Below are 102,360 nucleotides of genomic sequence, written 5' to 3' on the forward strand. Positions count from 1 at the left end.
GAATACCTTAGTAGTATCAGTAGCTTTTATGCTAAGGCTGTGTGCATACCAAATATTTAAAGCAGATTATTTCCCCCCAAGAATCCTGGGAATTGTAGTTTGATAAGCATGCTGGAAATTTCACTTCTCTGAGGGGTAAACTATAGCCACAGGATTTTGCTGGGGAAGTAATGTGCTTAAAATGTGTTTTAAATGTACATTGTGTGCACAGACTAACACCCACACTCATCTCATAGTGAGGCTGCAATCCTAAACACATAGGTCTACACAATGAGTAAAGCTGCAGTCCTAACGCCATCTAACTAGGAGTAAGCCCCGCTGAATTGAGTAGGATTTACTTCTGAGTAGACACAGGTGGCGCTGTGGGTTAAAGCCTCAGCGCCTAGGACTTGCCGATTGAAAGGTCGGCGGTTCGAATCCCTGCGGCGGGGTGCGCTCCCGCTGCTCGGTCCCAGCGCCTGCCAACCTAGCAGTTCGAAAGCACCTCCGGGTGCAAGTAGATAAATAGGGACCGCTTACCAGCGGGAAGGTAAACGGCGTTTCCGTGTGCGGCTCTGGCTCTGGCTCTGGCTCTGGCCAGAGCAGCGACGTCACGCTGGCCACGTGACCCGGAAGTGTCTCCGGACAGCGCTGGCCCCTGGCCTCTTAAGTGAGATGGGCGCACAACCCCAGAGTATGTCAAGACTGGCCCGTACGGGCAGGGGTACCTTTACCTTTACCTTAGACATGGTTAGGACTGTGCCGTAAATGTCATTGAGCACAGTGAGAAAACATGCATAAGACTGGACTGCCAGTTGAAGCAGGAGAGCGCACATTGTTCAAAGAACTAAAAACTCAGAGAAAAGCAGAGGTTTGTGAGACACCAGGCATTGTAGTAAGGGAAGGGGTAGTCTCACATGGGCTCTCCATGGTCTTTTAAAAAGTGTGTCACATAAGTACACCTGTGTGGTACTAGAGAGGATGGTTTTTGAATTTTTATGTCTATATAACACTTTCCAAAATGGTAAAGGCAAGTGTGGTGTTTGATTTATTATGGGTTTTTTTTAAAAAAAAAACAACAACTTATATTCCACCCTTTCTCTGCATTTTCATCATGCAGGGTGGCTTACAATAACTTTAAAAGAGATGACAAAACCTGTCCAAAATTTAGTATTTATTATAGAATGTTACAGTGGTACCTCTGGTTACAAACGCTTCAGGTTACGAGCTCTGCTAACCCGGAAGTAGCTACTCCTGATTGCGAACTTTGCCCCAGGATGTGAACAGAAATCGCATGCCAGAGGCTCCATTAGCGAAAGCGCGCCTCAGGATAAGAATGGTTTCAGCTTAAGAACGGACCTCCAGAATGAATTAAGTTCATAACCAGAGGTACCACTGTACTATGCTTTAGGATTGGGTGACAATCTTGCATTTTACTTTTCGGTGCACCTGTTGAAAAATTAGGAAATCCAGGTAAGGTCAGGGAACTCCTCTTTCATATTTCTCTATTTCTCAACACATTTGCTTATTTTCTTTGGTGCCGCCTCTAGACCTTCATGTGACAACTGGCTTGCCAGGGGAGAAGGCATGTCATTCCAGCTTCAGAGAACATACCGTATGCATATCTCAGCAGGCTAACTCCAGTCTGGCACAACCACCCTCCGTTTTCTGATGACTGTAGGGATTCCTCATGCAGGTGTTGGTAGCTGGGTCCTAAGGAGGTCATTTCCCCCATCATGCTGTGCTAGTCTCACTTGGCTTGCAGCTATGTCAGGTATTCCAGATATCTGCTTGTCTTTGGTGCTGAAAGAAATGTGAGACAACAAGGGTACATGTAATTCTGCCCTCTCATTTTCTTGGTAGACATGACTATTTGTAAATCACAGAAAATGTCGAGAATATTCCACAGATTGAGACTGTTTTTAGACCAAGCAAAACACAGCTGATGTTTTGTTTTTGTTTTTTTAAAAAAAGAAAAATGTAAATTTTGATGAATGGTTTTGATAGCCAAATTTAAAACTTGAATTATATATATATATATATATATATATATATATATATATATATATATATATCACAAGTCAGATGGTATAAATCATCCAGCTGTTGATTGACATCAAAAGCTTTTGAAGAGAAGAAATAATTTGTTGGTTCTATGTTCATAAAATTAAGGTTCCAGTAGGTCTCTTAAGTATCCAGACTACCGCATTAGGAGACCGCTGTTAGATTGAAATAAGGAACTTGTCTCCAATTATTGCTTCCAGCTATATAGCAGTTGTGTCCCCCATTGTCATAAGAAGTCTTTACTTAATATAGTTCAGTGATTATCCAACATAAAAGGAGTGTTACACAGTACTCCTCTTTAGAACTTACATCTGTATGGTATTAATAAACAAACTGATCAGTCTGTGAGACTGCACCATTATAAGCAGATCCTTTTTAAGCCTTGGAGATTAAAAAATATATTGGAAACAAATGAACAAAAAAAGAACAGTGCTACATGATTGCATTTATCTTATATTATTTATGCATCATGCCACTCAAACTGAACTAATGCTGAAACAAAATAAAGAAAACACTTCTAAGATTACACTAATTTTATGCATATGAAATTGTCAGATGTCAACGAAGGCATTAGCAAACTTTCCACGTGCACGTCAAATCAAGCTGGACAAAATCTGAACTAAAGGACTGTGAAATGCCTTCTTATGAAACTCACATCTTTGAAATTCAAAACCTGCAAAACTCAAAATGTGTTTCTTTTTGGCAGGGAACATTATGGTTGCGGAAGTTAAAGAGACTGAATAAACCAAGGGCACCAAGACTGTATAGTAAGGTGATGTGTAACTGGAGGTAAGCAGGAAGGAATGAGCTGCAGGCTGGCTGCCTCAAGCTATGAAACCTTTTATGGGCTTTCCCCCCTCAATTCAGAGCTTTTGTGAAAATGTGTTTCTCTTTTTTAAAATAAAATTAAATGGCAGCACTTGCAATGAGTTGGTTGTAGAAGCTCTTGTGAATGGACTTTTCCTTGGTACACCCTGAAACTCTTAAGCTGTGTACACACACCGTACATTTAAAGCACACACACACATCAAAGAATCCTGGGAACTATAGTTTACCCCTCACAGAGCTACAATTCCTGGTGACCTTAACTATAGTTCCTATGATTCTTAGGGAGGGAAAGGAATGTGCTTTAGATGTATGGTGTGAACACAGCCTTACTTGGATACAGCAATGACACCTCCACAATCATGAGGGGTAGAAGTATTTTAATGCACAAAGATTCATACCAGAGTTTTCCCCAGTACCATATCTGCATTCATGGAATCTCAGATGACAAATTGCCTCTTCACAACGCCCTTCTTGTTTTCCATGGATTTTGAACTCCACCCACCCAGGATAATGACTGTGCTATTGTTTACACTGACACGATAAAAACCAGAGAGGAGTAAAGTCCCGAATAGTTCTTGAGTTCCTTTTCCTTGCTTTCAGCTTACTTCTGCATCATGTAAGCACATCGGAAAGAAAATCCAGGGATGAGGTGATCTTGGAATAAAAGCCAGTGTTACCCCAAATGTTTTCCAAAGAGTCAAAGCCACTTATAGAGAAGTAATCATAACTGGAAAAACAATATTGGAATGCTAAACCCTACTCCCTTTTCGCTGATTCCCATTCCAAACTGTACCCCTACTCCCAAATGCCTTTTCTGCCCACAATAATCAAATGCATGCTTCCCTTGTACAGTGGTATCTCGGGTTACAAGCACTTGGGTTACAAACACTTCAGGTTACAGACTCCGCTAACCCAGAAGTAGTACCTCGGGTTAAGAACTTTACCTCAGGATGAGAACAGAAATTGTGCGGCGGCGTGGCAGCGGGAGGCCCCATTAGCAAAAGTGGTACCTCAGGTTAAGAATGGTTTCAGCTTAAGAACGGACCTCCGGAACGAATTAAGTTCGTAACCAGAGGTACTACTGTAGTTTCTTCTTCTGTCCTCCTACTCTTCCCTGGCAACAGAGCAATGTTGTAACTGTCCTTCAGGAAAGTCTACTTTGTAAGCCAGCCAGTTGTAAAAATCGAGAAGGGCATGGCTTCAGTTAAGCAGAGGCTAGGCTGTGGGTGCTGTTTATTGAGCGTTCATTCTGATTTGTTTGTGGCAGAGGGTGGTGAGTAGATAACCTTGCATCAAACCTAAGTATTACCCCACACTTTCCATTCTCCCATCACTTTCTGTATCACAAAATGTCTGATATTTTGGGGAAGTGGGGTTTGTAGTACAAGAGCTCCTGATCAATAATAATTTCACCACCTGAATATGCTGGCGTGTGACTGAATCTCACCTGAAGATAGGGACAGTCTGGAAATCCCCTTTCTGGGCAGAGTTCTACCAGTCAAATTCTCTTACCCTGCCTAAAGGCCTCTGTTCTCTGCAGTGGCTGGAGTTTGTTTTCCATACGATGTGGTTCAATTCCTCCTGAGCCTGCTGTCAGTTTTCATATAGCACAATGGCAGTGAATCATCTGCAGTGTTTTTGAAATGCAAATTCTAACCTGGCATTGTTGTGACTTGCTCAGTGAATCACCCTGTCTTATAATTACCCAATGCAAATTTGAATGCAGGGCAATGAGTTCTTCTCTTAGGACCAAGGCAGCAGTTCAATCAGGGATGCACAGATGTAAATGAGGTCTAAATTTAGTTAAAGGTCCCAGGGGTAGCCCTTGTGCTGCTTCCGCTGGTTTTATACCCTGCATCGTTCCACTTCTTTGTGCTTAATTATATACAGATATACGTATATACACATACACACACACACATTCTGCCTTTTGGGAGCCAATTTGCCTTAAAAAAAAATTACATGTAAAAATGACAACGATTTCAAAGCAACCATTATTTTTAAAAGAGCATCGGCCCGGCCCACCTACTTCTGCTTCCAGCCCCACCCACCACTGGCATGTGGTCCTCAAAAGATGGCACAGAACATAGGTGACCCTTGAGATGACAAGGGGTCCCCACTCCTGACATGGCAGGTTATCTTCCAATACATGAGTAAAGTTCACCCGCAAAAGAAATCCATAGCAAAAATATACCAAATGAAAACATACCTACTGGGTGAAAACCAACAAAATACAATACTCTATGTACTTAAGTGTCCCTTTGACACCTAAATCATGGGCAGTGGTCACATCAAAATGCTCTTGACATTTTCATGAGCGGTGATCTGTTTTCTCTTGAATTTCAGGAAATGTTTATCCTTTCATTTCAGAGAGATAAAAACAAGGTTCCTGTTCACTTGGACTTCACATTAAACTTAGTGCTTTCTCTCATGATCCCAAAGAACCTCAGAGGTGTTCTGGATGCCTTTTGCAAAGTAATAATCAATGCACTTCACACGCCTCTATAATCAGAATGAAGGAATCATCCTCTTGAAAGGTTCCTCCAGGGTACTTGTATGATGAAGACATGTCTGCATGCAGACATATATCCATACCGCTACTTTATTTTTAGATTGTGTTTATAGTGGAAGGTTCAAAAACCTAGAGGCTGAGGGCTTGAAACCGTATGTCTAAGCTATCATGTGCAAGGTCCACAGAGGTTGAAATATGAGCATCAGGATCAATCAAATGCACACAGGTGAACTAGATAGCATTAGGGAATGATCACAGTATGACAATGCATCCTGTTATAATAGATGCTTTACTTTCTGCTGATAGCAAAACGCAAAACATATTTAGGCTGGAGTCTGCTTTGCTACTTTATTTCTTCCAATTGGGCAGCTTCAAATACTTCCGTAATGTTCAGTGCTTGTCAGATGGAAATGTGGCAAGGCTTGTTTTCTATTATGTGAAAGAGCATCTTCATAATGGACCACAGAAGAAGCACTAGTCATGTTCATAAATCAAAGCTAGTCACGTTCACAGGGGTCCTGGAGCTCTGCATTTGAAATGTAAGGGACAGAGGACTGAGAGTTTACTACTCATAAATCATAGAGCAGCAGATGGCATAGCTGTGGGCTAGAGATGTTAATTCAGAAGCAGGGATTTTAACTGTTCCACATTCATTTTATTCATTGTGGCTCACCATACCTGGTTTAATACCAGAGCCACAAAGAATTGTAGGATTGCAAAGGTATAGAGTTCATCTACGTCTCAGATGGCCAAAGTTTGCATTCTGAGGAATTGCTCCATTTCCAAAGTGGTGGTCCGAAGACTAGAAGTCAATTTTCCCCTTTAAGGTTTGGCTTAGTCTACACTATAGTTGCACTAAAAAGGTAAAGGTAAAGGACCCCTGACAGTTAAGTCCAGTCACAAACGACTCTGGGGTTGCAGCACACATCTCGCTTTACAGGCCAAGGGAGCTGACATTTGTCTGCAGACAGTTTTTCTGGGTCATGTGGCCAGCACGACTAAGCCACTTCTGGCAAAACCAGAGCAGTGCACGGAAACACCATTTACCTTCCTGCCGGAATGGTACCTATTTATCTACTTGCACTTTGACGTGTTTTCGAACTGCTAGGTTGGCAGGAGCAGGGACCGAGCAATGGGAGCTTACCCCGTTGTGGGGATTCGAACCGCCGACCTTCCTATCGGCAAGCCCAAGGCTCAGTGGTTTACACCACAATGCTGCAATAAAGGCTTACTGGATAAGAGAACTGCGAATTTGAGCAATGTGAGCTCATCTTCCAAGAGAGAGTCAGAAGAACAAATGCACTCCCCCAAAAATCTTCTCAAGAGGCAGGTTGGTTGTGTGCTTACCAATGTGAGCACAAGGTAACAATTTAACATGAAATGTTCATGCTGACTATGTCTCATTGCTGAGGCATTCTTATAGACCAGTTGACCATCCATATAATTGCTAGAGAACAATTCCTATGAGAGGAGCACCTTTACTAAAACATCCCTAATGGAGTAATCAATATAAACCATGGAGGAATCAGTGGACTGGAAGAAATCATTGTATTCTCCTCAGTGCCCTAAGGCACAACTCTCCAAATGCAGAGGTAGTAATCTCTGAATGCCAGATGGTGAGAAGAAGAATGGACTATTGCTTTCATGTGGTGCTGATTTGCTTCCAAGAGGCAACTGGTTGGCCACTATTTGATACAGAACGTTGGACTGGTTCAGGGGTGGCCATGCTGCTCGCCAGATGTTGTTGGACACCAGCTACCATCAGCACCAGCCAATATGGCAAATGGTCAGGGAAGATGGGAGTTGTAGGCCAGCAACATCTGGAAATGCTTGATTTTGTTTATTTGTAGCGGTTGCAAAATGCTGGAAGAATTCTAAAGATCCATCAAAAGAAGCATGGTGTAAGGAAGTATGAAAATTGACAGTACTGGCAGCAATAATTACCTACTAAGTATAAAAAGTGATGGTCTTTATGCCTTGATTATTTCAGCTTGCATTATACAGTCACCCCTTACAGTTCCATATCTTAAATATGACCCTGCAATTGGCTCAATGAGGAAGCTCAGTCAAGCCTTGGAGACTAATGGAGCAGAAATGCCTTAAGCAACAGACAACCTATCGATTCCCTCATGCATCTTTATAATGATTGTCTGTCATAAGTTATCAATATAATGAGCCCCTAAATGCCTTTCCTTTGACTTTACTGTCACAGGTCACCAAGGGTAACAGATGACCTTTCACAAAGGAGATGTCACGAAAGATTGGTAAATTGCTGCATGCAAGGCTTCTTGTTTCCCCTAAAAATATTTAGATTTTTCACTATTCCAGTCTGAATATGCAGGTCAGGAAAATGAGCTGTCCCCTTTTAGGGAAATATAAAGAAACAACTTCAATTTACACTGTACCCCTGGATTCTGATCAGTGTCGGATCCTAATTGAAAGGACCCTCTTGAGCCTTTGGAAACAGAATGGCAGGAAGGAGCTGTCCGACCCCAGGTCTATAATGAAGTAAAATTCCATGCCTAATAATAATAATAATAATAATAATAATAATAATAATAATATGATGATGATGATGATTTATTTATTTATTTATACCCCACCCTTCCCGGTTCAAAAACTGGGCTCAGGGCAGCTAACAACAAATTTAAAACACTTTAAAACACTTACTTATAAAAGCAGCATAAAATAAGTATAACAATATGAATAACAAAATAAAAAAATTCCTTCCAGTAGCACCTTAAAGACCAACTAAGTAAGTTGCTACTGGAAGGAATTTTTTTATTTTGTTTTGACTATGGCAGACCAACACGGCTACCTATCTGTAATATGAATAACAATAAAATTCAAAAATCAAAAATCAATTAGATAATCCCCAGGGCTAGCTGGCTGAATTGGTCCTACTTGGGCCAGTGAGGAGGCCAGGGGAGAATTAGCTGTGGGGTCTCAGAGTGGGTGATCTTCATAAAAGGGGAGGGGGAGGGAAGAAAAGGGGAAAGGAAGGGAAAAGATCAGGCTGAATTCAAATTAAAGGCCAGGCGGAATAGCTCTGTCTTACAGGCCTGACGGAAGGAGGTTAAATCCTGAATACATGACATTTCCCTTCCTGTTCTATTAAGTTAGCTCACTAATTAAAATATGGTACCTTCCTTTTCAGCATGTGTAAGTCAATTCCCAAACATCACTTAAAATACAGCAACAATCAAAATCTACTTGGAGAGCAACAGATCAGAAGAATAATAGCAGCACCAACAGTCAGCACAATTGAAACCCAGTTGAGACAATAAAACTGTGCCGGAGTTTTCTCATAAGAGAAAGGAATTGTTCACTTAAAATAAAAAGACTTCAGAGGCCCTAAAAGCACGAGCACACAACTGTGCTGTTCATAATTTCCACCTACCAGACACACCACTATATTTGAAAGGGAAGGCATTATTACAGCTATTATAGATCTCATTTTGTATAACCTGAGAGGTGAATAAATTGCGCAACCCTGGAAGCCTTTTCTGTAAATGCCAAAAGCATGTGGCGGTGCCCCTTTTCGGCCCAGTGTTGCCAGCTGCATCACGCACGTGCTGTAATCCATTTTGTATACTAACCCTGCCTATTTCTACTGGAAACAGGGAATGAATGTGTCCGAAGACATCTGGAGCGTCTTTTACAGCCATATAGCCATAGATATTGCTTCATTGCTCAATGAATATTTATCAACATTGCAGTTATTTATATCCCACTTTGGAGGATACAAATCCTTCCACGGCAGCTTAAAAGTAACATTAAAATACTCGCTGGTGCTACTGCTGTGTTGTTGTTTTATTTAAAAACCCCCACAATAAATATCAACATATAAAAATACTTGATGGTGGGTAGAGTGGCCATGTGACCTACTTTACAGAGGATAGTCCTCTGTTCCATGGGCTATCTGGTCCAAAGAGAAAGAATCATAAGAAAGGTGAGCAGCGGCCTTGAAGTTGCCTATCAGCAGTTAATTCCTAGGCAGCAAACTGAGAAGGCACACAAGCTAGAGTCTTCCCCACAATGGTGAGATGTATTTCTAAATTTGGATGCCAATTTGTGTCCTCTTTTTTGGTGGTGCCACAGAACATTGGAGGCATAAGAGCTTGTTGTGGGTGGAGGGCAGGGAGAGGGAGCAGATAGTCCAGCTGGTGCAGTGCCTGAAATAATAGTAGTACAGTAGTACCTCTGGTTACGTACTTAATTCGTTCCGGAGGTCCGTTCTTAACCTGAAACTGTTCTTAACCTGAAGCACCACTTTAGCTAACGGGGCCTCCAGCTGCCACTGTGCCGACGGAGCACAATTTCTGTTCTCATCCTGAAGCAAAGTTCTTAACCCGAGGTACTGTTTCTGGGTTAGCGGAGTCTGTAATCTGAAGTGTATGTAACCTGAAGCGTATGTAACACGAGGTACCACTGTAGTAGTAGTAGTAGTAGTAGTAGTAGTAATACCCCACCCATCTGGCCGGGCCACCCCAGCCACTTTAGGTGGCTTATAACACATATAAAAACATAATAAAATGTCAGACATTAAAAACTTCCCAATACAGGGCTGCCTTCTAAAGATGTCTTCGAAAAAAATTGTAGTTCTTTATCTCCTTCACATCTGATGGGAGGGCATTCCACAGGGTGGGCGCCACTGCCGAGAAGGCCCTCTGCCTTGTTTCCTATAACTTCTCTTTTCAGTGTGGGAACTGCCAGAAGGCCCTTAGAGGTGGACCTCAGTGTCCCTGCCTCCATCACTCTTCTTGGGCCCTTCCCACAGGACAGTTTTATTAGATGGCCCTGTGTGAGAGGGAGCAGGCGCTAAGGTCTTCTGTCACTAGGATCCTTCCTGTTATTGAAACAAAATGGCTATCTACCTAGTAGAGAGCTTTGCACTAATGAGAGCTATCTATGAATAAGCGCAGGTGGAAATATTGTAGGAAGAAGGTTATTGCCATGGTAACTACTTAAAACTACTTGAAATGCCCATGCATTATCTCATGCATGAAAGTGAGTTGTCTGGGGGCACAGCAAATGACATTTTAATAAGCACCAGTATAAGTGTGTCCACTGAGTATAATATAGTTTTCAGATATGGCTTGTATTGCATTGCAATACAGGATGTATTAACAGATCAAACAGGATTTCCCAATTGTAACTTCTAGTTGGCCAGATCTGAAACTTCGAGATCAGCAACCTATTCCTACTTTTACACTAATACTCTGAAGACAGATGTAGTGGACCATCAACTCATTATCTGTGACCCAGATGTTAAAAATAAAAATAAAGAGGAACATTACTTTTGTGGAAACCAACTGATATTTTTCCAAGAGACAATCATACAATTTTTTAAAGGCCCACAAACCTTGCAATAAAAGATTTGAATAGCCTAAGGTATTTTCTCTCTTATTTATGATATATATTCCTCTCCCAAATCAACTCCTTTCAACTTTCACCAGACAACACCTCAAGCTGTTGTCCGGTGAAATGTCAACAGTTCATAAAGGTAAAGGTAAAGGTACCCCTGCCCGTACGGGCCAGTCTTGACAGACTCTGGGGTTGTGCGCCCATCTCACTTAAGAGGCCAGGGGCCAGCGCTGTCCGGAGACACTTCCGGGTCACGTGGCCAGCGTGATATCGCTGCTCTGGCCAGAGCCAGAGCCAGAGCCAGAGCCGCACACGGAAACGCCGTTTACCTTCCCGCTGGTAAGCAGTCCCTATTTATCTACTTGCACCCGGAGGTGCTTTCGAACTGCTAGGTTGGCAGGCGCTGGGACCGAGCAGCGGGAGCGCACCCCGCCGCAGGGATTCGAACCGCCGACCTTTCGATCGGCAAGCCCTAGGCACTGAGGCTTTAACCCACAGCGCCACCTGCGTCCCTCAACAGTTCATACTATTGCCAAATTAGAGGTCTTATAGCATTTTCATTACAATCAAACAGTGTATAAATGTTGTGAAATGAATGAACAAACAAACAAACAAACAAACAAACGAATGTTTTCTTGCAAACAGGGAATGCATGCAAGGAACATTTTGCGTCTGAGATATTATGATAGTTGTATTTTCAGAAGAGGAAGAAAACAACAAAAAAATTATGTTTATTCTGTGCTCTTATGTTCCATATTCTGGTGATTGGCTATCTGAAGAAAGTGCTGTGTAGGCAAGATTGATGGCAGACAGATCAATGGTGTCCCTGTGCAGTTCCCTGTGATTTTCTTCTGATTCTCCTGCATCCTACATACCTCTTCATTTCCCCAGTTTTGCTCCCCGTGTGGAACCTGTCCACCTTTTGCTGACATCACTACCTTAGGCCTCACTTTCCTTGTCCTGCTTCCATTCTATCTAAACTTTGAGTGGCTTTTGCACACTCAGACATACATTATTACACCCCTAGCTCCAGTCTGCCCATTTGAGGAAGCCCTGTGTTTATCTGATCTCATTCCAAAAATGCTGCACTGGGAGAAAGCAATCTTAGACCTCTTTTTTCACCTCAGATCTCACACTCTAAAGCCTTAAATTATATTCCTTGCCATTGTGGGGACCATCCCATTTCACAGAAGCTGCTTTCACCTTGCTTAACTCTTCCAGGAAAGGTAGCATTTTAAAATGACTCACTGTGACTAAAGACAAACAATAATTTGAAAGAAAGATGAAAGTAGTTTGAGTGAGACATCTCTCCCCCCTCTCAAATTCCTTTTGTCCCACAACCTGTTTGCCAGAGGTGAAACTGTGCACAGCCCCAACAGTGAGTCTCTTTTAACTTTTCAGTTTTTTGAAAAGCTATTGTCATTCTCCAGATTTACACATTTCAAGATTCAGAACCAGTCCACACGGACTCATTTCTGTGAAAGTGAAAGACGTCCAATGGTGGTAGAGAGACTTCAATAAAAGAACATTGGCTTGAAAGGGAAAACAATGGAAAAGTGCATGGCCCAGAAATGCAAATTTTAAAGCTATCGAAATTTGATGTATCCCATGGCATTTCACAAGGATTTGGCAAATGTGGAGAAAGCATTTAAAACATCAAATGTCTATTTATCTTTTGCTCTTCTGCCTTCATCTGTTGTACATGAGAGCATTTCCACTCTCAGTTTTATACTGTGGGAGTCACACAGTACAAACACCAGTTCTGCAAAGGTTTGCAAAGGCTCTGTGGGGAAACATTTGGTAATTAAAATGGAAAGATATACAGCACCAAAGATGTGCACAGTATGAATACACAGCAGAAGCCTCTGATAGGAAAGTCATTTTTTTTCTGCTGGAACAATTATGCCACAATCAAAGCTTTGCTACAAATGAAACTGCAATTCCCTAATTGCAAATCTGAAACAATTAGTGACTTTCACTTTACTGCAGGAAAAATGGACTTCAGCATAAACGCTAAGGCAGGAAAACGGAACAGCTCATTGAGAACGAAATAACATTGCCAAGTCTCACATAGCCATTTCACACACACACACCCCCCCAAGAAATGTGAGCTGAGCCATTCAGATTAGAGAAGCTGGTTGTCAGCCAGGAATATAGCTCAGTTCTTCTAGGTGGACACCTTCCATTGTTGTGTATAGCGGGGGTGCGGGGGTGGGAACTCTGGACTGTGTGCAGGGCTGTTTCTTCCTTAGCCAATACTGGGAACCTCACATGTACAAAGCGCTTGGGAAGACAATCTATTAAACGTAGTCCATTTCTCCTTTTGGAACTCAACAATTTATGCTTGCCAAGCCAAATTTTCAGCAAAGGATGCCCAAGGTTTGCACATAAGCCATCACCAATGAATGAACCATTGCCAGCATCATCTCATCTCACCTTGTCTTTCAAAGCAGGCACTACAGGCATTTGTTCTCTTCAACAGACTCTTCAAGTGCTATTGCCTGATAGGAGGGAAGTTTGCATGGTCTCCCATCCCAGGTCATCCTTCGCATGTGAGTGAAACATCTTTATGCTGGAATTTGAGAGGACCCCCCCCCCCCCCAGTAAAGCAAAGGCAACAATGTTGTTTTCCAGCCCTTCATATCACAGATAGTTCTTAAGAGTTGTGTGGTCGGTGATAATAAAGGGTCAAACGGTTTCCTCTGGGTAGGCAAATCCTCTCAATATGCATAAAAGATACTTTATGATGAACATACAGTATTCCCATAAACTATGTGATCTAGCCATATTTTACTGCGCCTTTGCATCGTGGGTGGGAAACATTGCGTGTGAATAAATCTGGGATTTATTCAATGCATTTGCCTCCATCTGGAATCACTATTCCATTTGTGTTATGTTCCAGAAGATGCCAGCTAGCTGATCACCATCACTTACTCAATTGTATTCACACCTCTTCAATTGTGAATCTTTGTTACCAGTCTGTGTTATTCTTGCAATTTTGCTTCTCTTCCTCCGAGACAAATGTTTCTTAAAGCATTTTTGCCCACTTTGGAATAATTTATGAGTAGTTTCCTCCCCCTCCAAAAATAAAAATAAAAATCCTTGCATGTTCTTATTTAAATGATAATTGGAGAATGCTTGTAATGCTGATGACACTGAAAAACCATTTTTTAAAAAACAAATAAATTTTTAATCTGTGCGAGTATGCCTCTAATTTGGGGAAAACCCAAACTATCTCCCACATGGATATTTACTGAAGTTCCAGTTACTGATGTGAATTTTTTGTGAAAATTCATTTATGAGTGTCACAGTTCCCATAGATAAAGTCTCACCACTGGGTTTACAAACCCAGAACTAATTTATTATTCTTTCATCTCTCTCTTGCCCTCCTCATAGACTGACCCCTTTCTGTCTTCACTACCTCCCATTCCTCAGTCTGTAAGCCTTTTCTGGTGTGTATTATTTTCTCTATCCATATTTGTTCCCACTTCTCTAGCAGTGCCCTGGGACATTTCTCCAATGCTCTTTTGCCCCACCTTTTATGCAGCACAAAGTTATAGGTATAGAAATACTGACACCATACTTAAATCAGATTGTTCCTAATATATTTTTGAATCATTGTTCATTTGTTGTTCAGTTGACAAGTTCTGAGTCACTTTGGACACAATGTTGTGGGGAAATGGCATAGAAGTTAGCACATGATGAAGAAGATGTCTAAAGGAGGGCATCAACCAAGATGATGAAAATCATGGAAACCAAGTCTCATAAAAGGATTGGCTGAAAGAACTAAGTATGTTTACCATGGAGAAGAGAAGATTAAGGAGAGGCATGATTGTAGTCTTCAAATACCTGGATGGCTGTAATGTAGATGATGGTATTGTTCTCTGTTGCTCCAGAGAGCAGGGTTAGACCCAATGGGTGGCAACGGCAGGAAAGCAAATTTTAGCTAAACACGAGAAACTTCCTAACAGTGGGGCCTTTTTGACAGTGGAGCAGAATGCACTGGAAAGTGGTAGGTTCTCCTCTCTTGGATGTGTTTCAGCAAAGGGTAGACAAGCATCTGTTAGAGATGCTCTAGCTGAATCTTGTACTGTAGACCCAGTATTCAGCAAGGGCTTAGGTACATTCAAAGCACATACTTTCCCTCAAAGAATTATGGGCACGGTTATGGTTCCCACCAACCCTTAACAAACAGGGGAAATGTGCTTCAAATGTCCTTTAAGGGAACAGCGTATACCCTCACAACTCCATAATTCTATAGAGGTACTGTCATCTGTTCTTCATCTGTTTGAGGGTTAAACTCCGGCTCTGAAAACAGATGCTGAGGTTAAGCCCTGGAGAGCACAGCCATAAATTAAGCCTGGAGATATATTTGTCCCTCTCAGCACAAGATGTTCAACAATGTTAGATCACTCCCCCCAGCATCCCCAACCCTGCTACCTGTAGCCAAACTATAAATGGATTTGGTTTGATTTCCTAGCTCTCATGTGGAAGACGATTAGCATCTAGATCAGTAACTATTATCCTGAAATAACAATAAAATGCTGCCTTATAATGCCTTGCTTCCTATCTCCTCAGTTACAGCCACCTGTTCTTTGGGGGGAGTTATACCCACCTGTGATTTGTTATCCACAATGAAAATCTCATTGATGCTCAACTGCGCAACACAGACTGATGGTGTACTCACAGTAGTAAACAAATGCTTTTAAACTGTAGGAGGCTGAACTGGGAGAGAACTCATTTAACATCAGAATTGATAGCCTACAACCTGTATAAGGTAGGATCTAGTAATCTAATAGAACTGCTATTCAATGAAGTTCCTTGTGTAAATGGATCTCAGAAACAAAAAGAAAAAGACTTCAGGAGAGTGGGATGGTGGGTGGGGGAGATTAATAAACTTTCTGAATAAATATCCGCTCCTGCTTTTACGTTTATCCCCGGCTGATCAGTCTAGATAGAGCAAAGAAATGTAATTAGCAGCCTGAGATAATAATGACCTTTCATTACCTTGCCTCTCTAAGCAAGGCCATAGAGGATGTATTCAGACATAATTAGAACAGCACAACCCCCTGAGTTCCAGAGAAGCTTAATCTAGTCTTCTTCCCAGGATGCACTTGGCATTCTGCGCTTCAACATAAAATCCACATTTGGTGCCCATATAGAAGCCAAACTCATGCAATTGGTACAGCAGCTACAGATCGTGGGGGCGGCTCGATTCAAATCATTTATCCCAAGGGCAGCATTTGAGCAGATGGTAAGAAATAGTATGGCAACCAGAATGGTGGCAACCTCCACTGTCAGAGCCAAATTGCTGGGGATGTCATGCAGGGAGAGCGTTGTTGCTCTCTGAAACTGCTTGTGGGCTTCCTGTAGGTGGCTGGCTGGCTGGCTGGCTGGCTGGCTGGCTGGCTGGCTGGCTACTGTGAGAACAGGATGCTCGACTACATGGGCCTTTGGACTGAACATGCAGGACTTTTCTTATGTTTTTCATTGATATAATGCAAACTAAAATAAAGGGGGTTATAGGTTCAAAGGGTGCAAAAAGGATAGGCACACAGGAGCTGGACTTAGTGCTGGCTCCAGGCTTGGAGGAAACTTTAGGCAATATGGCCACTCCTCCTCCTTGCTGATGTCACCTCTGCCCCTTTGCTTGTCTGCTCCCTTTGTACTTTATCCACACAGCCAGGAGAAGGCAAGAAGAGGTTATTCCCCCTCCTTCTTGCTCCTCTCACTGTTCACTTGCTTAGAGGAGGTGCACAGCGACAGCAATGAGGAGGAACTGCGAGGCTGAAGAGCACCAGCAGTTGACAGCAGGCCTCCTGCTGGGGTGAGAGCAAAGGAAGCTGCCAGAGATGCCAGCCTCTGTTGCTAGCCATGGCCAGACTTCCTAGCTCCTTGCAGTCCCCTTGTAGCTTCTGGGAATCCAACAAGTTGCTTACAGCATGAAAGTCTCTTCTCCCACATATTGCATGATGCAGACCTGATTTCTACTAAAACTGGGACAGCTGAAGAATCGGACATCTTCAGGTGTGGAGAGATAGGATCAATGACAATCCTCACAGCTCCCTTCATCATCTTGCCATGTTGTGCAAGGGCTTTGTCCTTTCCCCCTTTCGTAAGTAAGGAACAAAGCTCTGCTGAAGCTCTTGCACAACATGGCAAGGTGATCTCTGACCCCACTTCACACAGCAGGAGGGCTGCAGTCAAAGGAGCCCAATGTCGCTTCCATTTGCTGCCCCCCCCTTTCAGACATAAAGAAGCAGATGCTGGCAATCACAGTGAGGTGACTCTTGGCATTCATTGGCATCTTCCTGAGTTTGGGGGTGGAGAGCATGCACAAACATTATCTGAGATTGTTGGCCTTCCTGTATAAATGGCAACATGCAGCAAGTCTCAACGTTTACTGCAATGTACACATCTGCTCAATGTTCAGCGTGGGTGAATGAGTGGGTGCGTCATTGCAGATCGCTACATTGCACACACGCTGCACAATTTTAAATCAAGATGAAGCTCTGGAGAGAAGCCCTAGATCCCCTCTGGGCAAAGTTCATGTTTCATCATCACTACAGAAACAGGAAAAACCAGAGTCCTGAGGCTGCTCCACAACAACCCAGATTTTGCACATGGCAGCCCTTTCCTCTGCTAACCCCTCCAGACACAAAGCGGCCTCCAAGGCTTACAACTCTGGAAATTCCCTCCTGTTCCCCTTCCTCTTTGCTGAGAGTGCTGGAGGAGTTGTCATTTCAAAATGGCACCACACCTCTGTTTACTTCTGCCTGCCAACTTGATATGTTAAGTGACGCTTTCCAGAAATTTGTCAACATTGAAAGGGATGGGTGTTAAGAAGACATGCTTGCAAAATCACGGGAACGGCAGGGAACACCAGCAGGGAATGGCACAGTTTAATGGTCATGCTTCTAAGCTCTTTCATGCAAGCGCGTGTGTGCACACACACACACTGCAGTGAAGACCCAAAAACAATATTATGGGTATATTATGTTTTATAAGGCAATCACAAAAGGGGGTATGTGCAAGCATGGGGACTGGCTTGCCACCCCAGTCCTGACACAGTGCCATCTAAGTATCTATCATAGGCCAGCTGAGGGCAATGAGTTTTCAGCCTCCATTGACTCTAGCTGCTGTTCAGTAAAGTCTTCCCCATCCCACAACCTCTTGAGCTGGCTGGCAAAAAAAGAGGTGGGGGGGTGAGCATGCCTTCACCCTGCAGGTGACTTGAGGCGCTCACCAAACTTAGCCAGTGGAGGCTGGTCCACCAGGGTGAATGCCACCCGCTCCTGCCCACTTTTTTATTTACAAGCAGCCCAAGTGATGGAACCACCCACCAACTTCCTCCTTGCTAGTGTCAGTATTGCTCTCATAGAACTTAGTCAGCAGGAGGATTGGGAGGAAACTTTTGTCTGTCATTGGCTCTGGCTCCAGATGCACTCCCTGTCAATCTCTCTGCCTTCTGCCCTGCAAGACCCAATGGGCACCAGGCACCACCGGTGATGTCCTTTGCTCAGGTGCTGTTGTAAGAATATTCTTACTGCTCCTCCATTGTAGAATTTCCAGGTGGGCAGAATGAGAGAGTGAATGGGGGAGGCTTTGGTGGAGACTTATGGACATTTTCTGATGATCTGCTTAGATATGTACAGGTTGAGCAGGTATGAGGAAAGCACATGTGTCAGCAGTCCTAGTTCCAATGCAGCATCAGCTATCCTGGAAACCAAAACCAGCTTGCCAGCTAAACTGCATCCTAAATTCTTCTGCTTTCAACTTTTTTGCATACATCACCATCAAAAACGGTTCTCATGCCTTTTTCTAACCTACTACAACTTCTTTGCATACATCACCATCAAAAACGGTTCTCATGCCTTTTTCTAACCTACTACATACTACAGAATGTGAAAAATTGTGTTCACCCACAATTTCTCAACTCTTTAATATTTAGGAGTCCTAATGATTGACCGTTCACAGACATTACAATTTCCCCTTTTGCACTTGTTTTGTTTTTTCTTATGAAAATCAGGTTCCCCGCTTGCACAGGTTGGAGCACTTTCTGCTAAGCCACTACTGGATACAATTTCTATATTTATTAAATTCAAAATAGGCCCAGCAGGATATAAATTGCTCCCCCTATACACATTGCAACAAAAACTTCCCTATAGTATGCAAACTACACTGGGAGGGAGGAGAACTTATTTTCAGATATTTATATATAAATTATTACCCTCTCTATATATGTGCATTTGTATCCTACGTTTCTTCCAAGGAGATCAAGTTGACTTAGTTTCTCCTCCTGCTGCCAGTTTTAGGTAGGTTGGACTGAGAAATGGTGACCATGATGTCTCCTTGGCAGAAGCCCTATTCAAGCATTTCTGTAGGTGTAATGCTTTCTCCCCACTCCCCATGTAGTTCCAATTTCATGAAGGGAAAAGAGCAGGGGTTAGCCCCACCCCTCTGTGGTGTCACCATCAAGGGCTTTATTGCTCTCTACGTTGGGGACTGAACTTCTCCAATGAAACACAAGAGTTTATAAAGTTGTCTTATGCCAAGTCAGAAAGTGGCTTTCCAAGATTTCAGGCAGGAGACATTCCTCAACTACCTGGAGATGTTGGGGATTGAACCATGGACCTTCTGAACACAAAGCGAGTGCTCTGCCACTGAGCTACAGCCCCTCCTCACTGAACTATGGTCTTCCTTACTTGAGTCTGTCTCAGCTCCCCACATGATTTAGAACTCTGAAGCATTAGGAGGAGCATCTGAATAGGACAATTGGGTGATTTCACATGTATCTCTTGTTTGTTTTTTAAACAAAATTTAGTGAAGCTTCTATTGATGAAGTGATAAAACCAGGTTTGGTTGGGTTTCAGAAATGGGGGGGGGGGGAGAGAAAAGACTGTGATATCAAAGCAAGAGGAAGCAGGGCAACAGCCATGGTGAGAGACATGAACAAGGGGCATGATCAATAGGGTGTTAAATGAAGTATTAATTTTCTCAGGAACAGAGTGTGAAGTGAAAATTTATACTCCAGGCATGGGTCAATAGCAATTTGTCTAGTCAACTGTCAAAAGCAACAATTGCCTGCAGAAGACCAAACAAGGAAGATTGTGCAAAGAGGAAGAGGACTGGGTTTTTCTTCGTTTCCAAATAGTTCACGTCCTACATATAATTGACCTGTGTGTTCAGGCAAGCTGCCAAAAATTATTTGTGGACTTTGGTGGACTTATTTGCAAGGGCAACATTAGGACAGGTCATGCAACAAAGAACAAAGCTACACTTACCATTCACTTTATTTCAACATGAAAATCACTTGAATCACTGTGCTGGTCTGGATATACCCTATTCAATGTGATGTGTGGAATTTTCCTAACCTTTCTGGTGATGCTTTCCCTCCAAGTCACTTCAGAATAGGTGTCTTCCAGTGGTGACATAGCTGGCCTGGCTGGCTAATAAAGTGTGGTAGTGTGTAGCAAAGTATAGGGAAGAAATAAAAAGTAAGAATACGTTTAACAGGCTTTTTTTGAAGAGGGGGATTGTAGTGGCATGTAGAGCAAATGTTCATAAAATAGCAAGAAATGATACCACCACATCCATGAAGTATCACTAAAGATATGTGGTATGCAATTAATATGCTAATAGGAGCACTGAATCTATTTGGGAAACAAGCAGAAAGAGTAAAGAAATTCTACTAGAGAGGTACAGAATTATGGTAAGCTACGGGTGGGGGTGGGGAATAACTGCAAGTGGCAGATCAAAGCTTTGTCTGACTCAGAACACATTAGAGATCTCAAAAATAACTGAATTTTTTTGGAAAAAATTAAAACACCTGAAATTTTATGGGGGCAAGGGATTAGTTAATTGTGCAGTTTGGTCATAAGCACATATACTCAGAAATACATCCCACTGGCTTCAAACAGATGTGCTACTAAGTGTGCATGTTATTGCAGATTTGAGATAGGAGATATAAGCTGTGTGCACACCAAACCTTTAAAGCACATTTATCGAACACACACACACAAAATAATTATGGGAATTGTAGTTTACCCATCACACACCTACAGTTCCTAGAACTGTTAATCACAGTTCCCAAAATTCCCACAGTTTCCCAAAAAGGGGAGAAAAGTGCTTAAAATGTGCTAAAGGTTTGGTGTGCACATGCATCACTGAGCGTGTTGACTGGGGCTGATGGGAATGGTTGTCCGAAACATCTGGAGGGCAACAGTTCTATAATAGGCTTTATTCAAAAGGATGCCCATGAATCACATTCTCCAAGTAGGGAAAATGTAACACCCTCAGAACAGAAGCATCTTATATTGCACGATGAATATGCATTCACGATTAAAAAATGGACTATCCAAAAAGGTGCTGTGTGAGGGTACAGTCTGTTACTCAGTGAGGAGAGGAAAACCTTCTGCACATGCTTAAAGGTAAAGGTAAAGGTACCCCTGCCCGTACGGGCCAGTCTTGACAGACTCTGGGGTTGTGCGCCCATCTCACTTAAGAGGCCAAGGGCCAGCGCTGTCCGGAGACACTTCCGGGTCACGTGGCCAGCGTGACATCGCTGCTCTGGCCAGAGCCAGAGCCAGAGCCAGAGCCGCACACGGAAACGCCGTTTACCTTCCCGCTGGTAAGCGGTCCCTATTTATCTACTTGCACCCGGAGGTGCTTTCGAACTGCTAGGTTGGCAGGCGCTGGGACCGAGCAGCGGGAGCGCACCCCACCGCAGAGAACTCTGCACATGCTTAGAGATTCTTAATTTCTTTGTGATCATTTTGTATAAACTGGAACGTGTCCAGAGGAGGGCAACCAAAATGGTCAAAGGCCTGGAAACGATGCCTTATGAGGAATGGCTAAGGGAGCTGGGCATGTTTAGCCTGGAGAAGAGGAGGTTAAGGGGTGATATGATAGCCATGTTTAAATATATAAAAGGATGTCACATAGAGGAGGGAGAAAGGTTGTTTTCTGCTGCTCCAGAGAAGCGGACACGGAGCAATGGCTCCAAACTACAAGAAAGAAGATTCCACCTAAACATTAGGAAGAACTTCCTGACAGTAAGAGCTGTTCGACAGTGGAATTTGCTGCCAAGGAGTGTGGTGGAGTCTCCTTCTTTGGAGGTCTTTAAGCAGAGGCTTGACAACCATATGTGCTCTGATGGTGTTTCCTGCTTGGCAGGGGGTTGGACTCGATGGCCCTTGTGGTCTCTTCCAACTCTATGATTCTATGATATACTCTGCTTTGAGGTAGGGGTGGGTGGATGTTTACAATCAAGCGGTATATGTATTTTTCTGAAATATATAACATATTCCAGGACTACCTTAATGTTGAAAAGGAACTTGGGGGCTTGTGAGAAATTAAGCCCAGCAGAAACACATCAGATACATTAAGCATGTCTCTCCTCATTCCTATCCCTGCAGAAAATGTGGAGGGGGGGGGGGTGTATGATCATATTTTTCTTAGAGCATCCTATATGTACCCCTGGTAGTTTGCTCCCCTGTATTTTATCTTGCCACCACAAATCAAGCAAGCAAGAACAAAACACCACCACTCTACCATCCTTTGAAAATTTAGATACGGTTTTGTTGTTGTTTCAAATTAATGTCGTCTATTGTGCTTACAAGGCTGGCATGTTCTCGTCGAAGATAGTCTCCTTCGCCTGTCTGTATTGAGACGGCTCTGTTGTAATGCGAGAGCTGCCAGTATCATTTTCCCCTGGGGGAAACAGATTGCCTTGTGCTCCTTCTGTGCCCTGAGCTCTCCCCCCCTCCATCCTTTGCACTTATTTCTGCTCCGCTGCCGCTTCCTGTGCATCTCTCCCCCCCCCCCCCTCCACCCCGCTGCTGCTGTTGAACTGCATCTCCCTCTGGAACTTGCACAAACCATCTCTCTCCTCCCAAACAGCAGTGAATCACACCATCACCTGAAGAAGAGCAATCGCCTGCCTGCCTGCTTTTGCTTAGGAGGCTTTCAGGAACCACACCGCGTAAAGCGAAGCCAGGTCCTCTCCCCCCCCCCCCCTGCATCTCATCCCCAGCTGATTGGCTAACTGTCTCTGGATTCTATAGCGGCTCCTTTGATGTGCATGTATATGGAACGTTCTTTTTAAGCACAACTGGGGAGGGGGGAGAGCTAGCCAGCAACAGCTGCTGCCGAGGCTGCAGTAGCCAGTGCAGCAGAATGAATGTGTGAGAGGGGATAAGTCGCCTGAGCCCAGCCTGTGCTTCTCCTGCCCTGCTCTGTCTTCATTCACCGGCTCCAGGAGGGACGCTGAGCGAAACAGATGCGCTGCTAGCGAAAGGGAGTTCTGCCCGGGATCTATCGCTGTGTGTCCGCCTCCCTCGAGGAAAATGGTCAACAAAGACATGAATGGATTCCCAGTCAAGAAGTGTTCCGCTTTTCAGTTCTTTAAAAAGAGGGTAAGGATGCTCTCTGAGCACATGCTGGGTTTTTTGTTTAATTGATGTGATCATTTACTGTGATGCCAAAAGAGAGAGAGACGCGGGAGCATTAGGAGTGTGTTTGTGTGTGTGTTTAAGAGCGAACCGCCAGTATGGATAGCATGCAAAACTATGGTCATTTTTTTAAACAGTGGCGTAATTGTACCAATTTCAAACAGAAAGTGCATTTTGGGCGATGATTGTGGCATTACGTAAATGCTGTTTGGTGAGGAATGTGCTGCTGCTACTCACAGACCTCTGTCTAGCACCCAGAACAAGGCACTATCTGGAGGAAGATACCTAAAGAAAGAGGTGTGTGCATTAGCAGAGACGGACCAGAGGTATAGTGAGAGAGAGAGAGAGAGAGAGCCAAGGGGTTTTGATTCTTGTTTCAAAGGTTATTGGCCACAGTAGCTAAAAGGAACTTCCATGTACAGGAGCAGTATATCTCTGAATACCAAATACTGGGGACCAACAACAGGAGAGAACTGTTGTGCTCTTCCCAGGGGTGATCTAGCTGTCCACTGATGGAAACAAAGCACTAGGCTAGATAAACCATTGAGCTAGCCTAGAGGGACTTTTCTGATATTCTGAAGTTGTCTCGTTAACTGTTAACTCTCTTTGTCAAATCTATTTGGTTTTTTCTCCTCCCTCTCAATTTCCCATCTTGGGGTGGGGGGGGGGGTGGAAATGCTCTGTGACCTACTTTAATTCCTCTTTCTGTAAAATGGGGGCATATGCCCTGAAATGTAGAATTATAAAGGTGAGATCTGACAAGTGAAAATATAGGAAAGCATTATGCACATTAATACAATATAATAATATGTGGCTATAACGATGAGAACTGAGTGCCAGTAGGATCCCAGTTCTCCAGTTCTCCCACTCTCTCTTGTCCACTTCACCTGCTGGCTCCAGCCCATTCATTCACACCTAGCAAAGTGCTGCATTATATCACCTCCATTCATTGCTTTGTGCTAAGATGTTTGCAGGTTCAGCAAAACTATGGCACCGCCTATAATCTACCCAGTAACCCACAGCCGACCGAATAGCAATAAGAGCAGAGGCAGAGAAGAAGCATCAGGCAGGCACTTGCTGTGCAAGACAATGACAGCATCCCTAGCTCCACTAAAATACTTGGGTTCTTCTTAGCCTGCTTGCCTGATTCAGTGTGTCTAAATAATTGCAATTAGTGTTTCATGAGATGAAAGGCTGCATATTGCAATGCTTGTGGAAATCTCTGTGTATACATGCAGTTATGTTCCCATATAGTTCCTTAGTAGTACGTTAAGAGCACCCACCATCATTCAGGGATCTGATATTCCACCAAATTTTGCTAATACAGCAGGATCATTTTCCCCTTATGGTGGCAACACAGGAATTCTGAACAAACAAGACAAAAGCAAGACTGATGGTGTTTTTCAAGCCAACACAGGTGGATAAGATTCTACCTAGATCCTTCTTGTAAGGATTTCTTTTGTTTTTCTGAATGATTAGGGCTGGGGATTCTCTTTAATGAGGCGGAGTAGTAAAACAAGGCAGACAGTTCTGTTCATTCATTCACTCACTCATTCCCATTCACCTCCTGCCTGCCTTGTATGGAGGAAGCTGTCACTTCATTTAGCCCACCAGTCAAACTCGGAGAACCTCTGCTCAGACACCCGTGCCTAGCTCCTCTTCATTTCCGTGGCATAAATTAGGACCTCTGAATGATAAGTCAAGAGCAACAGCCTCCATGCATCAGATAGAAAACTGGAGACATCTCCCCAGCAATGAAGGACCATAACTCAGTGCTAGAGCATCTGCATGCAGAAGGTCCCAGGTTCAGTTTCCAGCATATCCATGTAGGGCTGAAACAAAACCCTGCCTGAATCTCAAAGAGTCACAGCTAATGAGTTCGATGGACCAAAGGTCCAACATAGAAGACAGCTTCTTATAAAGCTGGTATGTCAGTACTTGTCCTCACCTGTTCAGGTGTTCATAATATGGCTTAACACACAAGGAGGGGAGAGCATCCATGAGCATGCCAGCTCTGCCCCATCTGCATTGCTCCCTGCACTTTCAAGGATGGCTGTCTGCATTGGGGAAGCCTCCTGAACTCAAGGAGGCTTCTGCACGTTTTGTAATCTGGGTTTTCCAAGGTTCTTAAATTCATGGTAACCTTCTGCAGACTTGAAGTGGTGGAGGGCGATGTGCATGGGGGTGGAGCTAATGCACTTGCAGGTGCTCTGAGCTCCTCACATGTTCATTTAAGCCACATTATGAACATATGACTAGGTCTGCAATCTGTCCCTAAGGATACAATCTTAAATTCACTTACTTCTGGATTCATATACAGGATGGTGTTGTAAGTCCCATTAAGTTTCAGACCTATAATCTCTTACTCCCAGGTATAAGATGGTAGAATTGAAGCCCTGGTTGAGAGTAAAGTCCCACTGAAACTGGGCTTTACCTTTGAGTAACTGTGCATAGGATTGGGCTTCAGGATAGAGATTGCAGGCAGAAAACCTAATGCAAATGGTATATTTTTGACAAATTGCTTTGAGACATTTTGATCCCTCACTATCCTGAGTTCTTCCTGTGATCCAAAGCTACTGTGAACTATTTGCCACAGAATCCCTGATGTTTTAGACCTTGAGTGACTATTTCTAATCAATAGCTGATCAATATCAACATGGAAAGGTTACTCAGCTCTTGTGTTTTATTTGTACAACAGTACCTTGTGTTACATTCAGTCTAAATTCATTGCAGAATTTTCTCCAAATAGAATTTAACCATCACCAAGGAATTCTTCTAGCTTCAGCCTCTGCCAAAAATCAGACAGGAAAAACACATTATGATTATTTGCCTGCTATGCTTTCCCTATGTTGAACTCATTTATGTGTGTTCTACTTAAAAGTGTGTGTGAATTGGTAACCACAGGTAAGACGCACCAACAGACTCATGAAATCCAGAGCCCCTTTTGGATGTCCAGATTTCAAGGATCTGCTGAAAAAGACTTTACCCTACCCTTGATTATAGCATCTCAGGGGTTGGGGGTGATTTTTATTGGAAACATTGCAGTGAGCAAAAGGGTGAAGTCCCACAGCTCACCCACCAAAATCTCAGTACTGGTCAGGAGGATGTTGTAGCTATTTACATTTTTAAAAAATAAAGAAAAAATGGGCATGTTTAGTCTGGCCCTTAGCCATTGGCATAATACATAAGCCAACATATTTGGGAAACATGGAAAGAAATTTGATCTTTAAAGTTGCTGGAGATTTGGGTATCATGCTGAATGAACTTGTATGAATTAAAACAAAATAAAAAAATTCCTTCCAGTAGCACCTTAAAGACCAACTAAGTTAGTTCTTGGTATGAGCTTTCGTGTGCATGCACACTTCTTCAGATACACATCTGAAGATACACATCTGTGTATCTGAAGAAGTGTGCATGCACACGAAAGCTCATACCAAGAACTAACTTAGTTGGTCTTTAAGGTGCTACTGGAAGGAATTTTTTTATTTTGTTTTGACTATGGCAGACCAACACGGCTACCTATCTGTAACTTGTATGAATTAAGCAGGTTGGATGTCCACCTGTCATGGATGCTTTAATTGAGATTCCTGCCTTGCAGGGGGTTGGACTAGATGACCCTCAGGGACCCTTCCAACTCTACAATTCTGTGATTCCAGGCAACATGAGAACCTTTCTAAATTTTGTTGCCTGCTTCCTTGGTGATCTGACCCCCAGAACAATACTCTGTAGAAGTGCCTGCGAATGAGCTTATAACCAGTGGTTTTTTTTTTTAAAAAATGTTTAGGAGTACTCTCATTTTCTTACTCATATTGAAATACTGCCCCTCAATGAGGCCAAACTTAGATTCACAAAATGTTTAGGAGTATGCGGCCCCCTGCGCCCCCCCCCCCCGAAAAAAAGTACTGGCTATAGGTAAGAAAATGTTATTTTGATGAACTGGATCCTGAAACCATAAAAAACCCCAAAAATGTTATTTTCAGCCACAAAATCCCAAAGTGAGAGTACTTTGCTTATGACTTGAGGCTCTTCTGATGTTACACGCACTGCTGCAGTAGCCCACCAGTGTAGTCATTCTAACGCTGCACATATAGGAGGCAGTAACCTGATTTAAATGTTATAGCGATTGTATGAAACTTCACACTCTTAAGGATTATATCCAATGCTAGCCCTACTCAGAATTAACCCATTGAAATCAGTGGTCATGATTTAACACCATTAATTCCCAGTGGGTCTGCTTAAAGTAGGACCTGGTTGGCTACAGTCTAATGTTTATTACCAATACTCTGCATTCATTTAAATCAGGGGTGTGGGGTCTGTGGCTCTTCAGATGTTGGACTGCTTCTCCCCTGGTTCCTCACCACTGAACATGCTGGCTGAAGCTGACAGGACTTGGCACCTCACAACTCCGGAGGGAACACAGCCTGCCAATTCCTGACCAAAATCAAGCATTTAATTTTTCAGTCATAGAAGAAACGGAATAAGACAGTAAAAGTGTCTTCAGTAAGCAGACCGGAATTCTTGTTTCTTAAAGAGACAAACGTGTGCTTGTTCTTGTCTCTTGAAACCGTATTCATAAGAGAACAAAAGCAATAATACACAATTCATAATTTATATGCACCCTGAAGCAATAACCTGGAATGCATTCCATATCTTTCCAGCATTGTGGGGTTGCCCTCTCTTTCAAGTGTGTGTCTTAAAACATGGTGCAAACAGAGGCATGGGGGGGGTGTTTCCTACAGGAGTTACCTGTTTCAGCATGCAAATGGCCCCCCTTCTGAAGATCTGGACAATTATGCAATGCCAGGAAGTGGGTGTTTTAGACAAGCTATTTTTGTTTCTATTTTATTATAGTAAGGTAGGGATTTTCCTATAATTTCTTGCAGATATAATTTCTTAAGTTTTTGAGAAAAATCACACATGCGTTTATAGCTTAGGCTGATAGTGTGTGTATTCCTTCATTACCTTGCTGTTTTCAGTAGAGGAGAAAATAATTACTATTTGATACAGAGTGGCATCATTCTAGTGCATCAGTAGCCTAATCTACAAAGACCAAGGAAATAACTTCTTAAACTGCTCCAGGCTGTGTGTGTTTCTCCTTGCTAAGGTATAATTCCCCCTTGGTTGGCTTCACGCTGTCACACGCTGTCTCTTGACATTTCCGAACATTTTGGGGTCATCAGAATAGAAATATTTGAGTTTGCTAGATGGAGGTCAGAGGCACGATGATTCATGCTCAGAAACTTTTAAGTGATAGTTATTAGAAACATTGGTCCTGCTCAATGAGAAATCAGATGTCATCCCCATTTAAATCAACATGCCTTCTTTGGCATTACCACAGCAATTGTGCCTGGGAGGAAAGCTTGATCTTACATTGCACGCCACCCCAATCACCAAGCAGGGATAGATTTCAGGGGTTCCAGTCACTTACCTAGAGATCTGTGGTGTCTTTATGATGTATGGTTTATTTACATATACCATATATACCACCTGAGCCTATGATGGAGGGGTTCATAGCATTAACACCCAAGAGAGTCTTGCTTTTCCCATAGCCCAGCCTTGGGTTTCAGCAGACATCAGGCATGGTTCTGTTTCCCAGATGTCCAGCTTGCCAACTTCTAGCTCACACACACAACTCCCAGTTCTGGCCTTTGTCTTTCTAATTACAGTGGTATCTCAGGTTAAGAACTTAATTTGTTCTGGAGGTCTGTTCTTAACCTGAAACTATTCTTAACCTGAGGTACCACTTTAGCTAATGGGGCCTCCCGCTGCCACCGTGGCGCAATTTCTGTTCTCATCCTGAAGCAAAGTTCTTAACCTGAGGTACTATTTCTGGGTTAGCGGAGTCTGTAACCTGAAGCGTCTGTAACCCGAGGTACCACTGTACCAGTAAGCTGAGGAGGGGAGTGCCCTCCTCCTCCTCCTCCTCCTCCTCCTCCTCCTCCTCCTCCTCCTTTGATTACTCAAAGCCAAGTAAGATTGCCTTCCATGAACATGGTCTTAACAATGAGTCTGTAAGTGACTGTGGAGGCCAATTCTGGATCCACACATCCTTCCACAGTGGGGACATAGGTTTCCAGGCAGGAGTTGATCACGGTGAGGTTTTGCCAAAGGTGCCTTCCTCTTAGCACATGTTTCCGTTTCATCCTGAGTTCAATTGTCTTCAAAGTCTATGACACCTTTGGTAAAGACTGTTCACCAATTGGAGCGCTCGCAAGCCAGTGTTTCCCAATTGTCTTATACAAAAATTTTTTAGATTTGCCTTGAGAGAGTCTTTAAACCTCTTTTGTTGATCACCAGCATTAAGCTTTCCATTTTTAAGTTTGGAATAGAGTACCGGTAGTTGCATCCAAACAACATGACCGCACACAGCCAGTTCTTTTGTTACCTTAATGGCCCATACTTAGAGAAACTTGTGTGGCTATTTCATCAATTTGAATCTTTGCTTAGATTTTAGCACTTGCTGGATCCCAGAATTAGAAGGGGGCCCAGGCATACTGCCTACCCTGGAAAAAACCCACCCTCATAACACCACCGAAGGACAAGATTGTAAGCCCAGATACTGTTCCAAGGGCCGTCCTAATGTGGACATCCATGCTTGCTCCACCCTCCTGCCTTCTGCACATTCAGTAGAAGGTCTGAAGGGGCAGGCAATGCACATTCCATTTTTCTTCGTATTAGTAATATAATTTTCAAAAACAAAACAAAACATAGTACTTTGTAGACTGGACTGGCAATTTGGGCTGCCATATTTTTAAAGTTTTGCCCAAAGTTGAGCTTTTGGGGCAAAATCACAAAAAGAAATGCCGTTTTCGAGCTATTTTGATGGAAAAACAGCCCAAACGGCACTGCTGATGTGGGCTGCCATGCGTCCAGATTTTCCTGGACATTTTCCCGATTTCCACCTTGACACTGCTGCCGACAGCAGTATTCTGTATATGTCTGGGACAATCCAGACGTATAGCAACCCTGCTGGCGATATCCTGAGAGGATCTGATCAGTAAACCATAGGGCGGGGAATATTGAAATGCATTTTCTATGTCTCCTGGGATGTAAAGGTTACGTGTCTTCCTATGCCTGCATATTTATATATGCCAAAATTGCTGCCAGATGGTTTTAATAAGAGCTGTTTCAAAGTGCACCGTTTTATTCTCCCCACTCTGTCTTTGATGCTCATTCCCTTAAAAAAAAAAAAGTTTATTGCTCAGCTTCTTAAGAGAGATCATCTTCAGCTTTCATGAAATAACATGGTGTGACATCTAATCAAATAGGATGAAGGAAAGAGAGCAGGGAGAAAGAAACATTTTGCAAGCACCAAAATGTCCGTCTTACTAAGTACAGTGGCAGATAAAGCAGTAACCCAGGCTTTCCCCGATTTTATTAAGGGGAAGCTATTTGTCCGTTGAGAAAGGCTAAAAAGATAAATAAATGATGAATGGGAACAAGAATGTAACACTCTCCAAAAGGCAGCGAGAGAATCCAAAGAACGACTCTTCTTTGTTTATTTATACTCGGGTGGATTTAGGGTTCATTAATCAAAAGCCTGAGAAAAAGATTAAAGTCTTGTCAACTGGCTTATCCTAGAAAATGTTCAGTAATTAGCAGCTTGGGCCAAGCTATGAAGACAAGTCAGCCCAAGACAAGATGGCGCCTGTCGCCTGCTCACTCCATGTTCAGAAGCTGATTGGACTGGCAACTGAATCAATGCTGGCAACAGGGCAGCCGCTTCCATCACACTGGAGAAAAACAGGATTAGTTTAGGAGGCACAGAGAGGCTATGTGGCACACACAGCTCTATCTACACACAGAGGAGAATGGCTAGTAAGCTCAGGAAAAATGGCTGGCCCCCCCATCTTTGGGAAGGGCTGTAGCTCCACAGAAGAGCATCTATCTTGCATGTAAGGTAAAGGTAAAGGGACCCCTGACCATTAGGTCTAGTCGTGACCGACTCTGGGGTTGCAGCACTCATCTCGCTTTATTGGCCGAGGGATCCGGCGTACAGCTTCCAGGTCATGTGGCCAGCATGACTAAGCCGCTTCTGGTGAACCAGAGCAGCGCATGGAAACGCCGTTCACCTTCCCGCCGGAGCTGTACCTATTTATCTACTTGCACTGGCGTGCTTTTGAACTGCTAGGTGGGCAGGAGCAGGGACTGAGCAATGGAAGCTCACCCCGTTGTGGGGATTTGAACCACCGACCTTCTGATCGGCAAGTCCTAGGCTCTGTGGTTTAACCCACAGTGCCACCCGCGTCCCATACATCTTGCATGTAGATGGTCCCAAATTCAATGCCCAGCATCTCTGGGAAGGGCTGGGTGGAGGAATTGTCCTTAAACTGTGGGGAGCTGCTGCCAGTCAATGCAGACATTACTGAGCCAGATGGAACAATGGTTTGTCTTGCTTTAAGGCACCTTCCTATGTTCCTAACTGCTTACTGAGGCTGCCACCTCACTCACTCTGGCTAATGGTAGGGCTGGACTTGTAAGGACAAAAGAGACATTTCCTGCTTCATGCTTTCATCTATTTCTCAAAACATGTAAAAAGTGTTTTGGCAAATGTACTCACATCAGAATCAAGAGTGACCAGTTTCTAAACTGAATATGTCCTGGGCTTCAAGCCTACTTGGGCCATGCACTCCTATATATGTTCTTTGTCCTAATTCAACACAGGTAAGGTTCATTGTGGTGAAGTGGTAGACTCTGCACGTGCTCAAAGGCACTTTCTTATTACAATTGCATCATCATAAAATACAAATGCACTGACTAGCTGGATCACACGTAGCCTGGCAGGGGCCAGCCAGACTGGACTGCCAAGGGCTGAGAAGCAGGACATGCAGGTGATGGCCATTCTCTCTCATTGGCTCCAGCATCTGGAATTCAGAGGTCTACTGCTACATGGAGGATCTGTTTAGCTTTCCTGGCTACTATTTGCTGATAGACACATCCATCATTTGTCTAACCCATGGTTGGCTAACTTCTGCCCACTCGATGTTGTCGAGTGCCAGCTCCCATTAACCTTGGCCAGCATGGCCAATGGTCAGGGACAATGGGGAAGGGGAGAGGGCAGCAATATCTATTAGGGTACTGACTGGCACATTTTAGGTCTGATCTCCTGCACTGAAAACAATTTATGTAATTAGCATGCAAGTGAGAGGGGGTAAAATGCTGTGCTTGCTCAAGGGGGGGTAAGCTGCTGAGGAGGAGAGTGCATAATTATTTGCCTGTTTTCTAATTGCATATTAAGAGCCCTATAACAGTATTTAAGTCCCTTAAAAAGAAACATTTAGAGCTGACTGTATGTGGTTAAGTAGCATTTGTGGTATAATTCATGGGAAATATGCTTTATGCTCTGCTTCTTGCAACATTACTTTTGCAGAGCCAGGAATAGATCCAAGAAACCACTGCAAACTAGACTCTTTAGGATGATAATGGCTTTTCCCTCAGGAGACGGAAGGGGAAATCTTGAAAATGCCAGCTAGATCTGGGACAGTTGCCTATTTTTTAAAACTGTCTAATGCTTTAAAAAAAAAAAGATGGAGGCATTCTTTTTTTCCCCTTTCCTCAACTGTTAGTAAGTAACATTTAAAACAGATTTCAGCAAAATAAGACTCTGGTGGGCTGCAACCCAAATAAGAAGCAAATGTCTTTCCCATCATACTTTTCTTCCCCTGATACTGGGCAACTGAATCACTGAAGTTTAATTGCGTCTAGTAAAAGAAATACAGGTGCTCAGCTTCTCTTTGGAACAGACTTAGAATGTTTTTATCTCGTGCCTTCAGCAGAGCAGACCCCCTCTGAGCATCCCATGTGCTAAGCAGATGGGGAAAAGGACAAGGTGAAATGAGAGAAATACTTCTAAGAAGATGACAATGCACAATATTGGACATTTTCATGAAAGTTTATTATTATTATTATAAAAAAGGCTGCTCCTAAGGCCATGCAATGGTTTGCTTGAGCAAAACATAATCAAAAGAAGGAAAGAGAATGTCCAGTGCTTTTCAGACTCTCAAGTGAAAGCTCAGTTTGGTAGGGGACTAAGTAGGGTATATGGACATGGGTGGCACTGTGGGTTAAACCACAGAGCCTAGGACTTGCTGATCAGAAGGTCGGCTGTTCGAATCCCCGTGATGGGGTGACCTCCCGTTGCTCGGTCCCTGCTCCTGCCAACCTAGCAGTTCAAAAGCACGTCAAAGTGCAAATAGAGAAATAGGAACCGCTCTGGCGGGAAGGTAAACGGCATTTCCGTGTGCTGCTCTGGTTCGCCAGAAGCGGCTTAGTCATGCTGGCCACATGACCCGGAAGCTGTACGCCGGCTCCCTCAGCCAGTAAAGCGAGATGAGCGCCACAACCCCAGAGTCGGTCATGACTGGAGCTAATGGTCAGGGATCCCTTTACCTTTTAAGTAGGGTATATACAAGTTTATGAATTCTCATAATACATGTGTAAATTTGAGAAGGATGAGCAAGCCCAACCGGCACCATTTTTAAATTGCTACTGCGACAGCAATCCAAGAAAACATCCTTGATCACGAAGTACATAAATTATTTGTGGCCACAAAGATATCTCTTGGTGCTCTCACAAACTAAAACCACGAGGGAAATGGTCTTGAAACATTTGTGAGGTAGCAATATAAGCATGAAAAGGACAAAGGGAAAAGGGAAATTGTGAGGATGAAGAGATCTCCATATCTCCTCCATATCACTTCTCTGACTAAACATCAGGATGAACTTTCTGACAGTAAGAGCTGTTTGAGAGTGGAACAAACTCCCACGGTAGGTGGTGGGCTCTCCTTCCTTGGAGGTTTTTAAGCAGATGTTGGATAGCCGTCTGTCATGAATGCTTTAGTTAAGATTCTTCCATTTCAGCAGGTTAGACTAGATGACCCTTGGTCCCTTCCAGCTCTACAATTCTATGATTCTGTTATTCAACCCTTTGCCTCTGCTGGATTTCTTCTACGGTGTGGTACCTCTGTATCCATATGTATCCGTGTGTAGTAGATGTGGTGCAGTACTGAGAGGAGAAAGGCAGAGAATAAAATCTATGGGATCTCCTTTCTAACATCATACATAGAGGAGACTTGAAGTGTCGGACATGCCAACTCTCCACATTTTTCAGTCCCTCTTCTGTAATGTCTATGACAGATCTGTTGCTTGATCCAGACCAGAATTCCAAAGTGCTCTGAGCTAAGGATAAATTAGTCCACTTCAGGACTCACAGAAAATTCTGGAAGGGAAAGCACGAGTCTGCATGGTAAATGTGAGCAAGGAAAGTAAATAAACCACTTCATCTAATAAGTATAGCCTTATTGCTGTCTCTGGCCTTGAAGCACAACATCTGTAGATGCCTCTCACTCTGTTTTTGGAACATACAGCAAAAGTGTGAAAGGAGGCTTCTTCCAGAAAAGAAGTTCTGATTGGGTTTAGATACCTTTGGACATTTTAACATTACCTTGCTCTTCATACCATTCATACCATTTGAATGACTGCAGACAAGAGGAACGATATGATATTCCCATCCCTCTCTTGTGCGTGTTGGATGTGCCTCTCTGAACATGTCTATATCTGTGCTCAGGGAAGGACAGGGAATTTGGAATGCAGTTCTTGGAAGCTGCTCATCTGCTGAGTATGATGACAGTTCTGCTATCATAACTCATCTCAACAGCCGTAACATCACTTACTGTAGGCTGCCCTCCTTAGACGATCCCAGCTGGCGCTAGACCAGTGCAAAGTCAGAAACTATGAGCACGTCTGGCGAGAAGAGAACAATACAGAAGTCTTGATCTCCTCGGTAGCTGATGCAGGATGTTGCCAAATAGGCCATTGCATTGCTTTGGCAGACAAACAAGCTGCATAAGAGCTCCTGGGAAAATGAAATGAATGTCATAGTTTTGTCACACTGTGAAATCGATGAATGTCATCTGCAGGGAGTGAGTGTCAGTGCCTATTAAAACCATGATACTGAAACTGCACAGTTTCCTCAGGGGCTTAGAGAGAGCCCTTATGGATCAGACCAAAGGCCCATCTAGTCCAGCATTCTGTTCTCACAGTAACTACCGGTAACTAGATTCATGTGCAAGCTGCACATGAGCGCATAGCTGTCTCCCATTCATGATCCCCAGCATATTGCCTCTGAGATTGGAGGTGGTGCACAGCCATCATGATGAGTAGCCATTGATAGCCTTTCACTTCTTCAAAGACACTGGCTTTCGCATTCTGCAGTGTACCACTTTCCCCTCCCACTGATATACCTTTCCCCTATCAGACTGGGAGATTAGACATTTGCCTTCCCCCTGTGGAATGCAGAATGACCAACATTTCCAAAGCTCTATCCACAGGGCAGCTCACATATCCCCTCCATCTGGCAATTCTGCCCAAAGGAAGACATTCAAGAATTTGAATTGTCCTCACTCCCAGATGCAATTAAGTCCTAAGTACGTGACTGAAACACTATATATCCCTCCCCTACCAACTGAAGGTAACCTTCATGCATTTGATGAACAAGGATACTCTGGCATAATGCATTATTGCTTGTTTTTAAAGTGCCCTAAAACTTTAAACTTCTTGTTCCTGCTGCAAGAGACCAGCAGAACTACCCTCGGGCTTGATGGTCTTCCCGTTAACCTTGCTTCACCCTTCAGTCAGCAAACAGGTTGAAAGGGGAATGGGATGCTATATTTAGTTTCTCCTGCCCTCCCCTTGGTTGGTTCTGTTTGCACCACCTTACCAGGGCAACACATATGTAGCCATGGCTATTGCATAAGCATCTATTTGGATTAGGAGTGCAGCATTCTTCCCTCTCTTCATAGCTAATTCATCAGCTCAGACACTTTCTGACTGACATGAAGCATGTCTAAGGTCCATTGATTTCAACAGGAGAGACTGAAGGCCGTGCTCAACACTGCCATTGAAATCTGCCAGACCTCAAAGTGCTTTGACTTGGGACGGATCAGTTTGTTGGTGTTAGGACAGAGTTTCAGAGTGAGACAGATCGCATTTACTTTTACTGGAGACATTCATGAATAAATACTCAGAGATATCGGCTCGCCTTTGATGATGCCTCAGATCAAAGGGAATCCATAAAGAGCATCTCATGAATGCCAACGAGTATCTGGAGGGTGAGTGTGTTGGAGAGAAGTAGGAGCCAGACGAGCTCCGAGGCAAGGATTCCCTAATGAATCTTTTCAGGAAGTTATGAGCATCTTTGAGTCTGAATGCAGAAATATCTGATTGCTGCTCCTCCACCTTGCTGTAAATGTGCAAATAAACATGAGATCCCACAAGGAGTCTCTCTTCCCTCCCTTTCCTTCACTTGCTCTCTGGAAGTGACACTGTTTCTAAAGCTATCAATATGTTTGAAAGTCCTCGCTATTTCTTCCTATAAACGTAGACCTCCCTAATGACGCTTGCCTGAATAAATTGGCTCAGGTGCCTGCTTTCATCAGGATCAAGTCATTTTCAATCGCACCCAAGCCCAACTCAAAGGGAAACGGAAAGCAGCTTATGTAACTACCCCCCCTCCCCGTCTTTCCCTGGCTGGGAAGCCTACTAAATATGTATAGCATTGGATTTCACTTTTAGGACTACTCCATGTTCACTTTCTTTGGTGTCAAGCATCTCTCCAGGTGTGTTTTTCTAAAGATTTATTCTTTAACCAGAGATGGCCACTAATCAGTAGGTTCGCGTGTTTGTTCAGCAATCTTGTCCCCACAGGAATGTGAAGCGAATGCATAGTTCTCCCTCAGGGCCGGTGCAAGGATAACATCGTTCCCTTTGGTGCTCATCCCCAGGCAAGAGCTCAGATTTATTGCTACAAGGATATTTAGTTTCATGGTAATTTTAAAGAAACTTGGGATCCTGATGTTTACATTCTTTCCCTCAACGTAAGGGGTTCAGTCTGTCCGCTGTTTATATACTTCCCCAGTCTGCACTCTAGTCTGGTTTATTATTCCGACTTTTTCTCAGCAAAACCTTACTCCACTTCCCTTATTGCTGTATTTACACAGTGGTGCAGTAATTGCTATGGCAATGCTCCTGTTTGTACACATATGAAGTTGCCTGGCACAGAGCCATGCCTCTGGCCAGCAGGGGCTTTCCAAGGACTCAGGCAGAGGGCCTTCAGATTGAAAATGCCAAAAAAAGAGAGGCCCAAAAGAGGACGACACAGATTTGCATAAAGTTGGCATATGGCATTCAAAGGAGCCAACTCCTAGGGGCTGAGGTCCCTTTGGGCTCCCCAATAAAATATTTGAGGGTGCTGGGCCCCCCAAAAGTGGATGGACATTGCCATTCAAATGGTGTGCATGCACTGTGTCATGTGATCAACTATGCAGGGTGGGGCTTACACCCCCCCACACACACAATATTTTATTCAAGTTGGCACCCCTGTGCCCATTCATTTGTATAGATGCACATTGGAAAGAATTGCTGTAATTCTAATAGAAATACACACCATAGAGGAGTGGCTTCTCCAGTCCAGAATGAAGCCCCGACTCAATACGAACCATATCAGATAGCAGAGAAGCACAAGATGGGGAGATTCCCCCAAGCGGATCCCCTATAGTCCTCTTGCAAAACACTGAGAGCTATTAGAAGTGACTGAAATCCAACAGGAGCTTCCTCTACACCTCTACAAATCTGATTCAGTGCTGCAATAATCCCTATGCACCCTTCCTTGAAATGGGCCTCATATAAATTGTCCATTAAGGCATACATAGTCAGACCCTCCAAGTGTCCCTATTTTCCCGGGACGTCCCAGATTTACAGAAGCCATCCCAGTTTCTGATTAGATCCCAGAATGTCCCACTTTTCCTTAGGACATCCCTATGGAGAAATGTTGGAGGGTATGGAGTTTTCCAACCCCTGCGCCATCTGAGCAGGCCTGTATAGGGAAGGGTTTTTTATGTTTAATGTTTTATTATGTTTTTATATGTATTAGAAGCCACCCAGAGTGGCAACCCTGTCAGATGGTATAAATAGTAAAATTATTATTATTATTATTATGTGATAGGGCATCCCTATTTTCATCAGAGGAAAGTTGGAGGGTATGAATAGGATGGAGCTGAGTGGCTGCAAACAGAGTAAGGTGATTAAATGAGCCCTTTGACATTGGTGGGATTTAAGTAGCCTACCTGTGTGCAGGATTGCACTCTAGATCATGCATCTTCTATAATTTCAGTTTCCACTCTTCCAAGCTTTAGGATCCAGTGTAGGAAGTGGAGCTGTAAGCGTGCATGAAAAGTCTCTCCACAGCCACCAAAGTGTTTGAAGAGCAATACTCTGTCACCCTAAATGCATCCCTCAAGAGTAGGGGCACTATAATTTAGACAGTGCCTGTCTAAAACCTTGCAGAAAAGAAGCGGCAGAGTCCTCAGGAGGAACATAGGTATCTCAGCTCATTATTATTATTTTGAACCTGCTGTTTATCTCATAGTTTGTACGTTTTGTCTGACAGTGGCTCATCTGTGAGTAATGTCACTGGTTATGTTCCCCCCAGGGTCCAAGTTGGATGGCTGCACTTTTAATAACTAGGTTTGCAGCTTTGATTTATTGTGTTGTTGAATAATTCCTTTAATGCTTTTAGTGCTGGTTCCTCCTTGAGTCTCTAGTTTATACACTCCATCCTTCCTCTAATCCTCTCAGGGGAGAAATATTTCTCTATTTTGGCTTTCTCTCTGGCAGGTGGATTTGCTCATCTTGTCCACCTTTTACTTTGGCTTGCAACCAGATTACTGAAGCAGCAAAAATGGCCTCAAGGATACCATTTATTGAAATTAACTTCTGAGCTGCCTGTGGATTATTGGCTGCTATTGTAGCACCCTGCTTGTGGTTAACGCTTAGCTGGAATGAAATATTCAACGCAGCAATAGAGAAATTAAAATAATAATTTATTTGTCAGACAAATAAATGAGAGGCACAGTGGTATATGGTTACCAGGCTCTGGCCTGGCCTCCTGCCGTTATGGCCAGCACTTATATTTCCTTAATCCAGCCCCCTTGCTCCTCCTGTGGCTGCCTCTGTCCAATCAGCCTGGTTGAAATTCCTATTGGCTGTTTGCTAGAACCAATCACAAAAGATACACCCATTTCCTCATGTCCTTTTATGGGAAACAAAAAGCTATATATTCTTCTATCTATAAATGACAAATAAGTAGTAATATATCTTACATGTGTCTCAACAAGGAACCTTAATTACCAGCTCACCTCTTGCCCTCCTTGCCCTATTGCCCTCCAAAACAAATGGTTAATCTTAAATTTTTATCTTAAACAGATGTCAAGGATCTTGAGTTCACATCATCATTGAAAGATCTCCTTCTTTTGGAGGTCTTTAAACAAAGGCCTGACAACCATATGTGTGCTCTAATGATGTTTCCTGCTTGGCAAGGGGGGCTGGGCTGATGGCCCCTGTGGTCTCTTCCAACTATATGAAATAAGAATCTAGCATAAGGATTTAACATTTCTTAGTTTCTAATTCATAATTACATTTAAGCTAATATATTTCATACATTATCATAGATAGCCTTTTAGAAGAATAAACCTTCTCAAAGTAAAAAAGGAAGGAACATTTTACAGCCTCAAAATAAAATAGAAAGAAAACCTCTTCTTCTCTTTACACTCCCCTTCTCCAGCCAAGCCAGTCTATTTGTTCTTGGCCTTTTAACCTTAGGAAAATATGGCTCAAGTTTAATGGGAGGCACATGGTTTTATTTTACTATTTACCAACTCTTAATTTAACCACTCTTACAGCTTAATTGTACTTTGCAACATGCAAGGTCAGTGTCCTCGCTCTCAGCCTGTAATTCCCTTTTTACGACTTTGAGAATTGTTTTCTGCTATAAATCAGGGGGCCCCCTTGTCCAGGAGGATAAACATCTTGCCAAGGTTCTTAGGCAGCTGGTCTTCTGCCTGGCATTTAACATTTGAAAATCTTTAAGCTCATTTTAAAATGCAGGCCCTGATCAAAAATATAAGCTTTGATAAAAATGCAGGCTTATGATTAGATGCCTCACTATCATCTCTCGGCCTGGCTTCCACTTTTGGACTGCCTGCCTGAGGTGGTCAGAGGCAATGGTCTGTGGTGATTTAACAATGTTAAATGACAGCCATTTTGGAAGTTTAAGTTAATTTGCAAGGTTCGAGGAAACAAAGTAACACCATTCTAACTGTGTTTTTGGTTGGGAGATAGCTGGCCCTGCAGATGTTGTTGGATTACAACACTCATCATACATGTAAGCTGTCCATGCTGGCTCCGGCTGATGGGAGTGGGAGTCCAACAAGATCTGGAGGGTCACATATTCCCCATCCCTAAGGCAAGTCATTAGCAGCACAATCCTACTCATGTCTACTAAGAAGCAAGTCCCATTGAGTTCAATAGGGTTTACTCTGAGGTACAGGGGTACACGGTCACAGCCTTCATTTGTATATTTCACTGCCACCACCAAAGTGACTGACAGAGTGGTTGGCCAAGTTGATTGAGGGGATGTTGGCAAGCCAGCTGCAATCAACCCTGACAGACCCTCCAAGTCTCCCTATTTCCCAGATTTACAGAAGCCATCCCGGTTTCTGATTTGATCCAAGAATGTCCTACTTTTCCTTAGGATCTCCCTATGGAGAAATGTTGGGGGGTATAGAGTTTTCCAACCCCCTGTGCCATCTGAGCAGCCCTGTATAGGAAAGGGGTTTTTTAATGTTTTATTAAGTTTTTATTTATGTTAGAAGCCACCCAGAGTGGCAACCCATTCAGATGGGTGGGGTATAAATAGTAAAATTATTATTATTATTACAGTGGTGCCTCGCAAGACAAAATTAATTTGTTCCGCAAGTTGCTTCATCTTGTGATTTTTTTGTCTTGCGGAGCACGGATTCCCCGGGTATTAATGGTTTTACGAAAAAGGAAGCAAACTCACAAGACGTTTTCGTCTTGCGAAGCAAGCCCATAGGGAAATTCGTCTTGCGAAGCACCTCAAAAAACGGAAAACCCTTTCGTCTAGTGAGTTTTTCGTCTTGCGAGGCATTCATCTTGCGAGACACCACTGTATTATTATTATTATTATTATTATTATTATTATTATTTATCCCTATTTTCATCAGAGAAAGATTGGAGGGTATACCCTGAAGGAAACAGGCTGTCTTGATTGATTTCAGTCTGGCTTCAGATCTCTTTACAGCACTTAAACAAACTTGGTCACACTGTTTGATGATTGTCTTTCAAAGAATGACAGAGATAGTGCTACCCTCCAGTGTCCTCCTGGGGTGACTCTAGCATCCTGTTCTAGTTGGGCCTTTGGTCTGATCCAGAAGGGCTCTCTTTATGTTTTCTAAGCCCCTGTGATGCAGTTCTGCAGAAAGTTTTAGCACTGCTGTTCACTGTTATTTTATATTATTTCTTGGTTTCAGAAATTGTTTTATTATGATCATGGCATTTTGTTATCATCATTGTTGTGAACCACCCTGGAAGACCAGACTATAAATCCATCAGATAAATAACTAACTAAACAATAGCAGCAATGCAGATTGTTTACAAATCCCTGGTTGCGCTTTGTACGATTGCCACAGGTAAAAAATGTACTTCTAAGGGGAAGTGCACTCTCATCAGGATGAGCAATCGTAACAGGAAAAACAGACCTCAGACAGGGCTTGATGGTGTGTTGATAAAGACAAGTCCATCCTGGTATGTGTGTTTTTCATGTACCCACTTGCAAAATTATATGTTATCTAGCATCTGTTATTAGCCTTTATGCATTGCCTGCCTTCTTGTCTCTCTCCTGTCTGTGAATCACTTAGTTTTTAAGGAAATCTGAGCCACTTCTGTTCAGTCTGGGTCACACTGACCCAAACTCTGATGCTTTCAAATGAAGCTGTATGGACACCAAAATGAAATCCCAGATGCTCTTCTACCTGGAGGGCTTTTCGCTTTAGATGATAACCCTCCCTTATGTAATGCATATTTTTAGTCTTATTAAAGCTGTACCCTGTCTGCATGCCAGGGGAAGTTGTTTACCAGGAAAAGTCTTTGGAATCCTCTCACATATATTCATATACAAACAACTGGGCATGTGGAATAAGGAAATGAAAGCAAGCCTCCTCAGACATAGATTTCCTAGTGCTCAAGCAGCTATGAGGAAGCCTCCAGCCCTGAGACTCCAGCTGGTGAATCACTGTTGCTGGCTTCACTTCATCATCTGTTTCCAAAACAAGGATTTGTGGTGCAGTGGTCCTAGCAAAGGATTTTTGCAAATCTATTAGAATTATTATTATTTTTTAAAAAACCTAAGGCAGGCAATATGTTTCTTGCAGTTTGTAACCATGTGCTTGGAAGAATAGCAGGCTGAGAAAAGATACAATGCAGTATAAATGTCTGAAATATTTTTGTTGTTGTCACTGCCTGTTTGATGTTTATGGATGATGACATGATACTCTTGTCCATTATGCTACTGTGGAATCATGTGCTCTTGTGCTAGCAAAGGATGGAGAGCTTGTGTAGAATTCAGCCTTGCCCAGTCAAGCCTTGTTTTCTCCATCTGTCTCTCTCTGACCCTGGGGAGCAGAAGAACCTTTCTTAGACTGAGCCAGACCATTAGTCCATCTAGATTAGTATTCTCTACACTAACTAGCAACAGTTCTCCATGGTTTCAGTTTTCCCAGCTCTGCCTGCAGAAGCCAGGGAACAAACCTTGGAATGCAAAGCATGTGCTCTACAGCATTGCAATTCAGAACTGGACTTGCATTGTCTTGTTCAGTGCTGGATCGACTATAGTCTAAAAGTTAAAGGGACCCCTGACCATTAGGCCCAGTCACGACCAACTCTGGGGTTGCAGTGCTCATCTCGCTTTATTGGCCAAGGGAGCCGGTGTACAGCTTCCAGGTCATGTGGCCAGCATGACTAAGCCGCTTCTGGCAAACCAGAGCAGCACACGGAAACGCCGTTAACCTTCCTGCCGGAGCTGTACCTATTTATCTACTTGCACTTTGACGTGCTTTCGAACTGCTAGGTTGGCAGGAGCAGGGACCGAGCAATGGGAGCTCACCCCATTGCGGGGATTCGAACCGCCGACCTACTGATCAGCAAGTCCTAGGCTCTGTGGTTTAACCAACAGCGCCACCCGCGTCCCTTCTCCGACTATAGTCTACTAGTGTACAATTGGATGGATTTCAGCCTGCCACTGAACATGCATTGATTTTTGCAGAGAATGTTGGGCTAGCTATCAATCTGAGTTTGTCATGTTCTTATGACCTTTAGCCAGAGGTTTTCAACCTTTTTGAGTGCTACATTATTTCTGTGGCACCCCTGTGGGGCTCAGGAGCCCAGCTATATCACCCCTTGCCTGCAGAGCTGGCAGCCTCTCACCCTTTTTCGAATACCCTCTCTTGTGGAGTATCCCTCAACCTCCTCTCCCCTCCCCTCTCTTGGGAGTCCTCCAGGCAGCCTCTTCCGCTGCCCCTGGTCTCTGAGCTGCCTCCCTGCCCCAAAGAGAAGTGCCTCCTCACAATGCCCCACAAGTGCCTGGGAAGAGAATGCCCCAGTGGCCCAATGGAGACTGGCCAAAGGTGAACGTGAGGCCAGCTTCGGAGGCAGCTGTGGCAGCAGTGAGTGCTGCCAGGCCTGCATGGTGGGAAGGCTTCTCTTCAGCACTGGGCATTCAGCTCCCGGGCAGGCTTTGCACACAGCAAGCACAAGAAAGGCCACCACAGTGCCTGCCTGCTCACCTGCCTGACCTCCCACTTGTCTGTCCATTCCCAACAGCAAAGGATGGTGGACTGGCTGGCTGGGCTCCCTCACCCACTTGCTTGCTTACTCTGATGCTGCCTCAGTTACTGGCAACCAGCACCCCCTAGCCAGCCCCAGAGGCACCATTCTCCTGCTGAGCTTGTAGTCAGGGCTGCTGCAACTAACAGCTGTGCAAGCCTTTGGGAGGCAGAGACGTGAGAGGGCATCAGAGGAGGGAGGAAAGGAAAGAGGGACAGAGGCCAGTGTTGCTTGCAGTACCCCTGACCATCATTCAAGGCCATGGCACACTGGTTGAAAACCACTGCCTTAAGCAATTGTGCATGCTTAGGATCTGTTTCGATTAGTAATCCCTTTACTGTTAAGGGATCCCAAGCCTGTGTTCTTGAGCTGTCAATGTGAAACACAGAGATGGACCATGGTGATTATTCTGGTAACAACAACAACAACAACAACAACAACAACAACAACAACAATAATAATTAGACTTGCAGCACAATCCCACACATTTCTTCTCAGAAGTATCTCCCTGCATTGGAACTTACTCCAAGGTAGGATTACAGTCTGAAAGACCCCTGGGCCAAGCTCAGGCCAGGCCTGCACAATTTCTCATCCTTCAAGTTGAAGTCAGTCCTGCACTGTGGCCTCCCAAACAATCTCAATGCTTTGTTGGTCCCTTGCAGGCTGCAAAAACAGGTGGTTTCTTGAGCCCTTTGTGAGCCCTACATGGTTGCATTTGGCTTGGTGGGCCATGAGTTGTGCAAGTCTGGCTTCTGGCCTGTCTGTACTGCCATTCTATGAAATAAGCTATAATCAGAATGATTTGGGTGACACAGGATCCATTCATTGTGCCTGCATTGTGTCTAGCACAAAAGCATTAAAAAAAAGAAAAAAGCTTCTATCAGGAGGATATTTTGCTTGTGTCATGTACAATACAGCATTTGGCATCCGATACCCGTAATGCACACTGAGAGCATGTGCAGCGCATCAAAGCAGACAGTGATTCTATTGAAAAGCAAGCATTCCGTTGCCTAAGACTGAGTCAACAACCCCACCGCAACCACCACTTGTGCTTGATTTCTTAGTTTATTTATTCATTTGTTTAGACAAGAACCATTTGGGGAACAATGTGAAGGCACTTGTGGCAAATAAGCAGATCAGTAGGGAGCTTTATAATTCCCCTGGTACTTAAAGGATGCAGCTCTATGTGCTCTACAGTGATATACATGATTCTTCCCTCCTCAACCTTATCTTCACAACAACCCTGTAAGGTAGATTAGGCTGGAAGAGAATTACTGACCCAAGGTCATCAGCTGCGCTTCCTGGCAGAGTGGGGACCAGAATCCAAGCTTCCCCAAGGCCAGTGAAACACTATGCAACTTTCTTTTACTGAAGAGGGACTTCCTAGCACAACAAAACACATGAGTGTACCCCAAATGCACTTCAACCTAGAAACTTCCCTCTTTAAAATAACTAAGTATAATACAGCAGACGCTTGGGTTGTAAACATGATCCATGAGGGAGGCACGTTTGAAACCCGCAGCGTTCGCAACCCACAGTGCTGCGTGTGTGCACGTGCAGGTCATGATTTGGCGCTTCTGTGCATGCGCAAAGCACAATTTAGTGCTTCTGTGCATGCACGAATGCCGAAACCTGGAAGTAACCTGTTCCAGTACTTCCGGGTTCGGAGTGGTGCGCAACCCGAAAACTGGCAACCTGAAGGGTCTGTAACCCGAGGTATGACTATACGCTTAATCTCCTCCATATGCTTAGAGGTGCATGATACCTTGGATATAATTCTGACAGTCCATTCCCCCCTCCCCAATGTTTTCATGCATATGGTGTTTCTGGCGTTGTGCTGGTTGTATAAGCTGATGTCTCTGCCTATGAGGCCTATGGCCCCAATGTGCATGAGTGCAGTGGCTTAAAAAGGAGTGTGGACGTGGCACAGGAAGAACAGACTGTATTTTAGGGGGAGGGGGAACCCTGCAGCTGTGGAGTCTTACACTTCCACCAGCCAAGAGTGGTTGAATACCCTTTGGCAGAAGACCAGTGTTCTTCAACGCTGGGTTGGTGGAAGTGGCTGCTTTCCCTCTGATCTAACAGGGCATCCTATCTTGATTTAAGAAGAGATCACTGCTGCTGCTTTGTCCCTTTGGCATTCTCCTGGGTGTAGCTTTAGGAAAGGTTCAGACATGTACTTCTTACATTTATATCTCACCTTTCTCCAGTGTGCTCATGGCAGCACACATGGTTCTTCCCTGTCCTTTCCCTTTTATCAGAACAATCCTGTGAAGTAGACTGGGCTGAGAGAGAGAGAGAGAGAGAGAGACAGTGGCTCAAGGTCACCCAATGTGTTCTGGGGATGTGAAGCTGAGTCTCCCCACTTCTAGCCTGACAGCCTAACCAAGAGGCAGCAAATGTGGTACCCATTGCGGTAACTCCAGATGATGTTGGGCTACAGCTCCAATCATCCCTAGTCATCACAGTCAACAGTAGGGGTGATGGATGTTGCAGTCCAACAGCATCTGGAGGGTACCACTTTGGCTATCCCTGACTTAACCACTACACCACACTTTCCTTTCCTCTGCTAAAACCAGTGTTGGATTACTGGCCCTGTACACTGAACCTCCCATTCAGCAGAAGCTGTCAGCACTTTCACCAGTGAAAGAAATAGGCTGTCCTGGACTGTGCAATGAGATAACTGTGGAACCGGAAAGGGGGTCAAAATAGTTTTGAGAAATGTTGAAATAATTCTGTCTCAAGACCAAAACTGCCACAGTGACCTCTGTCATTTAGTTTCATGCCATTTGCACACTCCTAGATCATTTCCAAGAGTGAACAAAATATTTAGGTGACTCATTTCCCACCTGAAATAATAGGTGCATTAAGCAAAATGACACACTGCGCAGTTTGGAATGAAACAGTAGCTGGTTGTTATCTGGCAAACTTGTTTTCTCATCGTATTACTTTTCCAGTGAGGCAAAACAGAACTAAATACCAAAGTCAAACCAGGGAGCAGCAATATAAACTGCCATTCTGGCATTAATCAGCCTGCTTAATTAACCAACTGTACACAGCTCGGACAATGTATCTTTCATGTGGACAATGTTCCAGGGCCATATAAAGTGGATTTCCTGAAGGCTGCCCCTAAGGTTCCTGGGAGATTATTTCCATGGGCTCGGCATACAATGTGCACCTTACATTTGCAAAAGTGGTTCGAGGTGCAATGAGATAATGCTGCAGGAAGGAGAGAGCAGATCAGATGGACTGCAGCTAGACCAGGAGGGGACGAGGAAACATTTGATATTGCTGAGACACAGAATACATGCAAACACATCAGCAGGCCTAGATCTCAAACACAGTATAAGTTACTGTCTGGAGGGGGAAATGAATGTTCATTCAGGGAACAGTGGCTGCAGAGTAAGAAGTGGATGATTGAGAGCTTCGGGAAAACAAATGGGTTGCAATTCAATTTGACACTAGCATTCCGGGGACATCAAGAAAGCAGGATCTCCATCCTTGATTGGCCAAGAAAACAAATTGTTAAGTGGCTATGAACTGGGTGTCAAAGCATCCAGCAGGATTTGCATGTCTGGGAATGTGCCAAGATTCGCCCTAATCTGACTTTCTAAAGTGAAAGCTGAGCTTTCGCTTTCATTTCAAAAATAATCTGTTTTGAGAGTCAAGGCCGGCCAAAGTACATTTTGTTTCACTGGTGCAAAAAGAGCACAAATATCTGAGCTGGAGGGAGTTCTTCTGCGGTCAAGGGACGGGACTTTGGAATCTTGCTCAGCTCAGGCACCAAGGCTCTGTGCCCTGGAACAGAAGAGCTCTGGTCCCCAAAGTCCCAGCCGCCTGCTGGATCCCTGACATAATATTCAGGCTTTGTTGCACATTTTATGACTAGGATCTCGTCCACACTTCCACTTATGCCATGCTTAGAAAGCTTGGATCCAAGTGGTTTATCCCTTGTACCGCTTCTTTCCGAGCTAAAACTTGTTATTTAGTGATAGATCAGAACAAGTGACAATTTGGGGGGGGGGGGAGCTTGAATTGCCGTTTTCTCTGACTGAAGGCTAAATAGCCATTTTCTCCAGGGAGGAGGCAGCGGGACAAGAGAAAGTGTGGATAAGCCCTAAGCCTGCAGTCAAGACATCTTTAACTGGAGGCAACCGTAGAAGAGAGAGAGAGAAAGATGTGAGCATGCCATGGGAAAATTCTGCTTTCTTCAAAGCCCTGTCCAGATGTTCTCAGGATGCCTTGTAGAAAGGGGGGGGGGGACCAGGCCATGCCTGCTCATGATTATTAGCCCAGGCCTTACCCCAGAAGTAGCCAAAAAACTGTGCTCCAGCTGTCCTTGTATTATACTCCTAACACTCCTCACCATTAGCCATGTTGGCTGGGGCTGATGTCCCAATCTGGAGGGTCCCACATTAGCTACCCCTCCCCTACCTCATAGGCAAGAGTCTATAGCAGAACTTTCCAAACTTCTCATGTTGGTGACACACTTTTTAGACATGCATCATTTCACGACACAGTAATTTAGTTTTCCTAGCAAACCAGATATTGAACTAACCCCTTTCCAGTCCTGGAGGAGTGCAGGGAACATTCACACGACACATGCAGCCGACACACTAATGTGTCTCAACACACAGCTTGGAAAGCTCTGGCCTACAATTTGTGAGCATGTGCAGTCTGCCGGGTCTTAGGCTCTTTCAGTTTTATTGAGGCGCTTCCTCTGAACATATGTACAGTGGTACCTCGGGTTAAGTACTTAATTCATTCCGGAGGTCCGTACTTAACCTGAAACTGTTCTTAACCTGAAGTACCACTTTAGCTAATGGGGCCTCCAGCTGCCGCCGCACTGCCGGAGCACGATTTCTGTTCTTAACCTGAAGCACCATTTCTGGGTTAGCGGAGTATGTAACCTGAAGCGTATGTAACCTGAAGCGTATGTAACCTGAGGTACCACTGTATCCCACTTCCGAGTACACACATGTTCTGACAAATGTCTGAACAGTGCTGTTGACTGCTCCTGCCCTCAAATACAATCATATGCTCCTTTCTCTAGGATGTGTTGTGCATAACATTATTTTTTACACCTTTTCATAGCACTCAGTAGTTGTATATGAGGATTCCTCAAGTGCTTTGAGAGGGGGAAACCGCGTTGGTCGACCTTTGGAACTCACTGCCACCCATAATAGGATTGCCCAGTAGTGTAACTGAGTTTCAAAAAGGATGAGACAGACTCCTGGAAAGTCAGAATACCATTAAAAATATCTCAGGGACTCAATCATAATGCTTAAGCCTTCGGATACTGCTAATAAATATATAGAATCCAGAAGTCCAGTTACTCTTCTGAAAGGGACTTGCTTAGCAATCCTATGCATGTTTGCTTGGAAATAAGTCCTACAGAGTCCAGTAGAGCTTACTCTAAAGTAAGCATGCATAAATGCAAAGTCAGTGTGCAGCCGTCAGAACATACGCATAGCAATCGCTTTGACTGGCTGATCAATTGTTTTCACTGACAGCAGTTGAAACATTGCAATATTGTTCTCTCATGGGAAACATTGCTTGTGGTTACTATGAATGAGGTGGATTTATGAATTAAGGCTGACTGAGTTCCCAAGTGTGCTGAACTGACAGATGCCACTGCAAATGCCTGAAAAGCTATCTCTGTATACTGTTATATAACAGGAAAAGCTGTGAACAGTGGAAAATAATAATCCTGTAATGACTCACCAAATCTTGCCCAATTGCACATTTGGCAATTTTCTAAGGAATTAACGGGATGGGATATCATGTTTTCAAAAAGTTTTTGTTTAGTAAAAAGCTCCAAGAAGCCTGAGAAAATAGCCCAACATTCTACAAATACATTAATACCTTTTAGCAAAATGAAAGGTCTATTTGCAAAAGGTGTCAATGGAACAGCTGCCTTGGGGGCTAAATGAGTGTCTCTGCTTGTCACAATTCCAATGTGGATTAGGATTAATAACCGGCTTTTCTCCAACCCAGCCAGGTTGCAGATCAGATATTTACCTTATAAGCACTCCTCACCTGAACCATATCTGAACTATCTGTACTTGGATCACTTGGCATAGTTCTGGCCTTGCTCTTTTAAAGAAATATATATATTGTTTCTGGATCCCAAACAGTAATGCTTCAAAAACAAATTTTGGCATGGCAGGATGGCATTTCCATCAAGCACAAGAGGTACAAAGTAATTCCAGGGATAGTTTTTCAGCTTGGCAAACTGGGGCTGCAGCTTCCTGAAAGAAAACCCAGAACCAGAGTCCAGTCTTCCTCCACTCCCAACACCCATATATAGTCATCAGTCAATTAGAGGTGTGTGTTGTCTTCTTTGTCTAAAAAGAGAGATGGAAGCAGTTCCTTCCAGACTCATTAAAAATGGGAAGACAGGGAAGGAGGGAGAAGGAAAGAGAAAACTCTTCCAAATGGATTAAGAATGGCAAACCAAGTGAGGATGGAGAACTTTCTGGCCCTCCAGATGTTGCTGAACTACAACTGCCATTGTCCTTAGTCATTGGTTGTGCTTGCTCATGGGAGTTGTAGTTCAGCAACATCTGACGGGCCAAAGGTTCCCTACACCTGAAAGAAGATGAGAGACCTTTCTGTTGTATGTATTGACCGGATGCAAAAGAGGACAGTATTCCAACATAGTTGTGTAGAGGAGGGAATTTTCAATCCTACTGCTAAAGGTACAGGAGTTCTGGTCTTTCAAAAGAATCTGGCCACCCTGAATACAAACTGCAAAGGAGGAGGATGGGGAGGAAACCAGAAGTAGTTGGCTCTGTCTATTGCTACCTCTGGTTCCACCTACAATTAGCTGTCCTGCTCCCCACTCCACGAGCTCCAACTAGCACCAGTCACTACTGGCTGAACTTTTCACAGATCCACTCAACTTACGTTTTCAATATGGCGTACTGGTTCTATGTCAATGAAATCAGATGTTGCTAGGACTTCCTTAGAGGGAAATGGGTAGCTTATTGCCACCACCGTTATGACTCTCATGAGAACCAAGCCATTATTTTCCAGTTGCCATATGTCCTCTTTTTCCAGGACATGTCCTCTTTTTCATGGGTAGAGCAATCCATAATTGAAAGTAGAAGTCAGCAAATGTACTCTCTTTTTTGCTGTTCAAAACATGGCAACCCTACATCAGAGGACTTCCAGTCACTGTTTCAGGAGTAAAGTAACAGTATTCTCCCATGTGACCCACAAGCGAAATCAGCTCTTGGCATTGATGCAACAGAGTAAAAAGCCAGTCAGTTCTTTGTCTTTTGAGCTTTTTTCTTCTTCTTCAACATTTGAAATGCTTTGGGACCAATCTCAATAATAAATTATCCACTTTTTCCACTGTGTGTTCCAGTAATAATAGGTGCTTATTTTGCTGAATTGTTTAAAATAACTATAGCACAAGGTAGGGTTCATTTCTAAAAGCTGACGGAGCTGCTAACAAGGATACCAAGCACTCATTATCTCTGCTGTCTAAAATGCAAGAGCTTTAAAAGCCTGCTCAGCTTCCAGGAACTTCCTGCCAAATCCAGCCTTCAGTTAATTGACCTCAGGAACTTTTTTTCAGTGGGTTATGGGGTTCATTTGGAGCAGCACACAGGACTGAAACCTAAACTGCTTGTATTAAGCTAACAAACCACATTGGGCTTGGCTGGACACATGTGAACCTGAACCTTGCCTAACCAAATATGATCAAATGGGGTTTAGCTGGTTCCAGCAGTAGAGTAGATGAATTAACATGGGCTGGATGTGATGGACATTTCTGCAGAGTCTTAAGAGCAACAGTCAGTGTTTGTGCTTATTTTCTAAAGTCACCAAGCTTTCCATTCATCTTGGCCTCCTTTAATCCGCCCAGCTGCAATAAAGATGTTCTTGGTCATTTTATTAGGAACACAGGAAGTTGCCTTACAGTGAATCAGGCCAATGGTCCATCCACCTCAGTATTGTTTACACTGACAGTGGGACTATCAGTTTTCAGGCAAGGTGACATTCTCAGACCTACCGGGAGATGCAAGGCATCAAACCTGGGATCTTCTGCATGGAAAGCAGATGCTTTGGCACTGAGTTATGGCCCTTCGTTGCTTCAAGGACTCAACACACCTGCTAAAACTAGTTAACAATTCCACTTTTAAACTCACAAGAACAGCCCATCTTTCAACATGCCTGCCCATCTTTCAACATTTGCATCTTATGGGCCATGGCCCTGAATGCAGGAGGCTGTAAGTTCAGCTGCTGGCGTCTTCAGCTAGGGTTAGGAAACGCTCCCATCAGAAACCCTAGAAAGCTCCAGCCAGTCAGTGTAGACAATACTGAGCTAGATGGACCAATAGTATCACTTGGTATAAGGCAAGTCATTTCTGCCCCTAAGTTTGGCTGTAAAACTATAGGGGAGTCAGTTGGGCACAGGAAATATTTGTAGGGGGTACTTGTCAGGTGTGGAAAGGCTTAAGCCCCTCCATGGCAGATGTCTCTGTCCACATCTTGTCAGAAGTACAACTGGATCCATTGTTTTCACTCTGCTCCCCTGCAGTACTTAAATCATCTTCGGCTTTTGGTATCAGATCTGCGCTTTAAAAATAAAATAAAATTCAGCAGCAGCACTCTAACAGGAAGTGTTGTGGCTGCAAGGCAGCAGCCAGCACCTCTTGTAAGTTGCTAGGCTATTGCTTGGGAGACCAGGTGGTTGAAATCTCTCTTGGATCCAGTGGCTCAATTGTAACAGTAAACACAGACGCAAATCCAAGCTGGTCCCTAGAGATTGCAATAATGCTTCCACCCACATACTAGTTAACCACTAAACCTCGGCCATTGCCATTGAATCTGCCACTGTCCACAGTCATTTGGCATCCTAGTGGTGCTACAGCCACAACTCACTCTCCTGGATGTGCCTACCTGGATGTGGTAGACTCCCCCCACCCCACTGGAGTCAGAGAAGTGTCATCTTATATTTCCAAAAAATACAATTCCTGGTGTCAGTTAGAGGTGAGTGACTGGCTGTTGCACTGCTGGAATGGAGGAACTAAATCAAGTGGTGGCAGTGAGGGCCACTAGTGAGGCAAGGTGAAGCAGGTGGCAGGATCCACAGGGGCAGCAGATCTGACATCCAAGGAATGTATCCCTCACTGCAGCATTCTCCTTGGAAGGCAATCTGCCTCCTCCTCAGCAACACCCCCCATTCCACTTCTACAGTGTCTGCTTGATGAATAGAAAGCACTGCGAGTCTCTCTCTCTCCTGCTCCTGATGTAGATCTTTATTGCCCCCTTGTTCCTGATGTAGCTCTTCAGTCACCCCTTCTTCTCTGGCTGGGGGAGGCACCATTTTGTGGTTCGCCTCAGGTGCCAAGATGTCTTTGACTATCCCTGGTGGCCCTACAGTAAATGCCTGTTCTGGAGGCCCTTGCCTGGACACATGTGCCCTGTATGCTGTCCAAGGATGCTGGGCCTGACAAAAGCATTGTATTTATTTATAACAGTTATTTATATCCCTCTTTTCAGCTCTCTGAAGGGCCTCCATGACTGCTTCCATTGCCCACTGGATCACTCATCGCATCCCAGCTTATCCCACTTAGCTAAGGAAGCCAGGAGTTATTCTCTGACTCATCTCATCATAGTTTCCTCATGGTTTTGTAGTAAGCCAGGAACAAAGGGTGTATAGCCGCTGGGCTTAGGGAAGCAGTTATACTGAAGTGAGGAGCTCAAATGTACATTGTCCTGACTTGGCTTAACTGCTGATGGTCAAATTTGAGAAGCTCTAATTCTAAATAATTCACATACTTTTTCTTGACTTGGCTTGACTTCTGATGGTCAAATTTGAGAAGTTCTCATTCTAAATAATTCACATCTTTCTACCGATGCCAAAACCCATAGTGAAAACATATTAAGAGTATGGCTAGTAAATGTTTCCAGGAGAAAGTTTCCATCGGCTTTTGATGCAGATGTAATAAAGTTTAGATCCACTCCATCCATGCAAAACTAAATAGATGTAGATATACCTAATGCAGTGCCTTTGATAGCATGACCGAGCTGAAAAAGAAACTGTCTGTTTGTCCGAGAAAATATAATGTTTCTTGTCACGATACCAAGCCCTGGTAAATAGGTCAAAACACACACTGATGATTTCACATCTATGATGTGCTAAACAATCTCAGGCTATATGATCTTTGGCAAAATGAATGCCATGAAGACCTGCCAAACTAAAATAAATGAATTAAATTTTAAAATCTTGAAACAAAAAGCTTTTTTTAATATATATATTTTTAAAAACAGTCTGGCAAAAAACCAAGACTAAAAAGAACAGACCATGTACCCTATTAAGGAATGTGGGAATTATAAAAACAGAAGAAGACAGATCAAAAACACATTTGGTTTTTGCATCATGGAAAAATGATTTCACTCGGCATTTTGCCCTGTGTGTGAGTGTGTGTGTTTTAAATCTTGTGCTTTGTTGGAAAAGCACAGACATTATATGAATCATGGACCCATCTGCAGGGGTTCTGGACTGTTGAAGGACACAAAAGGATGGAGACCTCAAAGAAACATCAAAGGAGTTACAATTTAAACTAATCAACAGAAACTAGTAGTCCTGGAGAGGGTGGAAGACACAGGCAGAGGAAACATAGGAAAATGACAGGCATATTCCCCCTTCCCCAGAAGATGAGTCCATTTATTTGTTTTTGTGTCCATAGAGAGGTATGTTTGTGTGATTTCCCCACAAACCAACACAACAGCGCAAAATTCAGACTCAGCAACTCATCAGAGTCATTGTGTTTGTTTACCTGTGTCCTTGGTTACCAGATGCCAGGCTGTACTCTCACTGCTATGGCAGGAATGATGATTCATGAAACGGTTAATTTCCCCATTCAGAGCATGAGCCTGGGTCTAATACAGAACATGCAAACAAACCACCCCAAATTCTATGCTGGGTTACACCATACACAACACAGGAAGCAGCAACAGATCTTTGAGCCATCCTGTGTTACTGTAACTGTAATCATTCAATGCGTTTCTCATTCATCAGCCGAGCAACCCTGTCAGAGAGGGTAAAGTTACTCCCACTTGACAGATACAGTTGACTGTGCAGTATGTTCTGTTTTGTTTTTAGTTCAGGGGCTTTTAAAATAGTTGAATGGAGAGGGTCTTCTGAATCAGAAAGATAACAGAAACCTGACTGTTGCTATTTTGGAGGCAGGTTCAGTCACATATGGGCAAATTCAGCTTGCGTAGAGATAGATCTTGCACAACAAACCCACTTCCCCAAAAGACCCACAGCTGTTCTGTGAGAAACAAAGTGTTTCTCTTATGGCATTAATATCCCACCTTTTCGTCCAAGGATATAATGGACTGACTGGGTACACAGGAATGGTGGGAGGCACCATCCAGGGAACCCCCATGGGAACCCCCAGGGGAAGAAGGCACAGAGCCAGGGGATTGGTGGTGGGACAGCAATGAGTGGACAGAGGGAAAAGACTGGGAGGAGGAGGTGTTGGAAGCTGAAGAGGTAACAGGGTTTAGTGAGCAGGAAGAGTCTGTGGCAGGGAGCAGTCCAAAATCAGAGGCAGAAGCAGAGGCTGGACAGGAGTGTGGCCAAGAGGCAAACTGCTGAAGAAGCCAGGGAGTCTCCCCTTCCTGCTGTGACCAGCTCGCCTCCCCCCTGGTCTCCCAGAACACAAAGATTAGTAAAGAGGGCAGAGCAAAGAAAGACAAGATGGAGTTAGTAGTAGTAGTAGTAGTAGTAATATTTATACCCCGCCTATCTGGCTGGGTTTCCCCAGCCACTCTGGGCAGCTCCCAACAGAATATTAAAAACACAATAAAACATCAAACGTTAAAAACTTCCCTAAACAGGGCTGCCTTCAGATGTCTTCTAAAAGTCTGGTAGTTTTTTTATTTCCTTGACATCTGATGGGAGGGAGTTCCACAGGGCAGGTGCCACTACCGAGAAGGCCCTCTGCCTGGTTCCCTGGTTCCTGCTTGGGAAGGATCTGGGGAGGAAAAGACTTAGGGAACTGTGGGAAGGTGGGAACCTTCACTCTTCTCAGCTGCCTCACTGAGGCAAGGTCTACTGAGAAGAGTTGCTGTACTCATTCAACCTGAACTTCCCTTGTAAGTTTGTGACAGCCATTTGCTCCTCTGGGGAAAATGAAGCACTGCAACTTTTGATTCATTTGGTAGGGATAAAGCAGATTTGGAGTGAAGGTAACATTGGTTCAAGGGCCTGCAGGTTGCAAAATTAGAATGTGAATGAGATGAGATGTCTTGAAAATGCAATATAGTTTTTAAACTGGAACACCCTATGCGTGGGATCTCAGAACAAAAAGCTACAGCAAAAAGGCAGAGAGGAGACCAAGGATGCAGAACAGGCACTTCCTAATCTGACCATCACTGCTGCCAGGGGTGTGCTATCAACAGAATGGGAAGTAATGAGACCATTTAAGATAGCAGTTGAACATAAAAGTTGTTGCTCTGTGAGCAGAGTGAGACTAAAATGTGTTGAACTCGTTTAACACTTGCAGTATGTCTATTCTTAATGCATGAAGTTTCTGTAGTGTTCTGGGTAGGGTGGATATGTGCATTCTCCCTCAAACAGACTTTCAGACTGTTTTTTTAATAGAGATATTTTCTTCTGAGCCCAGTCCAAATGTTAGTCATCGCCATCTGATTATCCACATGTGCTTTGCATTAAACAGCCTGTGTCAGAAAATCCGCAGGGCAGATGTTAAACGGAGGATTTGTTTTATGTTTACAGGTACGAAGATGGATTAAGAGCCCTATGGTGAGCATGGAAAAACATCAGGCCAGCAGCCTCAAATACCCAGGGTCCACTGTGATGCATATACCTCAAGGGGAGCCTGACATTGAGGCTCCATTATGTCAGATGTGCTTCAGTGATCACGCTTTTCCAAGAGGGATTGTCCCACAGGACACAGAATCGTGTTCCTGGGAAGACCACAGAAGCTGCAAAGTAAGCAAGATTCTTCCTCGCTTCTCACGCCACGTGCAGTTCTCCACTGTGATAAGAACATATTACACCTACTTTCTATGGGGAAAGGGCTGCAATTCATACATTCAAGGGTCAAATGGGGTTCCATCTAAAGTGGTATAAGCTAGAGGAGATGTGAGCTAAAAGCCCCATCTAGCTTGCTTTTGTGCACGTGTTGACTTTGCACAGAGGCAGGGGGCTGTATCCAATGGTTAGGTGAGTGGAAAAGAGCTAGTGCAACCCATCTTGCCCTTCCCTCCTTTGTATCACCCCTGATTTGATTCAAGGGGGTTGGGAGCCCACCTGAACAGTGGGCTGCAGTGCCAAGGACGAAATCCCTTGGAATCAGGCCAAGGGATCTTGCTCCAGTAGCAGCTCCACTTGTGCAAGATCCTTCCGCTCAACATTTGACAGTTCCCTCTTTCCACTGAAAACCCATGTGATAGAGCCCTCGCTGTTTGGAGCCTTCCTCTGGTCCTCTGGGGAGGGTTTTTGGGGGAGGCTTGGGTCTTCAGGAGAATGAGGAACAGGAAGATTGGTTGAGCAAGTTGCCTTCCATCTGCACAATGTAAGAACCTAAGGGCCCTACTGAGTCAGGTCAACTGGAAATCCACAAGCAGGACCTGAGTGGTCCAGAGCTCTCCTTACTTATGACTTTCAGCAACTAGTATAAAGAGGCATACGACTTGAGAGTGGAGAGAGAACACCATGACTAGTAGCTATTGATATCCGTATCTCTTCCATGGATTTGTCTAATAAGAACATTGGCTATACAACCCATGCTGCCGAGCTCCTTGCAATGCCCCCTGTATCACCATCCATTATCGAAATAGTAAGTGTAGAACACTCTCCATTTGTTGGATTAGTTTGGAAGGGATCATACTTCAGTGGTAGAGTACTTATCTGTCATAGAGAAGACCTTGTGTTTAATCCCTAGCATCAGTAGCAGCCAGTGCAGTGGAGCTGAGCCCTCTTGAAGCCAACGTCCATACTGGACTGGGCAGGGCAGTGGTAAGGTCAAGGCTCCTCTGACACAGCAGTGGCATTGTCCTGGGCTGATGTGATGTGGTGTCTGAGGTCCAGGAGAGCTGCTGCCAGGCAGAGTAGACAATACTGATCTGGATCAACAAATACTATGACCTGGTTTAAGGCAGCTTCCAATATTTCTAATGGAGAGAACTGAAGACACCCATCACCCACTCTTATTTTGTTGCTTCCACGGGGTCATTTTCCTGGCAATTTTGTAGTATGTCATGGGGCCGTATGGCAATCCTCCATCATATACAGTTGTGCCCCCTGTGTTTGGCAGAGCCAGCCAAATGGTTTCCATCATAAAACTGGTCTAAATATTCAGAAAAAGCATATGGCGCAGGCAGCCCTCGCAGCACCATTAATTGTTAACACTGACTTGGTGAACTGACTGGGAGTGCTTGATTGATAGTAAAGTCCTGCTAGAGGCCACTGGAAGACCCACTTTCCCATGTGCTTATTTATTATATTTATATACTGTATTGCCTTTCCTCCAAGGAGCAAAAGGCAATATACATAGTGACAGACATACCCCATTTATCCTCACAACCACCCAGGAAGAAAGGAAGGAAGGAAGGTTAGGATGAGAGAGAGTGGACTGGCCCAACTTTGCCCAGTCAGTTTCATAGCTGAGTGGGAATTTGAACCTGGCTCTCAGCAGTCTTAGTCCAACATTCTAACCACAGCACCACATAAATGGCTCTGAGGGTTTTTTTAAAAGGAAATGTGGCATTCAGTATAATAACCTTAACAAATTCCTGTTTAATAAGAAGCTAGCAGGCAATGCGCTGCAGCAGAAGCCGCCCCAGCAAAAAGAAGATTCCAATATAGCAAACCTAGCCAGATTATTAAAATTGCATCTGCTTCTGCACTGTGGATTTTGGCAGCCAAACAAATCCAGGTTTCTCAGAAAGCAAAACTCACATTGTGGACCATTCAAGCCACGGAAGGGTTACCAATCTCCTGGTTTTGTTATGATAGGAGTTTTTAAAAAGGTACTTGAAAACAGTAATAGCTCCACATTAGAAAAAAGGAACAGCAATAGGTGAATAAAAATGTTGGTCATAATAATAAAAAAATCTAATTATTCTTCAGAAGCTGAGTTCCAGTGATGACTTTCCCCTAAAATATGAAGTTTGGACCAAATAATTAAAGAAATAAAAGACCTTTGTGTAAATTATTATGCTAGCTCTAAGACTCAGGCATGTCGGAGCCTGCTGCACAAAAAAAGGCCTCAATAGCTGATTTCCATTACATTTGCACATTCATATGGAAAAGATTTAGCTGAATGGAGATTTTCTTCACCCCTCTTTCCTTTTGCTAAAGGCAGCGTAGAGATGTAGAGATGTTTCCTCAGCAGGAAAAAAGCACAAAGAGGAGATGCTATTCCACATCTTGACACAGTTTGAAAAGGTCACTTAAAAGCGCACCATGCGCACATAGCAGGATATGCACATAGGACAACCCAGAGGATTTTCTCATGAAAGATTAGCAGGCAGGGAGCCTTTGACACCCAAGGACTAGTATTTCAGCGTTAAGGATTTGCACACTCATCCAGAGGCATGCCAGCTGCTGCCATCGAAGCACAATCCTGCACCAAAGCGGCAAGTGCAGACTCAAGAAAAGCAAGCATGTCAGTGCAACTAATGTCCTGGCTCTTCTGTACCCAATGGGCACCTTTCAGGGAGGGAGGGAGGGATGGCACTGATCACCCAAACCACAGTGTGTGTGAAAGGGCAAGGGAAAGGCACAACTGGATGGGAAAGTTAAACAATCAGCCTTGCCCATATGTTTGGAAAATCACACACACTACCCAGTGGTGTAGGACTGCATTATGGGGAAAGTGGCTTCTGGGTCTGTTTGTGAGGAGGGCCTCCCTGAGATCTGCTGTGCTGGCAAATCCATTCTTGAGAAGTGGGGGACATGAAGGATGGCTGTATGAGAGCATTAGCAGAGCATTCAGTGAGGGCCCTGTAGGATTGGTCCACTGTCGTTTTCATCACTTACTATGAATATTGGCATGGAATATTGTCCATGTAAGTGTACACTAAGTGTGTGTTAAATTGTCCTGAGGTTCCTTGTAAGTAGGGTTGCCATGTGTCCTCTTTTTCCAGGGCACACCCTCTTTTTCAGGGGTAAAATTTGAGACAAATTGCGTTTATTTGTTATGAATGGCTGTCATAGCGTCCTCTTTTTTGCTCTTCAAAATATGGCAACCTTACTTGTAAGACAGAGTATAAATTCGAAATAAATGCAAGTGTTGGGGCTGTATTTGAATAGGCAGCATTGCAGGGATCAAACTTGCAGCTTCAATGACTTTGATCTCTTGCCATCGGCCACAGAACAATCGTGTTTCAAGTCCAGCCCATCTGGAGTGCATTGTTGGATAGGAAGGGTCACAAGACCAGGATTTCTGGCACAGATAATTCACCTCCCTGAATTAAAACCGTTTTGCCTTCTCTGATACATCATCCTTGCTTTTGCTCTCATGTGCAGTTTTTAACCCTCAAGCGCTGAACTGGGTATGTGGGAGGTGCTCAAACAGACACACCTCTGACTAGGTTAAAAGGATTGTGATTTTTTTTCTATTTTATTCCATGTGAACATTGCCAATTAAAGCATGTGCTGCCTCACTCGACGCTTGTAACCTTAACTTTCAAAACAAGGCCAAGCACACATTACATAACAAGGGCAACTGAAAATAACCTAGCTTTAAAAAAGCTGGCACAACAAGTTTGAATACCAGTTTTGCTTTTAGATGAATATTCTCTCTCTCTCTCTCTCTCTCTCTCTCTCTCTCTCTCTCAAAACTGGCTGTGCAACTCTTGGATTAACATGGAAAACACATAAGCCCTTCAATAAGATTTTCTCTGGCATAGTTGTGCTGTATTGATTTATTGATTTGCTTTGTCGCCCACCACAGAAATATTAGTAAAAGCAGAGCAGTTTTAAATGATGTTGGCAGGAGAAAAAAGAAAATCAAGTGTGTTGTGTTTTAGTTCTGTTTTTAGATTAATTGACCTAAAGACTTCAAAAATAATGAATTCCAAATATTTTTCTGATACATCAAACATTTCTCTTACCCAATAAACAAGATAAATCTGTTATTGTCTGTCAAAAAGACTCTAATAGTACAACCCTGTTCATGTTTGCTAGAAAGTAAGTCCCGCTACAGTAACACGGTGTTTCCGTGTGCTGCGCTGGTGCTGGCTCGCCAGAGCAGCTTCGTCACGCTGGCCACGTGACCCGGAAGTGTCTCCGGACAGCGCTGGCCCCCGGCCTCTTAAGTGAGATGGGCGCACAACCCTAGAGTCGGACACGACTGGCCCGTACGGGCAGGGGTACCTTTACCTTTACCTTTAAGTCCCGCTATGTTCATTTGTTCCCTGGTAAGGATGATTAGGATTGCAACTTTAATTGGTGCAACTTATTAACACCTGTAAGGTGCAGCAGCAGCAGGTGAAGAATCAGTGCAGCAGCAGTGCCCTCTCAGTGGCAGTGCTGCCAATACTGGGACAGAGATGTGGGAGGTAAGGCCAAAATTCCATGTTGGGTGATCTTGCTAATGCTCTCACCCCTTCCCTGCCCCAGTGACTGTAGCATGACTGCTGTGGAAAGGGTATCACTGCTGCTCCAACCCTCTACTCATGTGCCACTGTTTGGTAAGGTGTCGTTTAAAAGCAGCATTCGTAAGTACCCAATCATATTTTTGGACGTAGCCCAAAGTTGCCTATAGATGAATGTTGGACCAAATGCTTCCTTGTTGCCCCAGATCTGTCAGCTATGTGGTCCAAAGCTATCTGTGGTGTCTCAGGGTGGGGCTTCCGAAAAGTTGAGCCTATGTCTGTTGGGCAACTCAGTCACTTTCAAGAGAAACACAGGCCTCTTGTGGGTCCAATGGAGACTGACATAGCTGATGACCTTACATACAAACATCATTTCAGGTACTGAGGGGTGGGGACTGGACATGCAGCCTGCCCTGCACCTCCCAAGCTAGACATGGGGCCCGCAGGAGCAGTAGTGGATGACGTGGCATGGAGACACTTCTCACCTGGCCTTCATTTGGTTCCATCACTGCTGCCAACCCAGAGGCAGAGGGGAAGGGGGGAGGCAGTGGTGCAGGTGGTGTGGTGCTAATGCAGGGCTCAGCAACCCTTTTCAGCCATGGGCTGGTCCACCATCCATCAGACCATGTGGTGGGCCGGACTATATTTGGGGGGGGGGATGAACTAATTCCTGTGCCCCACACACATTCTACTCATGTAAAAACATGCTGATTCCTGGACCGTCCATGGGTTGGATTGAGAAGGCGACTGGGCCGCATCTGGCCCACGGACCTTAGGTTGCCTACCCCTGTGCTAATGCATTGGCAGACCGGAGAAGCACATCCCTTTTTGCTGCCTGAGGCGACATGAGGCACCATGCTTGCTACTGCTATTCCACCAAAGCCTTGCTTACTTTTTTAATATATATATAATAGATATTTATTAAATTTTCCAGTTTAGTACAAAAAACAAAAATACAAAAGTACAAAAATACACAATAAAAAAAAGAAAAACGAAAAAACAAATCATAGCAAAACAGATATAATTTCCACAACTTATTTCTGTAACCTTGTTTCTCAAACCTCCTCTTACCTCCCCCTTTTGTATTCCAGTTCGAATCTTAATTCAGCAAATCCTTATTATAACTTATTTGTAACTTATTTTAGCTTATTACTCCATTTTTACTTTACAGCTGGTAACCACTTAATTTCTGTCCAACAACATTCTAACATTCATTAATTTTGCAATATTTCTGCAAATAATCTTTAAATTTCCTCCAATCTCCTTCCGCCGACTCTTCTCCCTGGTCTCGGATTCTGCCGGTCATTTCTGCCAGACCCATATAGTCAATCATCTTCATCTGCCATTCTTCCAGAGTGGGTAAATCTTGTGTCTTCCAATGTTTCACAATCAGTATTCTTGCTGCTGTTGTTGCGTACATAAAAAAGGTTCTGTCCTTCTTTGGCACCAATTGGCCGACCATGCCCAGAAGAAAGGCCCCTGTGCTAATGCATTGGCAGACCGGAGAAGCACATCCCTTTTTGCTGCCTGAGGTGACATGAGGCACCGTGCTTGCTACTGCTATTCCACCAAAGCCTTGCTTACTGGGGTCGACCAGCAGTGGCAGCTTCCAATGAGACCTCATAATAGTTCTGAGAGATCTAGCCAGAAGCTGCCACTTTTCCTCACTTTTCCAGCAGTGGCAGGGGCATGTGGGGCACCTGTGGGGATACTTCCCCATGCCTGAGGTGTCTGCCTCACTCTGCCTCATGGGTCGGCCAGAGGCAATACTGGATTGTCTCTGCTGGTGTGCATTTGCAGCATGCCAGCCTCACCTCTCCCCCTCTGAGCAGAGGCCAGGTGAGCAGGCAGCAGTGCCCCACACCAGTATCTGCTGCTGTGCAGGAGCAGTGAATGATACTGGCCCTTCAACCAGCATTGAAGTAAGCTCCAAGTGCCCATCTGATCAGCTTCTGTATCAGGAATTGAGGAGATGGCATCTTGCCCTTTGCTTCAGGCACCAAGAGATCTTGAACTGGCCCTGCATACAGATGCCTGTAACTGTGACCTGACTGCCCTTTTGTGAGGTTGAAAAGCTGCTTCAGGCAGAGGCCACTGAGAGCGAAGGAGGAGTCGTGAGGCCATCCACTGTTTTTCCTGCTCTCGGTTGTCCCCTCTCAAAGTGGCTCTAAGAAAGGTTAGGGGGGGGGACGGGACTGCATTATGTAAGCATTCGCATGAAATCTCACAGTGGATGGACAAATGTAGCTCAGAAGCACGAAAGCAGCAGCTTCTGAAGCCATCTTCTGATCTTTGTCCACTTTATCTTCATACGGTTGGCATGACGAGTGACCTAGTAGAGCGTATGGAGGCACTCACTAATAAAAATTTTGACTATTTATACACATGTCATCCAGTTTTAAAACCCAAAAACAGATTTTAAAAATAACTAAATCTGCATTTGGGAGCAATTAGAGCATGGGTATTTCAGCATCCCTCATTTTAAAATCCAACAGCAGCTGGTTTGCAAAGTGTTTGGTTTATGTGGGTTAGCAAAAACCAAAATCATCCCTTAAATTGTGAGCCAAAATTCTGAAATGGAAGCCATAGCTTTGGCCCATTTCCTAAACAGTCACTTCTCAATGACTAGGTTGACTGGCAATATAAATATTGTATTACAGTAGTACCTCGGGTTAAGAACTTAATTCGTTCCGGAGGTCCGTTCTTAACCTGAAGCTGTTCTTAACCTGAGGTACCACTTTAGCTAATGGGGCCACCCACTGCTGCCACGCCACTGCCATGTGATTTCTGTTCTTATCCTGAAGCAAAGTTCTTAAGCTGAATCACTATTTCTAGGTTAGCGGAGTCTGTAACCTGAAGCATCTGTAACCCGAGGTACCACTGTACTGTGATTTCAGTGGAATCTACTGATACGGACTGTAGTCTAATATCACTACTCTGTAGTAGCTTGTTGGATTTGAGTGACTCTTCCAGAGTAAGAGCCTGTTTACAAAAATAAAGAAATGTCCTGGCACATTATTTGATTTGATCAAATACGGATCAAATATTCATACCTTTCAAGCAGTGATTCAGAGGCTGAAATGGAAAGAGGCGTTCTCTGATATCTTAGTCCTGGCCCATGAGGTTCTGAAAAACTAAGAATCAGCATTTTAAATTTAACCCAGAGGCCCAGTGCTCAGCTGGCACAAGAACAGCTGAATATGCTCTTGGCTGCTAATGTGGCAACCTGCGTTAGTTGCAACATGTGATTCATTTTCAAGGGGCGCCCCATGCAGAATGCATGACAGTAGTCAGTCCTTGGTGTAACAAAGCACACAGATAACTGTTGAGAGGTCTTGGCTATCCAGAAAGTGACATATCTGAGATATCAGATATAATTGATTTTTAAAACGAGTTTTTGGCCATTGCTTCTCCAAAAGCATCAGTGGATCCATTAGGCTGCCCATGCTAAGTACCAACTTGGACAGAGCAGCAAATACAGTACAGAGATAGCAGGTATATTACTATGCCCAGACTTTCTGCTATTCTAGTGCCTTATCATTCTTAAGAAGAAGATAAGGAGTTTTTATTGCAAAATCTGAGTAGTTTGGAGAGAGGATCTTCTGTGAGAGCAGGATGTTTGTTCTGATTATTAAATTGAAATACCATATCTGCTTCTATGGTTTCGTAATGGTTTGATATAGGGTTATTACAAAAGTTATTTAGATGCGTCAGAAGAACTGAACACAAAGAGTTTTCAAATGAGGCATGGGGAAAGGAGAGCCAGCAAATGGGCAGGTTAAAATTATATGTAATTCCAATGAACACCATCAAACTGTGCGGCACGCAGCTGGTGCTCCTCCTCTTTCCCCCTCTCCTCCCCTTCCCCAATTCTTGATGACAGAACAAATGTCATTCCAAGGAAAGCTGGCAAATCTTTAGTATGACTCAGATCTGAGACATGATAGGTCAGGCGCCTGCTATGCAAATCAGCAGTGACTGCACTCAAGCATTATTAAATCCCACTTGAATCTGTTCAAGGGTTCTGAGGCATCATAGACAAAAGCAAATACCACTGGTATGGGTTGGATTGCTGCCTCTTCCCAAGTGGAAAAGTAAAGAGGGCAGCACTAATCTGGAGAGGCAAATTTAAGCATGTGGGAATTTAGGGAAGTCCATTCCTAAACTCTAAATCTGAATTTGTATGGGGCCCTTGATGAGTGATTGTTTAATATCCCAGGGTGGTATCCAGTGTTAGTCATAGTAAAAGCAGACCCATTGAAATCAATGGAGTTGGACAAGTGCATTAATATCAGTGGGTCTTCTCTGTATGAGATTTACTGTAGCTGGGCATCACCCATGCCCTTTATCGTGGATTAATCACATCAGAACAACACACACACACACACACACACACACACAGAGTGTTTGAAACTAATGATGGAGAAAGCTTCTAATTAAAGTTACAAGGGACCTTTGCTGACTTGGATTTACATCTAGCTAAACATTATAATAAGGGACGCGGGTGGCGCTGTGGGTTAAACCACAGAGCCTAGGACTTGCCAATCAGAAGGTTGGCTGTTCGAATCCCCGTGACAGGGTGAGTTCCCGTTGCTCAGTCCCTGCTCCTGCCAACCTAGCAGTCGAAAGCACGTCAAAGTGCAAGTAGATAAATAGGTACCGCTCCGGCAGGAAGGTAAACGGCATTTCCGTGCACTGCTCTGGTTTGCCAGAAGCAGCTTAGTCATGCTGGCCACATGACCCGAAGCTGTACACCGGCTCTCTCGGCCAATAAAGCAAGATGAGCACTGCAACTCCAGAGTCGGTCACGACTGGACCTAATGGTCAGGGGTCCCTTTACCTTTACCTTTTAAACATTGTAATGAAAGTTGTTGGCCATCAGGACAGAAACTAAGAGATAGTATAGCACTATTGTTCCTATTGCCTATGTTTGACTCAAAGGTCAATTCCTGACCAGGGTCTCAGGAGAAGGGGGCTGGCATTCTTCAGCTTCTGCTTTTCTTCCAGCAGCAACAGATCTATCCAAGAAACCCAGTGTTTGTGACACACAGGGGTGTAGGAAAGGGGGCGGTCTGGGCAGACCACCCCAGGTGCCCTCACTGAGGGGGGTGACATTAGGCGCGCCACCCACCCGTGTCTCCCAAGCCTACGCCAAGCCGTCGGGGTAAGGTAGGAGCTGTGCCACTTTGCCGGCGGCATTCCCCCCTTCCCTCTTTGTTTTGACAGCTTGGGGGAGGCTTGGGAGTCGCAGGCAGCTGGCACACCGAATGTCCGCCATGGGTGGCTCGCTGTGTCCCCAGCTGCAGGGCGCGCACGCTGCTCTGGGCACCTGAGCGGCTATCCCGTGCCTGGCAGGGCACCCTCCGCGCCATGCCCCCTCGAGAGAGCGCCTGCCCTGAGCAGCGCGGGCATATGCTCTGCCGCTGGTGACACATTCATGATTTGAAAAGCGAGGTCTATGTTATGCTCAACACACAGCAATTTAAATGACCATTCTCTGTTCACAAAATTGTGCCCTTGGCCAGGTTCTTAATAATTTAATTATTAAGCATGAACAAAAGAAACATGTTAGGAAGCATTAGTTTGAAGGAGGGAGTGCTTTTGAGGTGCCTCTTATTGTATCAGAAATGTGTTTCTGAGTTGCACAAGGCAATTCTTTTTGACATTTAATGTCAAAATGTCAACATGCCAAAGTTACATGAGATTGTGATCTGTTTTCTGTCGAGAGGTTTTCAGAAATGAAGAGTCACTGGTATGGCATTCTAGTTAAGTTGTGCAAGGCCTGGAAGGGTGCAACACTGAATTCCACTCCATGACATTTCACATGCTGCTGCTGCTGCTGCTGCTGCTGCTGCTGCTGCTGCTGAGGATCAATTTGAGCTGATCAGCATATTATAGGAGCAGTCATTGCAGAGTGAATAAATACAGAATGCAGACAAGAACTTTCGGTAGTGTGTAACAAAGTGCCAGGGCCCCCAGGCAATGATCCTTGGACCTTGGTGTAAGAATAAGCATCCTAGAAGTGTCCCTACATTCATCTGTGGAATTCTGGAGGCTGTAAGGAGCTATACCCATACTAGTACTATTACAGATTTGGGATACTAGAGTTTGGGGGTACAAAAGCGCCCATAATTCTAAAAAGTTAGTGAATGTTAGAAGTTACTGAATGCTAGAAATTACTAAATGCTTGGGGTCTTCGGCGGGGGGGGGGGGTGAGAGACAGCTTAGCAGTGTAAAAATGCAGGCTAAGCTTGTTTTTCAGGGTATAGCCTGGGTTGTCATTAAGCATTACAAAGGTGTTGATAACCATCAAATGATGATGCTTGGGTCTATAGTAATGTGAATGTGATGTCGCACATAAAAATGTGGTCCTTCTAAAAAGAGAGAGAGAGCTCTGGAGAAGGGGGGCAAGCACAAGAGGGGAAAGCAGAAGGGGGGGTGTTGCATTTTGGCAAGGTGTTCTGGGAGGAAGGCGGGGAACAAAAGAGAGAACTCCATGCAGTGCTGACTGGAGGATGCTGCAAAGAGAGACCCGGGACCAAAACTGGCTGCCTCTTTGGACCCAAGCTTGCTGAAGCTATGAAAGGAGTAATAGGGATACTCTTGGGGTGTAATGTTGTGCACCCCCTCCACTGAAGGTTTTAGGTGTAGATATGTGTAAAATAAACCATATTTCTTAAAGACACTACTTTCCACTGTGCGTCGGTTTTCCCAGCAGAAACACAACCCTGGGTGAGCACCTGGAACCCCCTGGAATCTTGCTACCACTTCACAGATATTAGGGTGGCCTGCAACAATACAGAACATCATTTACAGAAGCCAAATATCCTAAGCCTAACAGAAAGATTGTTCAAAAGCTTTTCATGGCCACTGCATGCTTACATCTCATTAGCCAGAGAAATGTTGAACAATGCAACTCTGCAAATATATGGCTAGAATAAGGGTCCGCATTGTTCTTCTGACTCATGAGATGTAGATTCTCATAACTCCATTCAAACATTTTCGCACTCCTGGATTTTTCTAAGACTAAAGTGTTACATTTTGGGAAGGCAACTGACAATGGAGGACTTCTATGTAATATGGTGGAAAACTGAGTGATATCATGCCGCCAATCGTTAAGTACTTCTGTCACTCATCAAGCACTATGCAAATTGTGGAGTGATGCTAAAGCTAGCCCAAGGCCATCAGAGAGCCTGCTGAAAACAAGGTGTGTGCTACTCAACTGGCAGAGAGAGAGGCCTACCAGCAGGGCAGCACTTTCATTTCTGGACCCCACCCCCAGTACACCTGCAGAACGCTCTGCAGCAGAATGCTCTCTGGTGGGGTTCCAAAATGGGGTACGTTGGGGCAGCTAAGGCTTTGCAGGATCCAAAGTCCCCTTATTTCTTCGACTCCTGTCCAAAGAAGTTCCTAAATTATGTCAGCCCTGGAGTGGTGCAGTCAGGACACAGCTTCGTCTGTATGGGCTTAATTGGGCTTAGCGAGACCTGTAGCTCAGAATGAACTTTGAATGTGACCTTAACTTTTTCAGCCCTAGCAAGTAACTTTTAGAAACTTTTCCACAGGTTTGATTAGCACATGCAACAACTGTGCAAAAGCTCCTGTGCTGTTTTATCTGTACACCTGCCTGAGGCCAGCTGCCTATACACTTTCATGGACATTGTCCTTTTCAAATGGAAGTCACTTAACTCAAGGAAGTTATCTTAGTGGAAAATCCCAGTGCATGTGAACTCGCTAAGGAGACTCCCACTTTGCAATAGTCTCATCTTTGCCAGGATTTTTGAAAAGATAACATAGTTTACCCATCAGTGATTGCTCCACTGTACTCAAAATAAAATGTCTGGGCAAATAAAAACATCTTAACGTGTTGCCAAAAAGAGTCCCGTGTCAGCACCAGTCTTTTACCTTTGGGAAGTCATTCCAAAACTGGGCAACAATCACTGCAAATGCCCTCAGTGAATCTATAAAACATATTTTCTACAGACGGAACTCAGAGAATGGCTCATCAGATGACCTTAATGCAAACATTATGCTCAAACAATCTAAACAGTTAGCTTTATGATAGTACTCAGGGAGTGAGTAAAGACTTATCTATACAAGAACTAGCGCTGACTCAATAGGATAGGTCATTTCAACTCATTCAGAGACTCCATAACCAGTATTACTTGGTCACTAAGAACATCAAGAGAGCCCTGCTGGACCAGGCCAAACACCCATCTAGACCAGCATCCTGTGCTGACAGTAGCCAACCAGATGTAGCTCAGTTGGTTACAGCTTGGTGCTGATAATGCTAAGTTTTGCAGGTTCGATCCCCATATGGGACAGCTGCATATTCCTACACTGCAAGGGGTTGAATTAGATCAGAGCTTTCAAAATCCTCAGGGTCCAATCCAACTCTACAATTCTATGATTCTAGCCTATGGGAAGGCTGCAGGCTGGATCTGAATACAATAGCATTTTCCCCACCTATGATTCCCAGTGACTGACATTCAGAAGCATGCTACTTAACCAAGCAGAAATCCCTACAAAAACATTTCCCCCTCCAGTCAGGGCCCAGGGCTTGTATCTACATGGTTGACCAAAAATTGTCCTTCAGATGTTCATTCCTCAGTCTGTAGTGTAGAGGTGGGGAACCTGTGGCCTTCCCGTTGTTGCTAGACTCCCAATTTCCATCAGTCCCAGCCAGCATGGGAGCTGGAGCCGAACAACATCCAAAGAGCCACAGGATCCCCATTTCACAACAACAACAACAACAACAACAACAACAACAACAACAACAACAACCTCTTCCATCTATTAAGGATGCATGTTTGGAAGCAGGACTGAAAATGTTCCTGGCAGCATCTGATGCTGATGACTAAACATGTTGACATCCCTGAATAGGCTGCAGCCATGTAGAAATGTGGTGCTGGCTTCTAATAATATCAGGGTGGGGGTTTTTTCCCCTGAGAAAGTACCACTATGGTCACACACAATGCAGGTAGAGTAAAATCAGGTTTTGGTAGACATGCTGTGGAAAAGATTTCAGACATTGGGTGGTGTTGTGGCACACACTCTCACATATCCATGTCCCTCACTCCCTTGGTCAGTGTTAAGCCATTACATGGTTGGCACTGGCCCTCCTGGTTAAGTATGTGGGTTGAAGCATGAGATCGGAAGTGATGGTGCATGATTTCCAAGTCTTCTTCAAAGAGTGGTTCTTTGAGGCCCAGAGAACTGAGAATGCCTCTGCTTTTCTACTCAGGAGATGTGGAAACTTGTACGAGATGGGAGAAACAGGAAGTGTGAGACAGCTGCACTTCCTGTTATCTCTGCAGCAACATCATCCATGAAGCTGCTCTCAGCTGCAGCTATCTGAAAGAGGCTGAAGACGTTAAGGTTTTCTACTGGCTTTTCATTATCTGTGAAAGATTTATTATTATGTCAGCAGCTGTAGTATTCATTTGTTTGTTTATTTAGAAGATTTATATTCTGCCTTTCAAATTATTATCAAGATGATTTACAAGCAACAGATAATAGTACCATTATCCCAAAACCCAGAAATATATACGCACAGAGACATAGAAACTCAGCAGACCTTGGTCTTCCAGTCTGGGATTACTCAATTCCTTTTCTTATTTTTTTTACCTGAGACAAATGACAGGACAGTACTCACCATTCTACGTACAGAAACCAACCAAACTGGCAACTGAATCCTACTTCAGATTCAGTGGGGGTTAGAATTCAATGGTGTGCTGTTACAAATGTTCTATCAGAGCAAATATTGCAGAACTATTTCCCCCACATGCTCTTCTAAGGGGTTCATGAGCCAATTAGGGGAGCATGGGGTGGGGGAAAAGGGGGGGAGCCCATTGCACTAGTGGAAGTCCTTATGTGAGCAGGACCAGTTAGTTCAATCCAGCCCTAAGAATGGGACATCTGAAGGCAGCAGACTAACTTTGATGCCACAGAGCAGCTCTGTCCTCCAACACCTCACAACTGCTCCCTATCCCTCAGCATCTGTTGCCCAAGGTGCCCTGTCCACACTGCCTAAAGGTAGGGCCAGTCCTGCTTCCAGTTGATGGGTTGGGCCAGAGCACATTTTCCTTCTGTTCTTAAAGTCAGCCTGACAAAGACCAGCATCCTGGGTCATGACACTGCCAGCCCCCCACACATCTGCATTGATGACCACATGCTTGAGATGTACATGATTTTGTCTCCCTGAGCTCCACCATAACTCATAACCTCTCCACTGATGTTGAGTTGTACAATAGTATTGGCAAGGCAGCTATGGCAATGGCTCGCCTCTCTGAAAGGCTATGGGAGAATGTGATGCTAATGACCAATACCAAGATGAAGGTCTACCAGGCTGGTGTGTTGAGCATGCTGCTTTATGGTAGCGTGATGTGGGCAACTTACAACCGCCAGGAGCAAAGCCTTAATGCCTTGCACATGCCCTGTGTCAGAAAGGTTTAGGGCATCACATGGCAGGACAGAGTCACACTCCTGTCTCAAAGACACTTGTTGTAAGCTTCTTTGGGGAAGCTTCTGGCAGCAAAATGCCCTATAATTTTAAATCCAATATAAAATATAAGTACTGGTGTGGAACTGGTAAGAATTTTCCATGAGTCACTGTATTCTGCCAAACATTTCTTATTCCTTAGGTAAGAATCATTAAGGCCGATCAAGTGAGTGCTTAAGCTCCGGTGTTCTATTTTTGTGGGTCAAAGTGCAACATACCTGGGAAACTGGAGACTCCGAGTTCAGTGTGTAATGATATGATAGACTGCACAGGGCTTTTGTCTCCTGATCGCCCATTGTCTTAACTGGTGTTTTAAAATATTTGACTACTTTCAGTAGCTATCTGCCAAAGCTTAAGTGTGCCAAACAATCAAAGAGACAAAAAGACCCAACTATTCCTATTAAGCAATTTGTCTGATTGTCCAAATTGACTTAGTCTAAGCAATATCAAAAGAAATCTAAGCAGGTACATTGGGAAATGCCATTTGAGTGCACGAAGAAGGCATGCAGAAAGCTCATGTTTTCTGGAGGAAAACTTTTCAAGGAACAAAAATCGAAAGAGCAATAAGTGCAACAAATGGGCAAGTTCAAGAGGACAAGACTTCCAGCCAGTTCATATGGTCTTCAGTTATTGGGATGGAAGAAAAGCATTCCCTGGTCATTTTCTTGTTTGGGGGCAGAATGTGGTGGGGGAAGAGTTAGCATTCGTGAATCAATGCCTTTTTTTCAACCTAGTCATAAGTAGACCACTGGACAAAATATTTCCTCACTATTTATGAAATTCATGTACCGTCCACAGAAAGAGTTAGTCTCAGTGATGTGGAGAGTGTTTGGTTTCATGTCTTGAAAGCACATAAATATGCTTCCCATCTGGAGGTTGATTGATATATATCGATATCAATATATTGCTATATCAATATATATTGATATAAGGAATAGTTATGTCCAATTTTACACCAGTGTAATTTAACAGTACTTTTCATCCATGTGCTTTCCTAGCTTTAGTATTTAGAAGATGCCAATATATCTAGATCTATCTCCCGCAAATTTGCATATAATCTGACACAGGGAATTTCCAGATGCAGGTAAATAGGTTTAGGACCCCCCCAAAAACCCTTAAATTTTGTGTGTGTACACACTTGTCTCTGGGAACCAGACTACACTGTCCCAACTCTTCAGAGCAGAGTGCAGGCACACCTTCTGAGGGTGTCGGATAAACTCTACTTCACCACCACACAGCAGCAACACTCGTGGGGAAAGAAGGGGCTTCTCTGTGGTGGGGTGGGGGATGTGACCTACTTTATAGTCCTCTATTTGAAGACCATCCAAAGCTAGTCCTTTTGTTTGAATAGCTGTTTGGTCCAAGTCTGACTTAATGATAAGGAGCCACAAGAAGTGAGAGCAGAGGCCTTGAGGTTGCCCATCAGTTGTTAGCACCTGGGTTGCAGATTAAGCAGGCACACATTTTCCTAGCCTTCCCTGCCATGGCAAGATTTACCAGATTGCTATTTAAAATGTATAAATCATTTCTACATTTGCATCTATACATAGAAGTAGCATATGCACACTTAATGCAAATCTGTGTCCCTGTTATGATCCTGTTTTTGGTGATGTGTATAATGACCACAACTGAGTCTTTCGTTTACACTTTTCCTCCATGTACAACTAATGGAAATTTTCCTTTGCCAGAAGGAGACCAGCTGGGTATGGGCAGGCAGTCTGACTGACAGGGCTGAGATAAGATTCTCCCTCAACACTGTGTAAAGCAATCTCATAAACTTTACATAGAAACTATATCACAAAATACAGAGTCCACACTTCAATGCACAGCTGTATACAATACACCTGTACACAATACACCTGTGTATTTAAAAGGTTTCATTGGAGTAGAAAAAAGTTTTAGATGTTTCAAGATACATTTTGTTCCTTCTGCTTTATAGGTGAAAGAACTTTACAGTAAAGAAGATCTGTTGGCTCAACCTGATCAGAGAACTTTCTGGACTAATGATGACTCAGGTAAGAATTTAGCAAGTAAAGGCATATCCTTCAGGATGCTGCAGTCAGTATTATGTTTGGATTTTTTTTTAAAAAAACACACCTGTGCAGTAATATGCATACACTGCATCCCAAACTAACATATTATCTTCTTCTTTTTAAGTGTGGTGGAAGGTTTGAGCCTGCAAAAGAGGGCTTGCATTGAGGGTTACACTACTTCAGAATAAGGATGGAAGAAAATCCCTACTGGATCAGACAAAGGGTGTCTCTAGTGCAGGATCCAGTTTCCCACAGTGGCCAACCAAATGCCTACGGCAAACTCTGCCAATCTGAGGCCTCTTTCCACGTGCTCCCCAGTAATTGATATTCAGGGGCAGACTGCTTCAATATTGGAAGCAGTGCCCCGCCACCATGACTATGAGCCATTGATAGCTTTATTCTCTGTAAATTTGTCTAGCCTCCTTTTAAGTTGGTGGCCATGCATTTTGTGGAAGAAAATTCCATACCTTAACATGCACTATGACCATTTGTATCACCTATATTCTGTCCAGCCCCATGAACCCATTAGGTTTTGGGCCCAGGATCTGTTTTAAAACTAACCATTCATAGCCCCTTATTCATAGCACCTTGGTAAGGCAGCTCACTTAGATATTTAGCAGAACAGTTGACTGGATGAATGGTCTGGTGGTTATGCAACCAATGGCAGGGTGCTCAACCCAAGCCAATAATATTTAAGGAAATCTGAAACTGAAATCTGCATAGGAGAGTGACTGGGAACACTGCTTAAAGAGAATCTCTTGGACTGATAAGGCACAATAAGGCTACTGCTAACTTAAGCAATCCGAGAAGAGTTGCTGTTTAATTGCCCATTTAGTTTATCATGTTCTAACCCTATTATGGCATTTTTACAAAAGTGCAGTAATCGACTTGAGGGCTCCAGCATTTGTTACTGTTCAGCTGATAGGCGCCAAAGTGGGTCAGTTCTAATGAACTGTATCTAATTGAAATGGTCTAGTTCACTTTAAGTCCTTAAGGCTTTGTTCACATGAGATAACTTCAGTCCTTTTTCTCCCTCTTTAGTCTGTCCCCCAGGTAGATTGCTTTACATAGGGCACCTGATTGGTGGTGGTGGTGGAGTAATTCCGGGGGGGGGGGGGATGGATTGGATCACAGCAGAGCAATATATTCATGTGAAAAAGGGTTGACGCTAAAGTCTTCTTCCCTAGCTGTATGATGACTTTCCCCTAGATCAGGGGAGGGGATTTTTTTTCCCAACTTGAGAACTACATTTCTTTCTGTGCAACCTTCTGGGGCCTTCTGGTGGTTGGCAAGGCCAGAAACAAGTCAGTGAAGCAACTAATGTTCATTTTAATTGGTACATAGGCATGTTTCTACATACAGTGGTACCTCTGGTTGCGAACGGGATCCGTTCTGGAGGCCTGTTCACAACATGAAAAGAGAGCAATCTGAAGCGCCGTATTTGCACAGGTGCGTGGCGTGATTTGGCGCTTGTGCACATGCACAAAGCACGATAGGTGAAACCCGGAAGTAACCCTTTCCGGTACTTCTGGGTTGCCATGGGAAGTAACCTGAAAGAACGTAACATGAAGCAAACGTAACCTGAGGTTTGACTGTACTTTCACACCCCTCTCTAACCTATATCCAGGCAATGGCATGTTCCATCCAGGAAAAAATGCTCAAGGAGGGTGCATGGCAGGACCAGTGAGGGGCTGTGAAGAGAGGAAGTGTGAGGCCTGGTCCTGTGGACCAGACAAAGAGGCCTGGGCAATCACCTAGAGCAGGCATCCCCAAACTCGGCCCTCCTGCTGTTTTGGAACTACAATTCCCATCATCCCTGACCACTGGTCCTGTTAGCTAGGAATGATGGGAGTTGTGGTCCCAAAACATCTGGAGGGCCAAGTTTGGGGGGGTGCCTGACCTAGAGGGATTACCGGCATCTTCATGGCACCATGTCTATGACGTAACAAAATATGCACAGATTTGGATATATATGAGACCTTTATTCCTGGGATGCAGCTGTTTGACTAAAGTCAAACATCAGGATGGTCCCGTGTGTGTGTGTGTGTGTGTGTGTGTGTGTGTGTGTGTGTGTTTAATATCCTATTCAACCTCAGTAAGTCAGGTCATACTGCATCTGTGATTGTATAGGTTGCCAGATAGCCTTGGATTATCATCTTCAGCTTCTGTTTTTTCTGGCTGCCCCATGGCTCCAGTTGAGTGTTTGCTCCCTTAGGCTCCTTGATAATGTTTCCATTTTAGTGCTTCCAGCTTGACTTTGAAGTTAACCTGTCCGCTGAATCATCCAGGGACAGGCTTGTCCCTGAACCGTTGGCAGACAGTTTCACTCCTCAGAGTGTCTTTTCCACTGGAATGGCTGGAATGCGACTTTCAGGTGGAGAGTGTTTGGATTTCTGTGTAAAGCAGCAAATAGCTGGAGAATGGTCCTGGGAGGATTTGCTGTCAGTCTAGTACTTGTAATTTTCCACAGGGATGTTCTGTATTCTGCATGCATCTGTCACATGAACTGGCAGAGTCCCTGACATTGTCTGCAAGTTCCCCGTGACTGACTGCTGTTGAAAGTTTTTATTTTATAGCATTGATACATTCCCTACCACATCTGAAAAGTTGCACCAGAAACAGCCATAGTTTGGTGGTAGGTCATATACTTGGAATGCAGATGATCCCAGATTCAACCCCTTGTGTCTCCAGTTAGGACTGGGGAAGTTGCTGCCAGGCAGTGTAGACAAGATGACACAGCACTAGATAGGCCAGTGATCCGGCTTACTGCAAGGCAATTTCCTCTGTTCCTACGTGATGGTCAGAATTGTCTTTGGCAATCCCAATATCCAGCCCCAGCCCCAGACAATATCTAAACTCCAGAGCTATTTTCACTGAAGGCTTGTCCTGCTGCCTCTGCAGGACTCTGCATTTTAGTTGGCAAATCAACTGGAAAGATGCTTCATAGGCAGGATTATTTCCAGTACACAAAACTCTTGGCTTCATTGAGAGCCATTATATTTTTAGGTGGAGACAAATGATTATAGATGCATAGAATAATAGAACGATGAGGCTCAAAGGAACTCCTTTGAATAGGAACTTGTCCAAAGCTCGGGGAGGAACAAGGAAAAAATATAGTTGTGCCATGCGAGAGATAGTATCCTTGACATCTGGTGGATTTAACAACCGCCGTTACTGATTGAAGGCCAAACTAGGCATGATATTAATAGTGCAAATGCAAAAATGTGTGAATGCCATTAATGGTCAGGAATCAGGATTTTTGTTGTTGTTATGTAAAGAGTAGCAGAGAGGAAACTTAAGCAGCCTCAGGTCTGTGAAAAGTGCAGAGGAGAAGTTCAACTCTTTATCTTTCTTTCACAATCTTGTCAAGATTGCTTCTCCAAAGCTGCTTTTTGCATTTTAAGGGAATCCTCCATTGGTGCCTCTTTTTTTTTTTTTTTTTTGGCTTCTGCATTCAGTTTGTGTCATGCGGTGTAATCTTGATGACACTAGGTTATCCATCTTGGGTGGGGGTGGGTGTGTTGGGTTACTCTTCCACCTTACAATCCTGAGATTCTAAATACCACTCAGCAGTAAATGTTTGTTTTTGCACCAGGTTGCAGGATGATCAGTGTAGTACTTAGGCAAATGAAAATCAAACGGCACGGTAATAATGAGATCCTCAAATAGTGGAAATCAATTTAGCTAACTGATAGTGGAAATCAATTTGCCATCCTTTTCATTTTGACTATCACATCCTGAGAAATATGATTGCAGGGAGATAATTGCCGTAGGAAGCCAGGCCCTTATGTGCATAGAACATAGGAGCATGTAATTACTTGCTGAGAATTAAATAGCAGCATGAATGATGCAGTGAATAATAATCTAAGACTTAACAACAGCATACCAAAAGCATGGCTACTAGGCTAGAATGGTAACGACAATTACAGGATGTTTTTCTGGCATACATCTCTTTGTCCAAAAAGACAAGATTTGTGTTGCCTTGTTTAAAATGGCAATGTCACTGGAAGTTTCCCCTCCTTCTCTTTCTCTCTCTCTTTTAACTCTGCCCCTTCACTGTGACAGCTGTGTAATTGGGGTTGGGACCATGGCACATGTGGAGGAGGTGCTGATGCCCAACCAAGGGCAGACCCTGTCCCAAAGCTGCTTTCTGTTGGAGAGTAAAGACTCCATATGTGGTGGTGAGGATTCTCCTATACAGTTGGACAAATGATTTTTGTTGGGACTGTGGCATAGGAGGATTATCACTTATCATGGTCCCTGCTTGAGTTAAAGAAAGAGATAAGCAACTTCTACTGACGCATTTAGCATCTCATGCAGTTTGGCCCTGTGTTGATTAACGAGGTGCCGTGTACTCAAGTAGTCATTAAATATAATTAAACATGCAGATTTCCAAGTGTGAAACCTTTTGAGATAAGGAAGGAAAGGGCAGGAAGGAAAGGAAACTTTACAATTTAATGAGCAATAGCTCGTCAGCATTGCTTAAAGCAAAATGGCTAACTAGTAGACTTCCAAATGTTGCTGGATTTCAGTTCCCACCATCCCTGTCCATTGACTAAGCCAGGCATCCCCAGACTCAGATCTCCAGATGTTTTACGACTACAACTCCCATTATCCCTGACCACTGGTCCTGTGAGCTAGGGATGATGGGAGTTGTAGTCACAAAACATCTGGAGGGTCAAGTTTGGGGATGTCTGGACTAAGCCAACAACATCTGGAGAGTCACAGAAAAGCCACTCCTGTTTGAAACCAGGTGTCCATCTTTAACAAATTCTTCATTCCACCAAAACACAGTAAACACTCTTAACAGAAATATGTTTGGCCTAGAGCACCACAGCTTGATCACAGACACTCCAGTAATGTCCGATTCCAGGTGCTCTCAGCACCTTCCAGCATGGCCAGTGGTCAGGAAGTATAGTAGTTGTGATCCAGCAACATTTGGAGGGTCACAGGTTCCCCACTTGGCTACTAATGGAACATTTGAGACTTTCCTTAATTTGGTTCTCTCTATTTTCAGTGGAGCTTCTTTCAGTGTAGGCTACACTGCTGCAGCAGCACATGGAATACGCATTGCCTTCTTCAGTTACAAGAATTAAAGATGCATGGTGATAACATTGCCAGTGATTTAATAACGGGACTTATCCTATCCTTGTCCTATGGCTGTAGTACTGCTGCGGTTACATTTTTCCACCAACCAGCTTGTCTTCAGCGGATCTGTGCTAACTGATGTGTGCACAGCTATTATGCGTGTGTGTTGATCCTTGTTAATAAACACTGACTAAGGTATGAATGGAAGCAATTGATGGAGGGGGGGAATTGCTCCAGGTGCAGCCAAGGTAATTGGCCCAGAGAACTGTGACCGTGTGGTTGCAACATCCAAAGGCAAACATTCCTCAAATAACTGGGTCAACACTTCAGGCATTGCCTTACTGCAAAGCTTTCGTCAGGATGACCTCAGACCGGCTGAAGCACAGTGGGCCTACGCATACTTTTCAAGTGGGAGCATGGTTTGACATACATATACATAATAAGCGTTTGTTAACAACAAAGTGGGGATCACCACAGTAGTTACAAAGGCTTATGTGAGTGCTTATGGGGGTAATTTCAGATGAGATCTGAGTGCTTTAGAAAGGGACTTAAGCAATCTCGCTTTCAGATAAGGCTCAACACGTTTTTCTGTGTTTGCTTTAGAACCCTCTTGCAAGCAGCAGAAGCATGGCTTCAAGTCTGGCTGCATAAACAAATTAACTCCTTTGAAGCTATGACGTATTTCTTGCATTTTAAACCTGGGCCCCCAGGTTTCTCTGTAGGAGAACACTTCAATCTCCCAGGACATTCTATACAAGATCTCAAAGTAGCTGTTCTATTACAAAGGAATTTCAGAAATAGACTGGAAAGAGAAGCTGCTGAATTGCAACTTATTACCAAACTTAAAACCATGGAGGGACCTGGTCTGAACAAAGACATTGGATTCTTATCTCATTATACATGACAAAGCCATTTTTCACCTTCTCACCCCTTGCTTTTTCCTGTAAGACCTATTGCAGTCGTTAAGAGTCGTCAACAGGCTCATCACAGCTATTTGCCAATCACCCAATCCCACCACCCTTCTGAGTAATACCCTTCCCCACCTTCTCACTATATAGAAGGGTCTGGTGACTTCTGTTTCAGTGTATCTGAAGAAGTGTGCATGCACACGAAAGCTCATACCAAGAACTAACTTACTTCGTCTTTAAGGTGCTACTGGAAGGAATTTTTTTATTTTGTTTTGACTATGGTAGACCCACACGGCTACCTATCTGTAACTGAGACTACTGTATTTTAATACTTTATTGGAAGCCGCCAAGAGTGGCTGGGGAGGCCCATTCAGATGGGTGGGGTATAAATAATATATTATTATTATTATTATTATTATTATTATTATTATTATTATTATTATTATTGAAGCTGATTAATTTCTCCACCTCTGGCTGAAAGGGTCCTACTATAGGTTGTGCATTCGCTCAGGGGACATGTACCTAAGGGGACATGTCTTCTGTCATCAAATCTGTTTTCCCATTTGGGTCCCCACAGATTCCCTTGGCTCCTGATGCTCAGCAGACTCATGAGGGTCTGTGTGCCTGCACAGCTCCCAGGCCTTTGTTTTGGCTGGGCTTTTGGTCCCAGTTAAAAGGCTCTGAGACAGAGGTGGTAATGGAACAACTCTCTGTCAAGCAGACGGATAGATGAGATTAGCTTCCAGTTGCACATCATTAGAGCGTCCTGCTTGAGTAATGGAATAGGTTGAATGTTCTAGCGTATGTCATTATGAGTATTGTATTTATGACATTTATTAAATGTTCATATCCTACCTTTTGAGCCATAGATCCACAAAAATCAGGAAACGAAAAGAGAGAGTAAAAAACTAGAATTCAGAAAGCATTAAAACTGCAATACAGCACAGCACAAAATGCTACAGTACACCCTGTATGTTGCACCAGGTATGACATAAGGGCTACTTCGGTGTTTGAATGTGGAGTTTCCTATACAATGTAAATTAAGGTGGAGCAATATTCCTTCTCCATGCTGTTTCAATGAAGCCTAGCAGTGGGGACTCCCTGTCTTGAGCTAATCAACTACTGTACAAGGCAGACAGTCCCTATCTCTAGCCTTTATTTTCTGAGGGAGGGGAAGAACAGGCCCATATACCTAGACTTCCATTATGCTCTGTTCTCAATTACAAGCACCGTACATTTCAGAGACTATAGACACTTCTTATATATCGTTCATGAGACTGTTCACAATACCCTGATCGGCAATTACTAATCGGCAATGAATCAGAAAGTCCATTGTAACACAGAGAAAACCTCTTTGCTAGAGCCAATTGCAAACCACATGGGCATTCCAGACCATTGTTTCCTCATGTCCATTAATAACTTTTGACAGGGAGAGAAGCTTGCAAGTGTGGGTTTTCAAATGCAGGTCCAGTTGAGACTGGCACTGATCCCCATTTCCCTTCTGAGTCTTCCATTGTTTGGCAAAAGATTCCTGCATTGCAGGGGGTTGGGCTAGATGATCCCTTAGGGTGTCTTCCAACTCTACAATCCTACGATTTACAAAATTCTCCACTTGGAAGCCCCCTAAGGGCTGGGTCATGCAGGCAGCAAACAGACCATCACCTCTGGGAGTGCACCAGGTCACCACCAGGTCACAATTCTCTGATAACTGCAGCTAGTTTAACAACCAACAGTAAGGGAATATTGGAGCAATATTGAAAGTATCAGATACTTTTTAACTACAGGTCACGCCAGCTAAGAGATGCTGTAATTTTCCGTGTTGGGAAATTACTTTCTCCTAGTTCAGAGACTCTTCACTTTATGATCCTGCACTTCCAATCCCCTGGCATTAAAGCTTCTTATTGACAGTGCCATAAACCCACGATATGGCCAGCAGCAAACTGAAATACTGTAAAATAGGTAGCAAATTTATCTCTGGCAAAATATGGCACTCAAATCAGATCCATAGAAGCTTTCCCAGCCAATATCAATCTCCTTGCTGGAGAAGTGTCCAGCAGTCTTTTGGCAGCCTCCTGCTATTGCAATAATTAAATCGATTATTATTAAATCTATTAAATGTGTCCTATTTATTGTCAACAGCTTACATGTACACTGCCAGATCCATTCTGCAGCTTAGGCAAAGCAGTGAAAATGAGGCCAGCAGTCTCAGTATGCTAAACAGGTCTAGGAACCACAAACCACCCAGGCTGTTAGTTGAGATTAATTCTTCCCATCAAAATCAATGGAACTTCACTTAGCTCTGTGACTGATTTGTCACATTTATTTCAATGGGGTCAAAGTGCTGCTAAATTATTCTGCATCCAAACCTTGTTAGTTTGAGGCCATTACTTGCAAGTAGGCCCACTGATTCCAGGGGGGATTTATTTCCACACACCAAAAAAAAAACACAAACCCACAGCCTAAGCCAAAGGGCACTTAATGTGGAAACAAATTGCTTTCCGATCAGTGGGACTTGCTTACATGTAACGGGGTCTAATCCAACAGAAACAAGAACAAAATCATAACTAAGATCCCTTTGAGAGCAAATGTTTGGGACATTAGTCATGACTCTCTTTAAGTTGCTGGTTTGGACTGCTGGTGTCCTGGCATACTTATCTGGAAGCAATACATTCTTCTGGAATTAATGGGTCTTACTTCTATGTAAACATTTTCAGATTGGGGATCTACTGGTGTAAACTCAGTGCTTTGGCTTAAATGGATATTTGGCTTGCAGGAGCATCAGTCCTCAGGCCTTTGAAAAGAGCTGTTGCATATGAAGCCCGATTTGTGACATGACACAGACAGACCAGTTGGATGAAGCTATGTATAGATACATCTATGCTAGGTGCTTTGTAACAAGAACCACCACCACATACCTCAGAGTGATTTGCTGAGGCTAGCAAGAGCTTGCACCTCTGCCAGTGGTACATTTAGGTACCTGTCTTTGCATCTACTTGGGGGGTTACGGAGTCAAATCACAATACTGGCAAATCACCATTACCAGTTAAGACGTCCTTGATTACTACATTGTCTCCTATAAGCACCTGTCATTGTTACCACCCATCGATCTATGCAATTCTAAGCATATTTTACTCAGAAGTAAGTCTTGCCGTGTTTTACAGAGCTTATCCCCCAATAAGTGTGGTTAGAATTGGAACATTACAGAAAATCAAGCCATCAAAATAACCTGGAAACGTGGTCTTGCATGCAAAAGCTGTTAGTCTTAATACTTCTATGGTAACCATAAACCTTGCAGAGGGGGCTACTTCTACTATCACTGTATAGCACTGATCCTGCTGGCCTATTTGGTCAGCACAGAGGTTCAATGCAACACTGTGTTAGGCAGGTGCCACTGGTTTCAATCCCATACATTTCTACGAAATAATAGTGGGGCTGGGAGAAACATTAGCGAGCCACTTCTGGTCCGTGATGGGCTACTGGTCTAACTCAGCATGTCTTGGGTTCATGCGATTACCCCGAGGAAGGCACGCAGCTAATGCAAACCATCGCTACGCTGATCCACGCGCCAGAATGCTAGGGCAGAGAGGATGCTGAAGTCCCGAAAATAAATTGCCCTGCGCCTCCTTCCTTTGTAGCATTATTTGGGGACGGAGGGAGGAGCACTTCCTGTGCTTCTGGGTCAGTTAGTCCCAGCAGCAGCCTGGGAAGCTTCCGGACTCAGACATTTCCTAACTGTGCTGCAGGCCGTCGTGCAAAGCGAGGACCTGAACCACCCCTCATCTCAGGGACACAGCCTGCCAACTGCAGGTGCCAAGAGTTTCAAAGTGCCTTTGATCTGCCGGCTGTAGCCTTCGTACAGATAGCAGCAGGGCTGCCGCGTTCTCGAATCGTAAGGGGGCAGGGGCTTTAAAACGAGGGGCGCGCCCGTCCCTTCCAAATGGGGACACGGCGTGGTTTCCTCGCTGCAGGGAGTCCACGGTGGGAGCTCTTTAAAGCGCCCTTCCCCCTCCTCTACCACGAGAAAGGGAAGTGAGCTCGAGCGCCCCCTAGTCGCCGATTCCACACTTAAGCTACAGGAGCTTAGGGACGACCGCCCCGTCGGAGGCTATTAACCCTTTTCTTTCTTTCTTTCTTTCTTTCTTTCTTTCTTTCTTTCTTTCTTTCTTTCTTTCTTTCTTTCTTTCTTTCTTTCTTTCTTTCTTTCTTTCTTTCTTTCTTTCTTTCTCCCCCTCCCCTCCCCCCCCTCTCCCTCCTGTGAGTTTGTGGAGCAGAGACGTCAGAGGGATGCAGGCGAGGCGCAAGCGGCGGGGAAAGCCCTCCCTGCAATAGCTGTCGCTTTCCTTTTCGGAAGCGCTTAGGTGCCAGGATCTGCGGGCGAGGTATGGGGGCGCCGGCTCCAACCTCCACACGCCCCTCCGTTGGCCGGGCTGAGAGGAAAAGGCTGCCAGTCTCCGCGCAGCTTGCCTCCTTTCCTGCGCAAGCGACATGTGTGCAGCAGGAGCCCGGCTGTCTCCCGCCGCTGCTATATAGAGGAAAAGGGGGGAAGTGGAGCGGACGGCTGGGCGGGCGGGAAGGGAAGCGGAGAGGAACTCGGCCGGACGCCGCCTGATGCTGCCGTCGCCGTCCAGCGCAAATCTGACGCGGGGACGAAGCAGAAGAGGCAGGCGGGCAGGAGGGCGATGTCTCACCGCATTGCCTTTGGCCTGCCCCCTCCTTAAGCCTTCAAGCTTCCAGTGAGACGATACCCATCCCCCACCTACCCAACTCCTCAACTCATTTCAGCTCATCTGGGGGATCGCCTGCCTGATTCTTCCCTACAATGATCCACGACGGTTAAAAAAGCAAAACAAAACACCAGATTGCCTCCACATCCCCATCCTTGAACCCTTAGCCAGCGTTCCCAGACCACATCAGAGGTGGGGAACACAAAAAAGCCAGCGTGGGGAAGTGGTTCGAGTGTCGGGGACTATGAAATTGGGAGACCAGGGTTCAAATCCCCACTGGGCCGCGGAGCTCCCTGAGTGACCTTCGGGCCAGTCACTGCCTCTCAGCCTAACCTGCCTCGCAGGGTTGTTGCAGAGCGGGCCAGGACAGAACCATGTACAGTACCACATTTGGAGCAGAGGTGGGGTATATAAATGCGATTAAACAAGCAAGCAAGAGAATGGCCAATGGCCCATCTAGTCCAGTGTTTCTGTCTTCACAGTGGCCAGCCAGATACCAGTGGGAAACCCTGCAAACTGGGATGTTGCTGGGCTGCAAATCTGTCTTGATGGTTTTTAACATCGCATGTAAATAGTTTGCTGTGAAGGGCTGGCAAAAGATCTTAATGATAACAAGAATGGCAAATGTTCAGGAGCCCGGCTGCCTCTACTCCTCCTCCTATTCTTCTTCCCATAATCTTATGGCCACTGGCTAGGGCTGGAGAGAACTGATGTCCAACCATACCTGGAGGGCACAGGCAGGGACATTAAAGAAGTCACGCGGGCATTTTGGGATCGCAGACGCAGGCTCCTCCTCCCTCTGTGTTTTCTTCCCTCCTTCCTTCCCAAATTTTTGTTTTGATTCAAGTCTCCTGCTGCATCAATTAAAAGAGACCGGCATTTCTAGTTGCCGCGCTGGGTGTGTGTTTGTGTGTGGGCATGTTTCTCTCTGTGTGTGTACACATACAGTATATATATAATAAGCAAGTGTTGACTTCAGTCAGTCTCAGGGTTTATGTTGCAACAACGTGGCTCTTGTTGAACTTTAGTTCTCTGGTATGTAAATCACCTTTAATACGAGGTTCATAAACTGGGCAGCCAGATCAGCTCGTTTCCTTTATTTCATTGCCCGCCTCCCTGCAAGCTGACGGAGAGCCGGACGGCCCAAAGAAGGAGACGCTTTTTGGTTGGGAATTACAATACAACAAAGCCCGAGGATTTAGAACAGGGTTGCCGAAACTGCGGCTCCTGGCACTTGTGGTGGGATCTTGAGGAGCAGGCAGAGAGGAAGAGGCAAATACCATGAGAGGGAAAGAAGAAAAGTCTTCGCTGAAAGGTTGGTCGAATTAACATTATATATATTTTTTCCGCGGTGGGAAACTTTCACAACAACTAGGGAAGGAAGAGAGCGCTTGAATCTCGAGTTGAGATGGACACTTTTAGATTGTCCCTCTCTATAAAATAGTCCTATCAGATGCGGCTGGAGATAAGGGCTGGAGGCTCAATTGTTTTCTGGGTGCGCTGATAAGATTAGCTCCGAGGCAATCTCTGAAAGAGCAGGAGGAGGGGGAGTGGATGGACAGAGCTGTGTAAAAACCATGGTTTTGTATGCCAGAGGCTTAAGTCTTACGGGAAAACTGCCTGTAGGTCATTCCTTGGCAAATCCATAGGAATGTTGCCTTGAACTCGCTTTGCTTGTGCGGGCTTCCCTGAAAGGTGGCTTGTCAAAGAGGACGAAGGAGTGGAACAATGGCTTGGATGTCTCAGTGCAACTTAAATGTTTGGGGGAGGTGGTTTTGCGGAGTGGGGGGCAGGTATTACAGCAGGGCTTCTTTCCAAGTGCATCCTTCCAAGGATGTAGTGAATACCATAGGATGTGTTCTCCCAAGGCCATTCGTGCATCAAAGCTGGCTGGCAGACCGCAGAAGCTCTCCAGGGATTCTGACAATTCCTCCCCCAAACCCAACCCTACCTAGAGATGCTGCGGGGACTGAATCTGGGACCTTCTGAATGCAAATCTTGAGCTCCCGGTAGAGACGGCTCACCAGGGCAGCTGGCTTGCTTCACCCAGCCACCTGCCACAGGACTAATGTTGTGGGAGCACAAATGATGCTGAAGAATGTGGTGCTATGAGGATGAGAACGACCTTGGCTGGCTCAGTGACATTAGATGAGAAGCGTCGTGGCTCATGCTGGGAATGCAGAATCTGGCTCCGGGTTCGATTCCTGGCATATCCTGCGAATGTAAGAAGCGCCCTTCCACGTCCGGCCACTGGCCTAGATCTAGCCCGCCATCCTGTTCCCAGACTGGGGGAGCAGACACCTATGCAAAGCCCCCGGGGGCAAGCAGGGCCTGAGAAGGACGACAGCGATTCCCAGCAACTGGTATCCGGAGGCGAGCTGCCTCCAACAGGGGAGGCAGAAGAGTTCAGCCACCGTGGCTAGCAACCGCTAGTGAACTGGCCAAAACACCATCCCAGTTGGCAGGCATTTCCGGTTAAGCAGATCACATGGGCAGATTGACTGGGGGTCCCAAGCAGAGACCATGAGTCTGACCCTATATATATATATACTATAGCAGCTTCTTGTGTGGTCAAGCAGGCGAAAAGTGGCCAAGGCGCGGGGGGGGGCGCACAGAGGAGACTCTTCGGCATCATGTGCCACCTGATCGCTAGAACAGCATAACTGAATGAAGCCGCGAATGAATGGGTCTTGCAGCGGCTGCGGAGGAGCAGTTTCGCCGGGTTCAGGCAAGGAGGAGCCAAAGCGGGGACTTGAGCGCATGCGCGTTGCGGGAAGTCCGAGGCGCCGCCGCCCCTTCGAGCTGCTGGCGATGCGAGGCTTGTAAAGTTTGCAAGAAAGGCTGTGTGTCGCCGGGGGCTCCCGGGTGCTGCCCTGCCACTGCTGGCGGAGGAAAAGGCCGCGGGGACATACAGTATGTGTAATGGAAAGGAGCTGAGGAAGCGGTAGATCAGGGTTGAGTTCCACGGGGGATCTCGTTATTGTTATTATTATTGTTAATAATCAAAGCTGCGGTGTTATAAAGGAGGAATAAAGCAGGACTGGTCCCCGGCTTTTTCCTACAGCCCGAATTCTTGAAGGATTCGAGTCGAAAGGTTTTGTATGAGTGTTTTTTAAAAAAATAAAAAATAAATCAACGGATTATCCAAACTGCAACTTTTGCAATCTTGCGTCAGCCAAGTCAACTGGCAGCCCGTGGGAGTCGCACAGGCCCGAGGCGCTTCCGCCCAGCCCTTTTGTTGGGGTGTTAATTCTAGATCCGGCGTGGAAGAGCCCTACCCGCCCACCCCGCTTCCAACTCGTGCTTTCTGTTTAGGATTTTTGGGTTCTGCAAACCATCCGCCCCAGCTTTGAAACAGGACAGTCGGGGAAAACAATGTTGTAGTGGGCGCGCAGAGGCGCGCGCAGGAAATCGTGCGCGAGCCGGGGGAGCTAGGAAGGGGGAAGGACGGAGGCGGGGCTTATCCAATAAAAATCAAAACCGCGGAAAAACGAGCAGCGTTCAGGGACCAAAAAATAGTGGATTCCAGGGATCCAGTTGGTATCAATCAGTTTAGTATGTTCGACCCCGAGAGTAATCTAGTCCAACCCCTTGCAGTGCAACCATCTCAACACGTGGTTCCCCATCCAGTTTGAAACAATATCGCACCCTGCTTAGCTTTAGCAAATGTGCTTTGCAGTTTTATTGCGGCATCAAAGTCCCCTTGGACTGGTGGGTAGGCGGGCGGGCTTCCTCCCGAGTCATCCTGCCTGGATTGCACTTGCAGGCCTGTCCGTTCGCTGAGGGTCTTGCATCGCAGATAATACATTTAAGTGATAGGAAAAGAGAAAGGAGAAGGTGGCGACCTTTTAATATATTGCAGGGGAACGATGGGAAGGCTACTACTTAAAAAATAATAATGAGCTAAATAAGCAGACGAGCTCTTGATCAGAAGCTTGCCTCTCTCCCAGTGCCCAAAGGTATTATTATTATTATTATTATTATTATTATTATTATTATTATTATTATTATTATTATTATTATTATTATTTTGTGTCTTGAATTGATTCGTGTTGCATTTATCAGTGGGGTGGAATGTAACAACAATCGGGTCGGAAGGCGGTGCCCCCCCCTCTCGCCGCTACGTGGGAGGTGGTCTCAGCTCCAAGCTCGCCGCTCGCTCTCCGCGCCCCGTTCCCCTCCCCGCAATATGTTACGAGTGCCGTCCGTTGCGTGCCACCGCCGGTGCTTCAGGTCACCGGTGGGCGGCGTCCCGGCCAACTCCATTCATAAACACGCCTCACGTGTTCCGCAACGCTGCTGCGGAGACGGGCATAAATAAATAAACGGGCCATCCGGGCACAGAGTGTTCTCAAACAATTGTGCAAATGAAGAAAAAGAAAAAGAAATCGTTGCAGCCTGAGTCAGCTCCCCCCTTCCTCTTTCTCTCCCCGTTGCTTTTGCAAATGTGGAGATTTCCATCATCTCCTTCCATGAGATGGCATTTCTCTTTCGTTTTTAAACATTATTATTACGCACGCACACGCGCCCAATATTTTTAAGGCGCTTTCAGCAATATCCCGGCCAATCGGTTTCTGGGGTCTCGCCTGGAAGGGGCGCTTGTTTGTGGGATTGAGGAAGCAGCGGCAGGAAACAAGAGTGTCCCCCCCCCCCAAGTCACTCCCTGCGGAAAGGCCATTGCTTATCGGCCTTCACCCCAGACGTCAGAGGTTCTCCTTTAGATCCTCTCTGGGGGGCTCTCTCCGGTTCCCTTTGCTTCACTTGGACCTGGGGGTGGGGAGGCTGCCATAAACTTAACATCTGCAGATGTGAGACGGAGAAGGAACCGCCGGGGCTACAGGGAACGGGAAAGACCGGGGCTTCTGGCCGGGATCCGGGTAAGAAAGTCCTGCGCAGCGCCAGGGCCCTTTACAGCTCTGCTTGCGTCTCTCTCCCTTCCTTGTGTTGGGGCTGCTTGCAGGGTGAAGGGAGAGAGATTCTCTCTCCTCCCCGCTATGAGGCTCCGAGGAGCTCCTGCTTGACTGGCAGCCGCCTCCGGACGCCTCCCTTCGGCCCAGGATTCCTTTGGAGCCGCGTGGTTGGAGCCTCCCGGCGCTTGCCAGCCAAGGCAGCCCCTGGACAGCCCCGTCCCGCCGCGACGCTCCCTGGCGATTAATAAATACCATCTGGTAAAAGCAGGAACCGTGTGACTCCAGCGGTTTCTGTTTCGCAGTCTGAACGGCAGTGGAGTTGCTTTGAGGTGGTTTTATAAAGAAAAGGGCAAGGGAGGGAAGGGAGGGTGGAAACAGACAGAAGAAGTTCAGAGACTCCTCAAAAGCAGCCCTGTCTGCTCTCTGCGGCTCAGATCCGCAAGGCGTATTTTCTCAAGAGTAGGAAAAGTTTCTGCCTGCCTTGATGGAGGAATCCAGAGGCACAGGACCTTCCGACCTAATGGGATTCCTTCTTTGCTCTCATTGCCTTAGATTAAGGAGATTTCTTCCTATGTAGGTGTGCCATAAATAGCACACCTTGGAGGGAATGCCGCCGGATTAATGCTAAGGAGGAGGGCAGGGCTGAACGTCTAAGGATGCCCCGGCCTGCCTGGAAGTCACAGCTCTCGGGAAACCCCGGTGTCTAATTCTGTGTGTGTGTTTGTGTGTGTGGATTAGCTGTGGTTGTCCACTGATTCACAGAACATCTAAATATGTTCAAGGACACCCTTGGTTACTGCTTTATATAATAACTGTACGGATACTTTTTATATAAAAAAGTTTCTGGGGGCTAAGTAAGGTCGCGAAGGGCATCCTTCTCCGTGTGGATTTAACCATAATAGATTAAAAATGGAAATTCCACGTCCAGGGGCTGTATGTACCTTCCGATTATCAGGTTGGGAGGGGGGAACGACCTGGAGATGGCTCTCCCAATCCCCCCCCCCCGCCCTCGGCGCCTCTTGCGGGAGACAGGGCTGAGTGTCGCAACGGAAATGCCTTTGTTCTTATCTCTGGAACAAATCGATCCTTGGATGAGGTCCATCTCGGACCTGGGGGTGTCTGAAAAACCAAGGCTAGCCTATCCCGCGGCGGGTCTCTCTGTGGAAGTGTAAAGAGTGGCAAAAATGGGACTTCCTTTGCGCGTTATGGTGGCCTTGAGGAACAAGGCAGGTACATTTAAAGGACAAAAAAAGGGGGGCTGCTGGCCAAGGCTAATTTAGCGCCTTCGAGGGTCAGCGACCTCCTGGGCACATCTCTTAACTCACACGGGTGGACGAGTGCGGGGAGGGGGCCCCACAAGGACGCAGCAAGTGCCCTGAGCGCCTTGGCAAGGCAAAGAGCGGAGTTCTAATTCTGACGTGCAATAAATCAGTACATAAAAATAGGGCAGGCATCTCTCTCCAAGGTTTGTTTGCAACCCCAGAGCTTTGTTGCATTGTCTTTCCCTCTCTAGAACCGCTGCCAATTAATCCCGCTGCAATTTGCTGAGGGTGAAAAAGGATAAAGGGGGGGGGGCTGGTGCGTGGTAGCTGGCGGGCTTCTTCCTCTCCACCCGGCTTGCGAGACTCCTTTCTAACGTCAAGGGAGGGGAACATGTCATGGGGAAGGGAAGGGCCGGGCGCCAGGCCTGCATGTCTCCCGGCAGCTCCGGGCGCCTGGGGCGGGGGGAGAGCGAGACTCTTCCTCATTGCTCCCCTCTGGCTCCGCCCCTCCTTCCTCTCCGCCTGGGCTGTCGCCGAGGCCGCGCCTATATAAAGCCCCGGGGCGAGCGGCGGAGCGGCAGACGCGAGCTGACTCAACAGGGTGAACCATCTTGACACTGCGCGCTTTACCCCCGCTGCTAATTCCCTAACTCGGAAGCAGAGCAAGCAACAAGCCACAGCTAGCTGCCTGGAAGGGCGCTCGCCCATCCACTCTTATCCCTCGCGCATCTGCTTGGATTATTTTTCTTCCCAACACTGAGAAACCTAGAAAGTCCGCGATGACGGTCAAAGCCGAAGCTTCGGGATCCACGCTAACGTATTCCAAGATGAGAGGGATGGTGGCAATACTGATCGGTGAGTGGGAACGACGAGGAGATAGCGATAGAGAAAAAGAGCATAAAACAGCGTGCGCCCTCCTGATTGTAACCGTGTTGTAGGAGGCTCTCTTGTTGTATTCAAGGGATGGAGAGGGCGCGCGTGTGCATTAATTAAATAAAAGAAAGGAAAGAAGATGGGGAATTAATCTGTAACAACCCCCTTCTCTCTTGTGATTGTTTGCAGCTTTCATGAAACAGAGACGAATGGGGCTGAATGACTTCATTCAGAAGATAGCCACCAACTCCTACGCATGCAAACAGTAAGTATTTTTTGTGGGTTGTGTTTTTTCTTACTCCCTTCTGCAGAAATTGCCTGGGAAATGCATGGAACTTCGTTCTAAAATTTAACAGAATGAGAAATTATATAAATCCTTTCAGCGAGAGATAGTTGAAATATTTTTTTTGTTAAATTAAAAAATGTTTACAGTATCATGCATGCCTACTCAGATGTAAATTTCAGAAATTTCAGTGGGACTTACACTCCTAAGTATACTTATAGAAAGGAACTTTAGTGACACCTGTGTGGTAGAAGCGGGTGTCATTAAAGCTGCAATCCTATATGCACTTTGGAATAGATCTTATTGGGCTCACTTTTTAGTAGATACACCTTATGCCAAAAAAAAGAAAAAGAAGATAGACCAGCAGTAGAGTAGATGCTGTAAAAAATTAGTAGGAAACAGAATATAATTTTCTAGATTTGAAAATATCACAAGTTTTGAGTTAATTGCATTCAGCTAAGTTTTACTGTTTGGCTGAAGAATAGAAAACTGGAGAAAGGCACCTAGTTTAGATTTCCTGATCCCTCATTCCCTCCTCTGACCTTTAATTACAGAGGAAACTTAAGTCTCTTTGCTCAGAATGGTTTGTTTCTGTCTCCGGTTTCATCTTAGCCCTGAAACCTAGTAAGCCAGTTGTTTTTAGCAGCCTGCCAACCTGAAACTTTCCAGCTAGAATGTTACCATGCCCCCTGGTGGTGAAATGTTTTTAATGTTCTGTACCTTGTTCAGCTGTACTAATTATCCTGGCTTTAATCTCTTGCAGCCCTGAAGTTCAATCTATTTTGAAGATCTCCCAGCCTCAAGAGCCTGAACTTATGAATGCCAATCCTTCTCCTCCAGTAAGTAGCTTCTATTATGCACAGCCTATCTTGAGAAGACTTTAATGTGACAGTAATAGCAACAGGTTTTAAAGATAGATGTTCTGTCCGTTGGTAATCTGGCATGGGTTTTTTCCATTCAGGACACATTGTAGTGATGCAACTTGGAAAGAAGTGTTTTGCAATAAAGATTTAGCATTTCCCTCCAGAGCAGATAAAACTCTTATTTTTAAAATGACATAATCTTTCAAGCATATTATTTCCCTCATAGAAGAATGCAATGCAATTTAGTGTGTTTTTAAAAAAGTAATAATCTGCACCCAAGTATTTCAGTACAAATGTTTGATTTTTTTCTCTTTTTTTTGTTCACTGCAGCCCAGTCCATCCCAGCAGATCAACCTTGGCCCTTCTTCTAACCCACATGCTAAACCATCAGATTTCCATTTCCTGAAGGTCATTGGAAAAGGCAGCTTTGGGAAGGTAAGCATACATATTCATTTGGTCAATGGGCCTGTAATATTAAGGGTATCAAAATACTTGGGAGTGCCAGGGGGATTTAATAAGAAGCGAACTGGTGACTATGAAGGGGTGTGAGGTGGAGTATTCTTGAAAAGCAAGGTTCCATTAAAATTTATGTAAGATAATTTGCTATATGGATCATACGGCACAAAGGGGAAATGAAGGCTGTATTGTCCCATTCACTGCCTTAAGGCAGTGGCACCCACTCATTATGTTGATATGTGGTATTTTACTGCCAGCCCATTGAGTTGTGCAGGGTTGCTCTATGGCTGGGCCTCATGATAGCAAAAGGGACGTAGCTGAGTTGTGACTTGATAGTTCCCTTGCATCATGATCACACCTAAACAAAGGGGGTGCCTTGGTTTATTTCAGGTTCTTCTTGCAAGGCACAAGGCAGAAGAGCACTTCTATGCAGTAAAAGTCCTCCAGAAGAAAGCAATCCTGAAAAAGAAAGAGGTACGTAACTGAATTATACCCATTTCACGAGAAATGCCAATTGGCAAACTAATTATAATAGTCCTACTGTTCTGCTGCTCAGTCAATGAATGATTTCCTACTTCCCTTCCTCTTAGGAGAAACACATAATGTCTGAACGCAACGTCCTACTGAAGAACGTGAAGCACCCTTTCCTGGTGGGACTCCACTTCTCCTTCCAGACTGCAGACAAGCTGTATTTTGTCCTAGACTACATCAATGGTGGAGAGGTAAGCAAAGAGAGTGCACAGAACCATAAGGGTGGGGGGTGTCCAAAGATACACAGGGCTTGAACAAAAGATCATTGAAACTCCTTGCTGAAAACAAAGTCAGCCCTGCCATGTGTACAAAGAAGGCAGTGCTTTCTTCCTATTAAGTATGAAAGAGGAGTTTTGGGGAGGAGTTACTAGATTCAGGGTCTCCTGCTTGCCAGCCTCTCACAGCAGGAAGCAGCCAGCGGATTACTAGGCCATTTCCTACCATTGTTCTCTCTAGCTATATATATATATATATTGAGCTTAATTAAATGCATTGTTTTGAATGGTTTTGGGATCGCTAACAGATTTCTCCCCCTCCTTCCTTGTCTCCTGCAGTTGTTCTACCATCTCCAGAGGGAACGTTGCTTCCTGGAGCCAAGAGCTCGTTTTTATGCTGCTGAAATCGCCAGTGCACTGGGTTATCTGCATTCACTGAATATAGTTTACCGGTAAGAAGGGCAGATGGTTTGCTCACGTGCATGGTTTCTGTGAAAACTGTGGGAAGTAGGCTGTAATATGTAATAAGGGGAGGTCAGGAACCTTGTGGAATGGGCTCCCAAGACACTGACCCTCGGTACTGGGATCAGTGCAGCACAAAATTTTTAGAGTCGCTTCCAGGTTTTGGGTTAGAACCAGTAAATAGATGCTTCTCATGCACATAGACTAAATCCTGTTGGTAAATGACCTTTAGAAAGTGCTTGGGGGCTATCCATCAAACCCGTTTGTTTTCAAAGGGACAAAAAAAAAAAATAAACCCGATAAAATCCCATTGCTTATAATAAACATAAGAGTTGAGAGCCATTGGCTCACCTGTGTATTTTCCTTCCTTTGCCCTAGGGACTTGAAGCCAGAGAACATTTTGCTGGATTCTCAAGGCCACATTGTCTTGACTGACTTTGGACTCTGCAAAGAGAACATAGAACACAATGGCACAACTTCCACATTTTGTGGCACTCCTGAGGTAGGTCTGGGTTCTGCTTTCTTTATCCACATGGCAGTGATGCATGTGCCCAAAGTGTGCAGAGGGAAGAGGAATTTCCCAGATGGGACAAAAGGGCAAGTTGTCTTGTTTAGGTGAAGCAGTCAGACAGGCTTTGATTGATGAGCCCTGCTGACAAAGCTGCAGCGGGTGGGGGAGGGAGAGAAGGGTCAGAGGTTACAAATGCAAGGCTTTAAGGGCAAAAATAAAGTTACCTAGGGATTCCTGCAGAACAAAGTTCTACAGATGCAAAGATTGGTGTGGTCATCTATCCACAAGTGCAGCCCCCACTCAAATCAGGTCACTAAGGTTATTTTTAAGTGGAGCATTTAAAAGAATGCAGACTGGCTACTTTATTCTAATGTTTCCTATCTTTTTGTTTTCGATAGTACCTTGCCCCCGAAGTCCTTCACAAGCAACCCTATGACCGGACTGTTGACTGGTGGTGCCTTGGGGCTGTTTTGTACGAGATGCTTTATGGACTGGTAAGCAAAAATAGTGAGCAACTGGCTAATTGCAAACACATACCAGTCATGTTTCCATCTGTAGTAGTTACCAGCATAAGAAAGAGCTGAATCTTGGTCCCACTGGATTTATAAATGTTGCGAACTTCAGTTGGAGCCAATATTTTGCATGTGGATCTCTAACATGGTGCACATATTTGTGGCCATAGCTCAGTGATGGATCATCTGCTTTGCATGCAAAGGGTCTTGGGTTCAGTCCCTGGCTGGGAATTATTCCCTACTTGAGAAACCCTGGAGAGCCATGTAGCCAACACTGACTTAGATGGACTATTGGTCTGACCCGATATAAGCAGTTGCCTTATGCTCCTTGGGTGGGTGGGACATGAGAAGGGGAAAGATGTAGTTACAGGTGTCATAGCCATTCCAGTGCCTCAAGATGGGTATCAAACTAAGTGTATTGTGATACAGGCAGTACAGTAACTTAGACTCTTGGGACTAAAAATCTGTTCCCCCTTCTCTCTCTCCAGCCCCCTTTCTATAGCAGAAACACAGCAGAAATGTATGACAACATCTTGAACAAACCTCTGCAGCTGAAGCCAAATATTACCAACTCGGCGAGACACCTTTTGGAAGGTCTTCTGCAAAAGGACAGGACCAAGAGGCTGGGTGCAAAGGAGGACTTTGTAAGTATAATCCTGCGAGTTGTGAGGGGTGGGGTGGGGGAGTTTCGGAAGTTGGCTAGACGATAACAGTCTTTTCCAATTACTCTTGCCTGAACTGATCTGATTTCCATTTCCTCAACAGATGGAGATTAAGAACCACATCTTCTTCTCCCTAATTAACTGGGATGATCTCATTAATAAGAAGATTACACCCCCTTTCAACCCAAATGTGGTAAGTGTTGTCTTCTAATTATGGGAGAGACTTTTCTATTTATACTGGGGTACCCAGGGGTTGAAGATAAAAATAATGACAGGCTAGGTTTTAGAAGGTTCTAGTGTGTTATCAATGTGAAGCAATCGAGCAGGTGTCTTAATTTTTAAATGCCGCCTTGAGTTTATACATAAGTGGACGGAATTGCCTCATGCAGTTCAGGTATGAGGTGAGGCAATCAGGTCAGGTGAACTCTATGAGCTTGGAGGTGCATGTTGACCTGTGAGACCGCTGTAGCCAATCCAGATCCGTCTCCAGTCCAACACACACACACCATTAGATTTCTAGTTTTTGTTTGAAACGAGTTCAGGGGGGTGATCCAGTTTTGTTTTATGTAATTGCCTTCTCACGAAGTGCCTAGATTGGTTTTACTTTTTTAAAAAACCACACACACAAGAAAACACATAGGCCCCACTCCCAGTTAAGGAAATATTTGAACATTTCTTCCCAGTCCAACATTAACAACAGAACCTTCTTTGTTTTCTCAGAGTGGCCCCAATGACCTGCGGCACTTTGACCCTGAGTTTACAGATGAGCCTGTCCCGAACTCCATTGGCCAGTCTTCAGACAGCATCCTCATCACTGCCAGCGTCAAGGAAGCTGCTGAAGCATTTCTGGGCTTCTCCTATGCCCCTCCCATGGATTCTTTCTTGTGAATTTCTATTATAGTGATCTGTTTGTACTTTTTCTTTTTTTTTCATTTAATAATGACCCTTCTGTTGGCCTTCTGTGTGAGCTGCCAGTTTGTCCGGTCACCTTCAAAAAGGAGAGGGAATTTTTTTTTTTTTTTGCACATCTTCTCACTGTGTGGCAGCTTTGCAGCCTTAATTTCAACTGCGTTTTTATTTTATTTTTCTGGAAGCTTTTGTTGTCGTCGTTCCTGCTGTTCATTTGGAAGAGCACATTCTAACTACTTTTAAATGAACTTGCAAAAACATTTCAACTTCCAGTTCTTCCCACCCACCAAAGTGGTGCTATCGCCTTTAGAAGGAAAGAAGGAAGAAGCTACTGCTGCCATAGACTGCCATAGATTGTAAGCTTAAGAACAACATCCTGTGTGCATCCCCCCTTTCCTCCCTTTTTTTGAGAGAGTTTGTTCTGAAAAGCCTAGCTTGAAGATCTTTCTGGATACGATGGGGATGATTTTACGAAAACGTGCCTTTTTCCCCCTGAGATCTTGTGAGCTCCAAAGCTTTTCCTGTCACAAGAGTGTTTCCTGATTCACACGTGTGTTTCTTTTGTGTGTATGTGCGAGTTTGCTATGAGGACAATGGTGTCAGTGTGGTATGCACATTTTTCAGATGGACTTTGTTCAGAAGCATCAGTGCGACACTTGCAGGACTCTACAATGGGGGGCATTGCTTGTTCCTTCCATATTTGGAAGACAATAAATTAATATGTGTAGATAGATGATTTTTTTAAAGAAAAAAATGTAAAAAATAATGATGATGGGCTTCAATGACTTAGTACCCATAATGCTTGAAGAAAGCATTGCTGCTATGGAAAAATATATATAAATATAAATATATATAAATATAAATATTTCTATTTTTAGAATGGGTTTCTAGGGACCAAAATGCCCCAGCTGCAGTCTATCAAAGCTGTTGGTTTATTTCATTATCATTTTTTTGTTCATCTGTAAAACTGGGCATTATTTATGGTTTGTATTTTTTTTCATTCCTGGTTGTACATATTTGTAAAAAGACTTGTACAGTTGGTTGCAATAGTAGATGTATATTTAAAAAGGAAAAAACCCTTTAAAGGCTTATAATGTATACCACTATTATAATGTACTTTACATGGTTATTATACAATATGTATAATTTTTGTGACCAAACCCATTGGTTTGCAGTAAAATCTTGGACAATATTTCTATAAATGCTGTCAGTTCTTCCTTTTATAAGATCAAGACATTTCTTCTGAACCACCTTTCCATTAGCATTTTCCTTCACAAGACATGAAATGTGTATGTTTTTAAATATCCAAGGGTCAAAAACTACTATAGAAAGAGTAGTCTTTTCAGTATTGTACAGTCTGGCTATTTGATAAAATGCTTGCCAGTGAGAAAATCAATGACATAAGAAAAGTCCTGCTGGATCAGGCCAAAGGCTCATGTATCCTGTTCTCACAGTGGCCAACCAGATGCTGGTGAGAAACCCCTCAAGCAGTCCAGCATGTCCACCAACCCAGCTAAGCCTTGATAATAGGCTAATGAAAACTCCTATCACAGAAACCTGCTTTGCGCAGAATTTGTTGAAGCTATCACAGCCATCTGACCACCTTTGGCCTGGCACTTTTTCTGATTGCCAGCTGTCAAATCAACTTAGTGGATAGGTATTCTCAGGCTGCCAGTAGCACATGCATGCTGGGGACAGCAGACTAAAGGAGAGATTTCCAGAGAAGTATCTAGAAACTTGTGTAGATGCTGTGCAAAATCAAAACCCCACTAGTGTGTTCCCTGGTGGTTGAACCCACTTGTTCACGTTACTGCAGTAACAGTATTCTTACTACAAGTACAAATCTGGAAGTTGGAGCTGGAATCATGAACCACAGGGCTGCCTGGGTCTAAAGCAGTTTGCTCCTCACCTGTCACTACACATAGTGCTAAACATGCCTGTTGCATCATGTATTTAGATTAGCAAAAGGACCTGGTGATTCGAACAAGTGAATCATCTCACATAGAGGGGATGGTGTGCATAACTCCCTGCTCACTTTCCACCCACTGTTAGCCAACCTGATCTGAGAGAAAATGCACACCCTATAGCAAGGAAACTTGTTTTGAACGTGTGCCTGTGCTTCTACAATGGGTGGTACCCAACTCCAAGTAGACTCCATGAAATTCATGGTTGTGACTAAGCTCTGCCTATTAATTTCAATGTGCCTACTAAGTTTGACTCATAGCTGAGCACCTCCTAATATTTAAGGGCAATCTCTGCTTTTTAAAAAACTGTCTAAAGAGACTGGGGGGCTGGGATGATTTGCAGAGCAGATGTGGAAAATGCCAAATCTTTCATTCCTTTTTCTTTGCTCTTTCACAAAAGTCATATTTCACCCCATTGCAGAGTGGTTGGTCAGATGTGCATCCTCTATTATCTGGGCATGAAATGACCGGCAGATGTGCAGAATATTCAATCCCCGCTCCTGGCTCTTGGGAGGCTCCAAAAGTATCACCACATACAACATGGGAGATGGGAGCGAGTCAAGTCCCCACTCCCCTTTGGGAAGGGATCATAGCTCAGTGACAGAGCATGTGCTTTGCACAAGTTCCCAAATTCAGTTCCCAGCATCCTCAGTTAAAAAGATAGAGCAGGGCTGGCGGAAAACAACAACTGGAATCCAGAAAAGATGCTACCACTCTCTGAAAGCAAGCCTGAGCTATGGTGTTAGTATAGAGCAACTGCCTCCTGTGTCCTTATAGGAAGGCAGCTTCTATTTTCTTTCAGACCACCAACCCCCTCATCCTGTGAGCATCTCACTGAGCATCTTTTCAACCTTATTTTTCAGCCAGAAGATCTAGAAACTTGCTCCCCTGCCTCCGTTTGTTTTGTTTTTTTCACAAACTGAACCACACCAGATTCCTCACCTGGCACCAAACATGTGGTATATGATGATGTGACTGCAGGAATTCAGAATACACACAGCTCTGCTTCTCTTGTATATATTCATGACTTGCAAATGCTTATATGAAATGAAATTAATTTGCCACAGAGGGAAGAGCTAATGTGGCCATCAGCCATGTCTCGCAGCCGAGTTCAGTCAGCTCAGCTGTGAGAGGTGGCTGATAGCCAATTTGTCTTGCTTTGAAGCCAAATTATTTCCATAGCAGCAAATGGCCTTGTTTTGCACCTGCATGCCTGATGTAAGAGGAATGTAGTGGACTTGTTATATGCAATGATTCTGTTGACCATACCGGCAATAAAAGCTTTGTTTTATCACTGCAGTATAGGTGCAATACAGTTTTACACTAGGGTGAAAAGTACATGCACAAGCGGCTGTGCTAATTGCCAGCATGGATAAACAAACCATCCAGGCTCTGTCTCATTTGCTGGAAGAGGGCTTGTCTGTGCTTGCCGAAAACATAGTTCCCCAATCCCCCTGGGTTGGCCTTCCGAGGGGAATTGATAAAGCAGAATTTCAGAGCCTGGAAAAGCACACAGAGCTGAAAGAGGAAGTGGGAAAGAGTGTGACTCTTCCAGTTTCCTCCCTCAGCTCTATTTACTTTAAAGGGAGAAAAAGGTAATCACCCTCCCCACTTCATGACCAAGGAGACTTAGAAGCTTCATGGGCATCTGATGAAGACTTGAGAGTGCCACGGTGCCCACAGTGCCACATTGGGAAGCCCTGCATTCACCAAGTAGAAATGTTCTAGGAATCACAAACTGCATTCCATAGCTTTTATGGTCTGAAGATCGCAGTGCACATATATTTATCACTCTGCTTCTTTTGTGTACATTCAAGCTCCAGTTAAATGATCACAGGTTGTACTTTTTCCATCCCATTGCCATTTAACTCCAGTGTTTACTCTCCCCCCCCCCCCCGCTTACACCCTTTTGCCTGCCAACTGCAGCTTACATTTCATGCATTTGATGAAGCGGGTCTTAATGCACTAAAGCTTATCCCACATTAAATTTGTCAGCCTTTAAGTTGTCACAAGGCTCCTTGTTTTTGCTGCAAGAGAACTAGCACAGTTATCTTTCTGGATTTTTTCCATCAGTACATTGACTATACTTTTGGTCTCTATAGCAAACAGTAGCAAGTGACAGGACAACGTTACCTGTTAGCATAAGTGCCGAGAGACCAAAGAAGGCTCAGAACACCCAGTTAACACTTGCCAGAGTTTTATTAGAGCCATGCTCTCTATAGAAAACTTTGGACTACTAGCAGAATTTTCTACTGAATTATTTTGTTTTTAGAGTGAAATTTAGATGAACAATGCCACCATGTGGGCTGGAAAAGACATGCGGTCTAGGTTCTTGCTCAGTAAGAATAAATCAGTTTGCATATTTTAATTGCAGCAATAATTCAAATAGTTGTTATTATTAGTAATATTTACTTACTTACTTACTTGATTTGTATACCGGCCTTCACCCAAAGATCCCAGGGTGGTTCACAACAGAAAAATATAAAATGAGAACACAAAATACATAATAAAGCAAAAACAAATCAATAACCCCCCTCCCACAAACACATTTAAAAAGCCATAGAATGTTAACCGGCTGAATGCCTGATTGAAGAGAAACATTTTCACTTGGCACCTAAATATACGTAATGAAGGTGCCAGGCAAACCGCCCTGGGAAGAGTATTCCACATATGGGGAGCCACCACAGGAAAAGCCCTGTTCTTGTGTTGATACACAACAAAGGGCTTCAGACGATGATCGCAGGGTCTGGGTCAGTCCATATGGCTAAATATTGTGAAAGCTTTGAAATAAGTCCATAAAGGTACACTATCTATGCAGATACAGAAAGTGAGATGTTGTTCATTTCTAAGATAGCAAAAGGCTGTGAGATAATCTCAGAATACTCATGTGATGGCTTATTTGGCTATTAGAAAAACTGACATTGACAGGAATTTCTTTTACCAAATTCAAAATCTTTAAAACCTGGTGAAAAATGAAATCACTTAATCACAATTAACGTGTGTCCAGATAATTCCTGTATACCCAGAAACCTCATTGGGTTAAATGGAACTTACTTCCACATAGGTCTACAGCCCTAGACATTCCACTGGAAGGTGAGAGTAAAATGGAACCTTTGTGTCTATTGGCACAGCCTCCTATAGAAGGAGAATGGCTGACACTAACC

The 102,360-nt window shown here is 44.4% G+C and overlaps 1 protein-coding gene and 1 long non-coding RNA gene across 5 annotated transcripts in view; one reads left to right on the plus strand and one right to left on the minus strand.

The window, feature by feature from the left end:
- The window catches only part of LOC307213694, a 5,726-nt gene extending 1,204 nt beyond the window's left edge, over window positions 1–4,522 (minus strand). The window contains exons 1-2 of the long non-coding RNA XR_013837646.1: window positions 4,384–4,522; window positions 1,594–1,782 (exon numbers count right to left, since the gene is read on the minus strand). This is a non-coding gene — a long non-coding RNA (uncharacterized lncRNA). The remainder of the gene's footprint in view (window positions 1–1,593; window positions 1,783–4,383) is intronic.
- Window positions 4,523–22,924: 18,402 nt separating this feature from the next.
- SGK1 (serum/glucocorticoid regulated kinase 1) lies at window positions 22,925–98,434 on the plus strand. 4 transcript variants are annotated; one of them, XM_079970672.1, is made up of 14 exons: window positions 22,925–23,166; window positions 56,701–56,916; window positions 73,970–74,045; window positions 92,018–92,093; window positions 92,875–92,950; window positions 93,305–93,409; window positions 93,821–93,904; window positions 94,021–94,152; window positions 94,516–94,628; window positions 95,017–95,140; window positions 95,548–95,643; window positions 96,150–96,305; window positions 96,427–96,516; window positions 97,044–98,434. In XM_079970672.1, the coding sequence occupies exons 1-14, from the start codon at window positions 23,098–23,100 to the stop codon at window positions 97,209–97,211; spliced, it is 1,581 nt and encodes a 526-aa protein (XP_079826798.1). In that variant the 5' UTR covers window positions 22,925–23,097; the 3' UTR covers window positions 97,212–98,434. The 4 variants fall into 4 exon arrangements, with proteins under 4 accessions (XP_079826798.1, XP_079826800.1, XP_079826801.1 ...); XM_079970674.1 differs by lacking the exons at window positions 22,925–23,166; window positions 56,701–56,916; window positions 73,970–74,045 and adding an exon at window positions 85,896–86,098; XM_079970675.1 differs by lacking the exons at window positions 22,925–23,166; window positions 56,701–56,916; window positions 73,970–74,045 and adding an exon at window positions 89,534–89,660.
- The last annotated feature ends 3,926 nt before the right edge of the window (window positions 98,435–102,360 follow it).

This window comes from Podarcis cretensis, assembly GCF_951804945.1.
Source record: "Podarcis cretensis genome assembly, chromosome: 3".
Lineage (NCBI taxonomy): Eukaryota > Metazoa > Chordata > Lepidosauria > Squamata > Lacertidae > Podarcis > Podarcis cretensis.

Bases quoted from the DNA above. Each gene is read 5' to 3' on its own strand.
- SGK1 (XM_079970672.1), top strand. From the start codon at position 23,098: ATGGTCAACAAAGACATGAATGGATTCCCAGTCAAGAAGTGTTCCGCT. The intron at 92,094-92,874 runs GTAAGTATTTTT...AATCTCTTGCAG, and splicing joins AACTCCTACGCATGCAAACA to CCCTGAAGTTCAATCTATTT. The intron at 93,905-94,020 runs GTACGTAACTGA...CCTTCCTCTTAG, and splicing joins CAATCCTGAAAAAGAAAGAG to GAGAAACACATAATGTCTGA.